Source organism: Lepus europaeus, chromosome 6 (genome assembly GCF_033115175.1).
Source record: "Lepus europaeus isolate LE1 chromosome 6, mLepTim1.pri, whole genome shotgun sequence".
Lineage (NCBI taxonomy): Eukaryota > Metazoa > Chordata > Mammalia > Lagomorpha > Leporidae > Lepus > Lepus europaeus.
In genome coordinates, this window is record NC_084832.1 from 34,709,367 (window position 1) to 34,824,408 (window position 115,042).

The 115,042-nt window shown below is 38.0% G+C and overlaps 1 pseudogene; it reads right to left on the reverse strand.

Annotated features, from left to right (window-relative positions):
- Positions 1-19,247: 19,247 nt before the first annotated feature.
- LOC133762060 (thyroid transcription factor 1-associated protein 26-like) lies at positions 19,248-96,391 on the reverse strand (annotated as a pseudogene).
- Between the last annotated feature and the right edge of the window lie 18,651 nt (positions 96,392-115,042).

The window sequence follows — 115,042 nt, forward strand, 5'->3', positions numbered from 1 at the left end:
AGAAATCCCAAAGTGTAGAGGCCAAGTTTGTAAAGAGCAACTTTTCTGCAGTGACAGGCTTTGAGTCATTAGCCTCACAAGGGACAGACATTGGAGAATCAGCAGATGGAATAAGTGTACACAGTTGGAAATTTCCATCTGAAAAGCTTGTACTTATGTTTAGCCTTAACACAAGGCTGAGAAGATTAGGGGGTTAATGGACTTCTGGTAGTGATTGGCATGCCGGGAAACTAAGGGGAAAAGCAGCATGACCAGTTCAGGGGAAGGGCTGACGGTTAGCATGCTGGAGAAGAGTGTGAGGGATGGGGCTGGAGAGATGACCAGGTCAGGCAGGTGATCTATACAATGCTTGCCCTTTACCATGAGCTACTGGTTCACAAATGAGTGAGGATCACCTGCCACAGACTAATTTTGGATGCTTGTTTAAAACAAAGATTCCTAGGCCCCAACATTGAACTATATCATCGAACCTCTGGGATGGAGCCCTGAGTATTTAACTATACTTCAAATAGCTGTAATTCACCTAAAATGGAGAACTGCAATGTCTTAGTTTGCAAAGAACTGAATATTTTAAATAAGCAGGATTACTTCTGCTTGTGTAAGACTGCCTTGAAAGCAGTGTGAAACATAAATCAGAGGACTACAAGACAGAAAGCATGCAGACTGGGTACAGTTACTGTAACTAACTGACAGGTGAAAAGATTACCAACTTGAGAGAAGAATATGCATAAGGATTTGAAATCAGAGCAGATGGTGAAAGATAGAGTTATCACAGTGTACTAACCAGACAGATGTGGGAAATGTAGCTCGATTAAGAGGCTGTTGGCTGAACAGCCATTAACCTAGGTCAGAGATCATCAAATTAGGGCCAGAGGTACAAATTCAGCCTACTGGTCTGCTTCTGTAAATAAAGTTTTATTGGAACACAGCTGTACTTTTTTTTTTTTTTTTTACATATTTACTATGCTTGTCTTTCACTACCCACCAGTTGAGTACTTGAGTAGACAGAAACCATATGGCTTACAAACCCTGAAATACGTGGTTATCTAGTCTTTATGGAAAATTTTGCTAACCACTGACTTAGATAAACAATATTGGAGGAAAATAGAGGAAGAAATTGAGTAGGAGGAGGAAAAGGAATTTTGAGGATGTAATGAATTCTGTTTGGGAAATAAAGATTTAAGGTAATCTTGGGACATTCACAGAGATAATTAGGAGACATCTCCAGGTTAAAAATAAAATTTTATTATTGTAGCTTAGGGATGTTAAGATGAAAGTAGTGAGTGGAATGTTTAAAGAGAACTTCTGAAGAGTAGGGGTGGAGGAGGAAAGAAATGGAGAATTAAATAGTAGAGACCATAATTGCAAGAACAGACAGAGAAGAGAAAAAGTCACTGCAAGGAGTAAGGAAGGCAGGTTATCAGAAAGTCAGGGAGAAAGGAGACACAAAACAATGAAACTCGAAGTAAAATGAGAAAAAGTAAGAGATTTTGAAATTGGCACTATGAAAAATGTTGGATACCTTAGCTAGAGCAATTTGTGTGTTTGCATGTGGGCTGCGTATATATGATATAACAATGTATCTGTTTTCTCATTTCCTAGTCACTCATAACATACATTATGCCAATATAGCACTAGAGAAGGATTAAGCTTCTATAAAGGCAGTGATTAAACATATGTGTTTGTTCCTAACTCTCCTTCAAAAGCTCCAATAAAATAAAAAATAAAACTAAAAAGATAAAAACTCACAATGACAAAGATGAAAGAGAAGACAGGAATCTTCTAGAAATGTTAACAAAATTGTGTAAGAAGAAAATTGGGTAAAATAATGATAACTTTCTCAGATTTCTGTTTTCTCTACTAAATATCTGCCAGGGAGGTAGGTTGAAATGTTTCAAAACCCTGAATGTACTCAGCAGTTAGAAACAACAGATGCCCTTGAAGAAAAAGGACTGACGTGAGACCTAAACCAAAAGAATTAAAAGTCTAATAAATAAGATATCAACATCTCTAATTCTCCATGTAGCTATTGGCTGCTGCCCAGTCAGCTGAAAGACAGGTGACTTATTCTCTGGAAAAGTTGTTGCATATTATCTTCAGACTCATAGTAAGGGCAGCATAAGGTAGAAATGAGACCCCTTATGGAATCAAGGATTAAGCAAAGACCTGCGTTGTGGACAGTGAGGTCTTAGGTTCTCAGCCCTTCTAACAGTGACTTGTAGCATTATATGGCCCAGGCAAGAGAATGAAGATTCTATCCCGAGGAAATAAACAGCCCAAGCAAAACAAAGCAAAACACACCTACAGATATCAACACTGGAGATGAGGGGAATTCTCACCAGAATGCCTGCTGCATTCTGCCCTCATATGTCGAATTTCCAAGTTTCCACTTTTGCACCATTTGAAAATATGAATGAATGACAAAAACCTTTAGGATTTTCAGAAATTCTGATGTAAAAGAACCTGAAATAAATAAGAAAAATTATAGAGGATAGATTGAGGAAAAATAAAACTACAGGGAGCCCAAGGAAAAAAAAATCAACAGAATTGATTTTCCTATAGCAAAAAAAAAAAAAAAGGAAACACATAAAAACCAGTATGCTATGAGAACAAAAGGGACATTCAGGGATCAATAAAGTGCTATTGGAAACAGAAAACATACTAAAATAAATAAAATTAAACATAATAAAATGCTTCAAAGGTCAATATCACAGAAAAGTCGAATGTGAAGGCCGGCGCCACAGCTCACTAGGCTAATCCTCCACCTGCAGTGCCAGTACCTTGGGTTCTAGTCCTGGTTGGGGCTCTGGTTCTGTCCCGGTTGCACCTCTTCCAGTCCAGCTCTCTGCTGTGGCCCAGGAGGGCAGTGGAGGATGGCCCAAGTGCTTGGGCCCTGCACCTGCATGGGAGATCAGGAGGAAGCACCTGGTTCCTGGCTTCGGATCGGCCATAATGGCCATTTGGGGGACAAACCAACGGAAGGAAGACCTTTCTCTCTGTCTCTCTCTCTAACTCTGCCTGTCCAAAAAAAAAAAAAAAAAGTTGAATGTGAAGTTATTCTACCAACATGAGCATCAGCAAAACTAATGAAGGAAATAAAGTAATCTAGGAAACAGGTGAATCCAACACAGGAAAGAGTCAAAAACTGTTTCCAAGGTGATAGACTGGGGTGATACAACACTCTACAGACTGCAATGGGTCTGGTTATGGACAGAAGAACAGAGGAAGAGTATCTCCAAGACTAAAGTAGATCAGAGGTATTTTTTAAAAATAGTTATTAATTTATTTGGAAGTCAGAGTTTCAGAGAAAGAGGGAGAGAGAGAGAGAGAGATCTTCCATCTATTGGCCTACTCCCTAGATGGTTGTAATGGCCAGCTCTGGGCCAGACTGAAGCCAAGAGCCAGAAGCCTCCTCCAGGTCTCCCATGTGGGTGGCAGAACCCTAAATACTTGGGCAATCCTCTGCTATTTTTCCCAAGCCATTAGCAGGGACTTGGATAAGAAGTGAAGTAGCTGGGACAAGAACTGGCAACTGGCATTGCAGGTAGCAGCTTTACCTGCTATGCACATCTCTGGCCCACCTGTTATTTCTGACAATGTTTATAGGCACTTGTAGTTCTATAAATACATGGAATAAGAGTACAGAGAAGCAATCAAATAAAAAGTGATTTGACAAATGTGAACCCCCACCAAATTCTTTCTTGTATAATTCTTTCTTGGAGGGAGAGAGAGAGAGAGAGAGAGAATGTGAGAGTCACTGCTAGATGTTATAGATGTAACCAAGTTTACCTTGTGAAAATAAACACTGACGATTATTTTAAACAAAACCATAATGTAAATAATTGGAAGAACATGGTACTTGATGATTATAGGGTAAGAAAGCTAAAGTCTTAATTCGCTATAGCAAAAATCTAACACCCACTTTAGGAAAAAACTGTGAATTAATCCAGGGAAGTTGAAGATACAATTATCCTATGATCAAAAGATTCCACTTGTGGATAAACTCCACAATTGTTTTCCAAAGTGGGTTGGCAGAAATATAAATAGGCTATTTTACTAAATAGCAATATAGAAGCATTTCATACTGTTGACTAAAGCTCTACTATGAAAACAAATCCCAAAATGCATTACATTCCATATAATAAGATTGCAAATTAAAATACCTCACTAAATTAACTCTAGAAACTTTTAAATTATCGGCAAAATTAGAGTAAAACGAAAGAATTTTTAAGAGGGTTGAGACAGGCCTGATCGTAACAGCTAACAGGCATCATCCTAGTACTTTCAGGTTAGGAAATTTTAAATGATTGTAATTACCTAAACTGATATTTCAGTCAAGTTTGAAAAGTCATTGTGTCAGCATATATTAAAAGATTGTGGAGAAAGCCAAATTCTGATTCTGAGATTAAGCAACACTGATCATCTAGACCTATCAGCAGGACAAAAATCAATCATACAATATGGAGTTTGATATCATGTTGATAGGAAAAGTGCACAGGTGCTTAGAATCCGTGGCACTTAGGAAAAGAAATGTAGAGTGAATAAGTTATCCAGTGAGGAGGAAAAGAGTAGAGAAATTTCTTGCAGGAGAGAGGACCGTATATCATGGCCAGGAGATGAGAAAGGATGTATATCCAACATATCAAGAAGAAGCTATAAGCCATTCAGCTGACATCATCAATTGTGAACAAATCAGGGTGATATCAATCCAATCAACCTACTCCCAGGTGTCATGATAGGCTCCTTCTAATGCAAATTACCATTCTCAGGGTAACCAGGGGGAACCGGCTGCTTTTCTTATCTCTAATATCCACCCCAAAATGTAGAAATCTTATAAAAGAACTTCCATGAAATTATATAGATACAAACACTGTTATTTAAAAGAACTATATAAATCAGTCAAAAGAATATATACCCCCCCCAAAAAATAATGTACATAGTCTTTTTTTCCAACTATCATGTTTTCTAAGAAGCATGGTCTGAGGTAGGGGAGAAAGCAGTAAGGCTACACATAAAACAAAATCAAAAAATGAAAAAAGAATACTGTATGTTTGTCTTCCTATTCAGAGATTTCTAATAAATATATGCTGTACAAATGGAGACAATAAGTAGATGTGAAGAAATCTCTTCCTTCCATCCCATGTGCAAATATGAATTAAACTGACCTCATACCACTATTAACTACCACTTACAGCTAGGTCTGCACATAATCATGTCTCATTAATTGTGATACTCATCAATTGAATAATGAAGGAAATTCTTCACACCACCTATTTTGCCCCCTTTCTACCCAATGCATGCAAACATGTATACTCAAATACATATGAGCTTATGTACAAACAGACTTCCCACTTCCACATCCATAAAGCAATTTTCAAAACTAGCAATGGATTAGAAAATAAAGCCCTTTCCTTTCTGTCTGTAGCAGCCTCCTTTGTCTAACAGGTTACAGAATGGTTTTTTGTTTTTTTTTTTTTTTAGCCTGGTTTTCTGAAATAAAAATATCTCTTGAAAATCGTGTAAAGCCTTTACTCTGTGATAAGTAGCAAATTCTCCCTATTTTTTATCCATTCAAATTAAGGTCATTCTTTTTGAGATAATCTATGAAGTTTTAGAATTATATTTGAGTAAGAACACATTTTGATCCAAATTGTAAGTTCACACTAATCTATAGTTGTATCATTAGAAGTGCTAGTTCTTTTGTTCACATGTAAAAGATTGTCTCATTGGCATGCTGAACAGACTGCGCACTGGCTTCACAAATAGCCTAATCCCCACAGTGTTCTATGGAAAGGCCGCCCTCTTCGCTTCACTTTACAACTTGGTTACTTCCCTAATGTTAATGTCATCTTAGAAACCAAAATTTTTCATTGAAAGATAGGTACAGATGTTGAATCAAAGCAGTTAATTTGAAACTCTGTAATCGAATATTTGAATTGAAAACGTCAATAAGAACCTATGATGTATTTTCTCAAAAATATGTACTTTCTAATTCTGTCCACCAAAAAGGCCTAGAACAGATGGCAGAATAGCAAGTTGTATCCCAACTTGCTCAAACTGTGGTTTTTATATAAAATTTACCACTGAAGATAACCAGGGTGCTTTGGAGAAAGAGATGAATCCAGCTGGGGGGAAGGACATATATACAGAATAAATAAATATAAATATAAATATATAAATACATATGTATATATATAAATGGTCCAGAACTTGTAAAACTGAGAGCAAGGAAACTATCAAAGACCACTAGCATTCTGTCAAAAGTTATAGAGGCCAATATATAAAGGGGCTTCCACTAAAAATGTGATATTTGAATAAAAAAGTTACTCCAATGGATAAAAAGACATCAAGCACATTAATTATCAATGAGTTCAAAATAATACAATAGGGGCTGGCGCTGTGGCGCAGTGGGTTAAAGCCCTGGCCTGAAGCACCAGCATCTCATATGGGTGCTGGTTCAAGTCCTGGCTGCTCGTCTTTCCATCCAGCTCTCTTCTATGGCCTGGGAAAGCAGTAGAAGATGGTCTAAGTTCTTGGGCCCCTACACCCACATGGGAGACCCAGAGGAAGTTCCTGGCTCCTACCTTTGGATCGGCTCAGCTCTGGCCATTGCAGCCGTTTGGGGAGTGAACCAACGGATAGAAGATCTCTCTGTCTCTACCTCTCTCTGTAACCCTGTCTTTCAAATAAATAAAAATAAATCTCTAAAAAATATTTTAAAAATCAATTATTATATTGCACTTTGTAGATAATTCTATTACAGCAAGTACCATGTAATTGCTTATGCTGATGGCTCCCAATTAGACCCTAAGCTCCTGAAGCACAATTACTGTAATGTGTTAATTATTGTTTCTCTGAAAGAATACAACCAATCTCTGCTCTACAGAGAATTTCATTTATACAGTATCTAACAGTAAGTTGGAAAAATTTTTTACCCCTTGCATTTCACAGAATCAAGGTCACCAGTGGCCACCATATTATTAAATCCGATCATCATTTTTCTGTACTCTACTCTGTTAGCCTATCAGCAGAATTTGTCACAGATGATCATTTCCTCTTCTGGAAACACTATCTCCCCTTGATTTTTGAGCTTCTGCTCTCCTCCCTTTCTGTTTCCTTTGCTGAATAGTCATCATTTTCCTCAGTTCTAAACAATGGAGTCCTTCATGACTCCATCCTTAGGCCTCTCATCTCTCACTCTCTACAATGTCTTTATGTAATCTCACCTATTCTGGATTTAAATGACTTCCAAAGTCATATTGTTTCTCTGAATTTCTTATAACAACTTGAGAATCACACAGCCACTCCTTATTTGGGAAATTCATTTGGATGTTTAATGAGTGTCCCAAGTTTTAGCATGAGCAAAACGATACCACTGGTTTTGACAGCCTTTGTCCTATACCCAACACTCCCATTGCTTTCTCATATCAGTTGATGATAGTCCCAATCTTTCAGTTGCTCAGGACAAAAATCTTAAAGCCATTTTTGAGTTTCTCTCTCCCTCTTCTCCTCTCCCTCTCTCCCTTGTCTCCCTCTCTCCCTTGTCTCCCTCTCTCCCTTGTCTCCCTCTCTTTCTTTCTCCCCCTCATCCCTCCTTTCTTTCCTCCCTCCCCCAACATGGAACTGATCAGCCTATTGAATTTACCTCCAAAATACACCTAAAACCTGACCAGTTCTTTCCAAACCACAGCTGCCACTATGGCCCAAACCACTGTTCCCTGCAAAATCTCTTCTTTCATGCTTATTCCCTAGAACCTGTTAGAGTAAATCAGATCAGTTCTCATTTCTGCTTAGATCATTTCCCCAAGTGCAAAAGCTTTCTATCTTTATTGAAAATGAAACTACAATTTGTATACCATGTTACTTCATTAAGTTCATTCTTATTAGTGCCATTCATGTCTACCATATTATTAAATTCAATGGTCAGCTTTCTGTCCTACAAGGCACTAAAAGATCTGGCATCTTGCTACTTCCCATGTTCCCACCTCTACCCCCCTCCTGTCATTCATCCCACAGCTACCATATTGACCACAGTATTCTTTCAGTTCTTTGAACAAACCTGAGTCATTCCCACCCAGGATAAGATGTTTGTACCTGTTTTCTACAAGTGTTCACCTTTCCTTCTTTAAGGTATTTACTGAAATATCAACTTTCTCAGACCACCCTATATGAAGAAAAAAAAAACACCATTTAACTGATATTTTCTGTCACCCTCTTACTGCTTAATTTTTCTCCATAGCAATGTTTATCAGGTCTATAACTATAGATTAGTTTGTCTATCTTCTTCAACCAGAATCTCAGCTTCACCAGGGCACAGACTATAAGTATTTGGCTCACAGTTTTAACCCTAGAACCTAGAACACGGCAGATACACAGTAATTACTGGTTGAGTTAACCCATCATGTCCTAATTATGTGGATTAGGTTCCAGGTCAATTGCCAGGGTCATATGACCGGTTGGCCACAGAGCAAAGATAAGCACTCAGGTTTCTCCTGGGCTCTTTCCAGCAGATCATGTTGTCTTCTGCTGGGTGACCACTGTTTTAGGTAATTGCTTAGATGAACAAACAGAATTCCCCCAACCTCTTTATCTGACAAACCATGAAATGGCATCCACATAGTATGTTATGTTCATCTAGATTGTGTAAAGCAAAAATCAAGAAATCAACAGATTATATTGTGAAAATAAATCCTCTTATTTCTTTGCATTGAACTGTGGATAATTAACTGTCCTGGTTTCAGTAGTAGATATATACTTTGAAAGGTATGATACATTGAAGACTCAGAAATGGGAACAAGTTACTTCTTCCCTCCTGACAGTGTTTCTCAGCTGAACAAGTAAACATGAGTACATATGCTTCCTGAACATTGCACAGAATCAACTTTAAAACTGCCTACAGAAATATATATATCCATTTATTGCTATTCTAAGCCACTGAATAACTTCAGATGCATGAAGCAAGTTATTTTAGTAAAAAACATTACTTAAGAACAATAATAACAAGCTTCACATAAATCAGTCTTTTCTGTGGAGAGTTAAAGAATTAATGACATCTTTATAAGGTATTTGAAATAAGTTTATTACTACAAACTCACAAAGATAGAAGCAAAGAAATACCAAAATGTACATTTTGAATGTAGCTGAATTTTCTACTCCTTCCAGGAAACTGATGATGCCTTAAGGAGCAGGAAATGAAAGAAAGAAAGTAAAAAAAACCAAAAACAAAAACAACAAAAAAAACAAGCCTAGATCCTTCCTATAGAATTTTTAAGTTCACATTTGTTTTAAAAAGAAAATAAAGGGGCAGCCTTTGAAACAATTTGAGATACCCGAATTCCTTATTAGGGTACACGGGTTTGAGTCCCAGCTCTGATCAGTCTTTTAGCTTCCTGTTAATGCATACCCGGGGAGGCAGCAGATAATGGCTCAGGTTGTTGGTTCTCTGCCATTCATAAAGGAGACCCAGATTTAATGTCTGGCTCCTGACTTTACCTGGCCCATATAAAACCCTGAGTGCAGTGAGCATTTGGGAAGTAAGCCAAAGGATGGGAGAGCTTTTCTTTTTAACTTAATTATAAAAAGGAACAAATTTTATGTATTTGGCACAGCTTTAAGAGCATAACACTCCTTCCCGGCCTACCCTCCCTCCCACCCATCCCTCTTCCGCTCTCCCTCCTTCATTTACTTTCCTTTAAATTTTTACAGTCACATACTTTCAATTTGCTTTATAATCACATTCTGAGGTGTGTTCTTTTCTTAAAACACCCTCCTGCCTTCCCCAGGATTTTTGTTATATCCCAGGTGACTGACAAAATGAGAAAATACTGACTTTGAGGAGGTCCAGCTAAGCTCTTTTCTCATATAACTTGGAAACATAGCGCTTTCATGCTTACACATTTTTAAGTCTGAGTAAAAGACTTACGAACTGCTAACATCATTGACTTATTTTATGACTGTCTGATGTGCCTTCTTTTTAAAGGCATTTGAGTAACGAAATATTCTTCCTCCTGCTGCTTTTTTCCTTCCAGAAAGTTGAATGTTATGGTTACAGGGTACAGGTTGAGCAAATAGCGTTTAGTGGTTCCAGATTTTCTTTGGTAAACTCTTACACACACAAACCAGCAGTGTGACGTACTTTAATGAGGAGGAATGTGCTGTTTATTCTCTTTTCAAGTCAGCCTGGAAGATAGCATCACTCCCTTCTCTCAGAAGCCTGCCTCTTCAGGCTGCTCACTGCTGCAGGAGATTAAACAGACAAAGCATATAGACAGTCAGATGTCTATCGGGAGAAGTTTCTCTTATCCCATGCATCATTCCCTCGAGCCTTCACCAGCTGATCTGGCATTGTTGACCATGTTAAGACTGGTGTTCTACACAGCCATAGGACTGCAGGAGGCACAGGTTGGGAGTGAAGGCCTCTCAAATAGCAAGGAGGATCCACAGACGTTTCCCAAGATAAAATCCATTCCGATGAAAATGGCAGAGATGTATTTTTTCCAGCAACAAACTCCCTTCACATTGACGTAAACGGGAATGAATTACATTGCTATGAATCTCTGAAGATCTACTTAATTATCAAAAAAGTATCTGAGAGAAGGCTGCCTGTGAAGGTAACTTGGGACTTAACACAAAGCCATCTGGTTCTAAAATATTCCCTTCACTAGTCCGATAATTGCTAGTGGTTTCTGTGCCAGTGCTGTGCTTTGGGTATAATAACTGTTTCCAGAATTTCCTTCCAGAAGGGCACCACTTCCAGATAGAAAGAATATACCAGAGTGCTTGAAAAAGTTTGTGGGAAAGTGGAGCTAGAAGGTAAATTTATTTTTGTGTTAAATGGTTGGAAATCCATACTTTTTTTTCATAATATGCATTCTTCATAACATTTTTCGGTATAATAGCATAAATACGCTTCCCCAGTTTCCTTGTGACAGACAGTAAGACCAGAAAGAATGTGACCTGGCCAAGCTTGATTATCCTAAAAGGCCTTATTCCTGTAAATAGTCATTTATTAGCACAAACACCAGAACTTCACTACGACTATGCTAGCTGTAGTCAAAATTTGGTACAACACAGCCCTCGTGGCACAAAACTGAAAAAGTTACGGATATTCTACTTAAACAAATTTATTTCCACATAACATTTGAATCAGTACACAACAAGGAATGCAAACTAAAGAAGTTGGTAATTTATAAGTAGGTGTTTGGCTTGGTAATTAAGAAGCTGGTCAGGTGTCATCCCAAATCAAATGCTTGAGTTAGGGAAACCTAACTCCAGCTTCCAGCTAGTGCAAACCCTGGGAGACAACAGTGATGCCTCAAATAATTGGAATTCTGCGACTCACATGGGAGATATGGACTGAGTTCCAGGTGTTCGTTCTCTCTTTCTCTCTCTCTCTGTTTTCTTTTTTTCTTCCTCTCTCTCTCTCTCTAGTAGATAAATAAAATTTTCAAAGGAAGCTGGTAATATAAAAATAGGAATATATCAAAAACACTTGAAAAAGCATAAATAAATCTAGATCTATAGACTTGTATCTTTTCCAAGAATTTCCATAGTATGTTGTGAGCTGGTGAACATCCTATTGTGTCCTTTGGCAGTATCAGGAAACAAAAGAAGTCAAGATTTCATAAGAGATGAAAAAGTTTTAATGGGTCTCTTACTATAGGCAATTTTTCATATAGAATATACTTAAGAGAATTTATTAATATAGGAGAAAAATTCCAAGCTATCTAAGGGCAACTTTATAATGGAGCTTCCTACGGAGGTATCAAATGTACATCCTTGAAATTATATTTTTCCAATATTCATAAAATAACCATTCTCACAAAGACTGACAGTATTTTGAATGAAAACATAAAAAGAATAACTACCCACATGTACTATCCCACCAAAATAAAAGTGTGCAAACTCACATGAAATTTTTTAAATTATACTTTAAAAAAGAAAAACATTGTAAAGTATATCTTGACTAACTGAAAATTTTATTATGAGTCAGCTTTTACAACACCATGGTTTTAAAATTCCACCATCCACCCAGCAATTAATGGAAATTTCTCAACTTGTCATAAGCAATAATAAGTATCATCATCATTGGTTTAAGAATTCATATTCTATTACTTAGCCTGATTAAGCTATCAGATAAATCTTCATCTAAAGAGAGGAAATTATAATATGTTTGAATAGTCTGCATTAAGAATAACATATAAAAGAAGAATGATACCCAAAGAAGCAGTTGGAAGCCTACCTGCTCATTGCCACGTGTTTGCAAATCTTCTAGAGATTCTTGAGTTGCTGATTTTCAGCTTAATTGCATTGCAGTCCAAGAAAATTCATGGCATGACTTCCATTTTTTTTTTTTAATTTTGTTAGACTTGCTTTATGGCGTAGCATGTGGTCAATCCTAGAGAAAGTTCCATGTACTGGTGAGAAGAATGTGTATTCTGCAACTGTAGGATAGAAAGTTCTGTAAATATCTGTTAGGTTCATTTGGTATATAGTGTCAATTAAATCTTTGTTGATTTTCTGTCTGGTTGATCTAGCCACTGATGGAAGTGGATTATTGAAATCCCCCATTACTATTGTATCTGCATCTATGTCTCTCTTTAGATCACTTAACATTTCTTTTAAATAGCTTGGTGCCTTGGAATTAAGTGTATAAATGTTTATAATAGTCACGTCTTTCTATTGAATTGATCCCTTAATCATTACATAGTGCCCTTCTTTGTCTCTTTTAACAGTTTTTGTGTTAAGATCTATTTTGTCTGATACTAGGATGGCTACACCAGCTCTTTGTTGACATGGAATACCTTTTTCTATCCTTTCATATTCAGTCTGCAAGCATCTTTGTTGGTGAGATGTGTTTCTTGTAGACAGTAAATAGATGGGTTTTGTTTTTTAATCCATTCGCCAGTCTGGGTCTTTTAAATGGAGAGTTGAGACCATTTACATTCAAGGTGACTATTGATAAGTAACGATTTTGCCCTGCCATTTTTGCATAAATATTCTTATTTTTTACTTTGGATTTCTTTTGTACTTTTACTGGGAGATATTAGTTTCTTTCATAGTGATGACCACGTTTCTGTGTGCAGCACATCCTTAAGCATCTTTTGCAAGGCTGGATGGGTGGTGACAAATTCTTTCAATTTCTGTGTATTATGGAAGGTCTCTATTTCACCTTCATTCATAAATGAGAACTTTGCAGGGTACAGTATTCTGGGTTGACAGTTTTTTTCTCTTAAGACTTGGAATATATCTCACCATTCTCTCCTAGCTTGTAGGGTTTCTGATAATAAGCTCCCTGTGAGTCTAATTGGAGATCCTCTGAAAGTAATTTGGCATTTTTGTGCACATTTTAGAATCTTTTCTTCATATTTTACTGTGGAAAGTTTGATTATAATGTGTCATGGTGAAGATCTTTTCTGATCATGTCTAGTAGAAGTTCTATGTGTTTCCTATACTTGGATGTTCCTTTCTTTCTCCAAATTAGGGATAGGGAAGTTTTCTGTTACTATTTTGCTAACAAGGCCTTCTAATCCTTTCTCTCTTTCTATGCCTTCAGGAACTCCTACAACCTGTATGTACTTTAGTTTTTTAATTTTCTCTTCTTGTTTTTTGACTGACTGTATAATTTCCTGCAATTTGTCTTCTAGTTTAGCTGGATAGTTAAGATAGTTTTTTAAACTAGTCTTAACTATCCAGCACAAAGGAAATGAGAGACTTCATGTGAACCACAACTAAGGAATTAAAATTGGCATCCATTCAATGTGAGAGTTCCTTTTAATTTTTATTATGTTTTAATTTATTGATTTTTATTTTTTGAAAAGCAGAGAGATCGAGACAGACATGAAGAGAACTTCCCATCCTTCCACAGGTTCACTCACCAATTCCCACAATAGCCAGGGATGTACCAGGCTAACTCCAGGAGTCAGGAACTAAATCTGGATCTCTCACAGGAATGGCAAGAGCCCAGCTATTTGAGTTTCCAGGGTGTCATCAGCAGGAAGCTGTAATCAGGAGTGGAGCTGGGGCTTGAACCCAGGTACTATAATAGGGGATATAGCAGTCCCAAGCAGTGTCTTTTTGTTTGTTTGTTTGTTTTGACAGGCAGAGTTAGACAGTGAGAGAGAGAGACAGAGAGAGACAGAGAGAAAGGTCTTCCTTCCATTGGTTCACCCCCCAAATGGCTGCTATGACTGGCGCGATGTGCTAATCCAAAGCCAGGAGCCAGGTGCTTCCTCCTGTCTCCTGGCCCATGCGTGTTGCAGGGCCCAAGCACTTGGGCCATCCTCCACCAAGCAGTGTCTTAACCACTACACCAATCACCTACCCCAAGGTGGCTGAGTGTTCTTCAAATCAACAAAGAATACCTGCTCTGCCAAAATTAGAAAGATAATTCCATGCCATCTAACACCTGACAAAGGTTCCAAATATTTGAGGGTGAGGTGGAATATATGAGACATCTAATTTGGCATCCTTTCTCCTCCAGTTTCTTCCTTATGAGCCCTCTTGTCAAGACACCAACACCCTGGTCCATCTACTTAATATTGGGTATCTGTAATTTTTTTTCAGGTCTACTCTAAACTCTCAGGCATTCAGTCACCTGAGGATACATCACAGTTGCCATTAGACCACCTTATTGATGAAGATGAAACAAGGACATCCCTCCCCAAAAATCTCAAATTTTGACTTTTCCTCAACCTTCTCTGTTGCACATGTATTCACACCCAAACACATACTCACTTCCTCCTTCAAGTGACTTATACTGAGATAATACAGAGGTGTGGAGAATCCTGCAAGAACCAGCTCTCAGGTTAACCTCATCTGTTTATCCATGGTAGCTGAGGTAGTTGAGGTCAACAAGTCAGCAGTTGCTGTCCTTGAGGTTAGCCCAGAACTTGATGGTTTCCCCCAACTGTTCTAGGAAGAAAAACATCCTCAACTATCTCCCTGAAATGGTCCTTGTCAATATAAAGGGTTTTTGTATGTGTGCTCAAGGTCTTCAGTTGTTTGTGGAGCTGACTTCTCAAGTACCATATGAACACTGTCATTACAGAGAACTTGCAGTACAGTATCTGTTCTAGTTGGAATTACAGTGGTGCACATGTGTTGAAGAGAAAGGATCTATTTAATATGCAACTGGTGTTTGACTTTTTTCTGTGCTGTGGCACTTCCCAAATTTTATAGAAAAGTTCTACTGGTGGCAGAGGAGAGAGGATGTGTGACTCTCAAATGTTTTTAGGATAAGCATGAAGTTTCAATGATTTAGGAAATTTTGCAAGAGTATATATCTTTGATGTTTCATATTTCAGCTTAAAAATCTATGTGATTTTGAAATTATTTCATAATACATTTGTGTTTGCCTTTTAATGAAAAACATTTCTTTTCCCATCCAAATCCTTCAATCTTTTAGAAAAATTAACATTCCAGAAATAGGTATCCTATTTGTTTCGCCTATCTGGGAAGACTTTGTATTTTACTCCAGGTATGATGATGATGATGATGAAGAAGAAAAAGGCAATGAAATCTATAACTGAGATGACCACAAAACTAGCTAGTTTTTATTGGGTAATCACTGTATGTCAGGAATTGTTCAAAGCCATTAACAAGCATTATCTAATTTAATCCTGATAGAAACCTTATCAGTTAGTAAAAGAATTATTCTCATTTTGTAGATGAACTCATTGAGTTACAAGGAGTTAAGTAACTTGCCACTTACAAACTTTCTGCTGGAAAGTTAAGGCTTCACAATATAAACCCCCATGGTGGTAGAAATTATTGATGTAGTTTTCTTATTCTTTATTAAGAAGAGGGTCTAATAATTTCCTGTCATGAACTCCAGTGGGATTAAATGCCCAGAAATTCAGGGGGCTTCTGCGCCAAGTAACCAAGAGCCAGTAGTGAATGATACAACCAAAGTGTTACTAAGAAGAAAACATAGGGACAGAACTTGAAAAATTAACTAATGTCAAAATAAACTTGTCTGTTAATTTCTTTCTCAACTTTCAGATATTTTATCAACTTCTGGATGGGCGTTGCTTCATGAAAGAATTCACGAAGGTTACATTAAGAGTCACATGCTCTGAGGCATACATGCCACCCAATAAGGTTTAGCATCACACCTCCAGATGGCCACTCAGCTCTCTTTTCTTTATGCCCAAGAGCAGGACTAGGGACTACCTTTCTTATGTTTCCCATAAGGTTGCACACTCCAGTTTCATAAACATTCCCCAGGACACAGGCAAACTGAAGGTAACTGAGACAGTTGGCGAAGTTGAGACAAATCTTTACAATTACCTCTTTCTGGAATACTAGGGTACCTGCACAAATTGTGTCTCAGGAATATTCCTGGAGACTCTATTATTTTCAACCTAGGCATGAAAACTAATTCTAAATGGGCTAATAATAAAAGATAATCTTATTGCAGGTCATCTTGTTTCTGTATCTGGGAAAAATTTCTTCATTGACCTATTTGAAGGATGTAGTCTTTGCATTTGTAACAGGTTCCTATCAGGAGTATTCACTGGAACAGTGTGATAATATCTTTTGTAAGGTCTTGGTCGAAACCATAAGTCACCACTCAAGACCTTTCATGAAGAGCATCCTCAGAAATTTTCACTTTGAATTTTGTTCCAGATGTCATCTCTATAAAAGAGTTTTGAATAATTTCTATTCAGAACGTGGAAGTCAGGTAACAAGGTTCCTGTTTTCATTAGTTGCCAGGAACTCTAAACTCAATTTAATGTCCAAAAGAGGTCATCAGTTTTTTCCAGGTGCTTGCTAATATCTATTTGAATACTGTTTTAGAAATTATTAACCCTAGCCACACATGAGAACCTTTGGTTTCAAAGATATTTGATTCTGAGATGGAGCCCAGTCCAGATCTAAGGGGAGTCTCAGGTACTGGAATATTTCAAATGTTCTTCAAGATGATTCAAGTGTGAAGAAGGGGTTGAGAACTACTTGTGTGGATGCTATAAATTTGTTTTGTTCTTGTTTTAATTGCAAAGTTTTCTTTCTTATTTTGAAAGAAAAAATATAATACATAATTGCATACTATCAATTTTATAATATTAACTAGGTCTGCATCAACCCTGACTTTCTCAATCTTTGCTGTCCATTAGTGTCACTTAGGGAGCTATTAAAAATGCTGATGTGCAGACCACACCCCAAGCCAATTAAATCATAACCTCTGAGGATCAAATGTAAGCACTGATAATTTTAAAGTTCATCAGATGATCTCGCTTGACAGCCAACACTGAAAATGACTGATCCATATTATTCTATAGCCCCTATCAATGTCTAGAAATAAGTATTCTTCCTGAATAAATTCATTAAATCTAATTTATGTTTTGTTCTAAATTAGGTTTTTTTGTATTCCTTTTCTTCCTTAGATGCTTAAAATTTGCATTATATTTCTTAATAATTGAAGCCTGCTCCAGCTGTACTTCCCCACATCACCCTGAATCTCCTCCCTTCTTATGTGGTGTGTTTCAAATCTACAGAAATTCCTCACTCTTTTACTCTATCAAAGCCTTAACAGCTGAGTGCAGGACATTCTCCAATAGAATAATCGTGCTTGTCCTAATAATCTTTTAATGGACAATATATTATATACCCTTCTTTTGAATTTTATTTATCCCACATTTGTAACCTTCTTGATATATTCTGGAACAGGTTCTTGAACATCTCTTCTAGGTGACAAAGTTTAAATTGACTAATCAATTTTGCTATTCAGTTCATTTATCCAATTTTATCAGTTGTTCACTCTAAATTCCAAACATTTTCATAGCTGAATCCCAAACTCATACAGAGCATTATCATTGCTGTTCGACTTTCTAAAATTAGTAGTGTATTGACCTAATTACATAAGATTCTTTGAAATGTCTAATGACTGTAAAACATACCTTGAACAATTAATTGCTCTTCAAATTATACCATTTAACAAAGCAATGACAAACCATTTCTCTCATAGAAATGGAACACATTATAGGGTTTGCCTGGAGGTAAGAATGAGGTGGGAAAGAAAGGTGGGTAAGAATGGGGCTTGTGTTGTGCCATAATGGGTTAACCTACCACCTGTGACACCAGTAGCCCATATGGACACTGGTTTGATTCCTGGCTGCTCCACTTCCAATCCACCTGCCTATAATGTGCCTCTAAAAACAGCAGAAGATGGGTCCCATAACTTGGGCACCTACTCCCACATTGAGATGTAGATGAAGCTTCTGGCTCCTGGCTTCATCTTGACCCAACCCTGGCCACTGTGGCCTTTTGGGAAGTGCACCACCAGAGGGAAGAGCCCTCTGTCTCTCCTTTTCTCTCTGTAACTCTGCCTTTCAAATAAATAAGTACACATTTAAAAAAGGAGAGAAAAATAAGAAAGTAAGTGTGGTTAGAAAAGAACAGCATGAGGGAAATTTTGGTGATGGAAATATTCCATATCTTTACTATATTAACACCAATATCTGGTTGTAATATTGTACTGCAGTTTTGCAAGATTTATCATCAGGCTAACTAGGCTAAGGGTATGTAGATTCTCTATTGTTTCTAACACATATGAATCTACAATTATCTCAAAATGAAAAGTTTTTAAAATCATTCCCAGGGTAGGTGTTGTGCTCAGCAGGGTAAGCCTGTGTTGGGATGCCTGCATCCCATATCAGAGAACCAGTTCAGGTCCCAGCTATTCTACACTTCCAATTCAGCTTCCTGCTAATATGCCTGGGAGACAGCAATGTCAGCCTAGGTATCCCACATTTCTATAAGACTGTTTAATTTTCTCAATATTTTTACCAGTGTTCTTCTGACTCCAATTTCTATCAATCTATCTTCATGTTATCTGATTCTGTCTTCCATCATTTCAAATTTACTCATAAGTCATCTTAATGAAGTTTTCATTTCAGGCATTGCATTTTTGTATTCCATAATTTCTACTTGGTTCTTTTAACAAAGTAATTTCTGTCTCTTTACTAATATTCTCTGATTAGTGAGACACTATCATCATACCTTCCTTTTGTTTTTAAGAATGGCTTCTTTTAGTCTCTTGACCATTTTTATAATGCCTGCTTTAACTTTTTTGTCTGTCAAGTTAAACATCTGAGACTTCTCAGACATTTTTATTTGCTTGCCTTTTTTCCTGTGTATGGAGATTTTAGGTCATATAACAAATCTGGATCCTTATTTGTTATCAGTATTGATTGCTTGTTATCGATATTGATTGCTTACTTGTTTATTAATGTGGCTCTACTATTTCAGTGAATTCTATTTCCCCCAGTATGAAGCCTCTGATGATGCCTCTCAGAATGCACTGCTCTGGGCATAGCATGGTCACCCTGGGGGAACATTTAATTTTAGCTGAGCTCTTTGTACCGTTTTTCCCCCTGTTCTCTGTTAAGCTATTTGCCTTTGTTGAATTCACTCCTCATCTATTAAGTGCCACCGATTTCTACTTGATTGCTCTATTGTTTAGACTACATTTTGGGAAATAGCTTTCTCCAGTTTAACCCAATTAAACTTCAACCTCTTTGTAAAGATAGGTTATTGGGGGCCAATCTCAATTTTAGTCTCGTTTCAGGAGAGTTCCTCTTCTTTTTCTCATTGATTTTGTTTCACACAGTATCTAGTCCATAGTTAATCTTGTTTTTATGAAATTACTAGTGTCCTCTTAATTGCCTCCCATCAAAATCTCTATTTTTTTCCAAGAGCAGCTGTATGTAAACTTGAATATTACCATATTTTATTATACATAAATCAGTCCCTTTAGGGGAAATTTCCAGGGCTCACTGTTCTTACAACTTCATTCTCAACCTAGGCAAAATCTCTGAAGCATCAATACTGAAGGTAGGGATAACGCTTGCCACTATCAGAGTGCTTCATGACCAGGGACTAAGCAAGGACTGTAGTGTCTGATCTTAGCTTGCCTCTCATGGTACAGCTCCTCCACCCTATAAGAAGTCTATGGCAGGAGTGATAGTTGGCCCACTATTTCCAGTTTTCCATACCTATTCTAGAGCTTCCACCCCTTGTCTGGCTAGAGGAAGGTAGATGCCCAGACCCTGAGCCACTCCCAGCTGACATTTTTACTTCCACAACAGAGCAGGGGGAATAAAGTATGCTGATGACCTGGTCTGTCTCTCCTAGGGAAGATACTATGGATATGGACTTAGCCCTGGGGGAGCAAGGTCAAGGAGAACTTACATATTTTTGGCTGTACTCACCACAGTAAAAATTCTGTCACGATGAGCTGGCAGCAACAAAGGACATAGAATAGGACATTACTCAGTCTCCACAGACTTTCCCTGTTCTTTCTAAGTAAAAGTGTCTTTGTTTTCTGTAGGACTGCTTTCAGAGACATTATTTTTTTGTAATAATTCTTACCAGTTACAGTTGTATCCCAAGAGACCATGCCTGTGATGTTCCTAACACTGCCATTACAGAAGCCTTTCAAGTTAGAGCCTTCACATTTCATTAGAGAGGGTCTAAAACTACAAGTGTCATAAGAGAAAGGCTGAAGTCTTAGATCTGTATGTAAAGCCTCAGTGACTTCAATACTATATCCTAAGAAGATGAGAAGTGACCTTTGTCAAACTATATTTGTCTGCCATAGAACAGTATCCACTCTCATTATATCTATATATCCAAAAACTTAGATTCTTCTCCATAACAAAGTTTTGAGAAATAACTTGAGATTGCCACCACTGTACATAAAACTGATAATTAATAATTAAGATGCAGTACTCCTTGCTTAATTTTTTCTCATGTTCCATATTCTCTCTTCGTCATGGAACTACTTTTGTCCTAGTATACTGATTTAACATCAATCTTCCCATCCTGAATATCAGCTCCCTGAGAATAGAAAACTTTTTGCCTCTAAAACCTTTTACAGAACATTATATATGGTAGGTGCCCAACAAATACCCATGAAATGAACAGACATTGATAGTAAAAGTTGGTACCTGCACACTGATACACTTGTATACATTGTAGAAAAATTGATAATCCTCTTGGCTAACATCTAATTTGAAAGTAGCTTAGAGTAGACCTTCCCTGAAAACAAATTTGATCCAAAATATCTGTCAGGTGTCTGACCTATTGTGTCCATATTCACACACTATCTTCCACAAGCGTCCCTCCTCTAATTTCTAAAGAAAATCATGCTACAATTAATATCAAGGCTAATTTTGAAAAGGAAAACCATATTCCATGATATAAGCCTGAAAATAAAAGGGAAACTTAACCATTGTATTAATGATAATATGGGTGCTTTTGATTGAACATGTATGAGATAAATACAGCTATGTTTAAACCATCTGCTGGTTTAACAACTTCTTTCCATCATGATCTCCATTTTTTTTTCTTTCTCAGATTTATTTATTTGAAAAGGCAGAGTGATGGAGAGAGCAGGGACATAAAGAGATCTTCCATCTGCTGTTTGATTCCCATGTCTACAACATGTCTACAACATGTCTACTAGTCTACTATAGCCGGGGCGGGGCCAAGCCAAAAGCTAGGGCCTGGAATTCCATCCAGGTCTCCCATGGTAAGAACGAAAGTTCTCAGATCATCACCCACTGCCTCCCAGGATGTGAATTAACAGGAAACTAGTTTGGAAGCACAGAATAACCAGGACTTGAACCTGGACTCCAATATGGGATTTGAACCTTGATCTACATCTCAGAACCTGGGCTTTGGATTGATCTACAGTTTCAATATGAAGATTATCACCAGATTTGCTGCATCTGAATTCTTCATGCAGTTAATGCCTAGAGCTACCTACTTTAGTTTTTATTCTACCTTATTGCTTTGGGAACAAATAGCTCCACTCTGAGGGGATCAACACACAAATTTATCAACACAGAGCCTATGTTTCACTATCATTGTACAAAAATGGCATATGAACTTTTGTTTAGGAATTTTTCTACCAAGTTCACAACACTGAGGCTCAGCCCAAGTACCCAGAAAGTTCCCGATTTGCACCAGAAGCATAGACATTATTCCCTGGATTATTTTTATGTGGTTACATTTCTTAGCATTTGGAAGGTAGGAATTGGAAACCATAAAAGAAAGTAATACATATTAAAATATTAAACAAGTAACATAAAATGTCGATGTTCCTCACTAAAAAAAGAAAGAAGAAAGAGAAGATGTAGGTTCTTATGCTACCTACTTTATACAGTGAAGGGAAAGGGATGAAAACGTTTAAATAAATGGTAAAGAGAGAAACAAGAGACAGAAAACACAAGCCAGACATACTTGCTGTGGAGTTCCTGGTGTGATAATGAAAATAATGCTAAAATTATCCCAATGGTAACTCTTCCCCTAAGTATCACAAATCCTGTTTCATTTCTCTGATATATGCTGTTGTTATTTCTATTGCTATATAGAGCCTCATGCATGATAAGGAAATAGTTATTATAATAACTGTGGTCAAATCCATCTATGCATACTACAGAACTAGCTTAGGCATGTCCAAAAACAAATGTCTTGCCAAAATATCAATTCTAAATTTACAGAAGCACTAATGTCATCAGTTCATGTTAAACTTCTAACAAGAAAACATGAATTTAAAAATATACAAATGAGTTTAGTGTCTATAAATATTTTGCTGTGAAGAAATACAATAAAAGTGACATCCATTTTGAAAGCATTACAAATCACAGATAAACTGTAAATTGTTTCTAAGGAACATAGCTAGCAAAATAATTCTACCTAAAAAAAATCTCTATTTAATCTTTTTAGGATTATTTTGGCACATTTAATGAGTCCAAAATTTTCATTGCTTCCATTTATTTCAGTTCTAAAATCTAAACAGCACTTTCTGAATTGATCCTCCCAATAAATTCTCATTATTTATATATTGGAACTGTCAACAAATGACAAAATATTAAATAATACTAAAAATTAGATTATGAAATCTTGCTTGGAGAACCTAAATTATCGCTACCACTTAGCACATTGTTTACATTAAAATGACTTTATGACCTGTCTGCTCTAACAAGACTTTACTGTCCCAGTAAACACTTGCCTAGGAAAATGAAATAAAGCAAATTAATTGCTTTTTGGAAAAATTGCCAAAAATCAATTTTCTGAATAGTAGACCACTTAATTGTCCCCCTTCAGAGTAAATATCCTATCTCAAGACACTGAGTTGCTTCAATTATTTTCAAGAGTATTTTGAAACCCCTACTACACTGTGCCCATTAATTCTCAACTATTTTGTTACAAATTAATTGGTCTCCATCTTACATTGAAAGATGGTCTTTTAATCAGAACCTTGGCATCTTATAAATAGCCCATCTTATTCTGGATAGCTATGAAGAATTTCATGGAAAGAGTCTTCCTTACTGATGAAACTAATGGATTTGCTTTATCAACAGGTTATCTTTGTAGTGTTTTCAGGAATTCATGGAACCAGTAATTGACACTATAAACTTTCAATCAAACTTACCCTATGTTACGAAATTAATATTACTAATATGTGTATTAATCTCATTATGCAATAACTTACAATTCCTTAGGAAGTGTTTTATTAGACAAAGGATGTGACCTTAACATAAAAACCAAAAAATATACTGCATGAAAAAAATTTTGCAGGACATAAAGTATGTCATGAAACCATAGGATCCTTTTTTCATGGTTTCAGTCTTGGTTATTTTATGTTGTATTTCATTTTCTGCTCCATCATTTGCAAAACAATTTATTTCACATGGTACAAAAGTATATAAACCTGAATCTGGTCTCCCAAATAGAATGTTTTCAGTTCTTCAAGCCTATCTTCCATCAGAGGCAAATAAATAAGAAATAAATAAATAAGAAATAAATAAGAAGTCATATTATACATAGCATATATAGAAAGTTTTCTTACTAGAAAATTTTGAACATTTTATGCATAGTTTAGCAATCCAATTTATGTTGAAAAATTTAGTGTATAGTTAGGAGGCACCTGTTATTCATTCAAAAAACCCAATAAGAGTCAGCAAGTATTTTAAACCTTAAGGACAAAATTACTTGATTTTTTTCTTATACTTTTTGAAGAAGATATTCCATTTGTAAATTCAATTTGGGCTGGCCTTTTTTAGTTTTTTTTTTATATAAAGATGTATTTATTTATTTGAAAGACAGGGAGAGAGAGAGAGAGAGAGAGAGAGAGAGAGAGAGAGAGAGATGTCTTCCATCTACTGGTTCACTCCCAAATGATTGAACGCAGGAACCAGGAGCTTCTTCCTGGCCTCCCAAATAGGTGGCAGGGGCCCAAGTACTTGGGCCATCTTCTGCTGCTTTCCCAGGCATATTATTAGGGAGTTAGATTGGAAATGGAGCAGCCAGGACTCAATCTAGTGTCCATATAGGATGCTGACACTGCAGGCAGAGGCTTATTAACCGTCTACACCACCGCTCTGGCCCCCTTCTCAGTTTTTTGCTCAATATGTTGAAGACTTCCATTTTCTTGTTTCTGTAGAAACTTTCAGCTCCTTTTTTCATTTTCTCTTCTCAAATTTTTTTTTCTGTATTTTTTGGTTGTTTTAAAGATTTATTTATTTGAAAAGCAGAGCTGAGAGAGAGAGAGAGAGAGAGAGAGAGAAAGCGAGCGAACGAGCTTGATTCCATCCTCTGGTTCACCCTCCTAAATGATCACAATGGCCATGGCTGGGCCAGGACAAAGAAGATCCTTCTGGATCTACCACGTGGGTGGCAAGAGCCCAAGCACTTGGGTCATTCTCCTCTGACTTCCCAGGCCATCAGTGATGAGCTGGATTGGAAATGGAGCAGAGCTGGGACACAAACTGGCACCCATATGGGATTCTAGTATCATGGGCAGCAGCTTAACCAGCTACACCACAACACAAGCCCCTCTCCTCTCAAATTCTTCTCTCTTACCAGCAAGCTTAGCTTATATCTGTTCATATTCTTCTTGGGTGTTTTGATTGGATGCTTTCTTTTTATTTTTTCTGTGGAATAGTAATGCAGTTTACTGTATCCTGCATTATGTCTCTGGAGTTGGCTGGTGAACACAACATTGATCCTCAGACAAAAACTGGTCAATGCTACACTGTTCTTTAGGCAAAAGATGGGCAACTTTTCATAGTTGCTTCCTGAATCTCCTCTTCAGCTAAATAGAGATGTTTCCCATAATCTGGGTATAGATAAATGAATTGGGATTCTTGTGATGTTCAAATCTTCCTTTCCTTCCATTGCAAATTCTTGCGATATTGCTGAATCTTCAGTTTTCTTTGAAAAGCAAAGCCTTGTACCTGCCAAATGCTCTCCAAGAGGGCTCAACTTAAGGATAAGGAGAATGCATTAGACAGGACATTCGACACTATTTTCATGCATTTCAAATTCTTTCACCTTAAAAAAAAGAGAGATTGGGGCCGGCACTGTGGCATGGTGGGTAAAGCCACCACCTCCCATATGGGCACTGGTTCTACTTTCAATCCAGCTTTCCACTGTGGCCTGGGAGAGCAGTGGAAGACAGGCCAAACCCTTGGGCCCCTGCACCCACATGGGAGACCCAGAAGAAGATCCTGGCTCCTGGCTTCAGATGGGTGCAGCCATCTGCTGGGAGTGAACAGCAGATGGACAACCTCTCTCCCTCTCTGCCTTTCCTTCTCTCTCTGTGTAACTCCGAGTTTCAAATAAAATAAATAAATCTTTAAAAAAAAAAAAAAGGAGGGAGATGAGGAGATGATGTGACTTATCTGATTGGGGAGGCTGGGAGAGAAATATTTCTAGACGTATCCTATTAATGAGAAAACTTAGTAAACAATGATCTCTTAATCTGGGCAATCACATTAAGATATACTAATTTACACTAAAAACATATGAGATGTGGGGCTGCCACTGTGGTGCAGTGGGTAAAGCTGCCTTCTGCAGCACCAGCTTTCCAATGGGTGTCAGTTCAAGTCCCAACCACTCCATTTCTGATCCAGCTCCTTGCTATTGTACCTGGGAAAGCAGCAGAGGATGGCCAAAGTGCTCGGGCTCCTGCATGGATGTTGGAGACCCAGAAGCAGCTCCTGGCTCCTGGCTTTGGCCTGGCCCAGTCTCAGCTGTTGCACCCCTTTGGGAGTGAACCAGTGGATGCAAGACCTCTCTCTCTCTCTCTCTCTCTCTCTCTCTCTCTCTCTCTCTCTGTCTCTCCCCTCCAATCCATAACCCTGCCTTTCAAATAAATAAAATCTAAAAATATATGAGATGAGACTAGGACTTTCATCATTATTTTACAAATCAACTTGATTTCTTTACACTCTCCAAATACAAGTTGTCAATACTCATCCCTACTAGTGTTAGCTAAGGTATCTAATCAGGCATACTGAAGTGGGTGTGCTAAATGTAGGATTCCTTCCCAGCTCTTGTCTTCTCACAGGCAGTTCTAGGAAAGATTATTGGGCTTTTCATCTAGTCTCTTCCAAAACTATACCTGAACTCATTAACTTGATTTCCTGTTCCCTCCAGGGCTTTGCTCTTAATCTCAAAGATCAACTTTTACTGCTAGAAACTTGTGTCTATTGAAAAATTCAGTTTGCAAATCTAAAGTGTTAGTATTCAAGATTTTTTCCTCAATTTCAGTTCAAATCACTATTTTAAACTGCACAGATGAGACCGAGTGGTTTCTCAGCATCTTTACTACAATACTAATAAGACCCCCAAGTCAGTGAGTAATTCCGTCAGAAAATGCAATGAAGTAGAAGATTGGATCCAAATTGTTGTATCCCACATCCAACGTTCTACTTTCTAATGACTTTTAAATTTTTGATCCCAAAATATTTAAAATATGACCAAAAAATTTATCAGATATTGAAATAACTACAAAAGGAATAAATACTGTGATAGCAATAAAAAATCTTGTAAATCTATATTGTTAACTCTCACAATGAGTATAATAGATACAAATTAGGTTTGTTAAAATAAAAGGGAAATTTTATCAATTAAGATAGATGGCAACCACCTTAGTGTGCTGTGTTGCTTTAAATATTTTCTTAGATTCTTCCCTGAAAAAAAAATGTAAATTTCTAGGTGAGGCTCACTTTTCTTTTTTTAAGTGATTTATGTTTAGAAATACAATTAATTGTGTTGATGATAGTAGACCCAGTTTTGATTCCTAGTATCACCTAGCAATTACAATGATAAGAGCTGTGACTTATAAATTTCTATGATTTTGTATTACCATCTCTAAGGCAGTTCACGTAAAACAGTTAAGGTAAAACAGGAAGATGGAGTTTACAGTTTGTGTGAAACAACAGCTGTTGGCTATCTTAAGAAGGAACTTGAGGACAAAACACAACTTCTGTGGATCATGCATGCAAGCATAAGACAAATGACTTCATGAAATGACTCACTTCATTTTCAAGTAAACTTTGTAGCTGCAACTCCTCTACCACTGTGTTAAATATTTAAATTTACCTTTAATTATCGCCTAAGCCTGGACATCAAAAATTAAATTCTTTCAGCCTGCTACAGAAAAGATATTCAATGCTTACTTCCTAAAAGAATTTTACTAATTGCTTTAGCAAGACATAGATCTGGCAGCAGATCCTTTGAAAATAAATACTACATGATTAAATCATCTAATTAGTTTAGACAAGCTATGTGTGTGTTTTAATAGGCTCAAACTACAAAATTTTTGGAATCAGTGCATAATTTTGAGAGGATTAAGTTTCTTTATTTATTTTGCTATTAGTAATAGTATTTTCATGCACTCAGATAAGACTTGAAAGTACACAATACATAGTTCAGAAATCCTCAATTTAAAATAGAAAAGAAAAATAAAACAGTTATGATTAAACACCTTCAAAATATTTTCATTTTCTATTTTTGTGTTAGTTTTTTTTCACTCTTCATTCATCCTTGAAAGTCTCCAAGCAACAGAAAAAAAAAAAAGAAAAAAAAAAAAACATGGGAGTATTAAGAAAGGAGAAGGGAAGCTGAAAGAGGAGGAATAAGGAAGTAAAGCAAAAGAGGAAGGAAGTAGATCACTTGGAATCATTGGTTGTAAATAACCAAAGCTGACTCCAGCTCACTTCAGTAAAAAAATTAAAAAAAAAAAAGGAAATTTGTCAGAAGCATGCAAATAGTTCACAGAATACTGAGGGAAGAACAGAAATAAGGGCATAAACTAAGGGATACTTCATCCAGGTGGATTAAATTAGTTCCAATGATTTCCTATTCTTCCGTCACTGCACCCTGGCCACAGATACCAGTGATAGAGAGTTGGACTGATCTATTCTGGGTTAATGCCTAGCTCTTGGTTAAAGGGCACATTGCAGCCATGGGGAGATTGAGGTAAGAAAGATAAAACCAATGAAGAATTATTTTTAAAAAAATGAAGAATTGAGAATAAAGAATAAGCAATAAATAATAAAGTAAGCAAAAATAATTCTCTGAATATTGTAAACATCTAATGTATTAAAGTATATTTTTGTACTATTGTTGGTTTTGGTGGGGGTAGGGAGGGATAGAGGCTAGGAAGATTGACAAGGGTGACTGAAGGATAGGTAGAGGAAAGAAACAATAAACTTTTTTTCAGAATAATTTCTTAATAGTATTACAGATAAAATATGCTTTCTCAGTTAAAATTCCAATTTGAAATTGATTTATAAATGGCTAATTTATGGCATTGTACATAGAAAACCAACCCATATTACAAATTTTGTTTCAAAGAAATGCACTTCTGTTTTGTCCATTTAAACACAGTAGTTGAACTAAATGTTAATAAATTTGGAATTTCTTGATTCAAGCTTCTGCACGTGGAAATCCAATTTTCCCAGCACCATTTATTGAATAGACTGTCCTTATTCCAGGGATTAGATTTGGATCTTTGGTCAAATATAAGTTGGCTGTAGATGTTTGGATTGATTTCTGGTGTTTCTATTCTGTTCCATTGGTCTATCCATCTGTTTCTGTACCAGTACCATGTTGTTTTGATAACAACTGCCCTGTAGTATGTCCTGAAATCAGGTATTGTGATGCCTCCGGCTTTGTTTTTGTTGTACAAGATTGCTTTGGCTATTAGAGGTCTTCTGTGTCTCCATATGAATTTCAGCATTATTTTTTTCCAGATCTGAGAAGAAGGTCTTTGGTATCTTGATTGGTATTGCATTGAATGTATAAATTGCTTTTGGGAGAATGGACATTTTGATGATGTTGATTCTTCCAATCCATGAGCATGGAAGATTTCTCCATTTTTTGGTATCCTCTTCTATTTCTTTCTTTAAGGTTTTGTAGTTTTCATCGTAGAGATCTTTGTCTTTGGTTAAGTTTATTCCAAGGTATTTGATTGTTTTTGTAGCTATTGTGAATGGGATTAATTTTAGAAGTTCTTCCTCAGCCGTGGCATTGCCTGTGTATACAAAGGCTGTTGATTTTTGTGCATTGATTTTATATCCTGTTACTTTGCCAAACTCTTCTATGAGTTCCAGCAGTCTCTTAGTAGAGTTCTTTGGGTCCCCTAAATAAAGAATCATATCATCTGCAAAGAGGGATAGTTTGAGTTCTTCCTTCCCAATTTGTATCCCTTTAATTTCTTTTTCTTGCCTAATAGCTCTGGCTAAAACTTCCAGAACTATATTGAATAGCAGTGGTGAGAGTGGGCATCCCTGTCTGGTACCTGATCTCAGTGGAAATGCTTCCAACTTTTCCCCATTCAATAGGATGCTGGACGCGGGTTTTTCATAAATTGCTTTGATTGTATTGAGAAATGTTCCTTCTATACCAAATTTGCTTAGAGTTTTCATCATGAAAGGGTGTTGTATTTTATCAAATGCTTTCTCTGCGTCTATTGAGAGAATCATATGGTTTTTCTTCTGCAGTCTGTTAATGTAGTGTATTACATTGATTGTTTTGCGAATGTTGACCCATCCCTGCATACCGGGGATGAATCCCACTTGGTCTGGGTGGATGATCTTTCTGATGTGTTGTTGCATTCTATTGGCCAGAATTTTATTGAGTATTTTTGCATCTATGTTCATCAGGGATATTGGTCTGTAATTCTCTTTCAATGTTGCATCTTTTTCTGGCTTAGGAATTAAGGTGATGGTGGCTTCATAGAAAGAATTTGGGAGGATTCCCTCTTTTTCGATTGCTCTGAATAGTTTGAGAAGAATTGGAGTTAGTTCTTCTCTAAATGTCTGGTAGAACTCAGCAGTGAATCCATCTGGCCCTGGGCTTTTCTTTGTTGGGAGAGCCTTTATTACTGTTTCAATTTCTGTGTCAGTTATTAGTCTGTTTAGGTTTTCTATGTCTTCCTGGCTCAATTTAGGTAGGTTGCATGTGTCCAAGAATCTGTCCATTTCTGATAGATTTCCCTGTTTGCTGGCATACAAGTCCTTGTAGTAATTTCTGATGATTCTTTTTATTTCTGCAGCGTCTGTTGTTACATTTCCATTTTCATCTCTGATCCTATTGATGTGGGTCTTTTCTCTTCTTTTTCTAGTTAGTTGGGCCAATGGGGTGTCAATTTTGTTTATTTTTTCAAAAAATCAGTTCCTCGTTTGGCTGATTTTTTGTAATTTTTTTGGATTCAATCCTGTTGATTTCTTCTTTGATTTTAATTATTTCTCTTCTCCTACTGGGTTTGGGTTTGGTTTGCTGCAGATTTTCTAGATCCTTGAGATGACTTGAAAGCTCATCTATTTGGTGCCTTTCCAATTTCTTGATGTAGGCACCTATTGATATAAACTTTCCTCTTAACACTGCTTTTGTTGTATCCAATAGGTTTTGGTATGTTGTGCTGTTATCCTCATTTACTTCCAGAAAATTTTTGATTTCTCTTTTAATTTCTTCTATGACCCATTGTTCATTCAGGAGCATGTTGTTCAATCTCCATGTGTTTGCACGTGCTCTAGGGATTCCTGAGTTGCTAATTTCCAATTTCATTCCTTTGTGGTCTGAGAAGCTGCATGGTATGATTCTAATTCTTTTGAATTTGCTGAGACTTGCTTTATGGCCTAGTATGTGGTCAATCCTAGAGAAGGTTCCATGTACTGCTGAGAAGAATGTAAAGTCCTTAGATGTAGGATGAAATGTTCTGTAGATATCTGTTAGATCCATTTGGGCTATAGTGTCATTTAAATCTACTGTCTCTATCATTTAAATCTACTGTCTCATACCTATCACCTTACACAAAAATTCACTCAACATGGATTAAAGACTTAAATCTACGACCTGAAACCATCAAATTATTAGAGAGCATTGGAGAAACCCTGCAAGATATAGGTACAGGCAAAGACTTCCTGGAAAATACTCCAGCAGCACAGGCAGTCAAAACCAAAATTAACATTTGGGATTGCATCAAATTGAGAAGTTTCTGTACTTCAAAAGAAACAGTCAGGAAAGTGAAGAGGCAACCAACAGAATGGGAAAAAATATTTGCAAACTATACTACAGATAAAGGATTGATAACCAGAATCCACAAAGAAATCAAGAAAATCCACAACAACAAAACAAACAACCCACTTAAGAGATGGGCCAAGGACCTCAATAGACATTTTTCGAAAGAGGAAATCCAAATGGCCAACAGACACATGAAAAAATGTTCAGGATCACTAGCAATCAGAGAAATGCAAATCAAAACCACAATGAGGTTCCATCTCACCCCGGTGAGAATGGCTCACATTCAGAAATCTACCAACAACAGATGCTGGAGAGGATGTGGGGAAAAAGGGACACTAACCCACTGTTGGTGGGAATGCAAACTGGTTAAGCCACTATGGAAGTCTGTCTGGAGATTCCTCAGAAACCTGAACATAACCCTACCATACAACCCAGCCATCCCACTCCTTGGAATTTACCCAAAGGAAACTAATTTGGCAAATAAAAAAGCCATCTGCACATTAATGTTTATTGCAGCTCAATTCACAATAGCTAAGACCTGGAACCAACCCAATGCCCATCAACAGTAGACTGGATAAAGAAATTATGGGACATGTACTCCATAGAATACTATACAGCAGTAAGAAACAACGAAACCCGGTCATTTGCAACAAGATGGAGCAATCTGGAAAACATCATGCTGAGTGAATTAAGCCAGTCCCAAAGAGACAAATATCATTTGTTTTCCCTGATCGGTGACAACTGAGCACCAAAGGGGAAACCTGTTGAAGTGAAATGGACACTATAAGAAACAATGACCTGATCAGCTCTTGTCCTGACTCTAGATGTACAATGTAATATTTTATCCTTTTTAGTATTTGTTGTTGTTGTTGTTGTTCTAGTACTAGTGGTTGAACTCTGTAATTATCACACAATTATTCTTAGGTGTTTAAATTTTAACTGAAAAGTGATTCCTGTTAAATTTAAGAGTGGAAAAAGAGAGGGAGGAGATGCACAATTTAGAACATGCTCAATCGGACTTGCCCCAAATGGTGGAGTTAGAAATGTGCCAGGGGATTCCAACACAATCCCCCAAGGTGGCATCTACCAATGCCATCGCACTAGTCCAAGTGATCAATTTCAGCTCACAATTGATGGCTCTGATAGGTCTAAGAGTCAAAGGGATCACACAAACAAGACAAGTGTCTGCTAATACTAACTGATAGAATCAAAAAGGGAGAGAAAGATCCAACATGGGAAGCGGGATACACAGCAGACTCACAGAATGGCAGATGTCCTAAAAAACACTCTGGCCTCAGAATCAGCCCTCAAGGCATTCGGATCTGGCTGAAGAGCCCATGAGAGTATAGTAGGCATGGAAAGCCAAGATATCATGGAAAAAGAAAAAAAAAAAGACCTAAATGAATGATCTCTGTGAGTGAGATCCCAGTGGAAAGAACGGGGCCATCAAAGAAGGAGGTACCTTTCTCCGAAGGAAGGAGAGAACTTCCACTTTGACTATGACCCTATCGGAATAAGATCAAAGTCAGCAAACTCTAAAGGCTTCCATAGCCATGGCAACTCATGACTAGAGCCTAGGGAGATTACTGACGCCATGAACAGGAGTGTCAAATTGTTAAGTCATCAACAGGAGTCACTGTGTACTTACACCCCATGTGGGATCTGTCCTTAACATGTTGCTAATGTGAAGTGATGCTATAACTAGTACTGAAACAGTATTTTTTATACTTTGTGTTTCTGTGTGGGTACAAACTGATGAGTTCTTCACTAATTATATACTGAATCGATCTACTGTATATAAAGATAATTGGAAATGAAAAAAAAAAAACAACCTGGTGTTAAATTGGAAATGGCATAGAAAATTAATTAATTTTTTTAAAAAACTATTATGTAGGATCTCTGTCTTTAATGTGCTGTACATTGTTATTTAATGCTATAATTAGTACTCCAATGGTAGTTTTTTCACTTTATGTTGCTATATGGGCAAATTGTTGAAATCTTTACCTAATATGTACTAAACTGATCTTCTGTATATAAAGAGAATTGAAAATGAATCTTTATGTGAATGGAAGGGGAAAGGGAGCGGGAAAGGGAAGGGTTGCGGGTGGGAGGGAAGTTATGGGAGGGGGGAAGCCATTGTAACCCATAAGCTGTACTTTGGAAATTTATATTCATTAAATAAAAGTTAAAAAATAAATAAATAAATAAATTTGGAATTTCTGAAAGTATTCCAAAAAGTAATTTCATAAAAAGTCATTTATTAGTATATCAATAAAATATATTAAACATATAGGAAAAGTTTATTGTTTAAAAATATTCTATTGACACTTTTGTTGTAGCATTTATTTTTAAAGGATTATTCAAAGGCAAATTCCAATAAAACCTGGGTGAAATTTTCATGCAATCAGAATTTGTAGGAACTCCATTTAAAAGGCTTTATATTATCAATATACTAAAAATTCTACTGAAATTATTTTAAATATTCAAGGCAATTGAAAACATGTGTTTCTTTTCCAATTCAAATATTGGACTCTTACAAAGTTTCATGAAGATAGGGCTAGAATAACAAAAAGATAAGAAACAAAAATGAAAATTAATTTGAAGGTGCTTATGTACCTCACATCACTCATATAGAGATTACTTCAACAAAAGATGTGTGGCAATCATAGGCAAGCCAATTGAGCAGAGATTACAATGAACTACCTACTCACTAACCTACTTTTACTTCCTAGTTACGTGATCTTAAGTCACTTATTCTCTCTGAACCTAAATTTACTTACCAATAAAATAGAAATAATAATATTTCATATCTCATAGGTTTTTTGTAGGATTAAATAAGTAAGTATAAAAATACATGTTGTGATGCACATAGTAGGTATTTGTTTAGTTATTTAGATTGCCAGTATTGTCCACATACAGATCTATAGTCTGAACAAGAAAAATGGGAAAATGACATCACAGTTATGAGACAGAGATATTCCAAATTATGGAAATGCTTTTCATTCAATGGCAAATGAATATTTGACACTGAGTTTATATGAAATAATCCAAGTACTCAAAAACATTAGGGTAAACTTTCCATTCAGTTCTCCTAACCTTGAACCTAGCAGATGGTGCTAAAATAAACAATGATAATAGTGACAGACTTTTTTTGTGTAGACCGAATATTTCATTGATCATCCAGATGTGATTATGAAGCTTGTTTCCCGGTAGGAACCAACACACCCAATCCCCCTCAACTCCTCACCCATTAACCAAAGACCTTCTTCCTACTCATTCTATCCAAGCAGCAAGGGCTCCACTTCTCTGACAATGAACCGTCTCTATTCTCATTCCTAATTGTTCTCTTTGAAAATGTCCACCTTCAAAGGCAGTACAAATAGAAATCCAAATACCAAATACTCTGCTCAAAAGTTGTTTCCAAACTAGAGTGCTCTACCTTGGTGGGTAGCTATTTGGCGACCTAGTGTTAGCTATTGGTTGAGTCCCATGTTGCAAGTCTGTTCAACTCATTAGGCACCAAAGGCCCACTTCCTGGTACCAGTGAGCTTGCTCTAGAGCCTCCAAGAATTTTTCAGATCTGAAAAGAAATGATCACCTCCAATATACAAATATTAAAAAGTTGAAGTTTCAAATATTAATGTACATGCCTTTACAATCCATTTAATTCATCATTCATATGATTCAATATTCATAAAAATTTTATTGTATGCTGCAAAAAAAAAACTTGCAGATTAAGCTATGGTACTTTGATACCTCATGTAAGTTTCCAATTTGCAAGGATAGGCCAAGTAATATGATCCAATTATAAATGAAATGTGTTATTCATAGGCAAGTAATTTTATATTCTTAAAATTTCCTCAAAATAACATTTATTTTGTTTTAAGTTGTGGATGCATTGAAATGCTTTTGAAATGACATGACTATCTCCAAAGTAAAATGCTCAGGAACCCTTAAATTCTTCTGTTTAATTAAGGCTATAAACTTTGGGATTACAAGATGAAAGAGATACCTCCCAGTTCCCCAGGTTGCCACAATTCTAACAAAAGGCACTGACAAAGAAACAGTGAAGGATTTGCCATGGAGAAGTAAGCACAGTTCCTACAGCCATGCATGAGAACTACACACACACACACACACACACCTCACAGAGTGATGGGGACAGAGGGCATTGTCCTCAAGGAACACCATACTGAGCTATCATTCCCACTTTGGTGAAAATTTTGGAATTTTAGCCTAGTTTTAGAACATTGAATTGATATTTATATTAATATAAGTAAAATATGATTGTAAAGCCTACTATGATAATGTGGTAGTTTTCTATGTTTGTTTCTTACCCCAAACACAAGAAACACATTATATTTCACTCTTCTTCAATTGATGCATATTGGCTATCGATTACTAGGTGAAATAAATCTATTTTGGGAACACTATTTGATATTCTGATTTTGACAGTATTCCTACAATATTTGTAGCTAATAAATGTGCAGATTTCTTTTTAAAATTCTCTCTCTTTCTGTGTGTGTATGTGTTTGTATGCCTGCCTCCCCTCCATTTCTCTGCCTGTCAAACGAAATAAATACTTTTTGAAATGATATTTACAAAGCAATGGATTAATAGCCTGCTCTCCAAAGCTTACAAGTATAGAAGAAATCAACTGAATTGTGTGGAAGCTCTACTTCTTTCTTCTCATTCAGGAAAACTAGTGTCTAATGTCATATTAATAACATTGTTTTCTTTTTTTAAGATTTTACTTATTTATTTGACAGGTAGAGTTATAGACAGTGAGAGAGAGAGAGAGACAGAGAGAAAGATCTTCCTTCTGTTGGTTGACTCTCCAAATGGCTGCAATAGCCGGAGCTGCGCTGATCTGAAGCCAGGAGCCAGGTGCTTCCTCCTGGTCTCCCATGTGGGTGCAGGACCCAAGCACTTGAGCCATCCTCCTCTGCTATCCCAGGCCACAGCAGAGAGCTGTACTGGAAGAGCAGCAGCCAGGACTAGAACCCAGCACCCATATGGGATGCCAGTGCTGCAGACAGGAGATTAACCTAGTGTGCCATGGCGCCAACCTCCATTTTTTTTTTCTTTTCAAAAAAGACTTATTTTATTTACTTGCAAGTCAGAGTTACAGAGAGGGGGGGAGACATACATACAGTTCTTTCATCTGCTGGTTCACTCCCCAAATGGCTACAATGGCAAGGCTGAGCCAGCCTAAACTCAGGAGCCAGGAATTTTATCCGGGTCTCCCATGTGGAAGCAGGGGCCCAAGGACTTGGGCCATCTTCCACTGCTTTCCTAGGCACATTAGAAGGGAGTTGGATCAGAAGTAGAGCAACTGGGACTCAAACTAGTGCCCATATGGGATGCAAGCACTGCAGAGAGCAGCTGAACCCACTGTGCCACAGCGCCAGCTGTGAATAATTTCTAAATTAACTATGAATAATTTCTAAATATCTGTGTTACATTTTTATTAGCAACATATCACTTAAGTCCTCAGAATACTTTTTCATGCTGCTCTCAATTCCAAGAATAAGTGTTAGGGCAGATAATAATGTTGACAGATTATTAGATTAATAGGAAGGAGGGAAAGGATCTGTTCAGTGCCAAGGGTGGGCAACTAATTGAGTCTTAAGTGTCCTAAGATCCAAGAAATACTCATACCTTACAGGCAACATGGAAGGGATGGGAAGATTCTATTTTGAAGAAAAAAAGGGAAGTGAGAAATCCAGAGAGGAAGGGAAGAAAAGAAATAGGGAAAGGAAGAAGAAACACAGAAGAGAAAGGAGACAGAAAGGAAAGAGTTGCAGGTATTAAAGCCTTTTAGGTTTCAGTAGCTCTGGAGTTCTCCACACTGTCCTCCACTTCTGTCCACCACTAAATGCATTTTGCAAACAAAGGCAACAAGTAACCAATGCTGCCCATCTTCTCCAGTGGTGAAGGTGGTGTGAGAATGAACAAGGTAATAGATAAGTAGCTACATGGAATCCCTGGTCTGAGTCAAGTCTTTTTCCCCTCACACTTTTCTTTCAATTTACTTAATAGGAGGATAAAAGCATTTATTATCTTTGGTTTCTAAAAGCAGTTGTGATTTAATATTGCCAGTGGTATCTTTGAACCCAGTAGTCATCAGGGGTAGTGTCATTAGTGTGGTCCTATAGAACAATAGCTGGCAGTAATAAAGCAAATACATTAAGTCAGGACAATGGATACACCAATTCCCTGAATAAATTAGTTTTAATATTAGATTCAGTATTCTGGATGGACAGAAACTAACAGGATATTTACTGTATTTGGCTTGGAAAGAAGTGACTGAATATGAATCTTCAAATGGCACAAGAAAGGGAGATTCCCTCTGGGTTTCTTTTTCAATATTCCAGTGTCGTTCGGAGTTTGTAACAGGACATGTTTGCAATCATGATTTTATGAGTCTTCCAAAAGAAGTTCAAGATGAACCAGAAGGGAAATTATTAGAATAAAACATCAATCATATATTCTGCAAGGAATGGATGCAAAATAAGCTAATAAACCCAGTCAAAAGGAATTACCAAAACCAGTTCACAATATGTACTCCACACATGAGTTTGCATTTCTGCCTGAGCCACTGGAGCCGAAAAGGATCCTCCTATTACTCTATTGGCAGATGTGCCAAAGTCCTGACAATGCTGTGTCTTGTCATCACAATGCTTCCTCTCTGTTAAAGGGCTTAAAATGTTTGACAAGCTCATTACAAAACTACCCAAGGAAATGCTTCACTTCCAGGGATTAGATTCCCAATGCCAACCATTAACACTGGCCTTTGTCATTAGTTCAGCCCACATTAGCAAAAGAAAGCTTCTTACAGACAGACCAGGCTCTTAAGGACCCACTAAGAGAACAGTGAGTGCTTTGTTATTGCTTCTTCACATATTGTTAATGGAGGTTTAGCTGAAGGAAAAGGGGTTGTTTCTCATCCCCCAAATTTGGCTTTTTATTTTTAACAATTATTTCCTATTGTTATCATGTTAAGACAGTAATCTAATCAGATCACAAGGGCTTGATTTCTAATTAAATGGAAAGAAGTCATATAACAAAATAGTCTTTTTTCTCACGTGTGTATACCTACCAAAAGCCTTTGGCCATAGTACTGCCAGAAGAAGAAAATACTCAACACTACAGAAAATGGGGATTTGGCTCTGAATGGATATTTCTCCACATAATAAGGCAATACTCTAAGAGTGGATTTTGAGGCCAACTTTCTTTTTGTGGAAGTAATCTATTACCATGGGGTAGCTTGACTCTTTCACTGGGTTTGCAATTTAATTTTCTAGAGACTTATTTCTGATTGAAACCTAATCCTATCTCTCTTCATTTCTGCATGCTCTCAGATCTCTTCATTTCTTTTAAGTTTTATTTATTTATTTGAAAGTCAGAGTTACAGAGGGGCGGGGGGTGGAAGAGAGAGATCTTCCCTCCCAGTGATATCATCCTTATTAATAATTTTCAATATTAATAATTCTGTGGGTTCTTGCCATTTATTCTGAGAAGAATTCTGAATACTGGCTCAAATAGACCTGACAATAGTTGTTAAGCTTTTTATTTAGTGAGAGAAATGTGCAAAAAGTGAGGGCTTTCTTTAGGGAAGAAAGAGAGGTCTAGAAGCTAAGTTGGATGCATACCAAGCAGAGAGCAGGCCAGGAGCAGCCACGTGGAGCGAGCCTATGGTTACAAGCAGCCACAGGTAGCTTAGTGCTGCAGCAAAGCAAAGGCAGAGAGCAGGCCATGAGCCACGCGGAACAAGCACCCAGGCAGAAAAGCAGAGAGCGGCAACCAGAAGGCAACAAGGGCCCAATAAGGGTGCACAGCCAAAATAAGGGAGGGGACCACCATGCTCCAGGCCTTTTATCTACTCCCAAAGGGGAGTGCTCACGTAGTCTGATTGGCAGGGGGGCATCCAGGTGAGATCAGGTAGGAGCATGAGCTTCCATCCGCTAGTTCACTCCCAAAATGGCTGCCATTTCCAGGGCTGCGCCAGGCAGAAGTCAGGAGCCAGGAGCTCTATCCAAGTCTCCCACGCGGGTGCAAGGGCCCAAGCCCTTGTGCCATTCCACTGCTTTTCCAGGAACAACAGCTGAGATCGGGGTCAGAAGTGAAGCATCCAGGATGCTAATTACAATAAGAGTACATCTGGAATAAGCAGTGGAAAGAGCTTACACAACCAATTCCTGCTGGCATACAATTCAACTTGTGGGAACCTAAGTATATGTAGGTGTGCCAGAGAGTTACCTCTTCTCTGGGAGCACTTTACATAGCACGCTAAGTAGTAAACAAAGTCCTATAATTGGAAATTAAATTAATAGTTAAGATTTTTTAAAAAGATAGCAGGGTATAGTACAAGAATCACTATTTTGAGCTAAGCCTACTAATGGAATGTCATTTGTTTGGGAGGAAGAATGTTTAAATTTCCTTCTGCCCCCTATAGTATGCAGAAGAAACCTCATAGAGAAACACTTGACACAAGAAGCCACAGAGCAAAGGCATTTGGGTTTGGAGCAACAACAGGAAGTCAACAGCAGTTAGGTAATCATTCCTGATGCAGAAATCTCACAAGCAGAATAACTTAGAATACAGTAGAAAGAAATAATCATCTACAGAATTCAACTATTAAAAACTCAACTTATTTAAGGGGATTTTTCACAACTGTGATACCAAAGAAAGAGACTCAGTAGGACCATATAAAAATAACTACATCATGACAAAGTGGGACTTATCCCAGGTACAGAAGGCTTAAAATCTGAAAGTAATATAATACACCATGCTAATAGTATAAAAAAACAAAATTACACGATTAAATATCCACTCATGATAAAATTTGTCAGTGGACTAGAAAGAAATTGAAAAGATTTTGGCAAAGGATATCAGTAAAAAACATACAGCCATCTTCAAATTTATTCAATAAAGATAAATGCTTTCCCTAAAATTAGAAAGCAAAAAGACTCTACTTTCACATGAACATTTCATATTTATTCATTGAATGATTCAATATTATCAAAACGACAATTATTCCTAAATGAATCTAAACATTCAGTGTAATCCTAATCAAAATTCCAGTATGATTTCTTAATATAAATTCATCCTGAAATTTATTTGTAGCCATACAAAAACTCTAGAATAGCCAAAACAGTTTTGAAAAGAAAGAGCTAAATTGGAGAAAATTGGAATTTTCTAATTTCAAAATTTGTTATAAGACTACATTAAGGGCAAGCGCCACGGCTCAATAGGCTAATCCTCTGCCTGCGGTGCCAGCACACCGGGTTCTAGTCCCAGACGGGGCGCCGGATTCTGTCCCGGTTGCCCCTCTTCCAGGCCAGCTCTCTGCTGTGGCCCAGGAGTGCAGTGGAGGATGGCCCAAGTCCTTGGGCCCTGCACCCACATGGGAGACCAGGAGAAGCACCTGGCTATTGGCTTCAGATAAGCGCGGTATGCCAGCCGCAGCACACTGGCCGCAGCGGCCATTTTGGGGGGTGAACCAACGGAAAAGGAAGACCTTTCTCTCTGTTTCTCTCTCTCACTGTCCACTCTACCTGTCAAAAAAAAAAAAAAAGACAAAGGTATAACAACAACAAAAAAAGACTACATTAATAAGATAGGGATGTATTGTCATAGGGTAGACATAGTTCAAAGGAACAAAATTCAAAATCCAGAAACAAATTTTTTATATTTGTGTCCAAATTACTGTCAATAAAGCTGTCAAGGCAACTCAGTGGTAGGAAGAATAATGTTTTCAACAAATGCTGTTGTGATAATCACATATCCATATGTTTTTTTAAAAAAGATTTTAAAAAGCATTTAGATCCTTACCTACATCAAACATAAAAATTAACTCAAAAGAGACCATCTAGCTAACTATAAAAACTATAACCATAAAACTTCTAGAAAAAGAGAAACTTCCTAGAAGAAACTCTGTGTTGCTGGGTTAAACAAGAAATATTTAGATACGACACAAAAAATTCCACTAAAAAAGGCAAAGTTGGTTTCATCTAAATTGAAATATTTTGCTTTTCAAAACACAGCATTAGGAAAATGAAAAGACAAGCAACAGACTAAGGAAAAAAAATCTAGAAACCAGACATCTTATAAGGGACTTGTACCCAGAATACACAAAGAACAGTTGTAACTTAAAAAAAGCAACAAAATTTATAAATTAGCAAATTTATAGAATGAATATTTAACACACAGAAAAGTCATAAAAAATTGCTCAAACCATTAGTGATTAGGGAAATTTAAGTCAAAACCACAATGAGATACCATTTCACACAGAATGGCTATTATCAGAAAGACATGACAGCAAGTGATAGTAAACGTGTAGAAATTACAACTTTTACTCATTGCTGGCCAGAAAATAAAATGGTTCAATTGTCTTGGAAAACAATTGATCTCGACAGTTTTTAAAAGGTTAAACTTACCGTTTAACCTAGTAATTCACCCTAAGATATGAACACATATATCTGAAAACTTATATTGAAATATTTATAATAGCCTTCTTTGTAATACCCCAGACTAGAAATAACCCAATGTCCATCAATTGGTGAATATATTTTTATATGCAGTACATCATACAATTGAATAAATAGGGACAACCTACTGATACTTGCTATAACAGATGCAACTGAACTTTAAAAATACTAACCCAAGGAAAAGGGGCCAGACACAGAAGACCACATATTGTATGAATCAAATTGTATGCACTTGTGAGAAAAATGCTAATCCACAGGGTCAGAAAACAGATCACAGTTTGCCTGGAGCTGCGGATAAGAGATGGAACTGTACACAAACTGGCAAAAGGAAAATGTTCTAATACCACATTCTACAGTTGTGAAAAACTATTGAATCATACACTTACAAAATTTTTATAGTAAGATATGCCACTATAAAACTTTTTAAAAATTGACATTTACTGAGTACTTACTACATGCCTAGCACCATGTGAACTGCTTTGCATAAATACTTATATAGTCCTCTCAAAACAAGTATATAAAATTAAATAAGATCTTTTATTATATCTCCATTTTATGGGTAGATTCATACTCTGTGGGAGATTAAATAACTCCATTCTATAAAATTAGCTCTATTTAAAATTCCTATTTTATAGAAGATTTTTTAAAATCCCAACTGAAAGATTAAATATGATAATTTATTCATATCTTTATTTTATGGCTTTAGAAACTACATCAAATAGGGAATAAACCATTTGCCCAACAGTATATGGCAAATCACTGATGGAGTTCATATCCCAGCAACCTGACTTCAGATTTCTGTCTCTAGGGAACTGCATGTACTCCCAAAAAAATAGCCAGCTTGATCATATCATTTGTTTAATGAGTAAGAGTTGGAGCATTTTCTAAATTTTCCTATATTTCTAACAGAGTTTCTAATATCTGATATATTAAAGTGTATATGAAATGGTAATTTCACATTGTTCAATCTGATAAAATTTAATTATACAAAAGTTTCTGAAATAAGAGCCCACAATCAGATACATGCTATTTTAGATTCTAAAACTTTCCAATATAGAGATTTGTACATTTTCTTCTTGTACTAATTCATAAAACCTCAGGTTTTTAAAAATGCCTGAAGATGGTTCAATCTATTCAAATGTATATAGTCCCATTATTGCTACCTCTATAACTTGCTACTTTTTATGTCCTGCTGATTTTCTCCTCTCAGATATCTCCATGAGTGCATCTTATGACATATCACTTGTTTCTTTTCATCCTTTTCAACAGAAGTAGATGGATGGTTGCTAATCAAAATGCAATAAAGACTACCCCATTAAGAGTTTACACTTTTAATAACTTTTGATTACATACTTTTGATCAACATTGCTTCTCAAAACCATCAGTCTTACTTTATAACATAAGGCCATTGCATTCATTTTCTTAATTCTGGATTTGTTTTGTGAATTTCTAGTTCCACTTAAGTAAACAAACCTTCTATTTTGTTATATTTCTCCACAAATACAGAAAGAAATACTGTCCTGTGTTCTATTATACATAGACATTTCAAATCCTTTCTTAAGCAAAAGGTAAGTTTGTCAAATATTCTCATATTCTAGAACAAGCTTTCAAACTTTTCATTTCCTGTCCCCAAGACACTTTCCCAAACACCTATGCATATACAAAACTTAAAAATCCACTTAAAAATATACCAGGGGCAGAGGTCTGATATAGCTATCAAAATGCAGGTTAAGATACTCAAGTGCCATTGCAGAGTACCTACGTTTGATTCTCGGCTTCAGCTCCTGACTCCAGCTTCCTGCTAATGTTAACCCTAGAAAGCAAGTTGATAATTCAAGCATTAGGGTCCCTGGCTCCTATGTGGAAAACCTGGATTGTTTCCCTCCCAGCTTTGGCCCAGTCCAGCCCTGGCCATTTTGGGCATTTGGGAAATGAACCAGTGAACAGGAACTCACTCTCTCTCTCTGTCACTCTCCCTCCTTCCCACCCTCCCACGCCCTCCTTTTACCAGTATTCCTGTCCCTCAAATAAATGAATAATTTTAAGTGACAATTTTCCCTCGTTGCATATTATTATTTTTTGTTCTCATCAAAATTATATATGTAAGATTAAATATTGTTATAGGATCAGCATGTTAGCCCAGGAAATCGTGCCTTGTTCTCAGTGTAGACTTTTTAACAAAGGCCTAATTTTAGATTGCCCCTTTCTGCAGAATCTCTCAAATTCACCCGCTATTTGCCCTTGACATAGCTGATTGTATGTAATGGATTTGCTCCCTTTCCTGTGTAACTTCCCTCCTTGTGGTTTTCCCAAGATTGAAGGTTGTCTGTAGATATATTCGTAGTACTGTAGCCATCAACAACTTGTTATTGGGCACTTGTAATGTGACTAAGACTGGTACATGCTGTATGTATAAAGACTTACCCAACTTCAAATAATATGAAAAAAGAATGTAGAATATCCCATTCATAGATTTTATGTTGACAAGATGTTAGAATGATAATATTTAGGAGAGTCTGAATAAGATCAATAAAATTATTTAAATTAGTATTATTCATTAATTTTTACTTTTTAAATATGGCTACTGGAAAGGTCAAAACTGCTCATGCACTATTGTGTGATGTATTTTGCATTATATTTCTATTGAGTGGCATTGCTATAGACAGTCTCTGGATATATAAGCACCCGAGCCCTTGCTCACCAATTATGGGAAGGCTCCTCATAAGCCATTGGCCCATCTTTGCTCTGAGCCAATACTGCTGCACTCTGCACTGTGGTAGATGTTGACAGTATTTGCAAAAAACCAATTCATTAAAAATATTCCATGTTCATGGACCGGAAGAATCAATATAATCAAAATGTGCATACTACTGAAAGGAATTTACAGAATCAAAACACCAATGAAATTCTCAGAAATAAAAAAAAATGATGCTAAAATTAATATGGAAATACCAGAGACCCCAAATAGCTAAAGCAATCTTAAACAACAAAAACAAAGCCAGAGGCATCACAATATCAGATTTGAATACATACTACAGGGCAGTTATAATCAAAACAGATTGGTAGTGCCCCCCCCAAAAAAAATGTATATGTAGACCAATGGAACCAAGTAGAAATTCCAGAAATCAATCCATGAATCTAAAACAAACATATCTTTGACAAAGGAGCTAAAATCAATCCCCAGATCAAGGACAGGCTCTTCAATAAATGGTGCTGGGAAAATAGGATCTCCATGTGCAGAAGTATCAAACAAAACCCCTATCTTACACCTTGCTGTAAAATCTACTCAAAATGGATCAAAGACCTAAATTTATGACCTGATACCATCAAATTACTAGAGAACATTGGGGAAACTCTGCAAGATATTGGCATAGGCAAAGCCTTCTTGGAAAAGACCCCAGAAGCACAGGCAATCAAAACCAAAATTGACAAATGAGATTCCAAACTGAGAAGCTTCTGCTCTGCAAAAGAAATGCTCAGCAAAGTGAAGAGGCAACCAACAGAATGGGAGAAAATATTTGCAAACTATGCAACTGATAAAGGGTTAATATCAAGAATATATAAAGGGCTCAAGAAACCCAACAAAAACAAAATAAAGAAATGAGCAAAGAACTTGAACAGATGTTTTTCAAGAGAGAAACTCAAATGGCCAACAGACACATGAAAAAATGTTCAGGATCACTAGCCATCAGGGAAACGCAAATTAAAACCACAATGAGTTTTCACCTCAACTCAGTTAGGATGGCTCTCATACAGAAATGAAGCAATAATAAATGCTGGTGATGATGTGGGGAGAAAGGTACCCTAATCCACTGTTTGTGGGAATGTAAACTGGTTCAGCCACTGTGGAAGACAATATAGTGATACATCAGAAATATGAATATGGACCTACCATATGATCCAGCCATCCCATGCCTGGAAATTTACCCAAATGGAAAGAAAAATGCATATGAAAGAGTGATCTGTACCCCCATGTTTATTGCAGCTCAATTCACAATAGCTAAGACATGGAATCAACACAGATGTCCATCAATGGATGACTGGCTTAAGAAATTGTGGTATAAATACACTATGTAATATTACCCAACAGTAAAAAAAAATGAAATCCTATAGTTTGCAACAAAATGGATGCAACTAGAAATCACTATACTTAATGAAATAAGCCAGCCCAAAAAAAGACAAATATCATATGTTCCCCCTGAATTGTAGTAACTAATAGAGCACCTAAAAGGTAATCTATGAGAGAAATTGACACTTTTGAGATGTGATGATTGTTAATATCCGTTGTCTTTACTGTTGAGGAACAGTGTTGTTTTTTTATCTTCATACCATTTGTTGAACTGTTTAGTGTAGGTTTAATCTTATGAACATAAAGTCACCTGAAAATAGATATTTGTAAAAAAAAATAAAAATGGAAATAGAGAGAGGAGGATTAGGGTGGGAATGTGGGTAAGAGGGAGGGTAGGGTAAAAAGTATCAGTATGTTCCTGACTCTGTATTTAGGAAATATATGAAATTTGTATACCTTAAATAAAATTAACAATTAAAAAACAAAATACCCATTCATTGACAATTTCAAAAAATTATAGAATTTTCCAAAGTGATTCTAGAGTTCATTTAAAGTACAGGAATCATTAAGAATAATTTTTCAAACCTTAATTAATTAAGTTAGTTTCTAAATTTGAAAGGCAGAGAGACAGATAGAGACAGACAGAGATCTCCCGTCCATTATTTCATTCTTGAAATGCTTGAAGTAGACAGGGATGGGCTAGGATGAAGCCAGGAGCCAGGAACTCAATTTGGGTATCTCACATGAGTGGCAAGGATATAAGCACTTGAACCATCACCTGATGCTTCTCAAGGTGTGCATTATCCGGAAGTTGGAATGGGAAGAGCTGGGATTTGAACCTAGCACATAAATGTGGGATACAAACATCCCAAAGAAAAGCATAATCTCTATGCCAATTGCCTGTTGTAAGGATACTTTTTTCAAAGAAGAATAATGGAGAGGAACTTTCTTAAAAATGATAATAAGAGGCTAATGATGTGACACAGCAAGTAAAGCTGTCACTTATGCATCCCATAAGGGGACCAATTTGTATCCCAGTTGCTTCACTTCAATCAACTCCCTGATTATGGCCTGGGGAAAGCTGCTGAAGATGACCCAAGTACGTGGACCCCTGCACACATGCGGGAGACCCAGATGAAGCTCCTGGATCCTAATTTCAGCCTGGCCCAGCTCTGGCTTTGGAACCAACTAGGGAGTGAAACAGTGTATGAAAGATTTCTGTCTCTCCCTTTCTTTCTGTAACTCTTTCAATTAAATGAATAAATCTTTAAAAAAGATAATGAAAATTATTTAGTGCCATCTGTGCTGCATAACTAGCAAGCCCTTAATATTTATTAGCTATTAGCATTACTGGACCTGGGCCATCTTCCACTGCTTTCTCAGGTCATAGCAGAGAGCTGGATAGGAAGTCGAGCAGCCGGAGTATGAATCGGCACCCATATGGGATGCTGGCACTGCAGGCAGCAGCTTTACCTGCTATCCCACAGCACTGGCCCAACTTTCAATAAATATTAAAATATGATTTATATCTTACTAATCAGTAAAAGAAAGAGTAGATTATTTAATAGTCTTCAGATAACTAACTAGATATTTTATAGAAAGTAAATTCAACATTCATAATAAAATAAAATTTTGAAAATATTTTAAAGATACAAATTATCTGATCTCCAATCTAGAAGTATATTCTCAGCTTAACAGTAATAAATCAAATACAGAGAAAAAGAGTGATATATTAAAATGTAAACTTTCATTATATAAAAAGGTAAACAAAAGCTAAAGCTGACAGCAAACTAAGAGAAAAACCAACACAACAAAAATTAATGAGTTTTAATAAGTTAATGACTTTACGTTTTAAAAGGCTTATCAATAAGAAAGGTATTAAGAATTAAATAGAACTAAATAGAAAAATTGACACAAGATAAACATAGGAAAATTTTGAACTTACTAATAGAGACTACCAAAATGCCCTAAAGAATTAATACTCAATGCTAGGCTGGTGCAGTTGGGCCCTGCACCCACATGGGAGACCAGGAGGAAGCACCTGGTTCCTGGCTTCGGATCAGCGCAGCACCGGCCATAGCGGCCACTTGGGGAGTGAACATACGGAAGGAAGACCTTTCTCTTTATCTCTCTCTCTCGCTCACTGTCAAACTCTGCCTGTCCAAAAAAAAAAAAAAAAAAAAAAAAATACTCAATGCTAGCAAAGGGGAAATAAAATAGTGTTCTTATACTGTCTAGATGTTATTCCAAGGACCACAACCTTTTTTAAAAGTTTTTTTTTTCTTTTCTTATTTAAAAATATTTATATTCACTCCAAAAAAAGGACATTTTGAGATTGTTTACAGGCCTTGCCTCTTCTATTGAGGAAGAGTGTTTTCTTCATACTGAAATCAGAAACCAAAAGATGTCCAAACGCCAAGTCTCCCATCTCTAGGGTTCACCTTAATGCTCTCAGACTGACTCTTTGTACTTGGCAGTAAGTGAAGCCATTTGGGGCTCTGGAGTCCCCAAATCCAGAGAAGGACTGATTCCAGTCAAATAATTAAAAGGAAAAATACTTGTGGGTCTACTTTGGGTCATCTGTTTCCACCCCAGAAAAAAATCATCACGGCCAAGAAGGCATGTTTTTTGTTAACTGATAAATACAATTTAGAATACATAATGGACAAAACAAAACAGGTGTTCTGCAAAAGAACAGGTGCACTGAGAAGACAATGGGCATTTGTAGCACTTTAAAACCTCTTTGATACTAAACTATTTACCTAGAATACAGTCAATTCTCTGTATATAAAATTAAATGAAAATAGATCATGATAAAAAAACAAGATAGGGAACAGGACAGAGAAGAAGAAGGTGGGGGGAAGAGTGGACAAGTTTGGTGGGGAAAATTATTATGTTCTTAATGTTGTATTTATGAAATACATTCAAATAAATAAAAAAGAAAACCTCTTTAAACAGGAAACCCACAGAAAGCAGCCTTTTTTAATAATCCTAAATAAAATAAAAACAACATATACAAAAAGGGAAACAAGCCACTGTTTCTTTCCAAACTCTATATTAAAATGTAATACCAAAGGCAGGTATTTAGTCCAGCAGTTCAGACAACAGCAGCCTATCTCAGAGCACCTGGATTTAATTGCCGGTTCCTGCTCCTGATTCCACCTTCTTGATGGTGCAGACCCAGGGAGGTAGTGATGATGGCTCACGTAGTTGGTTGGGTCCCTTCCATCCACATGGGAGACCTAGATTAAGTTTCTGATTCCCAGTTCGGGCCCAGCCCAGACCCAGTCATTGTGGGCATTTGGGGAGTGAGCCAGTGACTGGGAACTCTCTTTACCTCATTCTCTCTCTAGTGCTTTCTCTTCCTCTCTCTCTCTCCCTCTCTCTCTCTCCCTCTCTCTCTCTATCCATAAGGAAAGATGAAATCCTGTCATTTGCAGAAGCATTAAGTGAAATGAGCCAGGCACAAAAAGACAAGTGCCACATGATCTCATTCTTGTGTGAAATCAAATCAGTTGATATCACAAAAGTTGAGAGTAGAATGGTGGTTGCTAGAGGCTATGGAGAGTAAAGAGGAAGGAGGGAGGGAAGAGAAAAGATTGGCCAATGACCGTTAAATTATAGTTAGGTAAGAGAAAGAAGTATTGCAGGTGACTACAGATCACAATAGTGTACTTAATAGTTTTTTTAAGTTAGAAAAGAGGATTTTGAACGTTTGTACATTAAGAGATGATAAATATTTGAGGAGATAGATATTTCTATGATGACTTAAACATTACATAATGTACACATGTATCAAGATATCACACAACTCCCCATAAGTACACATATGTACAATTTTTATCAGTTAAAATTAAAATAGACTTACCACATTAAAATAAAATAAAGTTGTCAGAAGGCAAATCAATATTCTCATTCTAAACAGATTAGCCTGTCAGAATGCATCTATTGATTCAACAAAGGATTATTGAGAGCTGACTAAGTACCAGTCAACAGCCAAGAAGATTTTAAAGATAAACAGTTAAGCAAAGATCACAGTGGAATGAGGTGAATGTAATGTTAGGAGATATGTATTATGCAGGAGAAGCTCATACAGACATGGATTGGGTGTTGAACTCTGAATTAGGATGAGATGCAGATAGGGAAAGCTTCTAGGAGAAGAAGAGAAGTAAATTAGGTTTTCCAAAAACAAAAATATCCAAATCATATGGAGAATGTGGAAAAATGAACTGCTTGCTAGCTACAGGACTATAGGCAGTTAGGTATGGTACAATCAAAGTGAGCAAGGAGAAAATAATACAGTGTGTGACTAAAAGGGTCCCCCTAGGATGGGTGGCATATGAAGTCTTTTAGTCCATGAAAAAAAAGCTTAATTTTTGACAGTAATGTAGCATGAAATGATAGGCAGGAGATTAGTACAGAAAATCATATTTACATAGAGGTCGCACACATATCCTAAAAAATTTTGACATTAAGAAAAGTTTATGGTAAACTTTCTCCTTGGACATAGTGATGGGGGGAAAATGATAACAACTGAACTGCATAAGGAGGCATTGTCTCGTATTTGTATACTGTAGTGTTTCTATATATAAACTTGTATGCACATGTCAGTGAAAATTTCATTGCCCCTTATTTATTAAAAATGCTATTTTATTGTGTAAATCTTCCTTTTCAGTTGTCGATACTTGAGATGACTTAATTGAAAGAAACCAGTTCTGTAAAATCTGAATGGCACAGAAGTCATATCCCAAAGCAAATTTATAATCTATATTGTACAAACTGAAAAGTCTTAGGCACAAAAGGGAAAGGCAGAACATGTCCAAGTTTCCTCTTACATATATCTCTATGAGTAAGGTGTTCGTGAAACATTTATTAAATATTAAATAAGTGAACACAATTCAGATCTTCTCAAAGACTTATTGAACATTTTCAGGGTGTTAAAAATTGGCATTCTCAGTACAAAGATGTTTAATACACAGTCCCTGCTCTGTATTTCAAAGTATCAAACACAACCATTTACTGTGACAAATTAAGCAACAGAGTGCTATTGGAGCTCTGAGGTTGGTCACTCAACCCTGGTCATGAAAAGAGGTAAGGGTCAGAGTTAGAAGAGCAATACTGAGCCTGGAGGCTTAGGGTAGTGGTTATTTGTATGACTGCTATTAATTTCTCTCAACATTTCAGGGATAAAGATTTAGTATACAATTGTAATGTAAAACTATAACATAATTTCTCTTTGAAAATAGTAGTCATTTCAGCTGCCAAGGTGTGGAGACCATCCTATTTATCTTTCCGTTCTTCACCCTGTCCCTACTCCCACCACAATACTCCCAGGGAGTTTTAAGCAACCATTAAGAAACTGCTGAAGTTGATGAGATTTAGTATGAAAGTTCAACTCAAACAAAACAAGCAAGGCCACTGGCCTGGAAAAGGCCTTTCTTCTATACATACTCTCCCTCTATGTCTCCAGCAGAAGACAGAGCTCCTTTGGATCAAAGAGTCAAAGAATCCTGCAGCAATTGAGAAAAGAGTTTTTTTGTTTTTGTTCAAAAACAGTTCCAGTAAACCAGCCCCAGGCTGCAAGTCTCCAAGTCATAAATAATTGCTATGGTGTGCAGTGAAATGCTAGTGCCTGGGGCAGTCACTAGTGTCAGAGCAAGGGGAAGACCAAGTCTGCGGAAGTGTGATGGTAAACTTGTCTGAGGATCTGAAAAGTTTGTTGTGGAAACCACACTGAAAAAGGAAGAATTGCCTAGGGAAGGAGGGTCAGACCCAGACAGATAGAGTCCTGCCTCTCCTGCATTTTATGATGTGGCCTTGAGCAAATCACTCAACCTCCTTGAACTTCAGAGTCCACTTCTGCAAAATGGGAGGAGTAAAACATTTAATGCAAGGTTAGTCTTAAAATTAGTGATTTTTAAGCCTCTAATACAGTGTTTAGCATAGAGTAGGTACTTAATAACTGGTACTATTATTATCATTGTATCACCATCCTGTCTTACACTAAGGTATTACTTAAGTAACTCCAGTTGTTCAATACAGTAGACCTGGACAGGTAGGCAGTAGACCCAGAATCTTCCCTGATCGCTGTGACATACTCAGGTATAGTATCATAGGACAGACTTATGCTTTGCTAATTACAAATTAATAAAGCATCAGTCTAAATGTTATAAGAGATTCTCTCACACTCACACATTACCCTCCTCACCTCTCAAATCCTGACCCTATGAGCCCACATCCCGCTTCTTTGATGAGATGTGAAATATGTCTTTTCTGGGACTTTTCTCCCTAATCATATAGGCCACATCACAGTTCAGTGTTTTAGCTATCAGACCTGCTTGTAGTAGAAACATCAATTAAGTTTATTAAAAGATAAACTTGTAAAGATTTTAAAAAAGACAAAAAAAGACATAATCAAAAACTGATTTTTTTGAAATATTTTGTTTGCTATTAGGTAGCAGAATATAGAATTAATATAGTCAAAGCACCTTCAAGGAAAAATTCCACTAACAACTCTAGGTATACTTTAGATTACGTATTATTAGAGAATCCAAGTCCTTTTATGGAAAACTTGCTTCAACATTTACTTCAGCCCAACTTTTGCCCATTAAAGATTTCTGCATTTTTAAAGTACTATTTGTTAAGGAGTATATATTTATCTTTTGGTGATTTTTTTGTAAACTTGATATATCACATAGAATCTCTTTTTACACCTCATGAGCAGGCTCATGAACAAATCGCCAAACTATAAAATAAATGTTTGGAGTTTTGTTTTATTTTTTTGTGGTTTTTTTTTTTTTCTGCTCTATTTCACATCTAGAAAAGTTCTTCCCATAATTTAGAAACAATTTGGGGGAGATAAAAAGAACACATTCATATGCTATATTTGTAATATGAAATGAGGGAAGTATATGTTTTACTTACCTACTTAATATTGTAGCAAAACAAGTTATATCTTTTAGATTAAAAATCTCAATGAGGTCTATATGAGTCAGTTGTCTACAACAGTGAAGTTAGGTAGGTAATTGCCAGAGCGCACCATCACTTTGTATATTGAAGGTAATCTAAACACTGTGCTTCTTAATTTAAACTTTCACTGTTAATATAAAATTCATGCCTTGTTCTTAAGGATAAAACATTGCATCTGAGGTTTACTTTGCAAAGAAAAGGATTTTAAATGATTACATTCAATGTTCTCCTGTCCTTAGGAACATTTCACAATGCTATGAGTTGTGGCAGAGAAAGCTTAGCTGTTCTTTAAGGCTCCTTCCTTTCTGTGCAGTTATTTCTTGGAAATGGATGCCCCATCACAGACTACGTTTTCTAATACCTTTGCTTTTTATCTACAAAAGGGCATAACTGACTGGTCATAGAGGAAAAGGGGTAACAGTGAATGGGGTAGTTAAGAAATGAGGATGCCTTTCCTTCCCAGGCTCACTTTTTCCCTGTTAGATGGCAACAGCCTAGGTGATATGGGATGCAACCTATTAAAGACAACCCCCCCCCCCCATCCACTGGAATCTCATGTGGATGGGGCAAAACACTGCACCCCAATTCCATCATAAATATCTGATTTGGTGTGCTAAATGAATAAGAAGAAACAGTTTATCCTGTAAAATGACTGAAGTTTAAGAATTTGTATTTAACAGCATTTTCCATTACCATAACTAATATATGTCAATTATACAAATGAGACAGTGATCTATAGAACAAACTAATTACGTGATATAATTACTATAGACATCACATAGAGAATCAGGATCACTAACAAAGTAAAAGAAAGCAGCCAGCTGGGCCCTCTGTATTATGGGCTCAAAGCTGACTTTACCCCTAATGACCTAACTCACATCAACCAAACACGCAGGTGTTCATAAACCCAAAAATGTCAATACATTCACTTACTAAAAATATATACTTACAACACTTTCTAGACTACCCAGGACCACTACTACTAGAGTCATACTTGCTCATCTTAGCTTGTGAAGTTCTCTTCCCTACCTCCAACACTAGATGCCAGGGAGACCACAATCCTTCTGTTAACCTAATTATTTTAAATAGTCAAGTCACAAAATTAATGAATAAGCAAGTACTACTCTTTGCGAGTATACCTGACTGACTTTGTAGGGACTTGGAAAGAATTGATTTTCAACCCATTTCTTAAGGCCAGTTATTCCATAAACAACTATACTTTGAATCTGCTTTATGTTGATATCTACTAGTTCTACTGTAAACATTGAGTCACCATATTAGTGCTAAACATAGATATACATGTAACATAAGGTCATAGAAGAAAAGAAATGGAAATGAAGAAAAAGGACAGAACAATTAGATAGTAAAAGATGAAGAGCCCTGAAGAGATGCATATACATCAAACTAAAAGGATATTTTCCATGATGTCAGTGTTGAGGTCACTGGCCAAGAAAATTGAAGTTGTTGGACTATTTACAGAATCACTATGCTTATATTTGTGAATCATAAACATATTACCACATCATTCTGCTTGCCCAAAGTAAATGAACCTCTTGAACGTATTTATGAAACACCTGCTTCAAATGCTATCTTCTCCTCAGATTCTAAGTTCAGGGTAAAAATTAAAATGTAAAATTTATTGTTCCAGGAGATTAGATGATCAGTATTAACTGGATAAATTTTTAGGATAAAAGAAAAAGGGAAACAAATTGCTCTTAACATCAAACCTACAGATTCCCAAAAACAAAACCATATACCTATTGAAAAGTTCAGAGTAGATATGAACTTAATTCAATGTAAGAAATATCTTACTTATAAATCAAAGGCTATAGATAGTGAGATATATTTTATATTCTGTGTTTTGAGCAAAGTCCTATATAGACACTCTTCCCTAGCAAATCCCTAGCATAAAATACTTTCTCATTGTCCTTCATTGTGTTCATTTAATCTAACAGATAAAGATATATGCTCCCCAAGGCAGGGTTTGCATTATTCTTTCATCCTCTATAGCCAAGGGTCACTAGAATAGAGTATGCAAGGGAGGTAAGCATGACAAGCTGCTAGAATTCAGGAATAAAATATTAGAACTTCTATTAATATATTTAATATATTCTTTTACTGATAAAATATAAAGAAATGTAACATTTTACTGATGAAATACATATTTTCAGAGTGTACACACAATACTTACTAATTAGTAGGGGTATGTGATTAAAAATGTATGGACCATGACATTACAGAAAATAGTATAAGAAAAAAATTATAAAAATAATGTGATGACTAGGCTGTTGCCATGCCAGTGGTGTGGCTCCAGAGGAAAATGAAATGAATGCCCTGGAGATAGAATTCATTCTTTCATTCAGCAATTATGCATTGGGTATCTAACAGATGCCAGAGGCTGTACTGAGCAGTGGCCACCAGAGAAGTGATTGGGTTGTTAAAAATAGAGTGAAGTGACAGTAAATCCATGACCACTTTCTCCACCTGGGATTGACCTTCCTTTTCCTGAAAAGTGCTCTAATCCCTTATGTTCAAGCAAGGGCATCCCTGGAGGAACATAACCATGCCTGCTATATGACTAAGAAACTATGATCTACAGTGTTGTCACTTTGTAAATACTTACTGATATACTGAGTTTGGGATTGCTAGTCCAGAAAAAATAGAATAAATTAATTCAAATGATTCCCATATTGTTCGGGATTGTCAAGTACATAGAATTTTCAAATATATGAACAAGGATCCTAAGAGAGTAAATACACATTCAAATATATTTGCTGTGAATGACAAAAAGTAGTTTCTCACATCTTTACAACTTTCTGAACAGATATCTGTGGAGCCCTGGATGCAGTGTTCTCTTATAACCATACAATTAAATAGATATAGACAAATAGAGCAAGACTGTGATATAAAACTAAAATTATAGTGGTCCCTGAGTTTAGTATACATGGCAGGGATTCATAATTGGCAAATTACAAACATAAGGAATCCATATGATTTGGAATAATGCGATGCAAAAGGGAAATGCCTGACACATGTTTGTGTTGTTTTTGTTTTTTTTTTTTTTTCTATTTTCCCCCCTTTAAGAACATTCACATGGCTTCCTTAGCCATGTGATTTTCTGTCTTGCAGACATCTGGCTGAATACATCATGATGTTGTAATGTGTGTTGTGTCTCTCAAGGCAATGTTTCTCCAAAATTCAATCCCTGTTTAAACAAAAATGACCTTCTCTCTCCATATTAAAATTAAGATCCAAAGAAATAGTTTGCAGTATTATAATGGACACTAGAATTTTGTATGTCTGTAAGACAGGAATTTTAACAGAATTTAACCCTTTGTGAAAAGACCCATGGTAGTCAACAGAGAGTATTTCTATACAGAAGGCAATGAGAAAACATATGGTTGATTTGATTACATTGGTGGGTGGAGAAGCAGGAAATTAGTCAACCAATCAAGGTCACATCCACTCATTCCAGCCAGCCAATGGATGAGGACTCACCCAGAAGACTACTGCTTTTGTTGGCTCACAATATCTGCCAGAAACACTCCTGTCATGAAGCACTAGAAAGAAAATCTCCAATGTCACTAGCTTTCTTCCATCATTTTCTTTTTATAAAATGCATTAATGCTAAATAAATTCTTCATTGACCAATTGTCTATTTTTATGTGATCCCTAGAAGTAAGATACCACTTGATTTAGACTTCTGTGTTAATATTTAAAGATATCACAGTAATCTTATTCTGAAAAGTAATTAAGATGAAGCTTCTCAATGTAAATGGATACATTAAAAAGCATAAATGTGTTTTCAAAAATATAAGCATAACATTTCCATATAACCTAATGTATGTGCAATTGTATACAATATTATATGTGAATATACAAATAATATTATATAGAATAGACCCAAAGTTATTCTGTCTTAAACTTGCAGTCACAAATAAAAGAGTCTGGTAGTCTAGCAACATGGCCTGTAAGAAAGAAAAAAATGGAAGTAAGCCAGCCTAGGAACTGATTAAATATTCAGCAGAGAATTTGCTGTGGCTCTGTCAAAAAGCTGTGCCAGTGCATTTAACTCTCTGGACAAAAGGTTGAAATCACACAAAAGATTCCCCTAATTCAAATGCTACAGATGAAATGATATTCACATAAAAGTATGCCAGACCATCAAAGCCTAATGAAGATCACTTCTATGCATTTTATGATTTTAACTTGCAAGCAGAGAAGAAACTGATATAAAACAAGCATAAAGAAATATCTTTAGAAATGGAATTCCTATTTTTTCTTTATATATTTATTTCAAACACACATTCAGAAGAGGGCAAGTGCTAGGGCAGACACAAAGAAGAGATGTGAGCAGGTTATTCTGCCCAAATTTAAGAAAGCATCATTTGTATGAGGCCTAAAAAGCCTCATTATGTGAAAAGTGGGCAAACACTTTTGTGTTAGAACATTTGTAAAGGGAGATTGGCAGTTTAGTAGAATGGTCTGAGATCTTCTATTCAAAGCAACCACATATTCAAGTTTGCATAGTGCCTAAGAAGCAAACAAAATGATTCCATGTGTTTAATGGCCCTTTGATAAAACTTATTTACTTTCATGGGCAAATGGGTTGAAAGGCTTCTCAACAGGAGAAGAGAACAAAACAACCATTGCCTCCTCATGAGACAGAGTGAATTCTGTGATCAACTATGATTCTTTGTTCACCCTTAGTAGAATCATAGAAGGCTCTGCTCAGAAAAATGCTGGTGATATTTAAGAGAGAGGTTTTTAAATTGTGTTCCATTGGCTCCTTAGCTCCACAAGGGCTGGCAGGAGAGGAATAAAGCAAGAGCAAAACCTCGGCTGGGCTTTGGGATGACCAGACCACATCTTTTTTTTTTTTTTAATAAGATTTTATGTATTGATTTCACAGGTAGAGTTACAGACAGTGAGAGAGATAGAAAGTTCTTCTTTCTGTTGGTTCATCCCCAAATGGCTGCAACGGCCAGAGCTGCGCCTTTCCGAATCCAGGAGCTTCTTCCTGGTTTCCCATGTGAGTGCAGGAGTCCAAGCACTTGGGCCCTCTTCTACTGCTATCCCAGGCCATAGCAGAGAGCTGGACTGGAAGAGGAGCTACCGGGACTAGAACCAGTGCCCATATGGGATGCCGGCGTCACAGGTGGATGATTAACCCAGTGCACCACAGCGTCGGCCCCCAGACCACCTTTTCTTTTATGGTTATAAACATGGGACTTCATGGAATAAGATAGAAGGAGAAGGGAGTATTACACTAAATTTTCTACATCGGAAATTTGAATATTTTTAGTACAAAATAGAAATTTTGGGAAAGCTGTGAGTTGAGCCCTGTGCCCAAGCTTTTCCCGATGAAGAGCTTGTGTGAAGAAGAGGCCACTTCCATCTAATATAGTTAAGACAGGCATTAATTCTTTGAAGGGACCATCTTATCAACCTCCCAGCCAGCACAGATCTCCTTTCAGTAGTGCCCACGGCAGATGATCATTCAGCCACCACTGAGGTAGCACATCTTTATGAAACAGTATATTCTTCTAAAGAAGGGTTCCTCTTAATCTAAAAGCAGTTTCAGATACTATAGAAATCTGTACTATGCAGAACTTTTCTTCTTTAGCCTGAAACCTGATTTCCTGGGATAAGCAAAAACATAAACACCACCAAACCACCACAAATGTGATTTTTCAGCATTTGTATCTAGCACATTTAGGCAGGTCTCCTGCACCCCCAATAAAATGCAATGTCAAGTTAGGAATGCATATTTTTTTTATTTTCTTTTTAAGCAGTTTGGAGATGGGCAGTGCCAAGACAGCACTGGCTCAGTGATGCCTTTAGGGATACAGACTCCTTGCTCTGCCCTTTTCAGGGGGTCTACAATGTCTCCTCCCACCTAGGTAGTAATACTGTGACCTGTCTGTTTACAAAAAGGGAGAATCGAGGGGCTAGTGCTGTGGCATAGCAGGTAAAGCTATCACCTGCAGTGTTGACATCCCGTATGGGAACCAGTTCAAGCCCTAGCTGCTTTCCTTCTGATCCAGCTCTCTGCCATGGCCTGGGAAAGCACTAGAAGGTAGCCCAAGTCCTTGAGACTCTGCACCTGCATGGGAAACCCAGAGGAAGCTCCTGGCTCCTGGCTTCAGACTGGCGTAGCTCAGTCCATTGCAGCCATCTGGGGAGGGAAACAGTGGATGAAAGACCTCTCTCTTTCTCTCTGCCTCTGCCTCTCTGTAACTCTGACTTTCAAATAAATAAATAAATCTTTAAAAAAAAAAAGGACACTCCAAAGAGAATTTTTTTTATTAGTATAGAGGTGAAAAATTTCCCTAACTTACGAAATTAAACTCTGGTTTCTATTGGTAGATGTATGCATTTTATACAAAACAACCTAGCTAAACTGCTCAGTCATAGTTGCTGTATATTAGAGCATTCATCTCTCATTCTGATTTTAAGTATGTCCAGGTATCACATAGCTTTCCATGAAGATTTTTCTTACAGAGAAAGAAGCCAGCTTAGTGGAACAGAAAATAGTGTATTCCAGTGTGGTAAAAATGGAGAAATAAAGCAGCAGTACCTTTGCAGATATGTGGACTACTGCCCACAACTAGATTCTGCTATATATGAATTGTGACATCATGGATAGATTATTCAAAACTTATACTTCAATTTCTTCATCAATAAAGTGGCGGCATTCAAAAATAAGTACAAGAAACTCTGTCGAGTCCAAGAAATAGGAGAAATTTAATAAACGGTTTAAGAAGGGATGAAAGAAATATACATTTTTTCATTAATAAGTTAATATTCAGACCTGTATATAAGTGTTATATGTGATCACTTAGGGAAAATACATTAAGAATCACCTCTGAAGTTGGGAACATTTTGGTTTAGGGTCTAAGGTCTAGCCTTAAACCTCATACTCCAATCAATAAATTAACACTAGATTCTCCAATGGAGCCACAAGCATTTCAAACAATAGCTCAGACTGAAAATTCTGGGCACCACATCCAATATCTTAAACAAGTGCTTTATTGTTGTTGCATCTGTACAAAGAATGATATCAACTAGGTACCTGTTCCCTGGCAGTCATTTTTTCTCTCTTTTTTAAGATTTATTTATTTGAAAGGCAGAGGTATGGGGAAGAGAAAGGGGAGAGAGAAAGAGAGAAATCTTTCATCTGCTGGTCCAGTCCCCAAATGGCCACAAAGACAAATGCTGGGCCAGGCCTAAGCCAGGAGTCTTTTCTGGGTCTCCTACATGGGTGCAGAGGCCCGAGTACTTGGGCCACCTTCTGCTATTTTCCCAGCAATATCGGCAGGAAACTGGATCAGAAGTGGAGCTGCCAGGACTTGAATCTGCACCTATATAGGAAACTGGTACTGCAGATAGAGGCTTAACCTTCTAAGCCACAATGTATGTCACAACAGTCATTCTCTTATATAGTTAACACGGACCTACTAGTAAGATGTGGAGACAGTAAAAAACAAAAAACAAAACAAAACAAAAAAACAACAAGAATGCAAGCAGCAAAGCTACATCATGATGTAAATGCAGGTAAAATATTCTTTCTCCAAATTGAAATCTCATTTCCTTCCAAAGGCTGCATAAGGACTAAGAGTCTAGTGTCTTCCTGCATCTCACTACTGACTAAGGTCACAGAGAAACAAATTCTTCCAAAAATACCTGAATATGATCGACATGACTCAAACATATGAGAATTATTATTGAGTGTGACAGAGCACAAAGTATTTTTTTCTTGAGCTAAAGAACACCAACAAATATCTTTCAGGTTAAAATAACACACATTTTGATTAAAAGTGCAAAGAGCATATTTTGTTTGCAACTCAGTTGGCAGGAGGCAAGTGCTTACTATCCATCCCTGCAAAAGATGTGAGAGAAAAGACTTCATTCAAATTGCACCACTCCTACAAACAGCTACTAACCAAAGGAATAAAAATTGATTATACAACAGAGAACTTAATTTCAAAATGAAGATGAATTTTTAGCATGAGTCCAATACTCTTAATAGTAAAAATATTTTTTCAAAGAGTAGAAATATATGTAGGTTATAATCCTTATGAAATATAACCGACTCAAATACTATTTTACCACCAAGAATTGCTGGTATTTAGGTATTTTCTTTCTGATATGAATTTGAACAATTCAAGTTTTCCTAACCCCTTCTTTCTGCAGTGCAAGCAGATTAGATTTGCTTGAGTTTCTTCTTAACAATCTGTAAACTAAGAATTCAGGGTACAAAGATGTCATTTGCCCAGACCATTTGCTCTCATTGAGTTCAGTCCCTAGAAATGAGCACACCCTGATTAGCCACTGAATTCCAAAGCTCTTTCCTCTTTGGCCATGTTTCCCCAGTCACTCACTGGAGAGCTGTCAATAACTTAGAGCATATGTTGTGAAATACATACCAATAAGATGTTGTTGGGATATGGCAACACAGCACTAACCTCAAGTATGGAGTGCATTGAACCTAAACTGTTTCTAGATCTCAGATATTCAGCTGTGCTAAGTAACCACCCTCAGCCTAGACATCCAGGAGCTTAAGATCAAGAGCAGAGCAAGGAGCTACTATGCTAAGAACATCAGGCATATAAACCAGCGTTCACTTTGCTTGTACTTATCTCTCCCTGCACTTATCTGGAGGTTTGATTTATATCTGCTTTCCTTCCTACACTATCAGTTCCATGTGGCCATGGACTACATCTCATCTGTTTTACTCAATGGTAGGTGCATATCCTCTGACTCAGCAGACGGCACTTACAAATGCTAATGAGTATATAGTAAGTGAATGACCTAATGAAGTAATGTTTGACAGATAATTTATACAGGGCTTGTCATGTGAAATTCACTTATTAATTTTCTGGACTGTTGATTATTAATTATGAGAGTAATAAATGCTGATGAGGAAGTGCAGAAAGGGAACTCTAATACACTGTTGGTAGAAATATAAATTAGTGTAGCCACTAATTTATGGAAATTTCTTTAAAAACTTAGAAACAGGGTCACTATTATGATCCAGAAATCTCACTACTAGGTATATACTCAAGAGACATGGACACTTTGAGACAAAGAGATACTTGTGCCATCATGTTTTATGGCAGCACTGTTCACAATAGCAAAATATGGACTCAACCATGCTGTCCATCATTAAATGAATGGATACAGAAAATGTCATATATATATATATATATATATATATATATCTGTGTGTATATATCTGTGTATATATGTATATATATGTATATATATACACACATACAGGAATATTATTCAGATATAAAGAATGAAATTCTACATTTTGCATCAAAATATATGCAACTGGAACTGCCCCCTGCTTAGAACATGGAAGCTGACTTACTTCCTTCCCCTCCCCCACTCCCACAAGCACCATATTCAGCAGCAAAGTCATGCAGTGCACCTCTGTTCTCCTACCAGCATCTCAGAATAAGGGCAACATGTGGGGCAAAGGGCAGATTGCCTGCATCTTGCAACTGTGGAAGTTTTGGCTCATTAGCCACAGAGCTATGTTCATACACTCTACATGAGCAAGGAGGATTCACTTTAGCTTCTGGGGGCTAACACCAGAAGCAGCCAATAAAAACATCCACTCCCACCCTGGGAGATCTGAGTAGTGACCCCACTACACCCTGAAAACCAGGACTATTACAATTCATTCTAAATTTCTCAATGCCACTAGCACCTTCCTGGTGGACATAGGGAAGAACCAACCTGCATTCTACCTCTTCCAGTTCACATCCCCTAGTCCTAGGACTGAAGAGCTGTTGGTATTATAATCCACAGCACCAGCTGGACTCTCCTAGAAATACCTAAGAAAGGGTCCCTTCATATCACTCAGTCCTAGAGCCACAGCAATTGATGCCACAAGCCCTGGCATCATTCAGCCTTGCCAGTAGGACAAGGGGGCTGCAGTCACCCCTGTCTACTCAGCACCAAGAGCAAGGTCCTGACTACCAAATTCACAGGGAAACTGACACTGAACTCTGTGGACCAGACATACACCCAAGGAATGCTTTATTCACCACAAAGCCATACTTCTATCCCTAAGAACTGCAGCAGACTAGTCCATTTTGTCACTTATAGACACAGCTGACATTGACTTACACAAACCACTCAGAGAATACACCCCTGGGCTGACCTAGAACCAAAATCAAAGCAATGAACCCAATGATACTCTGCATTCAGCTAAATCATCATAAACTTAAAATAAAACCTACTCCGTAAAGAAGAAGGGAAGAATACATCAGATGGGCGGACATCAATGTAGGGACACAGAAGACATGAAGAAAGAGGTGGTATGACACTTCCAAAAGAACACAATATTCCTCCAGAATCAGCACTGGACTGAAGGAAATATATGAAATAAGAAATATAGAATTCAAAATAATGATTGTAAGGAAACTCAACAAGATGAAAGAAAATACTAATAGACAAGTTAAGGAAATGAGAAAACCAATAAGTGACATGAATGAAAAACATTACTAACGAGATAAAAAAAAAATCATTAAAAAGAACAAATAGTCAAACTATCCCTCTTTGCAGATGATATGATTCTTTCTTTAGGGGATCCAAAGAACTCTACTAAGAGACTATTAGAATTCAGAAGACTTTGGAAAACTAACAGGATATAAAATCAATGCACAAAAACCAAAGGCCTTTGTATACACAGGAAATGCCACAGCTGAGGAAGAACTGCTAAGATCAATCCCATTCACAATAGCCACAAAAACAATCAAATACTTTGGAATAAACTTAACCAAGGATGTGAAAGATCTCTACGATGAAAATTACAAAACCTTAAAGAAAGAAATAGAAAGGATACTAAAAAATGAAAAAATCTTCCACGCTCATGGATTGGAAGAATCAATATCATCAAAATGTCCATTCTCCCAAAAGCAATTTATAGATTCAAAGCGACACCAATCAAAATACCAAAGACATTCTTCTAAGATCTAGAAAAAATGATGCTGAAATTCATATGGAGACACAGGAGACCTCGAATTGCTAAAGCAATCTTGTACAACAAAAACAAAGCCAGAGGCATCACAATACCAGATTTCAGGACATACTACAGGGCAGTTGTAATCAAAACAGCATGGTACTGGTACAGAAACAGATGGATAGACAAATGGAACAGAATAGAAACACCAGAAATCAACCCAAACATCTACAGCCAACTTATATTTGATCAAGAATCTAAAACCAATCCCTGGAGCAAGGACAGTCTATTCAATAAATGGTGCTGGGAAAATTGGATTTCCACGTGCAGAAGCCTGAAGCAAGACCCCTACCTTACACCTTACACAAAAACCACTCAACATGGATTAAAGACCTAAATTTATGACCCGACACCATCAAATTAATAGAGAACATTGGAGAGACCCTGCAATATATAGGTACCGGCAAAGACTTCTTGGAAATGACCCCAGAAGCAAAGGCAGTCAAAACCAAAATTAACATTTGGGATTGCATCAAATTGAGAAGTTTCTGTACTTCAAAAGAAACAGTCAGGAAAGTGAAGAGGCAACCAACAGAATGGGAAAAAAATATTTGCAAACTATACTACAGATAAAGGATTGATAACCAGAATCAACAAAGAGATCAAGAAACTCCACGACAACAAAACAAACAACCCACTTAAGAGATGGGCCAAGAACCTCAATAGGCATTTTTCAAAAGAGGAAATCCAAATGGCTAACAGGCACATGAAAAAATGTTCAGGATCACTAGCAATCAGGGAAATGCAAATCAAAACCACAATGAGGTTTCACCTCACCCCGGTGAGAATGGCTCACATTCAGAAATCTACCAACAACAGATGCTGGCAAGGATGTGGGGAAAAAGGGACACTAACCCACTGTTGGTGGGAATGCAAACTGGTTAAGCCACTATGGAAGTCTGTCTGGAGATTCCTCAGAAACCTGAACATAACCCTACCATACAACCCAGCCATCCCACTCCTTGGAATTTACCCAAAGGATATTAAATTGGCAAATAAAAGAGCTGTCTGCACCTCCATGTTTATTGTAGCTCAATTCACAATAGCTAAGACCTGGATTCAACCTAAATGCCCATCAACAGTAGACTGGATAAAGAAATTATGGGAGGAGGCGGCAAGATGGCGGAATAGGCAGGAAGCACACTATTAGGCTGGAGAGAGAGACAGGTTAATATAAGTGGAGATACTGCAGGGTCAAGGAAGAGTAGGGGATAAAACAGCATAGGAAACTCTTCCGGAACTAGAGATTCACAGTGTACCTGCGTGGAGAGCGTGGGAGCCCAAGATCGGGACACCAGCAGCAGACTCAACGCACCAGCGCTGGAACGCGAGCTGTGCGGAATTACTTCCCTTTTGAATCAAAAAAGAGAGAGATTTACCACACCTAACCTGGGAGTCTCATCTTTGACGCACCCTCAGCCCTGAGGAACCAAACACAGCTCTCAGTCCACACTCATCCCAAGCCTCTAAGGCACCACTGAAAGCAGACAGTCCACTTAATATAGAGCCATAGTGTAACAAGAAAAAACACCACAGTGAAGAAACCAAATATCTCCAACATGCCAAACAACAAACGCAAAAACCGAGCTAACAAGAACAAGGAAGACACTATGACACCCCCAAATGAAAAAGACACCCCAATTCAAGATTATGAAGATGGGGAGATTGAAGAAATGCAAGAATCAGATCTCAAAAAATTGATAATAACATTAAGAAGTTCTCAAAAACAAATTCTTGAACTACAGAAATCCTTCATGGACAAGATAGAAAATCTCTCTCGTGAAAATGAAATATTAAGGAGGAATCAAAATGAATTGAAACAACTAGTGGAACAAGAAATGGTGATAGTGATGAGAAATCATAATGAAATGAAGAATTCAATAGATCAAATGACAAACACATTAGAGAGTCTTAAAAACAGAATGGACGAAGCAGAAGAGAGAATATCAGACTTAGAAGACAGAGAACAGGAAAGGAAACAATCAAATCAAAGAAAAGAAGAAGAAATCAGAAACCTAAAAAATACTGTCAGGAATCTACAGGATACTCTTAAAAAACCCAACATTCGGGTTCTAGGAGTACCTGAAGGCATGGAGAGAGAGAAAGGATTAGAAGGCCTTTTTAGTGAGATACTAGCAGAAAATTTCCCAGGTTTGGAGAAAGACAGAGACATCCTAATACAGGAAGCTCATAGAACCCCTAATAAACATGACCAAAAGAGATCCTCACCACGACACGTCGTAATCAAACTCACCACAGTGAAACACAAAGAAAAGATCCTAAAATGTGCAAGAGAGAAACGCCAGATTACTCTCAGAGGATCTCCAATCAGACTCACAGCTGACTTCTCTTCAGAAACCCTGCAAGCTAGGAGAGAATGGCGAGACATAGCCCAGGTGCTAAGAGAGAAAAACTGCCAGCCCAGAATATTATATCCTGCAAAGCTCTCATTTATGAATGAAGGTGAAATAAAGACCTTTCACAGCAAACAGAAATTGCAAGAATTTGTCGCCACTCGTCCAGCCCTGCAAAAGATGCTTAAAGATGTGTTACATACAGAAACACAGAAACACGGTCACCAATATGAAAGAAGGTAAAGGTAGGAAACCTCACACCAAAAGATCACAGGAATCTCAAACCATATATTAGAAAGTATCTTTGGCTAATGGCAGGGCAAAGTTACTCCTTCTCAATAGTCACATTGAATGTTAATGGCTTGAACTGTCCAGTTAAAAGACACCGATTGGCTGATTGGGTTAAGGAACAAAACCCATCCTTTTGCTGCTTACAAGAAACCCATCTATCCAACAATGATCCATACAAGCTGAGAGTTAAAAGCTGGAAAAAGATATACCACGCCAACAGAAATGAAAAGAGAGCGGGCGTAGCCATCTTAATATCGGACAACATAAACTTCACCACAAAAACTGTTAGGAGAGACAAAGAGGGGCACTATTTAATGATTAAGGGATCCATTCAACAGGAAGATATAACGATTATCAACGTATATGCACCTAATTACAGGGCACCAGCTTATTTAAAAGACTTGTTAAGGGACTTAAAGGGAGACTTAGACCCCAATACAATAGTACTGGGGGACTTCAATACTCCACTCTCAGAGATAGACAGATCATCAGGACAGAAGATCAACAAGGAGACAGTAGATTTAAATGACACTATAGCCCAAATGGATCTAACAGATATCTACAGAACATTTCATCCTACATCTAAGGACTTTACATTCTTCTCAGCAGTACATGGAACCCTCTCTAGGATTGACCACATACTAGGCCATAAAGCAAGTCTCAGCAAATTCAAAAGAATTAAAATCATACCATGCAGCTTCTCAGACCACAAAGGAATGAAATTGGAAATTGGCAACTCAGGAATCCCTAGAGCACGTGCAAACACATGGAGATTGAACAACATGCTCCTGAATGAACAATGGGTTATAGAAGAAATTAAAAGAGAAATCAAAAATTTTCTGGAAGTAAATGAGGATAACAGCACAACATACCAAAACCTATGGGATACAACAAAAGCAGTGTTAAGAGGAAAGTTTATAGCAATAGGTGCCTACATCAAGAAATTGGAAAGGCACCAAATAGATGAGCTTTCAAGTCATCTCAAAGATCTAGAAAACCTGCAGCAAACCAAACCCAAACCCAGTAGGAGAAGAGAAATAATTAAAATCAGAGAAGAAATCAACAGGATTGAATCCAAAAAAACATTACAAAAAATCAGCCAAACAAGGAGCTGGTTTTTTGAAAAAATAAACAAAATTGACACCCCATTGGCCCAACTAACTAAAAAAAGAAGAGAAAAGACCCAAATCAATAGGATCAGAGATGAAATGGGAAACGTAACAACAGACGCCACAGAAATAAAAAGAATCATCAGAAATTACTACAAGGACTTGTATGCCAGCAAACAGGGAAATCTATCAGAAATGGACAGATTCTTGGACACATATAACCTCCCTAAATTGAGCCAGGAAGACATAGAAAATCTAAACAGACCAATAACTGACACAGAAATTGAAACAGTAATAAAGGCCCTCCCAACAAAGAAAAGCCCAGGGCCAGATGGATTCACTGCTGAGTTCTACCAGACATTTAGAGAAGAACTAACTCCAATTCTCCTCAAACTATTCAGAGCAATCGAAAAAGAGGGAATCCTCCCAAATTCTTTCTATGAAGCCACCATCACCTTAATTCCTAAGCCAGAAAGAGACGCAACATTGAAAGAGAATTACAGACCAATATCCCTGATGAACATAGATGCAAAAATCCTCAATAAAATTCTGGCCAATAGATTGCAACAACACATCAGAAAGATCATCCACCCAGACCAAGTGGGATTCATCCCCGGTATGCAGGGATGGTTCAACATTCGCAAAACAATCAACGTAATACACTACATTAACAGACTGCAGAAGAAAAACCATATGATTCTCTCAATAGACGCAGAGAAAGCATTTGATAAAATACAACACCCTTTCATGATGAAAACTCTAAGCAAACTGGGTATGAAAGGAACATTCCTTAACACAATCAAAGCAATATATGAAAAACCCACGGCCAACATCCTATTGAATGGGGAAAAGTTGGAAGCATTTCCACTGAGATCTGGTACCAGACAGGGATGCCCTCTCTCACCACTGCTATTCAATATAGTTCTGGAAGTTTTGGCCAGAGCTATTAGGCAAGAAAAAGAAATTAAAGGGATACAAATTGGGAAGGACGAACTCAAACTATCCCTCTTTGCAGATGATATGATTCTTTATTTAGGGGACCCAAAGAACTCTACTAAGAGACTGCTGGAACTCATCGAAGAGTTTGGCAAAGTAGCAGGATATAAAATCAATGCACAAAAATCAACAGCCTTTGTATACACAGGCAATGCCACGGCTGAGGAAGAACTTCTAAAATCAATCCCATTCACAATAGCTACAAAAACAATCAAATACCTTGGAATAAACTTAACCAAAGACGTTAAAGATCTCTACGATGAAAACTACAAAACCTTACAGAGAGAAATAGAAGAGGATACCAAAAAATGGAGAAATCTTCCATGCTCATGGATTGGAAGAATCAATATCATCAAAATGTCTATTCTCCCAAAAGCAATTTATACATTCAATGCAATACCCATCAAGATCCCGAAGACCTTCTTCTCAGATCTGGAAAAAATGATGCTGAAATTCATATGGAGACACAGAAGACCTCGAATAGCCAAAGCAATCTTGTACAACAAAAACAAAGCCGGAGGCATCACAATACCTGATTTTAGGACATACTACAGGGCAGTTGTTATCAAAACAGCATGGTACTGGTACAGAAACAGATGGATAGACCAATGGAACAGAATAGAAACACCAGAAATCAATCCAAACATCTACAGCCAACTTATATTTGACCAAAGATCCAAATCTAATCCCTGGAATAAGGACAGTCTATTCAATAAATGGTGCTGGGAAAATTGGATTTCCACATGCAGAAGCTTGAAGCAAGACCCATACCTATCACCTTACACAAAAATTCACTCAACATGGATTAAAGACTTAAATCTACGACCCGAAACCATCAAATTATTAGAGAGCATTGGAGAAACCCTGCAAGATATAGGCACAGGCAAAGACTTCCTGGAAAATACTCCAACAGCACAGGCAGTCAAAACCAAAATTAACATTTGGGATTGCATCAAATTGAGAAGTTTCTGTACTTCAAAAGAAACAGTCAGGAAAGTGAAGAGGCAACCAACAGAATGGGAAAAAATATTCGCAAACTATACTACAGATAAAGGATTGATAACCAGAATCTACAAAGAAATCAAGAAAATCCACAACAACAAAACAAACAACCCACTTAAGAGATGGGCCAAGGACCTCAATAGACATTTTTCGAAAGAGGAAATCCAAATGGCCAACAGACACATGAAAAAATGTTCAAGATCACTAGCAATCAGAGAAATGCAAATCAAAACCACAATGAGGTTCCATCTCACCCCGGTGAGAATGGCTCACATTCAGAAATCTACCAACAACAGATGCTGGAGAGGATGTGGGGAAAAAGGGACACTAACCCACTGTTGGTGGGAATGCAAACTGGTTAAGCCACTATGGAAGTCTGTCTGGAGATTCCTCAGAAACCTGAACATAACCCTACCATACAACCCAGCCATCCCACTCCTTGGAATTTACCCAAAGGAAATTAATTTGGCAAATAAAAAAGCCATCTGCACATTAATGTTTATTGCAGCTCAATTCACAATAGCTAAGACCTGGAACCAACCCAAATGCCCATCAACAGTAGACTGGATAAAGAAATTATGGGACATGTACTCCATAGAATACTATACAGCAGTAAGAAACAACGAAACCCAGTCATTTGCAACAAGATGGAGCAATCTGGAAAACATCATGCTGAGTGAATTAAGCCAGTCCCAAAGAGAAAAATATCATTTGTTTTCCCTGATCGGTGACAACTGAGCGCCAAAGGGGAAACCTGTTAAGTGAAATGGACACTATAAGCAACAATGAACTGATCAGCTCCTGTCCTGACTTTAGATGTACAATGTAATACTTTATCCTTTTTAGTATTTGTTGTTGTTGTTGTGGTTCTAGTACTATTGGTTGAACTCAGTAATTAACACACAATTATTCTTAGGTGTTTAAATTTTAACTGAAAAGTGATCCCTGTTAAATCTAAGAGTGGAAAAAGAGAGGGAGGAGATGAAGAGCTATGGGTTATTTAACTATGTGCTTATTTTCAAAGACTTGAATGATCACCTTGTAACAATGATCAGATTTGGTCTATGTTATGTCATGATTTTAAGGAATCTTATTTCAACCAGATATTTTGGATTTTGATATTGGTCTATTATGCTATGTTATATGTGCGTACATATTGTATTTCCACATGGGGAAATTTTATTAAGAGTTTTATTTTAAATGGCTTTTAGATAAGATTGTCCATAAATTTAAGCTGCTAAAATCAATCAAAGATACATTTTAATTTGTATGACCTGAATCTGTGTATCATATGTTTTAAACTTGTTGGTAGAAAGAAACTAAAAACATTTTATATGGTTGTGCTTAAGTTTACTGGTTAAACAAACTACACCATGTTAGATATTTAAGACGTGTTTTCAAATACATGATTCTTAAAATTTATAGAAGGCATTGGACCTTCCGGTAAATGTTTTATTAAGTTCTTATCTAAAGGTTGAAACGGTTTGCTAAGTATTCATGTAATATTGCTATTGTCAGCAAGTGATCTAGGACTTGCTCCCTCATCTCTCTATTATAAGCCCAACTTGTTCTTTCACTTCTCTATTCTCTTCAAGGTAGGGAACTAATTCTATTATGAAGGAATCTGTAGGATGCACAATTTAATCTTTAGACCTTATAAGAGATGGCTAACATTTTTCTGTAATAGCATAGCCAAAATATGAACTTAACTAATAATCTCATAGCTAGATTCACATTGCCATCAGCGAAGTATACAGTAAGTAGGAAAAAAAAACCTCCCTTTCAGACCAAAGGGAAAGAAAGTTTTAAAGTGAGAATATAATTTTCCTCATGGGCATTGTCTACCTTAGAAAAACTACTACAGAACATGCCTGTGACTATAGACTTGTAGTTCAGGCCACCGAAGATTAGAGATGGGACACGGGCACTCCCTTGACTTGCATCGTCTGGTCTGCTTTAACACAAACCAGGAGGAAAAGAAAGCTAGGCATCAGAAGCAATGGGTGGCAGGCCTATTCATGGCTGATCTGTACAGTGATCTGCCCTCAAGGAGACCCAACAGGCCAGTCCACTGCAGTGGCTTTCAATGTGGTAAGCCTGGGCTTCAGCAGAAGTCAGCTTGTGAAGAGCCCTGGCAGCTCTGCCAAGAGTTGGATCACTGGAAATGGACCTGCCCTGGAGTCGAAGGATGCCCAGGTCAGAGCCACAGATCTTATTGGCTCTAAGCTGAAAAGCCCTTCACTCAGCCCAACTTCCAAAGTGACCACTGCAGTTGAGGGGACAGCCAAGTAGGGTCAGCAACATTGCAGGCAGAACTGTAAATTTCTTGTTAGAGATGCCCCCTGCCTTTACCTGGCCAGCTCTCCTCCCAGGCCAGCCAAGTAATGAAAGTCAACAGAGTGCCTTCCCCTAGGAGGTTCACACCTCCCTTAGGATATACCCCATGTGAAGAGATAGATAGGTCTGGGCCTCTTATCTTACAAGGCCTAAAGCCCACCAGATTATTATCAAGCCCCTTCTATCAGTTCTATTTGCCTCTCAACCAGAAAAATTACTTGTAGCTTAAACAGCACCTTTCTTAGCTCCTCTAATAATGACTCTGTCCTTTGTTCTAGACCCTGTCTAGTGCACTTGGGCCTCATTCCTTTGTAATCATAACCTCTACTCTACCACCAATGGCTCTACTCCCAACCTGTGTGTACTGATGGTCCTCTTCCCCACTTAATGCTGTATAATTGTTCAGACCTGGTTAAGGCCACTCTTAGGATCATTGGTTACTATCCTCAACCTGTCTTTTATGACCTTGTCTAAATATGATCAGAGTCGGGGAACTTGGAAGGCTTCCATAGCCTTGGCAACTCATGACGACAGCCTAGGGTGGTTACTGGCGCCATAAACTAGAGTGTCAATTTGTTGGGTCAACAACAGGAGCCACTGTGCGCTTGCTCCTGATGTGGGATCTCTGTCCTTAATGTACTGTACATTTTGATTTAATGCTATAACTAGTACTCAAACAGTATGTTTCACTTTGTGTTTCTATGTGGGTGCAAACTGTTGAAGTATTTATACTAAATTGATCTTCTGTATATAAATAGAATTGAAAATGAATCTTGATGTGAATGGAAGGGGAGAGGGGGCGGGAGAGGGGAGGGTTGCGGGTGGGAGGGAAATTATGGGAAGGGGAAGCCATTGTAATCCATAAGCTGTATACTGGAAATTTATATTCATTAAATAAAAGTAAAAAAAAAAAAACAGTTAAACTAAAAAAAAAAAAAAAAAAAGAAATTATGGGACATGTACTCTATAGAATACTATATAGCAATAAAAACAATGAAATCCAGTCATTTGCAACAAAATGGAGGAATCTGGAACACATCATGCTGAGTGAAATAAACCAGTCCCAAAGGGACAAATATCATATGTTCTCCCTGATTGGTGACAACTAACCTAGCACCAAAAAGGAAACCTGTTAAAGTGAAATTGACACTATGAGAAACATTGACTTGATCAGCCCTTGCCCTGACTGTTGATGAAGAACTTAATACATTATCCCTTTTAGTATTTTTTTTTGTTCTATTTAATACTATTGGTTGAACTCTGTAATTAACACACAATTATTCTTAGGTGTTTAAATTTAATTGAAAAGAAGCCGGCGCCGCGGCTCACTAGGCTAATCCTCCGCCTTGCGGCGCCGGCACACCGGGTTCTAGTCCCGGTCGGGGCACCGGATTCTATCCCGGTTGCCCCTCTTCCAGGCCAGCTCTCTGCTGTGGCCAGGGAGTGCAGTGGAGGATGGCCCAAGTGCTTGGGCCCTGCACCCCATGGGAGACCAGGAGAAGCACCTGGCTCCTGCCATCAGCGTGGTGCGCCGGTCGCAGTGTGCCAACTGCGGCGGCCATTGGAGGGTGAACCAACGGCAAAGGAAGACCTTTCTCTCTGTCTCTCTCTCACTGTCCACTCTGCCTGTCAAAAATAAAAATAAATAAATAAATAATAATAATAATAAAAAAATTTAATTGAAAAGTGATCCTTGTTAACTATGAGAGTGGGAATAAGAGAGGGAGAAGATGTACAATCTGGGACATGCTCAATCGGACTTACCCCAAATGGTGGAGTTAGAAATGTGCCAGGGGATTCCAATACAATCCCATCAAGGTGGCATGTACCAATGCCATCTCACTAGTCAAAGTGATCAACTTCCTTTCACAATTGATCATAATGATAGGAATAAGAATCAAAGGGATCACATAAACAAGACTAGTGTCTGCTAATACTAACTGATAGAATAAAAAAGGTAGAGAACGACCCAACATGGGAAGCGGGATACACAGCAGACTCATAGAGTGGCAGATGTCCTAAATAGCACTCTGGCCTCAGAATCAGCCCTTAAGGCATTCAGATATGGCTGAAAAGCACATGAGAGTATTTTAGGCATGGAAAACCAAGACACTCTGGCACACACACACACACACACACACAAAAAACCCTATATGAAAGATCTCTGTGAGTGAGATCTCAGTGGAAAGAACAGGTCATCAAAGAAGGAGGTACCTTTCTCTGAAGGGAGGAGAGAACTTCCACTTTGACTGACTATGACCTTGTCTAAATAAGATCAGAGTTGGCAAACTCGAAAGGCTTCCATAGCCTTGGAAACTCATGACTAGAGCCTAGAGTGATTACTGATGACATAAACAAGAGTGTCGATTTGTTAAGTCAACAACAGGAGTCACTGTGCACTTACTCCTCATGCAGGATCTCTGTCCTAAATGTGTTGTTCATTGTGATTTAATGCTATAACTAGTACTCAAACAGTATTTTACACTTTGTGTTTCTGTGTGGGTGCAAACTATTGAAATCTTTACTTAATATATACTAAACTGATCTTCTGTATATAAAGAGAATTGAAAATGAATCTTGATGTGAATGGAAGGGGAGAGGGAGCAGAAGAAAGGAGGTTTGTGGGTGGGAATGAAGTTATGGGGGGGAATGCCATTGTAATCCATAAGCTGTACTTTGGAAATTTATATTCATTAAATAAAAGTTAAAAAAAGAACCAATTAAATTTTAGAGTTAAAATCTTCAATCAGTTAAATAAAAATTATATTTTAGAGCTTTAATGGAAAGATAGACCAAGTGGAGGAAAGAATTTTTGAACCAGAGGATAAAAATCTTGTAATAACCCAGTCAACCAATCAAACAAAAATAAAGAGAAAAGAATTAAAAAGAATGAAGATGGCCAGCACCACGGCTCACTAGGCTAATCCTCTGCCTAGCAGCGCCAGCACACCGGATTCTAGTCCCAGTCGGGGAGCTGGATTCTGTCCTGGTTGACCCTCTTCCAGACCAGCTCTCTGCTATGGCCCGGGAGTACAGTGGAGGATGGCCCAAGTCCTTGGGCCCTGCACCCCATGGGAGACCAGGAGAAGCACCTGGCTCCTGCCTTTGGATCAGCGCAGTGCGCCAGCTGCAGCGTGCCGGCCGCGGCAGCCATTGGAGGGTGAACCAACGGCAAAGGAAGACCTTTCTCTCTCTCTCTTTCTCTCTTTCTCTCTCTCTCTCTCTCTCTCTCTTTCTCTCTCTCTCTGTCCACTCTGGCTGTCAAAAAAAAAAAAAGAATGAAGAAAGTCTACATAAAATATGGGAATTCCATTAAATGACCAAATATTCATATAATAGGTATTCCAGAAGAAGAAAGGGAAAAGGTCATTGAGAATCTCCTAAATGAAACAATAGTTTAAAATTTCTCAGGTCTTGAAAAGACATGGACATCCAGATACAAGAAGCTCAAAGAACCCCACGTAGACTCAATCAAAAAAGTCTTCTCCAAGGCATATTGTCATCAAATTGTCAAAAGTTAAAGGAGAAAACCCTAAAGACAGTAAGAGAAAAGTGTCAACTTACATATAAAGGAAAACCAATTAGATTAACAGACTTTTCAGTGGGAAACCCTGAAGGCCAGAAAAGAGTGGAATGATATATTTAAGGTCTTAAAAGAAAAAAACTTCCAAGAAAAAAACAACCAAGAATACTCTGTCCAGCAAAGCTATTCCTTAAAAGGGAAGTAGAAATAAATATTTTCCAGATAAGCAAACTGGGAGAATTCATCAGCAGCAGATGAACAGGAAATTCAGAAGGGCATCCTGCATGAGAAGTAAACATCATGAAAACACATGACACCATCAAATTCACTAACAGAGAAACATCATCCAATCAACAAAATGTCAGGTCTTAGGTCTTAGTTCTTATCTGTCACTAACCTTGAATGTAAGTGGGTTAAATTTACCAACCAAAAGACTTATGTTGGTTGAATGGATAAAAGACCATGACTCTATAATATGCTGACTACAAGAAACTCACTTCACAAAGATACACACAGACTGAAAGTGAAAGGTTGGAAAAATATGCACAGGCAAATGGAAACCAAAAGTGAACAGATGTAGCTATCCAGGTATCAGCTAAAACAACTTTAAATCAAAGACTGTAAAAAGAGATAAATAAGAACACTATATTTTGATAAAAGGTTCAATTAAGCAAAAAGACATAACAATCCTAAATACATATGCATCCACACAAGACAACCCAGATATATACAGAAAATACTATTAGACCTAAAGAGAGAGGTAGACTCCAATACAATAGTTGTGGGTGACTTCAATACCTTACTGCCACCAATAGATCCTCCATACAAAATATCAATAAAGACATCAGAATTGAAACATACTATTGAGTAAATGGACCTTACAGACATTTACTGAACATTTCAACCAACAATTACAAATTGCAAAATCTTCTCATCTGCACATGGAACATTTTCTAGGATAAACCACATATTAGACCACAAATCAAGTCTCAGCAAATTTAAAAAGACTGAAATCATATCATGTGTCTTCTCAGATGGTAAAGGAATAAAACTAGAGAAACAAGAAGAACAATAGAACACTCATCAACACTGGGAAATTAAACAACATGCTACTGAATGACCAATGGGTCACTGAAAAAAATTAAAAAGAAAATTAAAACTTTCTTGAAATAAATGAAAATTAAACACAACATATCAAAACCTGTGGGATACAGCAAAAGCACTATTATGAGGAAGTTTATAGCATTAAATGCTTACATTAAAAAAAGAGAAATGGCCGGCGCCGCGGCTCACTAGGCTAATCCTCCACCTTGCGGTGCCAGCACACTGGGTTCTAGTCCTGGTCGGGGCGCCGATCCTGTCCCGGTTGCCCCTCTTCCAGGCCAGCTCTCTGCTGTGGCCCGGGAGTGCAGTGGAGGATGGCCCAAGTCCTTGGGCCCTGCACCCCATGGGAGACCAGGAGAAGCACCTGGCTCCTGCCATCGGATCAGCGCGGTGCACCGGCTGCAGCACGCCTACCGCGGCGGCCATTGGAGGGTGAACCAACGGCAAAAGGAAGACCTTTCTCTCTGTCTCTCTCTCACTGTCCACTCTGCCTGTCAAAAAATTTAAAAAATAAAAAAAAATAAAAAAATAAAAAAAAAGAGAAATGCCTCAAAAAACAAGAACAAGCCAAACCCCAAATGAGCAGGAGGAGAGAAATAATAAGCATCACAACAGATAAATGAAATTGAAACTAAAAAAAAATCAGCAGAACAAAAGGGTGGTTTTTTTGAAAAGATAAACAAAATAGATAAGCAAAATAGACTAATGAAAAAAAAGAGGGCCAGTGCTGTGGCATAGCAAGTAAAGTCACTGCCTGCAGTGTCAGCATCCCATATGGGCACTGGTTCGAATCCTGGCTACTGCACTCCCAACCCAGCTCTCTGCTATGGCCTGGGAAAGCAATGGAAGATGGCGCAAGTACTTGGGCCTCTGCACCCACGTGGGAGAACTGGAAGAAGCTCCAGAATCCTGGCTTTGGATTGACCCAGCTCCAACCATTGCAGCCATCTGAGGAGTAAACAAGCAGATGGAAGACTTCTCTGTCTCTGCCTCTATAACTCCACCTTTCAAATAAATGAATAAATCTTTTAAAAACAAACAAAAATAAGGCCGGCACTGTGGCTTACTAGGCTAATCCTCCACCTGCAGCGCCGGCAGTCCAGGTTCTAGTCCCAGTCGGGGCGCCAGTTCTGTCCTGGTTGCTCCTCTTCCAGTCCAGCTCTCTGCTGTGGCCTGGGAAGGCAGTGGAGGATGACCCAAGTCCTTGGGCCCTGCACCCACATGGGAGACCAGGAGGAAGCACTTGGCTCCTGGCTTCAGATCGGCGCAGTGCGCTGACTGTAGCAGCCATTTGGGGGGCGAACCAATGGAAGGAAGACCTTTCTCTCTGTCTCTCTCTCTCACTGTCTAACTCTGCCTGTCAAAAATAATAAAATAAAATAAAGCCAAAATTTAAAAAAGGAAAAAGAGAAAGAATTCAAATAAATAAGAGATGAAAAAGGAGACATTACAACTGACACAACTGAAATACAAAGGATCATAAGAAACTACTATGAAGAACTGTATGCTGACAAACTGGAAAATCTTGAAGAAACGGATAAATTCCTGGATTCATATAAACTACCAAGATTAAATCAAGGAGATATACACAATCTAAACAGACCCATAGCAATCAATGAGATTGAAGCAGTAATCAAAATTCTTCCATCAAGGAAATGTCTGGGAACTGATGACTTTTCTATTGAATTCTATAAAACATTCAAAGAGGAAGGAATCTAAATATTCTTCAAACTATTCCAAAATATTGAACATGATGGAATTCTGCCAAACTCTTTTTATGAGGTCAGCATAACTTTGATACCAAAACCAAAAACACAATATGAAAAGAATGCTATAGACCTATATCCTTGATGAACATAGATACAAAAATTCCCAACAAAATACCAGCAAATTGAATCCAAAAACACATCAAAAAATCATACATCACAATCAAGTAGAATTTTTTCCAGAAATGCAAGTGTGGTTCAACATGCACAAATCAATAAACACAAATCACATCAATAGAATGAAGAACAAAGAGCCTATGGTCATTTCAATAGATACAGAGAAAGCATTTTATAAGATTCAACACTCTCTCATGATGAAAAGCCTCCACAGATGAGGCATAGAAGAAACATTCCTTCTATTATTATTTTTTTTTTAACTTTTATTTAATGAATAGAAATTTCCAAAGTATAGCCCATGGGTTACAATGGCTTCCCCCCTCCCATAACTTCCCTCCCGCCCGCAATCCTCCCCCTTCCCGCTCCCTTTCCCCTTCCATTCATGTAAAGATTCATTTTCAATTCTCTTTGTATACAGAAGATCAGTTTAGTATATATTAGGTAAAGATTTCAACATTTTGCCCATATAGCAACACAAAGTGAAAAAACTACCATTGGATTACTAATTATAGCATTAAATAGCAATGTACAGCACATTAAAGACAGAGATCCTACATAATTTTTTTTCAAATTAATTAATTTTCTATGCCATTTCCATTTTAACACCAGGTTGTGTTTTTTTTTTCATTATTATTTTTTTTTAATTATAAAGGCTATATATCACAAACCAACAGTCAATGGGGAAAAACTGAAGGCGTTTCTCCTCAGATCTGGAAAAAGAAGGAATGTCTACTTTCACCAATCTTATTCAATATAGTGCTGGAAGCTTTAGTAAGAGCAATTAGGGAGAGGAGAGAAATAAAGATCATCAAAATTGCAAAAGAGGAAGTCAAATTATCCATGCTTGCAGATGACGTGATGTTATACATGGAAAAACCTAAACCAGCAGAAAGCTGTTAGAATTGATAAAAAAAAATTCAGTATAGTTACAGGTTACAAAATAAACATACAAATAAAGCAGTAGCTTTTTTGTAGGCTAATCATGAACTCACAGAAATAGAGATCAAGAAAGAAATCCTGTTCACAATAGCCACACAAAAAAATTACTTAACTAAAGGCTGTGATAACATGTACTTTTATGTCTTAGATTATATCAGTATGGATTAACTTAAAGAAAAGTCACAGAAAGTAGAATTTGTATTTCATTCATTGATCCTAGACCCAGCTCATTTATAGCTGTATTTAGCCAGAAATCCAACTTTATTCAAATGAACACCAGGCTAAAAGCTATAATGTTCTTAGTGATCATACATTTATATTGAGCTTCTCTTAATATCAAGGCTTTGGCATGGGCTCTTATCCCACTTTGCAGTCAGCCAGTGCTTTGAATATTTACTCTTCTGGAGAATTTTCCAGAGTATGAGAGTTTTCTTCCAAAGAAGCAGCCAGATACTTACTTCCCACCTCTCTCTAGCTGAGGTCCAGGTACGCGTCCTGGGCTTCGACAGCACTCTCAAGATAGAGATTCAGTAAAGTATACTGTGTGTGTATAGATGCAGCACACATAGATTCTGTTTCTGACAGGTGGTAGTGAGAGAGGTGGGGTCTGACATACAGTCCAGGACCAGGTACCATTTGCAAACTGTATCTGGTGGTAGATACAGAGGAGTCTAGGAAGGTTCAACCCAAAAGTGCAATTTGATGCTGACCGGGCCTTCATAGCCTCTAGGATCTCATCCTTCAGGAAAGTCTGAACTTCCTCCCTTCCTAACAGGCTAGATCCTTTAGCCATTAGTGCTTACAAAATGATGATCTAGTTTTGTTATTCCTTATTAGTTGGAATTAATTTATAAAGAGAAATCTCTTTATATTTAGTTATAACTTATACTGAAAAAGCAGAATAAATATTTGATTATTTCCCTTTATTTCCCAGTTTTCCAGTAGTGAATTGGTTCCCAAGTATTCTTCAGTGGTGACACAGTGAGAATTTTAAATTTTAGAATTATGATTTCATGGATTTAAATATTTGATGCATTTCAGTGATCTGTACTCATTATTATTATTACTGATATTCAAGATGCCCCATCTTCAGCCAGAATGAGCCTATTAAATCTCACTCCTATCCAATTTAACATGAATTTGTTTTTTATCTATGATGGTTATTACTACCTACAGTTTTTCCTTCATGTCATGTTACCTACAAATACAAGTAGGTTTGCCTCTTCACTTCTAATTGCTTCCATTTTCTTAATTTTCTTGACTAATGTTGCCAACACAATGATTTAAATAATAATGAATACCATGGGCAACTGTGTTTTGTTGCCAAATTTAGTGGGGAAACATTACTATTTCCTGACTAAATAGCATGCTGGCTATATGTTTTGCTCTTTTAAGAAAAAATTACCCATTCCTATTTTACTGAGTGTTTGAACACAAAACATGGAGTTTTGCCAAATTTAGCAGCTTAGTTTCAGTCACTAGTCAACCAGATAAGAATCCCAAATTATCTATTTCAACTTTGTTAAACCAATGTCATTGATTTGCTTTCTTGCAATTTCATACTTAATTTTGAGTGTAAAAAAAAAATTCCTCTCTCTATATTACCCAACACATTTTGAAAAAAGACCAAAACTGATGTCATTTCTTTATTCTGAAATCCCCATGAGTTTCTTTAATTGATCAATATTCATGCTAGCCAACTAACTTCCATGATTCCAAGTCTACCCTTCATTGGTTATCTAGCTGATCTTGATTGAATATTTTATTATCCCTAAGCAATGGTCACACATGGAATAATAAAAAGTGTCTTCTCAGTTTTCAAGGAAATATATTGGACTTAATTAGATGTTATTTTTTAAAAACCCAAGTAAAATGGCAGAAAGAATTTAAAAACAGATCTTTACATATACGTAAAGTTAGAAAATTACTGAAAGTAATTATTTTGGAAGGAGATTTTATAAAGAAATTAAGATATAGAAGCTAAATAAAAATACATATGGATAATAATAAAAGATATAGTAACTTCAGTGAGATACCTCAATAGAAAAATAATTATTTCCTATGTTTAAGATAAAATTTCCCTTGCACTATCATACACAATATTTTATTATGCCTAAGGGAAATTATGTACATTATGAGTAGGAGTGTCAAATTTTACCACTGACTCCTCTTTTTAGATCAGTACCATGTCCATGTAACTATATCTGGACCTGACCATTGTTCTTACAGTAAACATTCAGCAAATATTGACTGATCAGGCTCTCCAGGTTTAATCTTCCTAACCTGCTTCACAGAAAATGTTGATGCTTATCCAACCTATAATTCAAATTATAAATTAAAAGGCAAAAAGGGGATCCTAAACAAATTCTAAAATGAAAAGGAAAATTTGTAATTATGTACAAGAGTTTTTCTTTGATTTTTATATCAGAAACTATCATTCTTCATTTCCAAAACCAGTATCTTCTGCCTTTTTCACGTTTGATCAAGATATTGAGAGGATTCTCTTATTTAGAAAATTACCACTTTGATTATACAATGTGCCTTTGTCTATCCCCATTTGAGGCATTTAAATGTTTGATTTATCTCTACTCACTTCCTTGAAGCATTGCGAGGTGTTTAGGTAATTTTTAAAATTTAATAGAGAGAAAACGGGGCTGCCATACATCTCTCTTGTTTTCATTTATGAGATGTGCTTGCTTCATAAACTAGAAATGCTAGGAGAGATGACAAGTTCAAACTGCACAGCAATTTAGATTTGGCCAAATCTAAACTGCAGGGGGAAGGGGTGAAAAGGTGGATGAATGAATAAACTGGATGGGCAATTTGGGGTGAGTGCTTTAGGGACACTACTTGCTACACATTGAACCCTATAGAAACATTGCTTGTATGGAGAATGAAGAAGGGTAAGTACGGAGAAGAATTAAGAATTGTAGATGAGTCCACTGGATAGAGACAGTTAACACAGGGAATACACTGAAGTTACCAAAGTGAGGACAACTGTCTTGTTAGCACTTAATTAGGATGATAGGTATATCCCTGGTACCCTATCAGGCCTCTTTCTTACTTTTAAATTGTAAGAGTGAGGTTATTAGGCATGGTCTCTTTAATTACCTTTATAGTCACTTGTCCAATAAAACTGATAGCAGTCATAGTGTCCTTCAGACTCAAAACATTAACTCTACCAGTGGTGCAAATGAGTAAGAAGCAGAGGACCCTGTTCATCTCTAATAGGGCTTTTCAACCAGGCCCTTATCAACTCTACAGCCTGTTTATTGCTGTGAGCCCCAAAGATCGGTAACAATTACATGAATACTTGGAAAGAAGACTTTACTTTTTGTCTCTTGTGCCCATTATGAAGCCCAATCTCACCCCATACATGTGTACTCTACTCAAGAGACTTCTGGGAAAAGAATGCCTGTCTAAATCTGAATTCAGTATCCCACATACAAGTGCAGTGTATTCCACAACCAAGTATATGTTTAAAAATCAAAGTCATCAATTCTTTTGGCAATCAGCATTACAGGACATCACTAGTTGCCACTTAATTCTAGGATCTTAGAACCATAAGGGATCTTATTGAATAATCTAATTTAAACCTCATCCTAAGCAAGTACTATTCTATTCTTCTCAATTATATAAAATGGAAGACAATTTATACTTGAAGAATAAATAATTCCATTTATTTCTGTCAGCATTAGTAGTTATAGATTAATCTTGATTATAAATCAATTATGAATAATATAAGCACCAAACTCTTATGAGATGCTGAGGGAAACTACCTAAGTCTTGATCTCAAGAAATTTACTATGGAATGACAGGCAGAGAAAGTATAGGAAGTTGCACATAACCCAGTTATAAAGACAGCTTGTAGTCCCAGGACTGAACTTTTCTTGCTCTGATGAGCTACCTTTATGCCTATTCTTTGGTCAGGTTACTGGATTCAGCATCTGCCCACTCCTATTGACTGATGTATCAATTGAACTATCTGTCATGTTTGTCCATCATGATTTGTCCTTCCCTATCCTGTAGACATCAGTCCCATAAGAGTTGTTGAGGCAGAGAAAAAAAAGATTCCATGGACATAAGAAATGCCAGCCAAGGGACTAAAGAGGAGCTCAGAGAGCAGAAGTTAGTGGAGATGAATAGATAGTACCTGCTACATTATATATTTATTAATCGACCTTTCATTCTGCCATTTTCATTTAACAGTACCCTAGCTGTTTTTAGGACTCCAGGAAGTTATACTTCCAACACTATATTCATTTTCACATATATTTCTAAACTGCTACAAGTCTTCCCCATTGGGGCCAGCATCATGGCAAAGTTTAAGCCACCACCTGTGACATCAGCATCCCAAATAGGCCCCAGCCCATGTCCTGACTGCTCCACTTCAGATCCAACTCCCTAATAATTCACCTGGGAAAGTAGTAGAGGATGAATCAAGTACCTGGGCCCCTGCCACTCAGGTGGTGACTTGGATGAAACTCCTGCTCCTGGATCCTGGCTTTGGGCCCAATTTTTGCAGCCATTTATGGAGTGAACCAGCAGATGGATGACCTTCCTTTCTACAACTCTGCCTTTCAAATGAATAAAGATAAATCAATTTTGTTTATTTTTTTAAACATGATTTATTTGTTCATATTATCTGAAAAGCAGAGATACAGAGACAGAAAGGTAAACAGATCTTCTACCCACTGATTCACTCCCCAAATGCATGCAACAGCTAGGGCTGGGTCAGGCCAAAGTGAGGAACCCAAAACTCAAGCCAGATCTCCCATATGAATGTCAGGTACCCAACTACTTGAGCCATCACCTGCTGCCTCCTGGGGTGAGCATTTGTAGGAAGTTGGAATTAAAAGCAGAATTGAGACTTGGACTAAGGTACTCCAGCATGGGATGTGGCCATCCCAAGTGACATCTCAACCACTACAGCAAACATATGCCCCAATAAATGACAGTTTTAATTTGAAGTTTTTTGGAAACCCACGGACAAAATTTTTAATAAAATATAGACAGGAAAAGAGGAAATCTCTAGAGTGTAAGAGTGAGAACCTTGTAACTGACTTATATTGAAAGAATGAATATTTGTCACCTATTAGATTGAAAGCTCCTACAGCCAAAGACTTACTCATTGATTATATATTCCCATCAGCACCTATCTTAGTGCTATGCATATGATAGAAGTTTAAAATGTTTGTCAAATTTAATAGCACCTTCTTTCCACTTCCTCAAAGACACTCTGTTCTCTTTTGGCAAGGCCTATGTTGTTACTTACTTCCTTCTTTTCTATGTGCTAGCTCATTTCTCCTGAAAGCCTGATTCTCACTCTCTTTAAATAAAAATAAATCTTTAAAAAAAAGTCTTCCCCATAACCCTAAATGGAACAATACATTCTTATATCACAAAAACAAAGTCTCATCTCTTGTGTATCATGATTATAAGCAATTGAGCCCATTAAGTTATATCTTGTTGGGACCAGTCCAAAGAATATGCCTGCCTGTAAATGAAGGAAACAACAAATTATCAATTGAGTTTGTGTCTATAATTCTATGAGGGTGGAGTCTGTTTTATTCACGAGATGAATACTTTGCTGCAAATAACCATTATAGAAAAACATTATGGAAAACTATAGTTGATTAGAAACTTAAAACTTTAGTTCAAATCAAATGTTATAATGTTAAAAGTAAATACATTAAATTTTCCCTAAACTATCCTATCTGATGTCCGTGGAGTGGCTATAATATCTATTAAACCTTATAAGTACAAGTAATAAAATGAACACTTATCTTGGAACACAAAGAATATTCTGGGATCCTCTTAGTCTGCAAGTTTAAAAAAATTAATAAATCCAGGTATGCTAAGTGACTTAAACTCTCAAATGTTGGAACCTCTAGTGGCAAAGAGTAGTCTTTTGGTCAAAACCTGGGCTCCTCTGGGATAGGAGATCTCACGTGGAGCTAAAGGAAGACTAGGACCAGTGTCCATGCTCAAGACAATTATATAAGCTGGGGTCCGAAGAAATAGAATTCATGACCCCTTCTCCAAGTAAGAAACTTCAACAAGGAGAATAACTACACACCTAAGTCAGTGCTAAAGGAACCAGCAAGGATGTTGAACCACTAATTACCAACCAAAGGAAGTCATTACTGTTACTTTTGTTAACAAATAAAAGGAAGGAAATATTGCTATTAGAATACAAGGAAAACCAGAGCCACATAGGAGGCAAGAGTTTATTTTACCCACTGCCAAGTAAGTACCAAAGAAGGGATTGGAGATGAAATATCCTGCTTATCTCTCCTCTAGCCCTTTGAACTCCTGATAATGTTTCTCATTGGCTGAACCTAAACAATATCCAGAAAGGAGCAGTTTTCAGGATTCAGCCTCCTGGAGTACAAAAGCAAGGGGAGAGAAGAGAATCCATTGCAGAAAGGGCAAAAAGAGAAGAACTGGCATTATCAAGAACCACCAAAAGCCAATAGAAGGTAAAAGCTGTTTAGTTCAAACTCCTAGAAATTTCTGTGTAGATTCTGAGAGAAATATACGTTCTCTAAAATTTTCTCCAGAGAATTTATGAAGCCCTTCAAGGTAGTTGTGGCCTATTCATGCTTAGAGAAAATAGCTAAAAACAATGGCTAGAGAGTACATGAAGAATTTGACCAGAACTCAGAAACAGCAAAGAAATTTATAGAGTGTTTGGGAACACTGACCAGCCAGCCATTTGGATGAAGAGAGCTGCCTGCGCACTTCAGTTACCTACAGAAACCCAGACCGGCATTTCTTTTTCTTTCCCTGACTTTCAAACACCAATATGGGATAAACTGTCAACATTCAAAACTCAACATATACCAAAATAAAAGTATTTCTCCCTCTGTTTGGTTCTCCCATAGCATTGCCCAGCTAAGCCCACTGCCAGCTTACACCACCCAGGCAAAACCTGTTATTCTTTCTGTAGTCCTTATTTCTAGGGTTGGGCACTTTAAGGCTATCAACTAAGTAATTTATTGCCGTATCAACATCTTTGATTCCTCCCTATCTACTGTTTCCTGGAGCCCAACAACCTCAAGAGCCAAACTGCCCCTACATAAACATATAACAAGAGTAACCAACAACCACTGTACTCTGCTCACCTCATTGTCCTGAAGAATTTCAGTTCTTCCCACTTTACAATATTCTTTGCAACCGCTTCTGGATCCCATGGCCCATGCTGCATTCGCTACTGCAAGATCTTGCTTCTCTGACGTTTACCTTGGCTCACCTGTGGGCATCATTTACCCATGCTGTCTGGACTAATCTTTGTTTCCAGCCGCCACATGGTAATAAATACCCTGCTTGATTTTACCAGAACCCTGGGCTGACCCATAAACTGATTCACATGACTGGGCCTCCTGTCACAGTTGCTCTGGGCCCAGAAAAAACAAAACTAAATAATTGCCTCTTATTTCCTACCAACTCCCAAATTACATAGATTCTACATACACAAACATCTAATTTTTTTATTTATTTATTTTTTGACAGGCAGAGTTAAACAATGAGAGAGAGAGAGACAGAGAGAAAGGTCTTCCTTTTCCGCTGGTTTTCACCCCCCAAGTGGCCACTCCGGCCGGCTGCGCTGATCTGAAGCCAGGAGCCAGGTGCTTCCTCCTGGTCTCCCATGCGGATGCAGGGCCCAAGCACTTGGGCCATCCTCCACTGCCTTCCCAGGCCACAGCAGAGAGCTGGACTGGAAGAGGAGCAACTGGGACAGAATCCGGCGCCCCAACCGGGACTAGAACCTGGGGTGCTGGCGCCACAGGTGGAGGATTAGCCTAGTGAGCCAGGGCGCCGGCCAACAAACATCTGATTTAAAGTAATTTTGAAACAAAATTTTATGAGTTCCCTTTGTCTTATTATCATGTAAAGGGAAGAATCTACACAGAGTTACCTTTTATTCAAACTAAAGAGTTTTCTTCAGGCTTTGCCCTGAAATTTCCCATTGTAAGGCTATTACACTGTCCCTTCAGAGGTTCTCAGTATAGGCTTAGCATTGGCACCACCTGAAGTCCATTAAGAAAACTATCAAAACCTGAGTCCCAACACCACAGGTTCTGATTTCATCGTTTTTAGTGTGGTCTAAGCAAAGGGGTTTTTAAAGCACCTATCACCCCAGCTGAATCTAATGTGAAGTCAAGGTTAAGAAGCACTGCAATAGGCTCAACAAGCATCTTCATCTCTTCTGCAGTGTGCATGATGGATTATAAGAATGCACTGCTGAGGTTGGCATTGTGGCATAGTGGGTAAAGGATTGACCTACAATGCTGACATTCCATATGGGCGTTGGTTCTTGTCCTGACTGCTTCACTTTCAATACAGCTCCCTGCTAATGGCCTGGGAAAACATATTCCAAGTGCTTAGGCCACTGCCATCCATATGGGAGACCTAGATGAAGCTCCTGGGTTCTAGTTCCTGGTTTCAGCCTGGGTCAACACTGGCCATTGTGGCCACTTGAGGACTGAACCAGTGGATGGAAGGTAACTCTCTTTCTCCGTCTCTCCATCTCTCTCTCTCTCTCTCTCTGTAGCTCTTTCAAATAAATAAATAAATAAATAAATGTATGTTTTAAAGTGTATTATTCAGGCAAACATTTGCCACAGCTGTGCTGTCATCCATATTAAAGTTCTTGGGTTCAATTTCTTTGGTTCAAGTCCCAATTCCACTCCTGATTCCAGCTTCCTGCTAGTGTACAACCTGGCAAGCAACAGATGATGATTCAGGCAGTGAGTTCCCTGCACCCGTGTGGGAGATCTGGGTTGAATTCCCAGCTCCTGCTCCTGCTCCTGTCTTCAGCTTGGCCCAGCCCCACCTACTGCAGACATTTGGGGCCTGAACCATTGGATGGAAGTTTCTCTCTCTCTCAAATAAGCAAAAATATTTTTAAAGAACCATGCTTTCGCCGGCGCTGCGGCTCACTAGGCTAATCCTCCGCCTTGCAGCGCCGGCACACCGGGTTCTAGTCCTGGTCAGGGCACCGGATCCTGTCCCGGTTGCCCCTCTTCCAGGCCAGCTCTCTGCTGTGGCCAGGGAGTGCAGTGGAGGATGGCCCAAGTGCTTGGGCCCTGCACCCCATGGGAGACCAGGAGAAGCACCTGGCTCCTGCCATCGGATCAGCGCGGTGCGCCGGCCGCAGCGCGCCAGCCGCAGCGGCCATTGGAGGGTGAACCAACGGCAAAGGAAGACCTTTCTCTCTGTCTCTCTCTCTCACTGTCCACTCTGCCTGTCAAAAAAAAATAAAAAATAAAAAAAGAACCATGCTTTCAGGGGCCAGTACTGTGGCACAGTACTGTGCCTGTGGTGCCGGCATCCTATATGGATGCTGGTTCGAGTCCCGGCTGTTCCACTTCCAATCCAGCTCCTTGCTAATGCACCTGGGAAAACAGCAGAGAATGACCGAAGTGCTTGCACCCCTGAACCCAAGTTGGAGACACAGAAGAAGCTCCTGGCTCCTGGCTTTGGATTGGCTCAGCTCTATCTCTTGTGGTCATTTGGAGAGTGAATCAGTGGATGGAAGACCTCTCTCTCTCTCTCTCTCTCCCTCTCCCTCTCCCTCTCTCTCCCTCTCCCCCTCCCTCTCCCTCTCTCTGTAACTGTCTTTCAAATAAATAAAATAAATCTTTAAAAAAAGAACAATGCTTCCAAGAGTTTAAAAAATGCAAAGGATTATTGTTACAAGTCAAAAAAAAATGAGACATAAAATTGACTTGCACAGTGCCTGGCATAGAGTAGGTGTCCAACAATGAGTTTTCTTATGCTCCTATATCTTTCCAGATTCCCCTAAAAATGTTTCTGAGATTTTTTATTCTCTCTAGAAGAGCATATTCTTTTTAAGTGACAACTACTTTATCAAAGAATACTCAGGGAAAACCTAAGCACTAGAAAGAAAATGAATTAGAGGAAGAGTGAGAACAAAAATGAGAAAGGGGTTGTTTCTAGGGACAATTAAGATACAAAATATCAGATCTGCCTGATTCAGTTTATTGTCAATTTATTCAAAAAGCCAAAATTGTTTGTGATGCATACAGTTCTACCATTCCTTGGGAGTTGAATTTTTTCTCATACATTCTGTCATGCCCATTAATGGAGGCATTTTAGCTTATTATTTATTCTGTATTTTTATTTAAGCAAAAGGCAGAGCAATACACATACACACATAGAGATGCAGGAGAGAGAGAGAGAGAGAGAGAGAGAGAGAGAGAGAGGGAGAGAGGGAGAGAGATTCCATCTGCTGCTTCACTGCTCAAATGTCTGCCACAGCCAGGGGTGGGCCAGAATGAAGCCAGGAGCCAGAAACTCCAGCCAGGTCTCACATATGGGTGGAAGGGACCCAAGTATTTGAACCATCATCTGCTACCTCCCAGAATGGGCATTAGCAGGAAGCTGGATTGTAAGCAGAAGTGGTACTCTATCCCAGGTGCTCTGATATGAGATACAGGCATTCCAAGTGTCAGCTTAACCTGCTGCGCCACAAAGCCACATGCTGGCCCCTTAGAAGCATTTTAAAAGTGCCATTTAAATAGCACCAGAAGAGCTTTCTTTCTATTCACAAGGGAACTTCAAAGAATTCATGGACAGTTCATACTCTGAAAAAAAATCTAAGTATGAATTTCATTTTTTTAACAAAATAAAAATTTTTTGGTTCCATTTTCGCACAAACTTTTTGAAATATCCTCATATTTCTTACCTGCCTGGGTAAAGCCACAACTCATGCCTGATTGCCCAAGTGAAATGCCCCAATTCTCTAAGGAATTCTTCCAGCTCCTCTGGGCTGAAATGATCCTCTCCCTCAGCCATATCATTGTCACTCTTTGGTTATAAGCACAATATGACTAATCATGAGAGATATTTATGCATGTTTCCATCTCTGACACACTATGACCATAGAAGGCAGGAACAGGGATTGTTCCCCTGTGTATCTTCCACCATATCTGGAACAGTGCCTGACAGTCAGCAAATACTCAACAGCTGCTTTTGTAGTGGAAGAATCTGAAAATCTGTATTCCACACCCAGGTTTTCATAATGGGATATACACACGCCTGAAAATCACTGTGCTATTCACTAGCTTATAATATGAACCTCAGGGCAAATAGGAAAATAGGTGATTATGTGCACAACATTCATTCATCAACCACACATATTAAATACAGGAACCTGGTAAAAACAACACCACAATTTTAAGCCTATTAATTGGTTAAGAAAGATAGCTGGCCCTCTGTATCCACAAACCAAAATTCTGCTAACAGCAGACGGAAAATATTCGGGGAAAAAACTGTCCTGAACGTGAACAGACATCTTGTCTGTGTTCCCTAAACAATATAGTATAATAGCTATTTACAGAGCCTTTATATTGCATGTGATATTGTAATTAATTTAGAGAAGCTTTGAAGTATGCAAAGGGATGTACATTGATTATATGAAACAATGCGATTTTACATAAGGAATTTGAGCATCCTTGGAGTTTAGTATCTGTGAGAGATCATGGAACCAATCCCTAATGGATAACAAAGGATGACTATACACAAATACTACCATAAATACAGCACTAGGTTTGAAGAGGACCTAAAGTTTGCTGGCAGAAGTGGGCATCTGAAGGAGTTGCCGTTGGTAAGTCTCTGTGAGTGGTACAAGGAGGGTTTCCTAAAATCAGAGGGAAAGTTGTAAGAGAGGCTGCTCTTAATACTGCAAGGAAGGACCTGCGATCTCTGGTAGATGGAAGATGGGTAGGGTTGTTTTGTGTATTCCTAAGCTGCTAGGACCAGCTGGGTATAGTTTTCTGTGTTTACTTAGGGTGAAATTGTGCATAAGCAAATGTGAACTTCACAGCATTCTCAGGTCATCCTCTATCAATTGTGTTGGAGCAAATTCAAAGCTTTTTCAGAGTTATAGTAGAACTAACTTAACCACATTCTCTACACAATGTGAAACATTATTTACATAGATTTGAAAACAGCTAGGAAATGTCACATTAAACCACAATCTTTGGGTCAGGCATTTGGTGCAGTGGCTATGACACTGCTTGGGTGTCCACATTCCATACTGGTGTGCCTGGGTTCAATTCCTAGCTCTTCTGCTTCCAACTCAGGTCCCACTAATGTGTACTTTGGGATACAGCAGGTGATGGCTCAAGTACTTGGCTCCCTTCCACTCATGTGGGAGACCCAATTTGAATTCCAAGCTTCTGACTTCAACCCTGCCCAACTCCTGGTTACTGCTGGCATTTGGGAAGTGAACAAATAGATAGAAGATCTCTTTCAATCTCTCTCTCTCTCTCTCTCTCTCTCTCTCTCCCCCCCACCCCCTTCCATCCCTCCCTCCCTTTCTCCCTCCCCTTCTCTCCTTCCCTCCCTCCCTACCTCCACTTGCCTCTCAAATAAAATAAGAATAAATGAATAAAAATGTTTAAAAGCACACTCTGTGATGCTTTCAAAGGAAGCTAAAGTAAAATAACAGTGTGAGGTTACAAGCCAAAAATAAGGGCTATGATCTTCTTTTAGGTTATAATTAATGTCAACAAGTCACTTAGCTTTCTGCATTCTTCTGTTACATTCTCTAAAATAGGGATAACATGTTTCCTTACCAGACAGGCACAATGTGAAGACTGGATAATATTCCACAGACTGCTGAAGACAAAAGTCATTCTGGTGAACTCTGAGGAATGAACTTTTATAAATCCATAGCGGTTACCCTCCCTGCATATCAAAGACTGAGCTTTGCCAACAGATATGTTTGTAAAATATATACAAAATTTAGTGGTTGAATGAACACCAACATTTTGATATAAAGTATACAGATCCAATGGCATATTGTTTAAAGATAAATCACTTCTAGTTAATTTATTTATGTCTGCCAGTAGCCAGATACTCATGTAAAATAATCCCTCATTCCTTCCTATGGCATAGTAAAACAAACGAGAAAGTGGCATTGTTTATGTAACAGCTTCTCCTGACTTAAGTTTCTACTGCTTTTAACATCATTTTAAAAATCATCATTCTCATTAGAAAAACAGACACAACAATGTGTCTTAAAATGGAGATATAACGGTAGGTGTTTGGCACAGGAGTTATGATGCTGCATCGGACACCTGCCTCCCATATCAGAGTCTGGATGCAGTCCCACGTCTGCTCTTGATCCAACTTCCTGCAAATGCACACCCTGGGAGGCAGCAGTTGACAGTCCAAAAATATGGGTCTCTGCCACCCATGTGGGAGACCTGGGTGGAGTTCCCAGCTCCTAGCTTTGGCCTTGGCCAAGCCATGGCTCTTTCAGGCATTTGGGGAGTGAACAAGTAGGCAGGGGATTCTCCCTCTCTCTTCTGTTTCTCTCTCTAAAAAGAGTGAAAAATAAATAACTAAATATTTTTAAATTAAAAAAGGTAATTTGAAAAAAGATAAAATCTCATAGACAAAACATGCACATCTAGAAAAGCTAATAAGCCAGCAGATTGAAATATTCATTAAGGAAGACATCCACTATCACACCTGCTTCTGAGACTTGAAGCCTGGCTCATCCCCTGCAACTTCACTTTTCCCTCAGCCCATGGACATGGGACTGGCTGTCCTCCCAGTGTCCCATATTCAGGACTGGATATCAAAGGAGAATCACCAACTCCCACTGGAGTGATACTGCTTCTGCCTCATGGAAATACCCATGCTCTTCTGAGACTAATGAAACTTTATAGTACAGACCTCTTCCTTCCTCATCTCTCTTCCACTGACCCTTCTGACACTAACTCCACATCGAACTCAAGGCTCTGGGACCCGGGCCCAGGATGTTCCCCTGTGCTCCTGCTTTTCCACTATCCCACAGAACTTGAATAAGCAAGTTCACAACCCATTTACACCACTGTCACAGGGGCCTAACCTCCTGGATTTCAACGTAACAAACGGATTTCCACACCCAGTTCCTAAACCAGAACCATACCACTTCCGTAACTGGTTTCCTGCGGTTGCTGTAGCAAATTATCCCAAAATAACTTAGTGGCTCAAAACAATAAAACTTTTTTTTTCTCTTACAGTTCTAGAGGATAAAAGTCCTAAATCAGTTTCACTTGTCTTTTTTTTTTTTTTTCAGATCTAGTGACCTTATTTAAGTGTATAAGTGTGTGTGCATATATACAACGCTATGCACACAACATACACACACACTCATGCCTAAATAAGAACTTGGCAAGTTCATATAGGCCTTTATAAGCTTATATGCCTTGAGGTATGGACCATTACTTCAACCCCACAGTGCAGTATCTTCAGAGCTCTCTCTCTCTCTCTCTCTCTCCCTCCCTCTCTAAACGTTCTTGTTCTCTCTACTGAGATCATTGTATCACCTTCTCTTTTCTATTTCAAGTCTCCCTCTGCCTCCTTTAAAAGGACGCTTTTGATTGCATCTAGACCCGAGCAGATAATTAGCGTAAGCCCCTCATCTCAATACCCTTAATTTAATCACCTCTGCCAAGACCCTGTTTTCATATAAGGTAACATTCACAAGTTTCAGAGATAGGATACAAGTATATTCTTGGAACAAATTTTTAAGTCTACTACAAGCTCTAATACCATGGTTTCCAACCATCACCTATTACACCTTAAGCCATCTCAAACTCCTGTCAGCATTATTAATACTTTCTGTTTTCTCATTCTCCATCATTCCATTTATTTATTTGTATGAAATCAATCCCACCCTCCTTATTTCACTTCAATCATAGGCTCAACACTCTCATTTCTTTTCAATTTATTTATCCTTCCAACAAAGCACCAACTTCAGTTAGAGCTAATTTAATTCTACCTTTAGGAGAAAATCGTGCCAAATGACAGTTCCATGGGCAATAAATTAATGCCTTAACTTTAACTGCACTCTAAATGTTGCTCCCAAATCTTTGTATGTATAGCCAGCTCCTCACAAAATCCCTCAATTTCCTGTCTTTCCAGAGCACTAAAGAATGTACTCATATCTGTATTAAGAGTTTCCTTCTTCTCGTCTACCTTAGGATGTGCTTTGGGTCTGGGCTAATCCTAATATAAGAACCAGGTTTCACCCTCCTCTAACCCCTCTGGAATCTCCACCATTAATCATCTTCTATTTTCCTATATTTTAGACTCTCTTTCTGATCATTCTTTCTCTTCCTACAAATATGCTCCCCTCTAAATTTCTCTTGGCCCTATGTCTCCCCAAAATATAACTAGTGCCTCACTATCACTCCAAAATCAGGATCCTTAACAAGTGTTGTGTATTTCTTACCTCAATTTTCTGACTTGTATTTGCTTCTCACTCACCTGCAATTTGATTTCTATCCCTATGACTCCAGAAACTGCATCCAGCAAGTAGACTATATCCTAAAGCATCATCACCTTAAATATAAACAATTTTAAAAGGGAAAAACTACATCTTCATTTTTATGTTTACCCTCAGCACCTGTAGTATCTAGAGATATATTCACTGAGCAATAAGTGTTTATTGGATGAATAAATGAATAAGTAGGTTGGCATATGTAATCCACCCAAGTTCTAAGAAATATCTTAATTTCTAAAAAAAAAGTTTAAAATTGAGTTTTAAGTTTAAAACAAAATTGACTTCAAAAGCAAGTTAATTATCAAAATTCATGCTTTCATAAAGTTAGCCTTGTTAAATTTCAGATGTAAAACTTATGACTAAATTAGGTATAATTGTATTTAATAAAATTTTTCAGTTTTTATCATGGCTTTTTTTTATTTTGACAGGTAGAGTTATAGACAGTGAGAGAAACAGAGAGACAAAGAGAAAGGTCTTCCATCTGTTGGTTCACCCCAAAAATGGCCGCTACAGCCAGAGCTACGCCCATCCGAAGCCAGGAGCCAGGTGCTTCCTCCTGGTCTCCCATGCGAGTGCAAGGCCCAAGCACTTGAGCTATCCACCACTGCCTTCCCGGACCACAGCAGAGAGCTGGACTGGAAGAGGAGCAACCTGGACGGCGCCCATATGGGATGCTGGTGCCACAGGCGGAGGATTAGCCAAGTGAGTCAAGGTGCCGGCCCCTGTATCATGTTTTAAAATCTGTAATTAATCTTGGACGTCTAGGCATAAGCTGGCTGTCCATGACAAATATATATGGTGCTTTATGTTTTGCAAAGCACTGTTCTCCCAGATGCTATACTATTTGATCCTCAGAACTTATCCTATTCACATTATTACCCCAATTTTAAAAGATAAGGAAATTAATATTGAGAGATGTTTTTAATTTTTCCAAGAACAAGAACCAAAATCTATATATATTCTCTTATATCTCCTCTGTACTCATATTAAAAAGTATAATTGTAAACATTTATATCCATAATACTTTTTCTATCAATGCTGAATTCTATATTTCAATATAGTTTTAATTTGAATTATAACAGACATAATAATATAAAGTTTAAAATACTGCAATGGTTAACCTGAGTGTGACACAGAGACAGGAAGTAGCCATATGTTGTAGAGAAAATGAGATCTTCAAACTTGATGCAGCAGGGTTGCCACACACCTTCCATTATAAAAATAAAACAAACAAAAAAGCAGTATCTGCAGAGCATATACAATAAAATGGGGTGTGCCAGGTCTCTAATATCTAAATCCGGTCTTAGTCCTTTTGTGTAACCAATCTATTCAGAGCATGTTTTGTGATTGATCATTCTCTTCTTGAAGTCTCTTAGTATGGTCTCCCTCTGAGTTTCTTCCTGGTGTGTGGCCACGCTGAGAAAATTTTCAATCGTCTTCTCTTCCTCTCCAATTCCTTAAATGTGCATGTTGTCCCCCAGATTTTGAACTCTGCCTTCACCCCTTCTTGCTTTAACAGGAAGATGTTAGCCTATCTGATGTCTGTTGTATCTGCGTCTGTATTTTCACTTTGCGTCTCCTTCCTCGATGTTATGTCTTCATTCACAGTTGCCTTCTGAACATCACCATGCAGCTCCTCCACAAGCATCTCCCATTCATCATGACTCCAGCTCCATTTGTCCTCTTCTTTGCATGCAAATACATACTTGCCCCCCACACCTTATTTGCACACACACAACACACATACAAATTGGATCTTGATTCATAATTTCTTTTCTCAGTAAACACTGCAACCAAGCCCCATTCCAATCTCCAAGGCAGAATCCAAAAGTCACCTCATATGATTCCCTCATTAAGCCACGCAGGACATGAGACTCAAGCCTTTCATCTTGATATCTCAAATCCATTGCTCTCTCTTCCTGTGACAGTATGAAGTGCTCCATCATCTTCCACTTCCCTTATAAATCACACCCTACAAATGACCAACAATTCTGCCAATGTTACCTCTTGAAGGCCCCTAAATTCATTATGCTCCTTGCAGGCCTCCATGCCTTATCTATGTTGATCTTTAGTCTGAAATGTTTTCTGTATTCTTTGTCAGAATCAATTCTCATCTGTCAAAACTTCATACAGGGCTTATCTCCTCCAGAAAAATTTCCCTACCAGGCACCCACATGCATGCACTTACTTCTGGATCCCAGGCAGAGGTACATTGAACATGTTTATCTTGGTTCTTATCACAATGATTTTTATTTAATTTTTCCACCACAGAAACATTTTATTTAAGGAATACAAACTTCATGCATTTCTTAAGTACAACTTTAGGAATATAGTGATTCTTCCCACCATACCCGCCCTCCCACACACTTTCCCACCTTTCTTCCTCCACCCTCTCCCATTCCCAGTCCCATTCTCCACTAAGATCCATTTTTTATTAACATTATACACAAAAGAACAACTCTATACTAAGTAAAAAGTTCAACAGTTTGCACACACACACAAACTGTTCCTCAACAGTCGAGACAAGGGCTGTTCAAAGCCATTGCATCTTGAAGTTAATTTCACTTCTTTTTCTAGAAACTTAATTAACTTTAAAGAAGCACTCAAGAATGATACATCTTTTGCAAGTACTTACACTTAATTATAATACAACTCTTTGAGGACAGAAATCCTGCATGGGAAGTTAGTGCACAGTGATGCTTTTTGTTAATTTAACAATTAACACTCTTATGTATGATGTCAGTGATCACCCAAGGCTGTAGACATGAGCTGCCTAGGCTATGGAAGCCTTTTGAATCCACAAATTACATTAGTATTTAGACAATGCCATAAGCAAAGTGGAAGTTGTCTCCTCCCTTCAGAGAAAAGTACCTCCTTCTTTGATGACCATTTCTTTCCACTGGGTTCTCACCCACTGAGGTCCTCCATGTAGGACATTTTTTGCCACAGTGTCTTGGCTTTCCATGCCGGAAATGCTCTCATGGACTTTTCAGCCAGACCAGAATGCCATAATGGCTGATTCTGAGGGTCAGAGTGCTACCTAAATTGATTGTCACTCTATGAAGTCTGCTGTGTGGACTGCTTCCCATGTGGGAGAATTCACTTCTTTTTAATTCTATATATTATTATTACCAGACCATTAATACTATCCATATGGTCACTTAAACACTTCAGATAATATTTTTACCACCCAGCTTAAGGGGATTTGAAGTCCTATAGCAAGTTTTTAAACCATACCCTTAGAAGTAAGTCCATAGGAATGTATGCAGAACTATACAGCTTTACAATTACAAACTTCATACACTTCATAATTACAACTTGAGGAACAACCACATTGCTTTTTTAAAAAAATTAAATACGATACACGGTTCTATTCAATAAAATAGGGAAAAAAGGAAGAAATTACACAATCACCTAAATTTCCCTGGGTAGAAATTATCAGAATTGCAGAAGCAGGTAGCAGGTGGTAATTGTGGGTGAAAATCACATACTGCTTTGAAGTGTGCACTGACCAGAGAATTTCTGAAGTCTTGCTGATAAATATCCTATAATTCTAAGATAATATCACATTTTAACCTACTTAATGAATTTTAATCTAGGGCTTTGTAGAATACTTATTCTTTTTAAACTTTTATTTATTTGTTTTTATTTTGTTTGAAAATCAGATACACAGAGACAGACAGAGATCTTCCATGTGCTGCTTTACTCCACAAATGCCCACTACAGCTGGGCCAGTCCTAAGCCAGGAGCTCAGAATACTATCTGGGTCATGCACTCAGGTGACAGGGACCTAGCTACTTGAGCCATCACCTCCTGCCTCCCAGGATATGCATTAGCAAGAAACTGGAATTGGGAGCATAGCTATGACTCAAAGCCAGTCACTGTGATGTGAGAAGCTGGCATCGTAAGTAGCATCTCAGCTAAAAATGCCCACCTCATGTAGAATACTTCCTTAAAAATGAAAATTTTAGACAAATTCAAACCATTGTTACACCTCCCCTTGAAATTTTCTTGTAGCATGTAGAAAGAAACAGTTATACACATGGTATCCATAGAGACATTTGTTTTGAATATATATCAACTTACCCTGGTATTTCATTCAGTATAAGCTAAGTATGCTGATGTAACAAACAGGGCTTAAAATTTTAAAAGTTAATATATAGCCCAATGTAGGTCAGATGGGTTTTCTGGGAGCCCCTCCCAGCTATGATTCAATGTTTCTTACATTTTAAACACATGGTCTCTCTAGTCACCACAAGAAGAAACTATAACATGCAGGATTTTCAGGGAAATTTATGAAAAGGCCTAAGGGAACATGTGTCCCATGTGGTTACCATGTGACCTCAACAGAATCACATGGTCTGGCCTAACTACAGCAGAAGCTGGAAAATAAAGTCTCCCTGAGGTCCCAGAATGAGATTGGGAAACATCTAACCATCTGTTGTACACATTTTTAATTTTCATAATTGTTCCCATACATTGAATTGTCAAAATCAGTTCCTGGCACTCATTTTATGAGGAGGATTGCATGAAGTCAACATAAGAAATGACACTAAAAGACTAAAAGCTTGAGCATAATCGAAAATTATCAGTAACTCACTGGTTTCTTCTGTATTTCTAGTATATTCATCGTGTTTGATAATAAGTACTAAAAATCAATATATAACACCTTAGTAACATAGTAAAGTGTCTAAATTTTTTAAATTGCCATTTTCTGGCATTAATAGATATCTTCAATAAATACATTAATGGCTACCTGCAAATTATGAATCAGTAACAGAACAGAAAGTGTTTTCTGACATACTGGTGCCTCAATAATGTATCTCATTAGAAAGAATCTTTTTACACACTTCTTAATATAACCAAAAACACCAATTTTTTCATGCCAATAACTGGTCATTTATCTAGAGGTCAGTGCTGCTTGTGTTACCCATATTGGCCCATGTTGGCTGATGAAGTGCCATAAAACAGTTTAGTTATCAGTGATAAAAATATTACAGATTTGGACTATAATTTAATAATAAGTTTGCCTTTTAAGTCAAGTGTTAAAGAAGCAATTTCATTTTCTTTTACTATACCAAGGAAATGAACTGATGTCCTCAAACATGACTCCAGGCAAAAGATGTTAATGGTTCTTCTATTCTCAGATTAGAAGAAAGTAAAGGGCCACATGAATACCATATGAGATCAACCAGTCATTTCCTGAGACTCTGGTTGAGATTCGTAAATAATAAAATGGGAAAGACTGTATTTTTTCACTTATTTGCTATGATAGGGATATTTGTATAATAAGATGTTTTGCATTGATCTACATCCTCTAAGAGGCTACTTCCTACTGAAAGGTGTACAGGTTATCATTGTCCTGCATGCCACTCACTGAAAATTGACTCTTTTATGTACTGTTCATTCATTCATTCATTCCTGACTGCTGAGATACATATTCTGTACATCCTAAACAGAGCTAGAAATTGTACATTGCTTCTTAACATCTTATATTGCTATACCCTTCAGAAGTTATCAAAATTTATAATTTAAACTACTACAGAATCAATATATATTCATACTCTGTTCTTCAGATGATTGCTTACTTGTTTCATTGAAAGCAATGGTGATAATAGCAAATAATTTAATAGCCCTTTGTGTTATGTAATTATTCCTGTTTTATAAATGAAGAAACTGATGAACAAAGCAGTTAAGTAGTTTGTCCAAAGCTAAAATGATAGCATTGACATTTGGAAGTCTGACTCCAGGGTCTATACTTTAACCTCCATGCTGTTCTGCTTCTTTATGTATCATAATATGTTATTGTGTTTTAAGAAAAACATTATTTCTTTGTTTCCAAGTCAAAATCCCAATCATCATTCCCAATAAATTCAAATTATTTTTGTGTAAAAATCTACCTACCCTCACCCCTTCTTGCCAATGCTCTAGTTTTACAGTTCTTGTTTTCTCTGCACTTTAGTTGATTTTGGTGATTAAAGAGAACTGTTCATCTGCAACAAAAGCAAAAACATTTCTGCCGATAGCAAAAAGTGACAGCTGAAACAGCATTTAAAGTACATCTTGAATAAATGTTCAAAAGCATGGCCTTAGGGCAATTTCCTGTTTTACTGGAAAATCTACTTTGCTAGTGTCTGATAAAATTGTATGAACAGTGGAAGCTTAATTCTCCAAGGCATGTTCTATGAAGCATTTGACAGCTTATCTGATGAAATCCACTCTACTACCAGTTCAGAGAGACCGTGTGCCCCTCACGGAGGAAGCCCGTCTGAATGGCTCTTGTAGCCTTGGGGCTGATGTTATTAGTTCCTAAATGGACTTATTAGTGTTTCATTGACTTACTTCCCAGCAACTGTACATATGCTTAACACACCAAAACTTATCCTTCTTCTATAATCAGTCAATTGTTGAAAATTGCTTGCTTGTGTATGAAAATATCATTAGAGCTGTTTAATACTTTGAACGATCCAGGTGATTCAGTAAATTTACACACAATTGAATCACTGCTTACATGAGATTGGATAAAGTGTCTGTTCAGGCTCATAATGAATTGCTCCACTTTCCGTAGCAGGAATATGCAACCATCCATAAATATAATGCCAATTGGGTGGCCCCAGTGCCTCAGACCTGCCACAATGTGATATAAAGGAGTATGAGGGTTTTTTTCAAGATTTATTTTTATTATTTGAAAGTCAGCTACACAGAGAGAGGAGAGGCAGAGAGAGAGAGAGAGGTCTTCCATCCGATGGTTCACTCCCCAAATAGCCATAATGGCTGGAGCTGCACCGATCCGAAGCCAGGAGCCAGGAGCTTCCTCCAGGTCTCCCATGCAGGTGCAGAGGACCAAGGACTTGGGCCATCTTCTACTGCTATCCCAGGCCATAGCAGAGAGCTGGATTGGAAGTGGAGCAGCCAGGTCTTGAACCGGTGCCCATATGGGATGCCAGAGCTTCAGGCCAGGGTATTAACTCACTGCACCACATAGCCGACCCCAGGAGTATGAGTTTTAAAAATTGTTCTATCTAAAATACTCTCCATTGCACAAATTAATAATACATCAATACTAATAACTCCTGAAATTCAAGTATAGTCTTCTGTACCAGATCCAATGATCAATGCCAAGTGTACTCAGTTTATCATGAGCCTTGCTAAGTGACAAAGCCTATGGTTACACATCTAACCAGTGTCAGACTTTGTGCATTCCTGTAGTTGCCAAAGGTCATGAGTATTTCTGTGCATGGGTGCATGCCATTCTCCTTACACCAAATACTGATCCATCATGGTTAACCTGGTTAAAGAAAACAGGATTTATGACGTGATATAAATGTGGTCTTTCCAAAATGGTTTAGAATGTGTCCTTGAGTTAAGCCACCATATTATTACCAAACTTGACAATCAAACAGCACCATTTTAGGGTCCTTATTAGTTATTTCTGGAAATTCCCATAGAACTATTTTTGAAATCCAATGGATTATTTTTTACTCTCTCTCTCTGTTGCTCCCTCTCTCTTTTAAAATTTATTTACTTGAGAGGTAGAGTTATAGAGAGAGGGAGAGACAGAGAGAAAGGTCTTCCATCCTCTGGTTCACTCTGCAAATGGCCAGAATGGCCAGAGCAGGGCCAATCCGACACGGGTACAGGAACCCAAGCACTTTGCCATCTTCTGCTTTCCCAGGCCATAGCAGAGAGCTGGATTGGAAGAGGGGCAGTCCGGATATGAACCAGTACCCACATGGGATGCCAGCATAGCAGGTAGAGGCTTAGCCCACTATGCCAAAGCGCCAGCCCCTTTTACTCTCTAGAGCTTTGATTTTTTGCCATATTATATAGGAGGAGACTGAAAATTTTTATCTTTACCATATAGATGCCATAAGGAACATTGTTCCTCTCACCACAACGTATTCTCTCCGTAAAAAATAAAAAAGCCAAAGAATCTTCTCTGGGGTCTCAAAATTGTTCTGCTTTTAAATTATTGTTTAGTTCTTGCCTTGTGGGCACTGTAAACATTTTGATTTCTTCCAAACAATGGAAAGCCAAAGTTGCAGCTCACCCCTAAAGAAATCAGAAAAGACTTCCTGATAAGCATGTTGTGTACTAATCTCAGTGCTGACCTTATTGCACACTTTGGATTGCATCCATTCTTAGGATGTTTCTCATATCCCATGTGTTAGACTAGGAACAATAGCTAGTTTCAGGGTTTGCACTGTGGAGTCGAGTTAAATTCTGTAGAGCACATCGCGACATAAACATCTGAGTGATTACATGTCATCAGGTTAAGCTCATCTGTCATCCATGCTCTAAGGTGACTCATGATGATATAACAAGAGGAAAAGTGAGCAGGAAAACATAGATTTTTATATTCATGAAGATCTGTCAATAATACATAAAACTCCTCCATTTTCTGACTCAGCAACATAAGTTACTTAAATTCCCCGAATTTCCATTTCCATCTTTTTAGATGTAAAAGATAACAACTCAAATATTCTTGTGAAAATTAGACAAGATAAATCATTCACTTATTCAGCAAATAGAGTAGCTCTATACAATGTATAGTAAAGTGTCCTATATGCTGGGTGTAGGGCAGAAAGCAAGATAGGAACGTTCTCTGCTCTTCAGAAACGTGCATTGTTATGGGAGGAAAGAAAGTAATACACAAGCCAATAAACAACCCAGATAATGTTAAATGGTGGTAAATGCTGTGATAGAGATATTGGTCAGGTAAGTCTTACTGTGAAGGGGGCAATGAGCTGAGGCCTGAGAGCTGGGTGGAATTAGATGAAACCGAGAGAATGACGTTTCAAAGTGATTCAGTCAAAAGCACTGGCAAACACAAAGACTCTGAGATGGAAACAAAATGTGTTGCCATGAAAAGAAGGCTGCTGAGGCTAAGCACAGTGAGGACTAAAGGACTAAGAAGGAGAGAATGTATCTATATCAATGGATATATAGAGAACTTGTTTTGTGCTTGGCATATACACTTGTTCATTGGTGTCCACAAGAGATTGGGTCCAGGACATCATGCAGATATCAAAACGCTCACATGCTCAAGTCCCATATATAAAACAGCATCGTATTTGCATATAACTTATACATATCCATCTACACCCTTAAAACATCTCTAGATTACTGATAGTAATATAAGGTAAATGCTATATAAATAGTTGTTACACAATATTATTTAGGAAATAAAAAATTCATACATGTCCAATCAGATGCAGCTGTCATAGACCTAAGTATATTATGTTCATCAGCAATAGAATGACATTCTTTTTTCCAAATATTTTCCATAGCTATCTTGTTGGCACTGCCAATTCAGAAACTGCAGATGCACAGGACCAATTATTGTCGGTCTTCATTTATAGATGACAATTAGTGTGTTGCACTATTTTTAAGAAAAGACAGGAGAGTGGATATGACTTAAAGTTAGATTTTCCACTCTTGGGAGGAAAAAAATTATAAAGTTCCATTTAATTCTACCATGAGCCAAGATATAAAACAGAAAGCAAGAAACCGTGCCAATGTTAACCACCTAAAGAGGCCCCCAGCTTGTTCGCTGAGCATGAACATAAAGCAGGAGCTCTGGTGAAGGCACCTAAAGGCATCATCAACACAACTGCAGAGTCCACTGGCCTTCCAAAGAGCCAGACTGGAGACAAAGCTAGGACAGAGAGCTCAGCTGGGTCATTCTCAGTCCCATTCATTCAGCGGGAAGTGGTTTCCCCTCAAAAAGTCATCTCAGCTTCATTTCCCCTTCTGGAATAGGTAATGAAAGAAAACACAATATAGCTTCTCTTTTCAGGAACTTGATATCTACTAAGGAGTCAAATACAAAGGGAAAAACATGAAAAAATCACCACTAACGCAATGGGAAAGACTACCACTTACTGCAAAGGCTCAGTCCTAACATGCTGCACCAGCCATGCCTTACTACTACTCTGGCTTGGGATTTTACAGGAAAACACTCTGGAAAACTGTATCTGATCATCCTTTGCAAAGACAGTAACTGTTACATTAATTAACACAAACATAAGGGCACTTTGGGAGAATATGTAGCCTTTTGATTATTCTTTATTATTTAAACTACCACAGTATCATCCTAAATAGCCTCAAATTTTCAAGTGTAATTTGTTTGTTAAGTGAGAAAAATCCAGTGGCCAGATCTCCATAGCCGAACTTCCAGAAGCACCCAGGACTAGGGCAGATTCTTTCTGTCAGCTACAGGGTGGACTTTCCCAGTGGTGGATATGCTCTGTGTTAGACAACTTCTGAGCTCAAATCAACTATTAAAGTGTCATTGCTGGGGCAAGCATTTAGCCTAGTAGACAAGAAGCTCATTAAGTTGCCTGCACCCAACATTAGAGTGCCTATGTTCAATTCCTGGCTCTGGCTCATGACTCCAACTTCCTGTTAATGCACTCTGGGAGGCAACCATGATGGTTCACGTAGTTGGGTTCCTACCACCCACATGGGAAATCTGGATTGAATTCCTGGCTGCTGGCTTTGGGTGGGTCCAAGCCCTGGTCACTGAGGACATTTGAGGAGAGAACCAGTGGGTGGGAGATCTCTATTTATCTATCTGTTTATTATCTACCGTTATCTCTCAAGCAAATTAAAAACAAATAAAGTATCACTGCTCATATATGTTTCGGGTTATAGTGTCTTTCTCCGGGAGTCCCAGGAACTTCACAGTAACATACACAGCTAACACAGTTTCCTCCACAGTTTCAGGAACCCAGATAAGCATTTGTTACTGGTGTTTGGTAGAATCGGATGCTCTGCAACTGAGTTCCTTTCACCAGTTTTCACACCAAACTATCTCATGAGAAAAGCCAGCAGAATTCCCTCCAATCCAAGAGTAGATACAAAGTAGAAAGAAGGCTCTTATTTATTTTCCACTCTAGGGAAAATTTATAGATAAGATAACAAGTGGTAGAGAGAGGACAAAAACAAAAATCAGGTCCCTCTGCTGATGTGCTTGATATTCATGTAAGTTTTTATGAGATAAGAACCATATGGCATTTGTTGGTTGGTTTAGTTTGGAATTTTGGTCTTGCTTTTCTGTTGTTTTTGTTGTTCCCTTTTGCAGAAAAATATCACTCAGAGTGGCCCCTGAGATCAAGCTTTTTTGTGTTCTCCTCTAAAAACCAGTAGAACTTTCACACAGAAGCCATAAAAAAGATTAATCATGGGATTTTGAAAAACAACAAAAGCGTTGTTGACTAGCATTTTTTAGACAGCTGAGTAAATTTGCTACTGATACTACTTTTAAAAAAACTAGGCTTTAAAAACTTCACCTGACTTCATGATTCATCTAAAAGTACACATACCTGTGATCAGATCTTGAATAAAATGTTAAGAAGCTAACACCATCACATTTGTGTTTGCAAAAGACTGCAAGTTTAAAAAAATCAGAATATTTCCTTTACTTATAATTTGTTGTGGGAAGAAGTTAAAGAGTTATTTCTTACAAACACACAATCAGCTTTTTAATGATGAGTCTTTCTCATATGACCTGACTGAAATCAAGACTCAGCATTTGCCCTTTAGATTTCCACCTGCAGTTCAACCTATACAAGTCCCAGGACTTTTATATTGATGGGCATCTGCGGTAACTGAAAGGCAGGTACACAAGGTTTTTCAGAGCTCACAAGTTTCTCCCATCTCACTGTGCTCACTAGCCAAGAACATCAATACTGGTTCTGAGTACATGTTTCTAGAACTTCATACTTCCTTCATCTAAAAACAACTCAGAGCAATTGCACATAAACTCACATCATTTGGTTTTCAAGCCACCGTCTCATAGTCAGCTCAGAATCTCCCCCACAGACTAAACCAAAAGTTTGCTGCACAAACTTGGGCAAGATTCAAAATATAAATCACAGGTGCCTGTCGAGTTCATGTAAGCACTTGAAGGCTCTCCAGGACACATACACTGAACACCTGCCCAGTTCCAGGAGCAGAAAAAAACCCTGCTTTGGTCAGTGTATTGGCCCCATTTCCCTCCACATCACTCACTCAAACCTGAGAAAAGCCTTCCTTCCTCTTCATAGAGCAGCAGTTGAGTGTGATAAGCACAATTTAGGCAAAACCAGGGGTGTAACCTTTTTCCAGGGACACCTTGGAGCACATCTTGTTTTCTACAGATTCACATACAATAAACAAAAGAGTTAGCCCAACCCACACCTCTTTCAGGACAGTAATTGCTTCCACAATTGCTTCAGGAATCACTTTCCTGAAATGTCATCATTTGTCACGGGGCACAAAAGTCTTATCCCTCCTGAGAAATGACTGTGGAGTAACAGTGCTACGCAACAGGGACAGCTGTGGGAGGGCAGCTAAGAGCCAGCTACAGAGGACAATCAGAGCTCAACCACACCTGGAAAAATGGACAAGAAACGTAGTTGTCAGCTACTCTTAAAGTTGTCGAGGACTCAAATTCTGCAGCTAAACAAATACTACACAGAAAGAAAAGAGTGGGAGAGGAAAGGGAGGAGAAGTTTGAAAGAGGTCACGAAGTTCAGATCCCTAAAAGTTTCCACAGAGGTCTTTTATGATGTTTACTCACTGTCTGCTGAATGAGAACATGAATGAGTTCTCCCTGCCCTGGACCAGATGGAAGCTGGAGTGATCAGAGGCGAGTCAAGAGGTTACCTACCAGGAAACTTCGAGAACCAACATGTCCCCCATTCTCCCCAAAACAAACAAGGACTATTTGTAGAATCAGAAAAGGAGATAAACTTCAGGAAGAAGAAAGGATAAAAGAGGACTGATTTAAAAAAAATTGACATACAGATAGAATTAAGAGAAAGACAAAAGTGGAGAAAGAGAGGGAGAGATGGTTTTTCTTGGGAAGCCTGGTTTGATCATTCCACAATGTATATGTGGAGGCTGGGAAGTCCAAAATGAAATTGTTGTCATGTGAGGATCTTCTCACTGAGTCATAAAGTGGCAGAGGGCATCACCTTGCATGTACCAGGGAGCCTACCATCGCAGGTGTCTTTCTTTTTAAGAGAGTTGCTTATTTATTTATTTGAAAGTGAGAGAGAGAAAGAGAGAGAAAGATCTTTCATCTGCTGGTTCACTCTCCAAATGGCCACAAAAACCAGGACTGAGCCAGGCTGAAGCCACAGTAACTACATCCTAGTCTTCTTCCACATTGGTGGAAGAGGTCCAAGCACTTGGGCTGTTTAGCAGGAAGCTGAATCAGAATCAGGGTAGCCAGGACTTGAACCAGCACTCTGACATCAGATGCCGACTTCACAAGCAGCAGCTTAATTTGTTGAGCCACATTGCCAGTCCCTCTTCCCATCTTCCTATAAAGTCAGTAAAGCCCTCATTTGGGGACTCACCCCTAACTTCATCTAACCCTAATTTCCCCCAGAAGGCCTCACCTTCAAATACCATCAGCATATAAATTTAGGGACCAAGTTCCCAACACATGAATTTGGAGGGGATGCATTCAAGACACAGCAGCGTCCAATACATATTAGTTCCTTCTAATATATTAATCAAGTGAACAGATGAGTTAATGGTTATAGGATAATATAATTAACAAAAGAAAATTGATGAGAAATAACTTGGTAGGGGTGGGTCGGGCTAAATGATGGGTCTTATAAATCACAGTAAGTAGTTTGAATTCTGTTCTAAATACAATAGGACACTATGTAGGATCTAAAGGGTAGATGATGCATCATGTGATTAATGTTCTAAAAGATGACTGTTGTGAAGAATGACATATATGGTTTCAGGCAATTTCTTGAAAGCCTGTGTGCAAATCAGATTATGAAAAGCAAATGATATTTGTAAAGCATTCTAGTGACCCTTAATTTTATACACAGTGGATACATGGGCAATGAAACCGCTGTCTAGCTTATCAGAACATATTTTCCTCTTAAGGTATAATAACAGCTGAAACAATTCCTACAATTAACTAATAGGTTTTAAAAATATAATAGAAAAGTTTCTTTCTACCAACAAGTATAAAACATATGATGCAGAGATTCCGGTCACACGAATTAAAATGTATCTTTGATTAATTTTAGCAGCTTAAATTTATGGACAATCTTATCTATAAGCCAATTAAAATAAAACTCTTAATAAAATTTCCCCATGTGGACATACAATATGTACACACATATAACATAGCATAATAGACCAATATAGCAATTTTAATAATAGCTTTTAAAATCTTTAACTCATTTTGTAGATTGCCAATTGATTTGAGTTGCTTTTTTTTTTTTTTTTAACTTTTATTTAATGAATATAAATTTCCAGTATACAGCTTATGGATTACAATGGCTTCCCCTTCCCATAATTTCCCTCCCACCCGCAACCCTCCCCTCTCCCGCTCCCTCTCCCCTTCCATTCACATTAAGATTCATTTTCAATTCTCTTTATATACAGAAGATCAATTTAGTATACATTAAGTAAAGATTTCAACAGTTTGCACCCACATAGAAACACAAAGTGAAACATACTGTTTGAGTACTAGTTATAGCATTAAATCAAAATGTACAGTACATTAAGGACAGAGATCCCACATGAGGAGCAAGCGCACAGTGGCTCCTGTTGTTGACCCAACAAATTGACACTCTAGTTTATGGCACCAGTAACCACCCTAGGCTGTCATCATGAGTTGCCAAGGCTATGGAAGCCTTCCAAGTTTGCCGACTCTGATCATATTTAGACAAGGTCATAAAAGACAGGGTGAGGATAGTAACCAATGATCCTAAGAGTGGCATTTACCAGGTTTGAACAATTATACAGCATTAAGTGGGGAAGAGGACCATCAGTACACACAGGTTGGGAGTAGAGCCATTGGTGGTAGAGTAGAGGTTATGATTACAAAGGAATGAGGCCCAAGGATGCTAGACAGGGTCTAGAACAAAGGACAGAGTCATTATTAGAGGAGCTAAGAAAGGTGCTGTCTAAGCTACAATTAAGTTTTCTGATTGAGAGGCAAATAGAACCTGACAGAAGGGGCTTGATAATAATCTGGTGGGCTTTAGGCCTTGTAAGTTAAGAGGCCCAGACCTATCTATCTCTTCACATGGGGTATATCCTAAGGGAGGTGTGCACCTCCTAGGGGAAGGCACTCTGTTGACTTTCATTACTTGGCTGGCCTGGGAGGAGAGCTGGCCAGGTAAAGGCAGGTGGCATCTCTAACAAGAAATTTACAGTTCTGCCTGCAATGTTGCTGACCCTACTTGACCATCCCCTCAGCTGCAGTGGTCACTTTGGAAGTTGGGCTGAGTGAAGGGCTTTTCAGCTTGGAGCCAATAAGATCTGTGGCTCTGACCTGGGCATCCTTCGACTCCAGGGCAGGTCCATTTCCAGTGATCCAACTCTTGGCAGAGCTGCCAGGGCTCTTCACAAGCTGACTTCTGCTGAAGCCCAGGCTTACCACATTGAAAGCCACTGCAGTGGACTGGCCTGTTGGGTCTCCTTGAGGGCAGATCACCGTACAGATCAGCCATTATTAGGCCTGCCACCCATTGCTTCTGATGCCTAGCTTTCTTTTCCTCCTGGTTTGTGTTAAAGCAGACCAGAGGATGCAAGTCAAGGGAGTGCCCGTGTCCCATCTCTAATCTTCGGTGGCCTGAATTACAAGTCTATAGTCACAGGCATGTTCTGTAGTAGTTTTTCTAAGGTAGACAATGCCCATGAGGAAAATTATATTCTCACTTTAAAACTTTCTTTCCCTTTGGTCTGAAAGGGAGGTTTTTTCTACTTACTGTATACTTCGCTGATGGCGATGTGAATCTAGCTATAAGATTATTATTTAAGTTCTTATTTTGGCTATGCTATTACAGAAAAATGTTAGCCATCTCTTATAAGGTCTAAAGATTAAATTGTGCGTCCTACAGATTCCTTCATAATAGAATTAGTTCCCTACCTTGAAGAGAATAGAGAAATGAAAGAACAAGTTGGGCTTAGAATAGAAAAATGAGGGAGCAAGTCCTAGATCACCTGCTGACAATAGCAATATTACATGAATACTTAGCAAACCGTTTCAACCCTTAGATAAGAACTTAATAAAACATTTACCAGAAGGTCCAATGCCTTCTATAAATTTTAAGAATCATGTATTTGAAAACACCTCTTAAATATCTAAGATGGTGTAGTTTGTTTAACCAGTAAACTGAAGCACAACCATATAAAATGTTTTTAGTTTCTTTCTACCAACAAGTTTAAAACATATGATACACAGATTCAGGTCACACAAATTAAAATGTATCTTTGATTGATTTTAGCAGCTTAAATTTATGGACAATCTTATCTAAAAGCCATTTAAAATAAAACTCTTAATAAAATTTCCCCATGTGGACATACAATATGTACGCACATATAACATAGCATAATAGACCAATATCAAAATCCAAAATATCTGGTTGAACTAAGATTCCTTAAAATCATGACATAACATAGACCAAATTTGATCATTGTTACAAGGTGATTATTCAAGTCTTTGAAAATAAGCACATAGTTAAATAACCCATAGCTCTTAATAAAAATGTAGCTGTTTTTGAACAATTAGAATTTAACAGACATCAAGAGAACATAATAGATTACTTTAACACATTGCTCTAACAGTGCATCAGAGTTTAATTCTATGTCAAAGAGAAATTGAGCTTCCTGTGATCTTTTGCTGTGAGGTTTCCTTCCTTTACCTTCTTTCATATTGGTGACCATGTTTCTGTGTTTCTGTGTGTAACACATCTTTAAGCATCTTTTGCAGGGCAGGATGAGTGGCAACAAATTCTTTCAGTTTCTGTTTGCTATGAAAAGTCTTAATTTCACCTTCATTCACAAATGAGAGCTTTGCAGGATATAATATTCTGGGCTGGCAGTTTTTCTCTCTTAGTACCTGGGCTATGTCTCGCCATTCCCTTCTAGCTTGTAGGGTTTCTGATGAGAAGTCTGCTGTGAGTCTAATTGGAGATCCTCTGAGAGTAATCTGACGTTTCTCTCTTGCACCTTTTAGAATCTTTTCTTTATGTTTCACTGTGGTGAGTTTGATTATGACGTGTCGTGGAGAGGATCTCTTTTGGTCATGTTTATTAGGGGTTCTATAAGCTTCCTGTACTAAGATGCCTCTGTCCTTCTCCAAACCTGGGAAATTTTCTGCTAGTATCTCACTGAAAATGCCTTCTAATCCTTTCTCTCTCTCCATGCCTTCAGGTACTCCTAGAACCCGAATGTTGGGTTTTTTAATAGTATCCTGTAGATTCCCGACAATATTTTTTAGATTTCTAATTTCTTCTTCTTTTCTTTGGTTTGCCTGTTTCCTTTCCTGTTCTCTGTCTTCTAAGTCTGATATTCTCTCTTCTGCTTCGCCCATTCTGTTTTTAAGGCTCTCTAATGTGTTTGTCATTTGATCTATTGAATTCTTCATTTCATTATGATTTCTCGTCACAATCACCATTTCTTGTTCCACTAGTTGTTTCATTTCATTTTGATTCCTCCTTAATATTTCACTTTCACGAGAGAGATTTTCTATCTTGTCCTTTAAGGATTTCTGTAGTTCAAGAATTTGTTTTTGAGAACTTCTTAATGTTCTTATCAATATTTTGAGATCCGCTTCTTGCATTTCTTCTATCTCATCATCTTCATAATCTTGAGTTGGGGTGTCTTTTTCATTTGGGGGCGTCATAGTGTCTTCCTTGTTCTTGTTACCTCGGTTTTTGCGTTTGTTGTATGGCATGTTGGAGATATTTGGTTTCTTCACTGTGGTGTTTTTTTTTTTTTCTTGTTATACTATGACTCTAGATTAAGTGGACTGTCTGCTTTTGGTGGAGCCTTAGAGGCTTGAGATGGGTGTGGACTGAGAGCTGTGTTTGGTTCCTCAGGGTTGAGGGTGTGTCAAGATGACACTCCCAGGTTAGGTGTGGTAAATGTCTCTTTCTTTTGTTGATTCAAAAGGGAAGTAATTCCGCACAGCTGAATGTAATTGGAGGTAGTTAGCAGGCAAATGATATACCCACAGGAGCCAGAGATTGGGAGCTCTTTCCCAAGGACCACACAGGGAATCTCTGCTGCCCTCAGTGTGGGCTCCAATTCTCCTGCAGTCTCCCACTGGGTTGCCAAGTTAGATGCTAATCTCCAGTTATTTCACCCCTCCCCCCAGAGTCGGGTTTTTCTGCTAGGCTCAGGGCCGGTGCAGACCTGAGGTCGCCTTGCTTATGACGTATGTCCAAAATGGCGCCTGCTCTTTGTCTTGCTCGCCCTTGAGGGGTGAGTGGAGAGAGAGAAACTCGTGTCCGTATCAGTCACTTTTTTAATTTTTTTTCTCTCTCTTCTAGTTAGCCTGGTGAACTTTTCCCCACGGAGTTTCAAGCCTCGTTCCCTCTAGCCTCCTCTTTCCGCTTGCCCGCTGGTGTCTCGGGCTATGGAGGTTCGGCTCACCTCGCGTTCCAGCGCTGGTGCGTTGAGTCTGCTACTGGTGTCCCGAACTTGGGCTCCCACGCTCTCCACGCAGGTCCACTGTGAATCACTAGTTCCGGAAGAGTTTCCTCTGCTGTTTCTCCCCCTACTCTTCCTTGACCCTGCAGTATCTCCACTTTTATTAACCTGTGTCTTGCCGAAGAATATCAATGTGCTTCCTTCCTATTCCGCCATCTTGGATTTCCTCGCTTTTTGTTTTTAGTAACCTCAGTTAACCATACTTTCTCTCAGTTGGTACTGTTAATACATTATTGGCTTAATCTGTTTACAGAGCCATCCCAAAGTACTCAATACAATAGAAGTGGCTGGAAAAAGTCCATAGGCACCTGTAGGAGGACAGCTAAACACAGAACCAACAATGCTTTAGTTTTTTTTTTTTAATTTTTTTAACTTTTATTTAATGAATATAAATTTCCAGTGTACAGCTTATGGATTACAATGGCTTCCCCCTCCCATAACTTCCCTCCCACCCACAACCCTCCCCTCTCCCGCTCCCTCTCCCCCTTCCATTCACATCAAGATTCCTTTTCAATTCTCTTTATATACAGAAGATCAATTTAGTATAAAGATTTCAACAGTTTGCACCCACATAGAAACACAAAGTGAAACATACTGTTGGAGTACTAGTTATAGCATTAAATCACAATGTATAGCACATTAAGGACAGAGATCCCACATGAGGAGCAAGTGCACAGTGGCTCTTGTTGTTGACCCAACAAATTGACACTCTAGTTTATGGCGCCAGTAACCACCCTAGGCTGTCGTCATGAGTTGCCAAGGCTATGGAAGCCTTCCAAGTTTGCTGACTCTGATCATATTTAGACAAGGTCATAAAAGACAGAGTGAGGATAGTAACCAATGATCCTAAGAGTGGCATTTACCAGGTTTGAACAATTATACAGCATTAAGTGGGGAAGAGGACCATCAGTACACACAGGTTGGGAGTAGAGTCATTGGTGGTAGAGTAGAGGTTATGATTACAAAGGAATGAGGCCCAAGTGTACTAGACAGGGTCTAGAACAAAGGACAGAGTTATTATTAGATGTGCTAAGAAATGTGCTGTCTAAGCTACAATTAAGTTTTCTGATTGAGAGGCAAATAGAACCTGATAGAAGGGGCTTGATAATAATCTGGTGAGCTTTAGGCCTTGTAAGTTAAGAGGCCCAGACTTATCTATCTCTTCACATGGGGTATATCCTAAGGGAGGTGTGAAACTCCTAGAGGAAGGCACTCTGTTGACTTTCATTACTTGGCTGGCCTGGGAGGAGAGCTGGCCAGGTAAAGGCAGGTGGCATCTCTAACAAGAAATTTACAGTTCTGCCTGCAATGTTGCTGACCCTACTTGACCATCCCCTCAGCTGCAGTGGTCACTTTGGAAGTTGGGCTGAGTGAAGGGCTTTTCAGCTTAGAGCCAATAAGATCTGTGGCTCTGACCTGGGCATCCTTCGACTCCAGGGCAGGTTCATTTCCAGTGATCCAACTCTTGGCAGAGCTGCCAGGGCTCTTCACAAGCTGACTTCTGCTGAAGCCCAGGCTTACCACATTGAAAGCCACTGCAGTGGACTGGCCTGTTGGGTCTGCTTGAGGGCAGATCACTGTACAGATCAGCCATTCATAGGCCTGCCACCCATTGCTTCTGATGCCTAGCTTTCTTTTCCTCCTGGTTTGTGTTAAAGCAGACCAGAGGATGCAAGTCAAGGGAGTGCCCGTGTCCCATCTCTAATCTTCGGTGGCCTGAATTACAAGTCTATAGTCACAGGCATGTTCTGTAGTAGTTTTTCTAAGGTAGACAATGCCCATGAGGAAAATTATTCTCACTTTAAAACTTTCTTTCCCTTTGGTCTGAAAGGGAGGT